We start from the raw sequence: 108,966 nt of genomic DNA, 5'->3' as shown, positions 1-108,966 counted from the left end.
CAGCACAGGCATCCAGTATCCGTAGTTTCAGGTGCTGCACATCTCATATCTTCACACCATAGACAATTGCCTTCAGATGACCCCAAAGATAAAAGTCTAAGGGGGTCAGATCAGGAGACCTTGGGGGCCATTCAACTGGCCCACGACGACCAATCCACTTTCCAGGAAACTGTTCATCTAGGAATGCTTGGACCTGGCACCCATAATGTGGTGGTGCACTATCTTGCTGGAAAAACTCAGGGAACGTGCCAGCTTCAGTGCATAAAGAGGGAAACACATCATCATGTAGCAATTTCAAATATCCAGTGGCCTTGAGGTTTCCATTGATGAAGAATGGACCCACTATCGTTGTACCCCATATACCACACCAAACCATCACTTTTGTTGTTCCAACAGTCTTGGAGGGATCCATCCAATGTGGGTTAGTGTCAGACCAATAGCGGTGGTTTTGTTTATTAACTTCACCATTCACATAAAAGTTTGCCTCATCACTGAACAAAATCTTCTGCGTGAACTGAGGGTCCTGTTCCAATTTTTGTTTTGCCCATTCTGCAAATTCTGTGCGCCGATCTGGGTCATCCTCGTTGAGATGCTGCAGTAGCTGGAGTTTGTAAGGGTGCCATTTGTGAGTAGCTAATATCCGCCGAAGGGATGTTCGACTAATGCCACTCTCCAGTGACATGTGGCGAGTGCTACGCTGTGGGCTCTTGCTGAATGAAGCTAGGAAAGCCACTGATGTTTCTTCATTAGTGACAGTTTTCTTGCGTCCACATTTTGGCAAATCCAACACTGAACCAGTTTCACAAAACTTAGCAAGCAGTTTGCTAACTGTAGCATGGGAGATGGGTGGTCTCGTAGGGTGTCTTGCATTGAAATCTGCTGCAATGACCCGGTTACTGCGTTCACCAGATATCAACACAATTTCGATCCGCTCCTCGCGTGTTAAGCTCTTCGACATGTCAATGGCTGTGAACAAAGAGAAACTTGTAAATAACTCATGAAAGAATAAAGTTACGTTGAAACCAAGCACAACATTGTTTTTCTTGTGACATTACCAATAAGTTTGATGTGTCACATGGCCCTCTTCCTATTGAAAAAAACAAAAGTTGTATCCAAGATGGCCGACTTCTAAATGGCCACCATGGTCACCACCCATCTTGAGGAGTTTGCCCCCTCACATATACTAATGTGCCACAAACAGGACTTTAATATCACCAACCATTCCCATTTTATTACGGTTTATCCATCTAAATGGCCCACCCTGTAGTTCTTTGAAATATTAGATTTTTTAATTTTATTAGGGTAAGTGTCGATATATTTTCCTTGATAGAGATTTTCCTTGTTGACTGCTCATTTCTTTTGTTTTAAATTTCAGGTGACTGTGGTTTCGAAAAATTAAATAAAAAGCAAAAAATTGCTTTGAATCAAATCTAATCCATACAATGAGCAGAACAGAGGTAGCTTAGGCCTCAATCACACTAGAGTAAAAATAGGCTGGCAACTTCCATGCAAACAGGAGAAACCAATGGTTGGCAATTGACTGCACTGATTATTAAATTAGATTCAATTAAGGAAATAATTTACTTTTTGCTTGCTGGAATCCACTGCATGCAGGTGAGGCAACCCACAAGTTGAGCGTGAAGGACAGTGGGTGAGCACCTTTTGTTGCAAGACAACTGTCCAGGTCACCTGGTCTGACTCGGACAGGCCACAATCATTCTCAAACAGAATGGTTGAGGTTTGCAATCACAATCTCATTTGTAATTGCAGACAAATTGCCAACATGTTGTAATCAGTCGGAGTCTGTCTGCACCGATGAGCGCCTGCTCTTAAAATAATGAAAAACACAAACCCAATTTACAGAGGTTTGTGGCAGGCGGTTTACTATAAATTGCACTAAACTCGCACCGAAAAGCATGTCTCGTTTTGCACCCAATATGTGTGTGAAAGTTGCTGCTAGAAGTGTTCGTGTAATTGGAACGAGAGAGCGAGATGTGATCAGAACGAGTGTGCAATTGGCACGGCTCGATGGCTCAAAGCTGTGAGCGCAGTGCCAGAACTTTGGCTCTATCCTGTAACTCTTTAAAAAACACAGAGTGAGCACTGAGCAGAGCTGAGCCCCACATATTCCTGCTCCACAATAATACTGGTATTTTATTGAAAGAGACCAGAACTGAACTGAACTTAATGGAGCGTTGGAGGGAGGGAGCCCGCCCCTGGCTCCGGGACAGCACTTCAGGTCTGATGTAGACGGTAACAGATTTGAGATTTACCACAGTTGTGATCGCAAACAGATTTCAGGTAATTTCCAAATGGACTCTGTCCAGTTGAAAATTGATTGCACACCATCTATGATTGCTATTTTACCGCTGTCTTAGCCCACTAAAGTTGTAGCAAGATGGCAGCTGACTGCAACCGGACTCAGACTTGGTCCACGTCTGAAGCGACCATTTCAAAGGCAAGGCGATCACATTTTGATTGCTCAGTGTCGCAATACTTTTGCTGCAACAGCGCCTCCAGCCACTGTTTTCCCCAGTGTGACTGTAACCTCAGGTGGTTGGTAGACTGTCAATCAATTGCTGTGTTGCTGCATTCATCCCCATCCGAGGCTTCAGTGCTCCACTATGCTAAGTGTTCACTGAGCAATAACAAACATTGTAAAGAACTCTGCTCTGCAAAAATGGATCTCAGTAGCTCCTCTTTATATAGTCTTTTTAGTCGAGAGAAAAATAAACGTGAACAAAGAAGTGACAAAGTACTTTTGAGTTTATTTGACTTAATACAGTGTCTTTATTTATTACTATTTATAGAACTATCTGCATAAAGGATCATTATGGGTAGAGTAAAGCACATGCTCTAGTGGTTTTTTTTTCAAATGTGGGATTGCGTTTGAGGGGGTTAGACACAATAAACTAAAATGGCTGTGTTAATGGTAATGAGAAAACATGCCACTCTGTGGAACTTGTGGCTTATTTTAATGGCATTTAGACAGCGACTGGGCTTTATGGCACTGAAGAACAAATAATATGAAATTTTGGCTAAGCAGACAAATAAATTCACTGTTGACAGTGTCCTTTTATACATGGAAATCCAATTCATAAAAAGCATGCTAAGAGAGTTTCTGTAAGTGGTGTATTCACCATAAAACCATAAAACCAACATTGTTGGATCAACCTTGTCACTGACCCTTAAAATATTACTGTTTTGTTTTCATCTGTTTGAATTAGCAAATCCCTCGATGTTTAACAGTGGAGTCAAATGATCCATCTGGACAGTTTTAATGAAGGCAGTTATTTGAGATGGCTTTTATTTTTTCTATTAGGCCTCTGTCGTGAACCCAAACATAAGTGAGAGGAAGTCTCAGTCACCTTCGGTACAGTAGTAGATGACAGTGTCTGTTGGAGTTTAGATGAAGGGAAAAGCAGGATATAATTACAAATTTATTGTCCATCCAACCCCGATGGTGTCCTCCCTTTGTCCTCTCTTCCTCTCCAACAATGAGAGATTTCTCACAGCCGGAGTGAGACCACTGAGATGTCCTTGAGGCTTTCTTTGTTCTGAGTGTCATCACCAGTAGAGAATGACTGTGACATAAACCTCCTGGAGTGTGTGTGTGAGGCCATGTAGCTGAAGTATTTGCAGATGCAGATACTCTTCCAACTAGCATGGAAAGTCTCAGGACACAGATAATGCCCCAGAGGCCGTTTTGCCTTTATCTTGGTTTCAGAGGTTTCTTCTGCCAGCTGTTATTCCAGAATTATTTGAGTCTACTGGAACACTGCTAACATCTGCGCTCACATGTCAGCCATGTGACTGATGTCAGCATCTCACACACACAAACACATATGAACATGAACATATGCATTTACAATACAGAAGACACATCCGCCTATGCACACGCAGACAACCAAACATGTGTGCATGATAACTTTATTGGCTGCAGCCATTTAAGCCATCTTGCACATCTGTATTTGTACATCATTAGTAAGACTAAAATGACAAGACAAAGGATTTTGTCCGATGCTGTGTAGACCACAGGTCAAATATAAGACTGCAGCTGGTAAACTGAGAATGAATTATACCATACTGTATATATTTTTCTAATATTTTTTCACTTTACTCAAAATCGAAAGCCAAGACTCTCAAATTTCTAATTATTTCTAATTATTTTTTATTGTTTTACTTGCCCAAACAAGGGAGTGACCTCACCCCTAACCTTAAATAAAGCTCTTCAAGTTGTCTAATCAAAATTTGCCTCAAAGTTATTTTGCTTGCTGAAATGTAATCATAAGCTAGCCTTACACCACCCTTTACACTATCACCACTGTGACTGTTCATAGCCTAATGAGATTGCATTAAACATTTTTCTTTGGCAACAGTAAAACCGTAAAAATTGAAGTAAATATTCAGTTCCCCTTCCTTCAACGGTTCTTATGGAGATTATGAGAATTTTGATTTATTACTGTTTAAAAAAATAAACCAAAAAACATATGAAAATGTATCTTTTTATTTTACCACAAAAGTCAAAGGCTTCTTACTTTCTGATTAAACATATTTTTAAGACTTGCTGCTTGCCCTGCTTAAATCTTATTTTTCATAGTCAAAAGCTAAAATAACTTGTAAAAATGATTCTGAATGCACAAAGTGTGCAACCTTAAAGCAGATGGGCTACAGCAGCAGAAGAACCACGCTGGGTCAGCTAAGAGCAGGAAACTGAGGCTATCATTTACCCACCAAAATTGGACCGGACGTTTTCCAAAGATTGAGAAAAAGTTTGATTTTCCTATGAGTCTCAACATCTGCTGTGACAAACGTGGATCCATTCGACTCTGTATCAGTGATTCAGGCTGCTGTAATGGTGTAGAGGATATACTATTGGCAAACTTCGAGGCCCTCGGTACCAGTTGAGGATCATTTATACACCACAGCCAAGCTGCGTATAGTTGCCGACCATGTCCATCCTTTTGGGATCATCGTGTCTTCTGATGACTGTTTTCAGCAGGATAACAAGCCATCTGCATCATGGATGTGCAGCTGACAAATCTGCAACAGCTGTGTGATGCTATCATGTAAATATGAACCAGAATCTCTGAGAAATGTTTCCAGCACATTGTTAAATCTATGCCATGAAGAAGTAAAGACAAGAGGGGATTCAACCTGGTGCTTGGAAGGTGTACCTAATGAAGTGGCCAATAAGTGCACGTATTCATGCGGTTGCCGCTTAATGCAAGCTGTTCTAGTGCTTCAGCTTCATGTATAAATAGCGTTAAGTTGCCTTGTGCCAAGCTAAACAGATGCCGCCGACATTTCACTAAGAGGAAAGCACCGGTTAAATACCAATTTGTGTCAGTCTTCAAGTATGGCCAGACAAAAGTTCCAAGTATACTCACAGACCATAAACACACACACAGCCTCACGCACAAGAGAACCAAGATGGATATATAAAAGCTTGCATGCAAACACATTTACACTCCATCGTTTTTACTGTCTGCCTCACTTACTCTTGTAACCTTTAATGTTGCATTTGAAGACGGTGTATTTCTTTCCCTGCAAGACTTCGTCTTACCACTTCCACGCCACTGGAAATGTGCAGCCTCTGTCAAGTTGCGGTTTTATGGTAACTGCCATGCTAGGGAGCATAAGCAAAGACAATTTGATAATTTTCTTTTTAACCAATCTTGCTGATAAAATGGAAACTACGACACTGGATTAAGTTAAGAGACACTAATCAAAAACTATACCTAAGAACTCCTAAAACAACACATTACATGCATAAGAAATGTCCAGTAGTAGCATATGTATTTGTTAATTTAAAAAAAAAGGGAAAAAGAAGAAACAACTGTTTGTTTTCCTCCATTCGCCATGAAATATTTTGCTTGACAAAAAGCTGGCCACTTGTCAGCTTTAGACTTTACACGTGGTGCCATTTTTGAAATGTGAACTTGTGTGACCCATATTATCTGGCTGTGGGCTCAATCATCTTACCAGTACCAGATGCAGTATTTTGTGATACAGCTTGCCTGGTGCTGACTGTGATGTTTAGTAAATGAGGCAGAGAGGGGTGGTTAACCATCATTTGACCTTATTGATTATCTCTTTATAAGACTGGCTTCCTCATGTCTATTGTTTAGTTTTAGTTTGCAGTGGAGAATTGCAGTAAAATGAATGCTGACATTTCAGCAAAGCGTAAATTTAAGAGAGGAGGAATTTCTGAAGGGAGAAAAAAAGTGCTATTAAATGCCATGTGAAACACACTGACCAGCCCGTTTTAATCATTTGATCTCTTTGTCGTGCCAAAACCTTTATAAGGGAAGGGAAGTTCAGTTTTGCAATAGAAAAGAAAAGTGTTTTATGCTACTGGTTTTTCCATTCCCTCTTCTCCACAATGGTTACGGTTTCCTAAAATCAGCACTCCTAATCTTTGCAAAGAAAAACCCATGAAATATTTGGAGCCAAGTACCTTCTGGTCTCCAAGCCAGATCTACCAAGGGTCCTCTATGCTATTGTTCTGTCTGATTTATGGACAAAATGTCAACAGAAATATTTCCTTCCACTTAGTGACCGGGCTCGAGTGACCTCTCTCACTGGGGCTGAACTTTTAGTAATCGGTGTTAGACATCTTTAGCATAACTGAGCAAATTTCTTTCTTAACATGTTGAAAATATGTTTATTTGCCTAAAGTTAAATGGGAAGATCCATACTGTTAAATTTGTGCTTTAACCAAAAGTTGTATGTGACCTTTGAAATACTTTAGCAGGCAGCAAGAGTTTTAAACAGTAGACCAGCTTTGATGAGGTCTGCTAGGGCCCTCTGTATTTTAGGAGGGGGAAAAAAACCCAGTGTGCCAAACAGTCTACCAGCACATGCACAGAGCCAGCTTCAAGCACACATCCTAAACACAGATTTTGCAAATTACAGCCTGTGCTTAGAGCGCTTTAAAAAGCTAACACTTTCTCTGATGCAGTGTAATGGATAGCAGGCGCACACAGCTCTGTCCACTGCCACACACACACACACACACGTAGGCTACATATGAAGTGCACTGAGGTTTGTTGAGATCATCAGTGTTGGTATATAATATCCTGCTGATATCATTCAAACGATGATGGTGGTGTTTAAAGAGGGCAGAGACATCTGGAGCAGCTAAACACTACTGTGATCCTGATGTGTTGGTAATCAGTGGCATCAGAAAAGCTGCAAATTAAAATGCCTTACACATTACATTTTAAAGGAAAGTTTGACTCTGGGACACACAGTTGAAATAGACCCACGCCCATCACTTGGTAGATTTCCTCAGTGTTCTCTCAGCTGTTTTCACCAAAAGTGTCTAATTCATGCAGATGTAAAAACCACTGAAAAACCAAAAGCTAATTACGCTAAAATCTCCTCGTTATCTGGTTTAAAAGTGAAGCTCTGCATGAGATAAGTGGTCCTTGAACCAATAACGAAGAAGTTTTATGTGGCTGACTTCACAAACTGCCTTCCTGCTATAATCATTCTCTTCCATACACTGATGTTAGAGATGAACATATTCGTTTTATTTACTATACAAATTGTAATCTCGATGCATTTATTGCACCTGGACAGAGTTGGTGCCTTTTAACATCCCTTTGAATCAAAAGAAGGAAATAATAAAGGTAAAGGAGTGTGCTAGGAAAAAAACTGGGAACAAAGCTTTTTAGTTGCTCACAGTTTTTATTTTATTTAATTATTTAGATTAGTTCTGAAAATTTGCACTCCAAGGATAGGCTGAGGGTTAGCAAACAAATTCACATTCAGTGGCCTGATACTGCCAGTGTCTCAGCAGCAAGACTAAAGTAATTATGCTGTATTTCTAATTGCTGTAATTATTAAAAGCATTTAAAAAATAATCTTGTGTAAAAATGCTACATTTGGCATCAATTAGGTGATAAAGCTTTTGAATGTGTTTTTATTTGGGATGACTCACGACTGCCTTCTAAAGAGTGCTGTCTTCTTTTACTGCCGTGCCAGAGACTTAGCGAGAGACTTGCAAAAATGGATAAAAAACAAACAAAACAAAAAAAAGAAGAAAAAACAGAAGTTTGGTGAGGTCAAGTTGGGACACAAGAGTTAAGGCACATGGAAAAAGAGGGTGGGGCCATGTGAAGAGAACTTAAGGACAAGAATCTAAAGATGATACTGTCACTTAAATGAAAACCACCTGCAAATTAGGATCACTGAAGCAACCCCCAAATCTTCGCTGTAGCCTGGGACTGATCACAGTGTCCCCGGGTGGCTCATGTTTACTCTAGGGAATCGGCTTCAAATTAGGCTCTCTCACACTAACCGATAGCAACACAGCAGAGAAGGGGAACTGTGCAAAACTAAAACTGCTGTATATTAACATTCACACGACAGCAGCACATGCAAAGAACACAGGAATTACTCCGGGTCTTAGTGTACATTTCTGATAAAATCCCTTAAAGTCATTGTTTACTTTCCTCCTACCGAGAACAATCTGAAATCTTACTTGTTCCCCCAGCCCAGATCTCGTCACACAACTCCCACATCAGTGGGCGCCAGCCTTTACTGTAATCCAGAACTGAACAATGCTGGCATATACAGCATGTTGAAAGATGGACGGAATGAAAGAAAGAACAAGAGGAGCCACAAGCCATGTGAAGGCTCTCATAAAAATCTCAGCTCCCTGAAATGCAATCATCATAGCAACTGTGAAAATAAATAGTAGCCTGGTAAATCTTCACAGGAAATCTGTGGGACTAATTGAAATATTGCAAAATGAAATATTATTGAGATATTCTCGTGGTGTGAACAAGCACTACTGTGTTCACTGTCTTTTTATGGTCACACACTGAACACCTGGAACTCGCTGTGAAGTTCACAAACAGTCATCAAAGCAGCATGTGCCAGTGGATCTAATGAGAAGGACTGCTAGGCTTCCTCTTACACCTTCAACCCCACATGGCACCCATATTTCACATACACGCACACACAGAAACAGTGCTTAGCAATGCACAATAACCTCGTAACTATCAAAGCCCCCCAGTTTTTCAGACTCTTTCCTGTCTTTGTTGCCAGCTCTCTCTGATGTTCAGGAAATTAACCATTTGGAGCGCAGGTGAGAGTGTGCGCTGCTTAGGCTTTAGAAGTGTTCCGAAGCCAAGCTAGTTGTTGGGAAATGTGATCAAAAACTAAAAGAAACACTCATCACTCATCTAAGGCAGCGGTCATAATTATTAACATGTACAATGACGTGCAAAAGTCTTGAGCCACGCCTCATTTATTTTTTGTATTTTTCTAGGAAAATGGGACATGGTGCAACCTTTTTTTTTCATGTGTGAACACAGTTTGTATTATTCTAACGAGCTTGAAAGACATCATTATTATTGGTATTTGAAGCTTTCTTCTAAAAATTATCCCTGGCTACTTAAATAAAATTGAGGTCCGGGCGCTGGGGAGGCCAAACCATGATAGATTTTGTGTTTGTCTATCCATGTATGCTTTTATTCCATGCATTCCATACGTTTGGGATGTGTGCGGTTAATCAGATGCTTTCCTGATAGTATTGCATGGTGGATCAAGATCTGATGGCACTTGTCTGATTCCCAATACCACTGGCTGAAATGCAACGCAGTCCCAAACCTTTACAGAGCCTCTGCTGTGTTTTACAGATGGAGGCACTCACTGGCTGCCTCTCTATATGGAGTGATGTATACAAAATTTCACGTTGACATTTATTTTCAGTCCAGTTCTTGCGTAATTTGGTGTACCTCAGTCTTTTCTCTCAGTTTCCCACCCAGCTGTCCACTGAGACCATTCCTGATGAGGCTGCATTTAAGGATTCCACTTCTGGGGGCGACTGTGGTTCAGGGGGTTGGGAAGCTGTGTCCTTGGGCAAGACACTTTGCCCTATCGCCTACTGGTGATGGCCAGAGAGGCCGATGGCGCGATATGGCAGCCTCGCTTCTGTCAGTCTGCCCCAGGGCAGCTGTGACTACAACTGTGGTTTGCCTGCACCAGTGTGTGAGAGTGAATGAATAGTGGAATTGTAAAGCGCTTTGGGTGCCTAGAAAAGCGCTATATAAATGCAATCCATTATTATTATTATTATTCTTTTGTCCTCCACTTATCCAGTTTCCTCAAATTTTTTTCAAGGTTAAACTGCACACCATTCCAACGTGTGCCAAAATTTTAGCTAACAGCCCTTTGGGATTCACCTTGTTGGTGCAAAAAGACAAGTTGTTATTTGTAGATACTGATTGATCCCTTGAGAGAGATGCCTTTTTGTGCTTGAATGATTCATAGGTCAGTGTTAAATGGCTAAACAAACAAGAAAACCTTCCTCTGAAAATGGACTGGACTAAAAAAAAGTGAAAAAACAGACAATGTCCAAAGAAAAACTTTGAAAGACCTTCAGAAAGCCCGGAGAACTATTTCTCAAGACCACTTTTAAAAAATTACAAGAAAGTCTGGCTCCTTGCAAGCATAATACATGAAGAGCGACTCAAGACTTTTGTACAGCATCGCTGCTTCATGACCAGTTTAAGTGAACTATAAAAAGATGGATGGGGGGATTTGGGGTTTAGTAAGTGTCAGTGTTCCACTTTAGTTTCCAACACTTAATAAAGGAGGAATGAACTCTTGCATTTCATTTGATAAAACTGCTTCTTTGTGTGTGTGCGTGTTTTTTTGGACACTGATGAGTAACAAAAACAAACTCTCTGAATGACCTCATGAGAGAAACTTAACGTATTGGCTTTTTCAGCACTGCTGCTGCTGAGATGAATTATTGTACAGTGATGTTATAACTTTAGTGATTTACACCACTATCACTGATAGAGCCAGTGCAGATTTGTCCTCTTTGGCACGATTTACATACCATCTGCATACGTGCTTTTCACACATTTTCTACAAGTGCTCTGGATGCTTTGTCTTGAAAATGAGCTCTGACATGCCTTTATATAAATTTGAGAGCGAAATAGCACAAAATTTCATCACCACTTTAGAAAAAATTCTACTTAAAAATAGAAAAAGATGTGCGTCTTCTTCAATTGTTCCCGTTGAAACATGTTGATGTGATTTGTGAGAGAAGTCTTTTTAGTCAATAGGAAACAACTGTGAGGACATACTGTCCAAAGAAACCATGCTTCTAGTTCAAAATGCTTCTAGTTTAAAACTTTTTTGTTATATATAGTTTATTTTCATGATGTTCCGATGCCATCTATAGCTGTTGTGCTTGCATGTGTGGCTGAGTCGCATGCTGGTCTCTCAGCAACATGATTGAGTGTTTAAGACTGGAGGGATTCTGACAGAGTTTTGGGGTTTTTATTCATTAAAGGGGATAATTGCTGGGTCAAGTTGACTTTCCTGACAGCTGCAACCACAAACTCTGTAATGAATACAGCTTTGAGAAGACTTGTGACAAGTTTGTGGACCTTGGGCACATATGTGTAAGCTTGACAGAGTATAAACATTTATGGCTATGTCGGCTTGTCATTACGCCCAACTGATTAATAGTTTATAAGGAAGAAGTCACAAGTTAGACATGCACAAATGGGGATGATTTAGTATAATACTGAAATGTTTTTTCTTTGCACTGTTTTCTAATGTTGTGTCCCATGTAAAACCCTCTCGCTCTCCTTTTTATGCCTTGGAATAAATGCCCTCCGCCAGCTGCTGCTGCTCTTAGATCGTCAAGTCCAATCTGAATCTCTGTTTATTATTTCTTACAAGCAACTACTACCCTCTCCATGGAAACATTTACCATCCCTGGTAAATTGCTGTCTAATCCATAGTCAGATTGCACTAAAATAGTCCTGCGTATCATGATTACAAAGCTCAAAAATCTGTGGTCACTGTGATGTGGACAGCCCGTGGGCATCTTAAGCAGAGTAGCAGATTTTCTGGTTGTGGCTGCACACATACACACACCGACACACACACCACCTTGCTTTTTAATTTACGGCTATCTGTGCGCACAAAGTGATGGGAAACACAGTGGCCATTTGGTCCCTGTGCTAAGACCTGCTTCCATGGCACGTGCATGTGTATAGAGTGTGAGTGTAACGATACTTGAAGCAGTAAAACAATAAGAGTCTAATGCATGGAAAATTTAGGAATAAAACAGTGCCGTCCACCCCCACCACCCCTTACCACAACCTCAATATCCCCAAAATCCCTGCACCCAGCACCCGACACACTCCACCAACATAAAACAGCCAGCCTCTGCACAGGCACACGGATATTTCAGAAGAAAGTATTAAATCTTGCCTTTGAGGCAAACTCAAAAAGAAAAGCAGCAATTAGGTTAAGAAAGGAGGGGAATGAGTGAAAGGGAGACAAAAAGAGAAGTTTGCCAGCTGAGATTGAGTCGTATAAGAAATGTCAGCACCCCTGAGCATCCAGGTTTATAGAACTCTTTGACTGACTTTGAAAACCAGAGAGCAGGCAAAAATGAAATCATTATGATGTCAACCTTGTACTAAAAGGTCCCTGGCACCTCACTGTCTGCCTGATAGGCCCCCTTATTGCAATACAGAAAACGGGTAAATGAAGACCGGGTCATTATGTTTCGTGGAAGGGCTTGAGAAACAGCTGGATTTCTTCCAAAGAACTGAAAAACAAACAGAATGTGGTAGTTGTTTTGTGAAATAAGCCTTATAGAAATCACACAGGAAGACACAAAAGGGGGAAAATCAATTCTCGAGAGCTTGGAAGGATTAACAAAAAATAGAAAACTGCTTCCAACATCCAACATAGCTAGCAACTTCATCCTATTGATCTGAATAGTCAGTGTGCAACACTAGGCAGAACCTTCCAGTAATTCTACACAGTCACACTCATTGTTGTGATATAAACAGATGATATATGCAAAGAGACGAACCTAAAGTCACTATAATTTTCCTGCAGCACATGTATAATCAAAGGGCACCAGGGCTGAAAGAAAAATTTTCCAATGTTGGAGCTTTTGGCCAGTGATTGTAATTGTCTGTATTTAAAAGAGGTGTAAAACCCAATAGCTGTTGCAATGATTGGAGGACCTATTCCAAGATTGTAAATAAATATTTTGGTGAATTTTGACATTTTTATGCTGCAGGGAGGAATGCTCAGTACTTGTGGGCTGAACTTTTAAAATATATGCATGGTAAAAAAAAAGAAAAAAGAAAACGTCCAATAACAGAGAAATACGGCTGTAAATTGGAGAATACCTCCCTTGTGGTAGGTAATCACTGGTAGCTCATACAGTGCTCTTTGTAAAATCCACAGGCCTGCTTCCAAAAAACACCTCACCATACTGTGGGCTCCAAGCGCCGTACCTGGCCCTCGAATCGTGCAAAAGTAGTGTTTATGATTTCCTCACCAGTCAAAATGGTTTACAGGGAGGATTTAACAAATGTCATACGTGGGTCCAGAAGTTCTCTCGGCCTGTTTTGAATCAAAGCCATTGGGACTATACAGTTGTTGGTGGAAAAATGCTCACAACTTGGCCGGGACTCGTTTTTGTCTCTGTGAAATGAAGCATAATTGAATAAATGTGTCATGTAGAAAGGGTGTTTAGATGACAGACAAGGCACTGTAAATATTTGGGTCTCACAGACTGCCCAGCTGCCATTGGAGAAGAGAACACAAGGACTGGCTCACAGGGCAAAACACAACATGAGCTCAGTGCTAATTGTCATATTAATTGGCATGATATCACAAAGCTAATCTTTAAACTATGATATGTTCAAAAGTGAGCCTGCTTTTAAATGTACTTGTTGAGTTTTTATTACAAAACTTTCTTTGATTATCTGTAAATAATATGCTAAATAAAAGAAAAAAGTAAGGAGACAAGACCACTTACTTTAAAATTACGTTTCGTTAGCAATGTACTTTTATGAAGAAGCGATGCATTCATAAGAAACTACCACATCATCAGGAACCCTTGTGCCTGTCTCCAGCTCTTATCAGTGTGCAGTCTAGACTTAACTTTGTTTACCATATTTACTCTGCACCGTCTAAATTTGTTTTAAAAATTATTTGTCTCTTTTTCTCTAGACCGCCTTTCACAAACCACTTTTTTAAAGAAGACTTTGAGAGATGCAGATCTGGATCACATGTAGAGAGGCTCCACATTGGTAGAGATGGACTCGATGATATGAATAACCCCCTCTGTGCAGGCTGACATGCCTCGAATGTTCCCGAGTAGATCTAATAGAGAAGTTCTGCTGTGCTGTGAGGGATTCAAGAACTACAAGTAAATCAGTCTCAGCTTGTTATTTGAACTGGATTTTTTTCACTCCCGTTTCTTCAACATCCTCACGCGATCATCCTCATACTCTCTTAACAGAGTGTCCTTTCTGTGACAGCAGCCCAGAAGATATAAAATAAACTTTTGAACTACACCATTCAGCTTCCTTACATTTTTACCATACTCATGTGCAGAACCTAAGCTACTCTAGTTTGTTCCCCACGTGTGGGTACCGCCTCTACATACCTTCAGTACTGCTTTCCTTCTTTCTCCAAGCCTCTGTGTAGTTCTGTCATTTTGCCAGACTAGCCCCAGTATCTTTATGAACAAATGTGAACTCTGTTGGAGCCATTCCATCTCCTGGACCTAATCCCTCTAAAAGCTCAGACAGCAATCCATAATGTAAACATATTGTGGCCTGTACTGTGTGTGGCACTAGTTGGGAAACCGGCATTACCTTATCTTGATTATTGTCCTTTTGTGGAGGGCTATTTTTTTTGGAAAAGACATCTAAATGCTTCCAAAGAAACAAACAATCAAAGAAAGCTGGAACAGGAGGAGAAGACGGGACTGGACGTATAAATCACACTCAAGGAAAGACGTAAAAAAAATCTCCAGCTCCTGCCCTGGCTCCATTCGCAGACAGCTGTGAGAGTTACAGAGCTGATTTTGGACTTCTTCTTGATCAACTTCCAGACACAAAGTAGCCTTAAGTTTCTGGTTTATGATTCCAAGAAGACAGGCAAAGCTGTGAATATAATCTATCAACCCTCTTAATCAACTTATCTCGGGGTAAACGTACACAGCTTAAAACAACAAAGCAACCGATCAAACAAACAAAAAAACAACAAACAATTAAAATGATTATTTTTGGGTGAGAAAATAATACAAAAAAACCTAACTAAATGCAATAATCTTTGCTCATTAGCTTCCAAAGATGTCTAATAAACTTGCATCCTGCATTCAATCAATGTAAATGGTAAAAATGGTAAATGGCCTGCATTTGTATAGCGCTTTACTCTGTCCCTAAGGACCCCAAAGCGCTTTACACTACATTCAGCCATCCACCCATTCATTCACACACTGGCAATGGCAAGCTACATTGTAGCCACAGCTGCCCTGGGGTGCACTGACAGAGGCGAGGCTGCCGGACACTGGCACCACCGGGCCCTCTGACCACCACCAGTAGGCAAACATGGGGTTAGTATCTTGCCCAAGGATATTTGGCATGCAGCCAGGAGGCAGCCTGGGATCAAACCACCGACCTTCTGATTAGTGGCTGACCTGCTCTGCCACCTGAGCTACAGCCACCAATGTAGAGCCATAAAGATGATTAATTAATCAATACAGTAACAACATCACAGTCAACACCCATTTAAAAATTTCACTATGAACCACTGTGACACACAAACCATCTAAATGAGAGTAAACGTCAGGTCAGAGTGGTCATGTGACGAGGCGTGACAGTGCACTGACCAGTACGGCTATCCGTCGCAGGATGTGCTTCTGTTCCGGTGGAGTCAAAGGCCAAAGCCTCGTAGAACAACACATCAGTGCAGCAATAAACAGGAAGCAGCTGATCCAGAAGGCCGACTTGAGTGACAACTTATCTCCCCCGGCGCACTTGACCTTGTCATCTTCCTCTTCCTCTGAAGTGTCCAGCACACACCTCACAGGCTAGGCCAAGGTTCAGAAATCCCATAACACGTGAGCAAGACACGTACACACATAAACAAAGCAGTCACTGCTGTCACATGAAGCTGCAAATTTCATTTTGGAAAACTATAGATGATGAAACAAAGCGAGGGGATGGTGTGTGTCTGTGTAGCATTATTCTTCTGGGGGGTATAAATTTGATCCAGAACATTCTCCTCCACCCTGCAAAGAATGTAACAATGTAAAGTTTCGGGTAACATAGCGCCTTTTTTTCATCTCTTTTTTTCTTTCTTTCTTTTTTTCAGTCTCCAGCACGCAGACTTGTCTGTCATTAACACTATATATAGACTCATGGTGGCACACTCACAGCAAAATGTCACTACATTTGTGCAACATGGCATCACATCTGGCTCACAACACCCACTAAATCTGCCCCCGTCTCTGCTGTTTTATGTGTGTGGTGACTGAGCCAGCTTGGTGTGTGGAGGTGCGACTCACTCTTTCCCACGATGCCGTGCATCAGCAGGCTGAAGTGGGGGGGTGGAGGAAGCAGAGGAGATGGAATACTGAATGGCAAAAACACACACACACACACACTTAAGACACATTCAGGAACCTCCTGTGCCCATAGTGCAGAAGCTGGGCCCTAAATGGGCTTATACAGGAAGTTCTCAGCTTTGGCTACTTCCTGTTTGCTAGGAGCTTGTATTAGAAGCACATTGTGTGGTAGAGGAGCTTTTCAGAAGCAATTCACTAAGTGTAACAAACCTTCATGCAACAGTGGAAGCAACTGTTCCAGCAGCAGCATCTCAGTCTCTACTAAATGCACACATTAAACATTTTTAGTAGAACTTCTGCTCATTTTATTTCTATGGAACGTGTCTTGAGTTACTCTAACTAAACAGTTTCCTATGACCACACGGCACGGTGGAGCCAATCAACTGCGGCTATTGTACGCACAAGTTTAATGTTCATCAGCATAACAATGATAAAACTGTTAAGTCCATGCTTTATGGTCGGCAAGGTTTTATAGCATGTCTGTCAGCCAGAGGCTAAATAGTTTCCTCAAAACCTAAACAATTTTAGGTCTTAAATCGAGGCTGTCGTACTTTTACTGTATCAGCCTGCTTGGTGCATTTGTTTTGTGACAATAAAACATTCTGATAGTGGGAGGAAGAAGGAGGAAGGGAGGTGTCATGCAGAGATAAATTAATGAGGAGGGGGAGGCAAGTTCGAAGGAGAGGAGGATGCAGCGTGCAGGTATTGTGTTGATGTGATGTCCAAGTCGTGCAAAGAAGGTCAATTGAGATAATGGCTGGAGCAGAAGATAATAAGGGAAAAGGGAGAAGTCCTCGAGAGATATAAGAGAAGTGATTCTGGTGATCTTCCCAACAGCATGCAACAGCCTCAGATAGATTGCACCCAATTCATTTTCTTCGCTGAACAAAACCTGGAAGCTCGTCAGAGGAACTGCTCTGATATCAGCCTCCATGTAAAGATATGCAAAGTGTCAGGGGCATTGTAGCTGTTCAAAAGTTAAACTGCCACTTTCCTGTTTGGACTCTTTATGTCAGGAATAGAAAAATTACCAATAAAAAAAAATGCAATCATCATGTGTGAATGTGTAAGTTAATGTTTAGTTAATGCTGGGAGGTCTTGTTGAGGTGAGGCCTGCCAAGTGGAAAAAGGCCAGGCTGTGAAATCGAGTCTCCAGACTTATAACCGTTCAGACACAGATGATAAAGTTTTTAACATTTCTTCAACTGTAAGCATGTTATGGAGGTGACGTAGTTCGAGATAAGGGCTAAAATATGAAGCTTAGAATTAGCGGAAATCTTCACTAAATGAAAAGAGGATTTAGTGATGGATTTTGGAAAGCACTGAATTAAATATAGGAGATATTTCAGGGGTAAGTAGCTGCCACGATGATATCTCAAGTCAAAACATTTCATTTCAGACATCATTTCCTTTTGGATGGAAGACATTATACGTGATTTGGTTCTGCGGAGCTCCATCTCTCACATCTCCTAGTAACAATGCCCTTTTCCTGCTCTGTCATTTATCATTCTATATATCGTCGCAGTCTTTCCCTAAAAATAGTCCTGAAGCTGCACATGTCCATGCGGAAAACTCACCTAAACAATGCACCAGTAAAAATCACTGAACCTAAAAAAAAAGGCAAGCGGAAACCACACATTACCAACAGGAAGTGTGATGCCAACACCCAGCAAAATGGCAAAACTTCAAAAACAAAGCATCTCCACTAAATTTATATTCAATTCAACTTTTACTTCCTTTTAAGTGGGATCAGCACAAATGGACAATGTAGAAGTTTTGAAAGAAGAGTGAAATCCACCGGCCTGGTGTGTGGTTGCATGGTTTGGAGAATGGCCTCAAAGCAAAGTAAGCTATAAAAATCTCTCTAAGAATACCCTAGAGGCACAGATGTGGACAAAGACAACTTTAGTCGGTGTACTTTGGAAAAGCGAAGAAAGACAGTATTAGTGAAAGTCTTGCTGGAGTTAAAAGAAAGGGCACTTATTCGGTAAAATTTTGTAATGTCCAGGATTTTAAAAGTCTGGCTACATTTTGCTTGGAAGCTAGTTAAAGATTTTAAAGGATAACACTAGCATTAGTCTGTATTTCTTTTTCAATTTTCGATAAATAAAAAGCCCAAAATGAAGAAAAGACTGGCCATTTCTCAATGATTCACTACTTCTCGGCGTTATCTGTAGCGCTGATTCCAATCTGATTAATTTTGAGCCTTGTCATAGAACTTTCATTCATCTGTAAGAGGAATTGCGAGTCATTTTTGAAAACAACCGGGTACCAGACTTTAACTGATGGGAGTAAGCGGTACATTTGTTTAACCGTTACTGACTGCAAGACGTTTTATGATGTCTAGGCACTGATATCTAAAATACATCTAAAATACATAAACTGGCCCAAACAAAGCCATATAGTCAAAGTCAAAGTAAACTTTGTCATCTCCGCTATATATAAGTATATACAGGTGTCTGTCATTAACATAGCTAGAAAAAAAAGAGATTGGAAGTAACTTTATGGGGAAATTGAATCAAAAAGTAGTTTAAATTCCTAGTCATATGCGATGTCCAGACAAATTATGAGCAGAAACAGACAATCAGTTGAAATCCCTGAATCTATTTAAAATAAAAGAAACACATGATTTGTTTTTTTTTTAATCTTATAGACTTTTTAGACAAGTGCATTTTTATGCCTTTTTTTTAAGAAATCAAAATACTTCAAAGTGAACTTTTTGAGTAACAGAAGTCCCCCATTAAGGGGATCAGCGGTATTTTGGCCATGGGAAAGGAAGGTCTGACTAAAGCACTGCTCTTTCCTCTTTTGGCACAGAGTCACAGAGTGACGCTGTGACCTCATCCCATCCTGTTGCACAGGAAAGGTGGATCAGATAGCCGGGGTCGGCACCTGCAGAGACACAGAGTGTGTGACTGAGAGACTCACAGAGAGCAGTGACAAAAAACAAGAACTTGTGAACTTGTGCACGGCACAGAAGATATTAGGTACCAACATAAGGACTGCAATGAAAACATTTTGATGTGTGTGAAAGTGGGAATAACATAAAATGGAAACAGACACATTTACCTCATACCTCAAAACAAAGGGAAAAATTTTTTTTATAGTGTTGAAGTTGTTACATTTATGTTATCCCTTACTTACTGATAGCATCAGCTTGTTCCAGTGAGTTTCAAAGAAACTAAGTGAGCTGCAGTCAACTGTGCATGAGTGTTTGTATAGGATAGAGGTACCCTGCCAATGAGCCCAGTGGTAGAGCCAATATAGACAGGCCCCTCCATTAGCTTCTAACGATGCAAGACCTCACAGCTAGTAAGTAGTTATAAGCTAACCACCACATTATATTTATTTCTGTAGTGTGTTTATAGATTGGGGTTTTTTATTCCCAGATAATGAAAATTAGTAGACATAACAGAAATATGAATTTATTCCTTTCTGTGGATGCTGGTTTAATCCGTTTTGCTATGGATGTACAGACTTGGAATGAATACAAAGCTTATCTAAGTGTTGACGTTCTATAAATTGATAACCCCCAAATTGATGAACTCCAGCTGATTGGGGTTATCATAGTCAGGATGTCGATTTTGTGGTTAGAGGGAGGAAATGACAGACAGGATAGACACAGGAGCCAAATAAATCCTTTCACGATATTCCATGGTCACGATGCATGTTTGTATGTAGGAGTATGTGTCTGTACGTACGTGGGTGTCAGTATTTGACTGAGATATTACATTTATGAACGTGTGTGGCAATGACGTAAATCTCGCAGTGGTCTCCACCATGGTGGTGAGCCCCACCAAAAGTGTCACACCCAAACCATCTGCTCTTGGTTAAAGTTGTGTAATTGTTAGGCTGAGGCAAGTGTTCATGCAGCAGAATCAAGGCTAAATGAATTCACTCACAAACACCTAGAATCAGATTACATTAGAGTTGGACTTTGGTTGGCCAATGGTGGTTTATAACCCACATATTTGTGTCCACATATATGTTGCCCAGTAGCCAGTTTCAAGTTAATTCTCAGCGAGCAAACCTTTGTCTGAACCGATCAGGACTTTGCACCTTTTAAACTTGTCAGAGCTTTTCTGCCAGGTAATGCTTTTCAAATCCAGCATGCTAAGTACTGAGCTCATAACTTCCAGGCAACAATTGTGCCTGCTTTTATAGATTTTTATATCCCGTGTCATATCCAGTTCAAGTGATTTTGTGGCCTTGGATTCAGTCAGGAGGTAAAAATACATTTCTTTTTTACACGGGATCAACTGGCGCTTTTACCTAACACTCAAACAACACCATAAAATGCAATAGGTGAATTTCTTATGTTCTCGTCCTCTTCTCCTTCCCTCTGGTATAAGATAATACTTTAACGTTAGCACACTGCACTACTGTCATGACTTATGGTTCAATCCCAAAGTGACAAACATCATAATATGGGGAGATTATGCTTGTTTGTGTTTCATAAATCACTGTTGCCTGCTTTAGCCATTAACCAAACAGTTTCTAGTGTAAATTGGGTCTGTTGTAGAGTTCACTGGGTTTGAGTCCATGGTGTCTGGCCATCATGTCCCAGTCGCTGTGGTTAAATATAACACTTAGTGGTAAAAATGTTAAAGTACCACTTCCCCTATACTGACTGCAACAACAGATCTATCTCTGGTGGACTCCTAAACCAAGAGGGGACTGACTGATTGCTGTCCTTGACACCACCACCACCACTCCCACGAGCCCCCTGTTCACACATTCTCCTGCGACACAGCTCTCCCTCATCTACCTCTCCTCCATCGCTCTGCTTCAGTGATGCAGGTAGAGGCTTGACCTAAAATCTGGGGTGATGAATGACTCTCATCTTGCTGATTCTAGCAGTGTGTGTGTGTGTACATGCATGAGTACTTGCTTGTGTGGTCTATATGTGTCTGAACCTCAGCCCAGTCTGATCTGCTGCAGGTTATAGTCACAAGCTTTAAGATGCTTGTAAAATCTCATCAATTACCCTAAACACAACTGCAAAAAATAAATTTGGTTACATATGTAACAGTATTTCCTCCCATATGAAAAAAAGGATTTAAGGCATTGTTGTGAAGTGTAAAAGCGTCATTCAATTGCATAAATATAAGTAATTGGTAATTTTATTTAACTGTAAACTATAATAATTTTATTATTGCCATTTTAACTTGGAATTTAAATGCTAGTACAATTAGATATTCATGAGAACACCACATTCCCGAATTACCATCACATGGGCTATGATTCTAATTTTTCGTCATTAATAAAAAGGATCAGAAAGGTTAAAATGGAAAAATATATACAGGGACCTGCATAAAGACTAGTGCTTTGATGGCGCATGGTGCGCTCCTTTGTTTCAAAGACTTGGCCACTTCCACTGAACGGAGCTGGGGGGCACCAAAGTCTGCTCTCCAGCCTTTCTCCCTACTGTATTCCACAGCCTCCCTCACGTCTGTCCCCCCTTTTGTGTAGCTACCCGAATAAATTAGCAATCCAAGTAAGTGAAGGAGGGAGGAAGAGGTGGAGGAGGGTATGGAGCTGAGTAGGGGGCTGGGCCTTGTGGCGGACGAGTCGGCTTTCGGTTGGTGAGGTGCACGGTACCCTGAAGCGACTCTGTCTCAACACGCACACACACACATCCAAAAAGCACCGTGTCTCAATGACTGGATGCTGAGAGAGAGAGAGAGAGGGAGCGAGAGAGAAGCGAAAAGTGAAACACTGAAGATCAACGAGAGACTGTGCAGAGGACCACAAGCGTCTCCTTTCTGCTGCAGATAGTGAAGAAGCCGTGCAGCTTCCCAGCTGATCCAAACGCGCTCACCTGACTCGGGGACGGAGACGCATAAAAACCCTTCCCTGTGGAATACCCAACCTGTCGGTCAGCGGGATTAGGGCATCTGTGGAATTAGCACTACTGGCGTTTTCTGTGGATATTATGGAACATCAAAAAGCCTAGTCCAGCTGACCAGCAAGGTTCCATTCAAGATTCTGTCCTGGCGGATTGTCTGTCGTTTGGGAGGGATTGGAAACCCGTTTGCATACTAATCAGGTTGTGAAGGGGATATCCAGGGTGCACATCCAGAGCAGCGGGGGTCCGATGAGTGTAAGTGATCGCTTTTTACTTCTTATCTAAACAGTGATGTCTCATTCACGGAATAAGAATAAAGAATAAATGCAGGCAGACAGTCTCTTACTGGGAGGAGGCTGCTGGTTTCCCATGCAGAGGGGTATGCACCCTGCATCTGCACCTTGCGTGCATGGGCTGATAGCTGATCTCTGTACTGTGCTGTGGAAGGCTATACTAGAGAGACTCAAAAGTAGCACAAGATCAGTGCATCACAGTGATGCACTGTAACTTAATATTGATTATTGATTCCCAGTCAGAGAGGATGGAAAAAAAGAGTGATTCATCCCCGTTTGAAATGAAAAAGCGGCCAATCCGGTCGACTACCACACAAGCTAATTACGCTTTATGGAGCTGGTAACGGCAAGTCAGTGGTTTCTTCCACAGTGTTGGCAGGCTCAGAGTAGCTACTCTTTTTATTTTGGAGGGACGATAGAACCACTTAATGGGAAACACCATGAAGTGCACAAAGTGGGTCAGCGTTTGTTAAAAGTATTTCTCAGGGAGACCAACTGGTGTGACAATGAAAAATGCCCGCAAGGCATCACTAGCGGAAAGAATTTTAAATATTGCTGTGTACCACTGAGCAAGGCACACACAGGGTCTGCTCTGCAAATGCTGTTGTAGCTCCTCATTTCTGCTTTTCTGATTATGAAAACAGAACCCCAGACTGGAGCAGGACTCTCTCAGTAGACATGGACTGTATACTTTAGTTTAGTTTGGACTGCTCATGGCAGTTTTGTTATGCGGCAAACAGATTTTGACTCAATCTAACTTTTTCCCCCTCTAACATAAAAGTGTTGTTATTTCAGCCATTTCTGTCTGTATATGTTTACATGGCCAAAAGCTAAAAATGGGAACCCACGGGCATATTCAAATTCCTAACCACAATACTTATTCCAGTCATATCTGGTGTCCACTGAGCTCCTCGGCACTTGGTTTTCTGCTGTATGCAGGGGATACTGATGTTTGCATTATTGCACTATCCACTTACATCGTCCCATGTGCTCCAGCCTTGCAGTACACTGACCTCAGAGACAGCCTCTGGTCTGCATAAAAACAGCAAGAGTTTGGTTTCTTGCAGAGTGATGAGGCGTGCAGCAAGACATTTTTCTAACAGGAACCATATGCATATCTAGTGCCACTAGTAGCTACAACTGAGCAGAGCCTCAGTTTATACTAACAACTTATAATTATTCACATCAGCTGCTTGGCAGAACAGATCCTTCTTCGCAGGAGAAGGATTTTAAACAACCCGGGTTATTTTCACAGTTGTTTTTATCTCGTCCTGGTAAATTCATGCTCCGTGATGCAAGAGGAGTATATCTGGAGGCTGGATTAGATTTTAATTTGATGCTGGGTGAGGCTCATACTGTTTTTTCAATCTTGAAATCCTACATCTGAATCACACTGACAAACAGCCAAATATTGTTCCATTTCAGTTTTTGAGTTGTCATCAATTTCTTTTTCTTCTTCCTTTAAGGATACTCCTTGTTCATTCTAATGCTGTTCCTTAAGGGAATGTCCAAGCTACAGCTTTATTCCTTTTTTGCAAATCTCAAGCAATGTTTGGGAGTTTACCCTGAAATACACAGGGTAATCAAATTGTGCATTTGCCACCCACATTGACACTGAAATTCTGTTAGTACTGTATACACCATTGTCCTCTTTGCAACTCCCACAAAAGCCACATAAGAAAGAAAAATACCTCTTTTCCCAGTCAGGTTTCATTACTTGCGTGATTTAATCCCATAACTCTTTTCTCACGGTCTGATTAAAAAAAAAAAAAAAAAAAAAAAGATTGCGAAAACAATACACATACAGTATTGCGGAGAAAACTGTAGCGGGTAAATCTTTTGTGTTTCAGCTCATCATCTCAAACCACCAAGTGCTGCCAATGAGGGAGAGCGAAGTGAGAAAAACTGAAAATATCTTCCCCATCCAAATGATGCCTCTGAATCAAAAAAAATCTAATTGTATCCCAGAACTGTTTTTTCCTGGGTTTTTGTTTCTCAAGCATGTGAAATCAGTGTCTGAGCACAAATATCGGAAAGTGACTCACAGACTCCTCTCCATCTAACTCTTCCTCTTGCACGCACACTCACACACAAATACACAACAAGCCCTAACACGTGATAAATGCCAAGTTAGACTCGTGTTCTCTCAGGTATGCAAATATGATGCAGACGCACTACCAGCCAGCAAAACACAAACACAAACATAAACAGCAAAGGTTGTTTCCATTCTCTCTGGCTCCACGATGAGTAGCTAGTGTGTTAAATATTTACCCTCCATCTTTTTACTCACTGCATGCTGCTGATGCCTCGAGTCTGTGTCGGTGTTTTTATTTACCTCTCAGTCTGCCATCGTAGACATAACATAAGCCAAAGACCCAATATTTTGGGACTTTAATGCCATCTTAATTTATTACGGAGGGTGTAGACCATAAGCAGTTGTAGGCTGCACCGCTGTGTGAGGGAGTAGCTCTGTTTTCCTGGAAAGTCACTTCTTGTTTGCATCACCATCCACACAGGAAGGCCAGACTGTTATTAATAGCTTTACTAGTAGAGTTAGAAGCAAGATTTCTGCTGATCAGGAGTCTCATCTGCTAACTACTCCTCGATTGTTCTTTGTTATAATCCCACATCTTGATTAACAGCTACAATCGCCAAGTTGGTCATCTCGTTATTGTTATGATTTGTGAAATTTTCCCACTTTAAATCTTGGCTTACATGTGCATGGATTACCCAAAATGAAAATCACAGTCCTGTGTAGAACAGCCGCATTCTTGCTGCTGCAACTGTGGAAGATAATTTTTGAGTTATGAAGTACAAGATTATTCTTCCCACTGTGTGGTCATAGACTTGCTTATCTTATGAATATACTAGCAAACTTAATCAAACCCCCGTTAGTCAGTCATCCAAAGTCATGCCTCATCTTTGAGCTCACACTGAAAACTATTTTCTTAAAGTTCTCTGTAGTCTGTCCCCCTTTGGGAAATACAGATCTTACCTTTCAATGTATGGAATGAAAATCCATTTATCTGTGGCACTGGAGAAGATATTATTGTAGGACAGTCTCAACCATTCAAAGGAAGTGGCTTGACTCTCCTGTCAGACGCTGAGTGATTGACTGGCTGGAGCTTTTGGTTTGTTCTGAAACGCATATTTTGAACTGCTGTCTTCATTATTCATGGTCTTTGTCCTGGCAGTGGGGATCCTACTGTAATGATAAACCGAACATGAAAGATTACAAACAAATGGGGAGAAAAAAAAGATAGTTTTACAGAAGAGGCTTTCTGCATGGCTTTTGCACCAGTTTCCCTACTTTACCAAAGCGCTGAGCTTGAAATGCATTACCTTGCTACACTCTCATCTTAAAATTCAACATCAAACATTATCCCATAAACTGAGTGGCTGCACATCAGGCTTTTAGCTGATTCATGATTAAGACCTAGAATACTGACTGCTTTGAATGGGTTGCTATATTCCTGATTGAAGCTGCAGATGGAAAGCTCTAAAGCTTTATGTTGTCTCAAGTTTCAAGTTGGTGTGACACTGACTTCCAGAAGTGTGGCCAGACCACTGGAAATGTGGGTACCTTGTTGTTGTAGCAGATGAATGAGTAAATGCATGCGTGTGTGCACGAAAGTAAGTGTGTGGCTATAGCTGAGATCTCTCATTGGGGGAGCAACTAATCACTATTTGCAATTAGCAATTAATCTCTCAGCTGTTTTCTTAACTAACACAGTAACCATTTAATCTGTCAGAAACTACTAGAAAACCCTTCTATAATTTCCAATATTCTAATACTCAACAGTCCAAAACTTAAACTTGGTTCATGTACATATGTATATAACACTGTTAGTGGCAGTTAGGTAATTTGTTATCTTTGCAGCACTGTAGCCTTAGATAATAGCAGCTGAGATTGTTTTATTGATTCTCCCTCAGTGAGGAGATGATTAGTACTGGCAAATGCTCCACTTCTACTCACATGTATTTGAATGAAGTGATGTATTCATTTCATTAGACGCACGAAGGGATGAATTTAGGCTCTGAGCAAAGATGAATGAAATGCGGTAACTGGCTCCTGCCCATGTGAGCGCTTTATGGATAAGGAGTGTCTGCGCTCAGAGTCAAGCACGCTGAGCGGGGAAGAAGAGAGAAGCTGTCTGTGTAGCGTCTCATGTGTTTTTAATGAAGTAAGTGAGATGATCTGAGCTTCTGGTAACTTCAAACACTTGCGGCGAGCTGAGAGCTGTGTAGGGCATCGCAGCTCAGGTGAAGCAATGTGTTATGCAAGCTAAGGGATTCATGGGCTGGATGTGTGTGGGCGGTGTGGAACAAAAAGGAGGGAAGAAAAAAAAGTTGGCTGGGAAGAAAGTTTTTGGGGCTCTTGATAACTTAGACACTTTTTATATGTGAACTATGTGAACAGGAATCTGGATCCACATCAGTAGACGGTTCCTAGGTAGAAGCTGCAGGAGTGTGGGAGTGGAGGTAGAGTGGGGCATCTACCAGGTCGGGGGTTTGATCCCTGTCTAGTCTAGTCTGTGCATCAACGTATCCTTAGACAAGATACTGAACCCTGAGCGGCCCCCCGAAGCATCCGTGTGAGTGCATGTGCAAATTTTAGAGGTTTGCACACACTTACACACCTCTGAAAAATGACCTTGCATGAATCTGTGTGTGATTGGGTGAATAAAGGGTAACATAAAGTGCTTTGAGGGCTCAATTAAATTAGAAAAGCACTTTATAAGTACCAGTCCATCTACCATTTACAAGATTTTGAGCTCAGTTAATGAGAATTTGATGAAGTTTGAAAAATTTGAAAAGCAGCCTTGAAGGTTGTGAAAAATGTTGTCTGTTGTTAACTTTTATGTCAAAGAGTGAGCTACTGTTGCTCAGTTCATGCATTAAGCTTTCAATTGAAGCCTCAAGCTGTCTATCTCATCAGCCTTTTTTTGTCAGTGTTTAATTTTGTCGTATAATTGATGTGTTTGGATGCCTGTTCAACTGTGTTGAACAAATTGAAAACAAAAGATAGACAGTTTTAATTCCCAGGCTTACCACAAGAAATATAATGGAGAAACATGATACAAAGGCATTTTCTTTGGAGAACAGCTGCCGGCGCACCACTAGCCCAAGAGTTGATGGAGAAATTAATAACTTATAGGCCAAGGCACTGTCCTCAGCTACAGATGAGTAATTACACATTTTGATAGTTTCCCAGATAAGTCACCAGACAAGAACCAAAGTTCAATGTCTCTCTGTAGGTTTTTTTTTATTTTTAACAAAGATACTGACCTTTCTTTACCCTAAGAAATTGCTCTGATAGCTGGCGAGGTTTTCATCAAAACATTTTTATCACCATGATTAATATTTATGTGTTTTCTGAAACAATAACATGACCTGATACGACTTTGTGCCTGGCTTGCTGTTAGGCCATGTCTCTGATTATTTTATTGGATGGAATACAGAAGGAGATTAAAGTGTGCACTTGCTTGTGTATCTCATTGTGTATGTTTAAGTTGCAAGACGGTGTGCCGTTTCCCTTTTACTAGCCCTGTTTTGGCTACCAGCTGAGTGTTTTGTCTTTGGACTTTTCCTCTTTTTCTTCATTAGCTGATTCTGTGAGTCTTCTGATATAACACTGCGCGCTTTCATCACTTGTTGGGACAAAAGTCTGCCCCGTACACCTCCCTTACGGGGACCAGGTTTAATCCTCAGAAGGTTTAAGATTCATTTTAAAGTTTTAGGCCGAGAATTACGACTGGGTTGAAGAGGGGTTAAAGGTCGGGGTTAGGCATTTAAGGTTAGGATAAGCCTCTAGAGAATTAAAGTAAGTCAATGAAGTGTTCTCACAAGTATGTGTGGGTGTTAGTGATAGACACAGATATGTATAAATCAACAATGGAATTTATTTGTTCAGGTTTTCATTTAAACATAATAAAGTGTACAGTGATTGGTAATTATATGGATTTACTTAATAATAACATCCAGAAATAATGAATAAAACATACAAACTATGAATAAAAACTTCCAGTGTAACAATATTTCTGTAACCGAGCACTGTGGTTTAGAGCATTATGCAACCAAATGGACTCATTAAGTAGCTGTTGTTACATTTTAATGTCTTCCACATTCAACAATAATTCCTAATGTTTAATTGCTTCCAGTCAGTGTTTTCTTTTCACTGCAGTGGACACAATAGATGTTCTTCTCACGTACAGAGCTCAAAATGCAAACCATGAATAAAAAAAGGAATGCATGAGCTCCTGTCATGGTATTTTTTTTTTTCATTTCACCTACAGTGTAATATTGTTTGACATAGTCATGGATAAGGTTCAGCTCGACAGCTTGCCCATATGGGATATTAAACATGCTCTGCTGGTGAGGGGCAGCGAGTGATGTAGGTGGCAGCTGCTGCTTCACTTTATTAAACGTTTCACCACATAATCTTTTTTTTTGTTTGCTTTTTTCCCCTCTGTCTTTTGTCTTATTTTCATACTGAATTCTCTCTTATGCTGCTCTTTTTTTAAAAAAACTTTTCAGAAAACCTTTAAAACCTTGAGAAAAACACACATATTCATCAGAAGAGCTAAGCTCACTGCACATTCACTTGGCCTTGAAGGTTAAGAGGTGAGCGAAGCAGCTCCGGCTGTGTTTTCACTTGCTCCATGGCTTCACAGATGGTCCACAGGGTACATTATTTATGTGTGTACATGTCAGTCTGCATTTGTGCGTTCGCTCACACTAACTTTTTTGTTTTGTTTTCTTTAAAGAAATCCTATTTTGAATCAAACTTTTCTTCTGCTGCATCTCTATTTTCTTTTCTTTCTCTGCTCTTTCCATCTGCACGGCGCCGTTCTCTGTCGGCCGGTAAAATCTAGGACGTTTTGTCACGGGGGACCTGGTGTCATTTGTAACTGTATGTGTCTGCATTCTGGCTTGACAGCCTCTGTGAGAGTAAATAAACAAATCTTGAGTCATCATACTAGCTTTGAATTGTCAACTTGGTGCTATGTCTATGTCTTTTGCAGTCATTTTTTTTCTTCAGGTGGTATCCCCATTGAAGTAAGAATTTGAGTAGTAATGTGCAAAAATTAAAGCGTAACTTGTCTATTTTTGGAGCAGCATACTAAATTGAAATGGACTCGTAACTTTAGCCAGTAATGACTTCTAGGAATTTAGCACAATTACAGATAAGTAAGTCTAAGTAATGCTCAGAATATGTAGCTAGGCAGTGATTCCCAAGAGCTGTTATTGGTTTTATTCTGCCCCAGCTCATAGAAGAATGTGTGTGTGTGTTGCGGAGTGTATTTTTGGGATGTGACCTGATACATTGACAACAAAGCAAAATAGAAAGTATATATATGTAGAGCCAGATCCAAATGATAGACTATTGCCAATTTAGTTTTCAGTTTTAAGATTAGGATATTATTACTATTTGGTAAAGAGAATAAGCCCTTTAAACAATCATTTTTTGAGTACCGCTATCTCCGATCCACCAGTGTCACCTGTGAATTTAATTAAATTCAATTTTATTTATATCACACCAAATTGCACTTGATAATGTAAGGTGAAAACCCTACAATAATACAGAGAAATCACCAACAATCAGACAATCTCTTGTGTGAATGGAGCTGTTTTCTCTGTTGGCTCAAATGGAGGCTGTGCACTGTGAGACTCAAGAAAGACAAAGTATAAAAGCAAGACTGGGTAGCCTCCTTTTAAATATTCCTGTGTTAGCAAAGGGAAATGCAGTCTCCTTGTCTGAAGGCGCCCCTTTCTTTCATTTTGGACTGAAAGCAGACCGAGTGCTACATTGACTCATTAGCCCACCTGGACTTTCAAAGTGGTACTGTAGGCCAGCGCTAACTGGTTGACATGCTAACTTCAGTAGACATCTCTGCAGCACTGCACATGTTTGTCATAACTTCATAACTGTTAAGTCTTCACATTCTGGTGATAACAATAACTGCTTTTTCATTTTCCAAAATCTATTTTAAAGTTCTTACAGATTGCACCTTTAAATAAGTCATGACATGGTTTTATATCCAAATAAGAGTGTGGAGGCAAATAACTAACTTTCCAAATACCTTTGGATTAGGCAGTTTTTTTCTCTTATATTTACATCCTCAATCAGAAAGCCCATTGTTTTAACTTTTTTCATTTTCTATTTGATTTGGCATGAAAGCCACAAATGAAAACAGATTATGGACTTCATTCTCATTCTCAGTAGGTTCCTGGCATAGACCGCTGTGCTCTCTGTGAACTCACTTCCCCTTGCCCACCCTCTGCAGCCATGCTCATGTCACTTGACATAGGAAAAAGGTGATAAAATCAAACTCCAGAGCAACGTTTTATGGACAAAATTTAAAAAACAAACCAAAATCTTTCACAAAGCTGAGATAAATGTGTAATAAATGAGTCCTTATAAGAGAGTTTGTAATTGAGCTTTTAGATCTTAGTAACAATTTGATAGGAAGCGAATTAAATGGCAGAAATTTTATTCAAATTATAATAAGATATGTGAGATGAATTACGACACTATCCACAGGAGACCAACGCCCGACCAGTTTTAGCACATTCTCTTTCACTTTTTTTACACTATCTGGTTGTGGATGGATTAGGACTGACATCTAAAGCAGAGGACTGCCAAGGAACTGGTTCTTATTCCATCATAATTAATTCAAATGTACTTACTAAGGGCTTACCAGTCTTCACACTGGAATTAGGCTGCGTTTCACTGGTTGTGAGAGCTTTTACAGTTACATGCATCCCTTGGGTGATGTACTCCAGTCATATGACACAGTCATGAACTCGCTCTATGAGTAGTAGTATTAATATTGATTGTGTTTTGGTGTAGCACAAACATGTATATTTCAGTGTGTGTGCAACTTTCCAGACAGTGGCCGTCTGGCTGTCTGAGAGCCTGGTGCTGTTATCCTTCAGAATCACTGGGTGGGGGTTGATTCAGTTGTGGAAATGAATTGAAATTGATATCCACCTTTAGTGTAGGTTCTTAAATTGAGGAAAAGTAAAAGCGGAGCCGGGGAATTACACGTAATATGCACAAAGACACACAGACGGCTCACACGCACATGTGCCTAGTGCTGGTGACAGCTGGGGTTAGAAATAGGACATCTATATCCAGATATGCATGGCAAGGCAACTCAAGGGGACACAGCAGTCATTGTTTTTGTGCTCCTAAACACACACACGCGCACAGACACACAACCCGAGTGACATGAAAACTGAAGAACAAAGCTTTCCTCCATCCTATACCCCCTGCAAGACTCAGCCCTCCTTCCCTCGTCCCACAAAGCTTTTTTGGCACTGCAGACCGCTGCAGCCTGTTTCACTACAAACTGACCTAACCTTTCATTCTCAGTCATTTAAATGTAACCGTATACTTGCACAGAAAATGCTTTGTCACACTTTTACAAACCAGAGCATTGCCATGTTGGGGTTATCAAGCATGCATGTCTTGTGCCTGATCATACACTAGATTTTAACAGATGGGGTTTTAAAAATGCAAAAAGATGGTTGTATCCAGTGTTCTGTCTTTGTGGCACATTTTATTGTTGACTTTTGACACAGCATGAAACTTTTTCCTTTTATTCTCTTCTCTTTCTGTCTTTACTGTCAATCACAAAGTTTGGCCAGCGTTCTGAGTGACACGGAAGCAGTTCCAGGAGTGAATGAGTGCCTGACAAGTATCTATAGGCAAAGCCCTACCCTTTAACCACTGAGAAACCAGCTTAATGCAACCCTTTTGCTGTTCCATCAGAGCACAAGATGGCATCGATATCGGTGATACAGAGCGGCCAGTTTTTACTTGGAACTTTGTGACTTTGAGTCCTGTTTAGCTTGGCTGAGCTTGACTATGGCGTGCCCAGCCAGATCTGCTAAATACATTAGAGGGAACGGACAGAGGGAAGGAGGAGGAGGAGTAGAACATGCAAGGGATTGGGAGATGGCACCGCACGAGGAGAAGCTATTCCTGACAACTGAGTTTCGATAGTATAAACACATTTACACACATCCTCGCACACATACCGTACTGCTTTAAATGGTCACATATAGAAAAGGCTATGGTTTTCTATTATTTGGCTGCAGCGCTTAAGAGCGGAGGCCCATGCATTTGAGGCTTTGAGGGCTGCACACAGCAGAAGGAGATTATGGGGGTGCAATGCCAGATATAATGTGGCTGAGACTGCGTGGAGCCCTCAGGGTCTGCCCTGTCTGTCAATGTGGTCGCACACAGATGATGTCACTGCTTGCATGTACATGTCATGCACACATGAAAGCCTACAGACAGGTTGAATCTTGTTTGTTGTGCTGCTTGAACCTGTTTACGTCTTATTTTTCTGTTGTTTTTTTTTTAAGATTAGGAGAAATTCCAAACCTCTTTAAATTGCTCGTGCATAATTCATCATAATTTTAAAGAGAGCCACTAGAGGGAGTGTATCAGGTGATTATCTTTTACTCCGCTGACTCTTTGTTAAAGCCATAGTACTTTCAATACGAGCTCTATTTTAGCCCCTGCACTCTCCATCCCTCGTCGGCTTGTGTTTTCCAAAGCAAACACAAGTGTATTGCAGCCCATGTCAAAGGTGGAGATGATGTCATGGACAGACTGCTCATTGACAGTGACAGATTGCAGCCATGCGATCAGTTCATCAATATTACCTTTCACTGACACTCAACTGAAGCAGTGAGAGAGAAAAGACATAAAAAGACTGGAATACACCCTTTCTGACATCATAAGTTCTGCCTGCACAGTCCAGTGGTCTCTAAAGGCAACAGGCCTGCCAAGCCAAAGCAAACTGCAATGAATGTTACTTTTGCTATTGTGTTCCAAATCTGCTTTTTCCACGTCTCTGCTTTGTTCTTTTCATGCTGTTCTCCTTGGTCTGCTCAATGACTGTGTTATGGTACTGAGTTAATTTCATCAGAGCGACGTCTCAAAAGGCCCAAGCTATGACACTGAGTTTCCCTCACTGCAGTTAAAAGGCTTTGTTTTATCCTCACACCCCTAATTGTCTCCCAGACCTCTTTGAACTTCTCTCTCTCCTCTCTTTTCGTCTTGTTTCAGACAGACACAAACACTGACAACTACTTTCAAACACAGAGACAACAAAAGAAGGGCTTTGTGTGGAGACATGTGCTCAGCCTGAGCATTGTGTAGGAGTGCAGCAACTGTCCAGAGCAGCCGTCTGTACCAGATGTAGGGGTCAGTCAGAGGGGCCAGTATCAGTGTCCCCTTCCCCAGTCCCCGTGGAGCTATAGCCTTTATTAATCTTTCCTCCTCAGAGGCCTCATAAATGACCTCAGGAGGTCAGAGTCAGTAGGAAGACTGGTAAAGTGGATGATAGCACGAGGATTCATCACATAAAATATTGTTTTTGTGTTTTATTTGTGTCATATGCATACTTAAAAGTTTTTAAGGAGACTTGTAAATCTACTACTAGCAAGAAACTCATTTCCTTCTGATTATTGTATATGAGATAGCAGTCATTCAAAAGGGTAAGTCTGTGGTCCTTTTGGGTGTGAGACTATGAATTCTTTAGCTTAATGTATGTGCGAAATCTGCAGCCAGCAGCAGGCTGGCTTTTTCTCTAGAGGTGAAAGACATTCCTAAAGTTAACTGTCCAGATTATACATGCACTGTGGGAGTGATTTTTTTTGGTGAATATGGCCGTCCAGCAAGGGCCACCGCCCGCCATTGAAAACTTGTCTCCAGTCTGCTACTGGCCTTTTGCCTGCATCTCACATTTACAGTTTTGATAATTTAACAGCAACAGGGGCAGGAATCATTCACATTCCAGAGAGTTTAGGCATTAATGTTCAGATCGCCGTAGAATATTGTTAAAGCATCATCTCTCCGGTCTCAAAAGTGTGATGAATGAGTTGTGTCAGGGCTGGACGGTTCTCCTCATTGCAGGATGTTTTGAAGAGTTATATGCTCAATAAATCTTCCCTTATAAATACGAGTGGAACGTGCATAAACAATTGGTCTCATTTTGAAAGTAATCTAAATATTTGTAGACTTCGCCAAGGGGTAAAACGTGCATCTATCTCGTGAGAGTCCAGTTAAACTTGTTCGGTTAAACTTGCCAGAACATTTATGAGCGTATTTCCAGGATTTTATGCTAGTATGCAAAAGTATGTGTGTCAAAACTGGGTCAGTTTCCATTTGCAGATAATTATTGGTGTTTGTTTTAACTTGCTGGAAGTACCAGATGGTGGTTATGCCGCAGGTTAGCTTAAAACACTGTCAGGTGAGTTTTAGTTTGACTTTGAAAATCTTGTGATTAACGTTCCTGTTGTCGACATGTCAAGTGTTGGAGTAGACCTACAGTACCTTACCACTTTCTGGCACAAGAGGCTAACCATAAACAGTTGCTGGCAAGAAGCGTGTGACTCTGCAGGGGTTTGTGGACAGTTGTTCATCATTACTTCCATTGATTTGGCATTAGCACGAGGAGGATACTTTATGGATGCGTGCATGATTTAACGTTTGGGGAAAACAGAGAGGCTAAGAGGCTAAGCTACAGGCATACTTTCCCAGGCATTCTACATCTTTGTACGTTATGCATGTAAGCATTTGCTGTTCTGATCTGTGTTATCTATAAAACATTTGACAAACAGTTATGTTATGTTCTGCCCACTTTAAGATATTGCCACCCGGTGGATAAAAGTTGTTATCCTGTGGATAACTATAAGTTATGACTCTGTCCTCTGTTTGGTCCAACCCACTGTGGATCCTGGACAGACTCAGACGTCTATTGTCATGCTCTTTCAATGTTCCAGATTCAGCTGGAAAGTTCTGTCTAAAATGTTATATATATCTATTTTATGGGGGAAAAGCTGAAATTCATCAGGCAGTGTCTTTAATATCTGTTCTATACCACTATAAATGTGTTAGCACCTTGTCATGCAGGGATTTAAGATACATACTCAGCGAAAAAAAAAGGAGATGAACATTCTCTTTTTGTTTCATGCAAAACAGCTAAAGTGAATTTTCAAGAGGGAATTTTCAATAGAGAATGAAAAGCACTGTACACTTGCTCAATGCAGGTTTCATAAAATATACCTGCACTTTTAAAAAGTCATATTTTTGTGGCTAATATTTTTTTTCCCTCTCTTCTTTTCTTCCAGGAGTTTTAGAACCCAGCCATGCCGATAACAAGTAAAGGGTCAAGAGGGAGGTCTTGGGTCAGTGAACCCTGTGTGCGCTCACATCTTTGGCATCAGAAGGTCTATTTTCATTTCTGTGTCATCCTTGTTCTGGTCCAGACAACAACTGTTCTCGGTGCACTAGAACTCCAGCTGGATGAAGAGCAACCAGCAGGGACCATTGTTGGGGACATCAGTGCTGGGTTACCGCCTGGTGAAACTGCAAGTCTTTATTTCATCTCGGACCATGAAGGCACAGGTGTCAGCAATGACCTCAATATTGACGAGACCACAGGCATCATTACCACTGCACGCCGTCTGGATCGTGAACAGAGGGACCACTATAGCTTCATTGCTGTTACAATGACCGGGGTCACTATTGAAGTGTCAATCACTGTCAACGACATCAATGACCACGCACCTGTGTTCCCAAAAAAGAGTGCTGTTCTTAAGATCCCTGAGCACACAGCTGTGGGCACAAGGTTTTCTCTGGAGCCAGCGACCGATGCAGACAAGGACCAGCTGACCACCCAAGGCTATGCTATTCGTGAGGGCAATGTAGGCCAGACATTCAAACTTGAGACCAAGAGAGGTGCTAACAAGGTGCTATATCTAGACCTGGTAGTCAATGGACTGCTTGACAGGGAAAAACGCTCATCGTACACCCTGGTAATAGAGGCTTTTGATGGGGGCTCACCTAGGAAGATGGGATCTATGACCCTGGAGGTGACTGTGACTGACATAAATGACCACGCGCCAGTCTTCAATCAAAGCAGATACCACTCTATTATCTCTGAAAGTCTCCCACAGGGAAGCAGTATCCTCCAGGTTAGTTTCTGTGCTCTAACTTGTTTTTAAAATAATGTTTTTGACTCCACATTCATCAGGATTTTTTTTTTGCTGTCTGTGCAGGTGTTTGCCACAGATGAGGATGAAGGTGATAATGGGCTGGTGCTTTATGAAATCAACCGACGTCAGAGTGACCCTGAACGCTACTTTGTCATTGATGTAAAGTCTGGGGTCATCACTCTGAATAAACCCCTGGACTATGAGCTTAAGAGGGTTCATGAACTGGTGGTCCAGGCCAGGGATAATGCCAGCCACCCTGAGGTAACTGCATTGTGGCCCTTCATTATAGTGCATTAACAAAGCCGTGCAGTGTGTTTAATGGTTAGTAGCATATCGTATTATATACTTATATTAGATAGAAAGTGCTAATGAGCCGCAAAGAGCATAAATCCTATTGATTGTTACTGAAGGTCCAAATTCTTATTATCTAGACATGGATTGCTCACTGGTTCCATTCAATTTTGTGGTTCCCAGACAATGAATTCAAGTGACACATTATGGTTGGTTTCACCTTTTTTAAGACAAATATTGTATGGCATTGCTATCTAGTCTGTTTCAGGATTTGTGATCCCCTGAGTTTCCTCTATCACCATCATCAGGTCAAAGCTAATTTTCTTTTCCATCACTTTGGTTTAGAAGAGTGACTGTAGGCCTAGCAGCACTTCTAGTATGAAGGACAACTTTATTGCTTGACCAACACATTTCAGTCTGTAGCCTTCATCAGTGTCAACACGTGGTGACATGATGAAGTGTTGCTGGAGCTTGTTTTCCTGACCACTACCATGTTTAGCCTAAATTAGTCTTAAATAGCCAATATAAGCATACCAACAGTACAAACTAATATAATGAATGTGAAGAACTTGTGCTGCGCTGATGAATTCCCAGTAGAAGAATTATCTAAATCCTATAACTTGTTTTCACAGGTGACCAATGCGTTTGTGACTATTCATGTCCGTGACTACAATGATAATCAGCCTACTATGACCATCATCTTCCTCAGTGAGGATGGTTCTCCAAGAATCTCAGAAGGAGCCCAGCCCGGCCAATATGTAGCTCGGATATCTGTCACCGACCCAGATTATGGAGAGTACGCCAACGTCAATGTGTCCCTTGAGGGTGGTGATGGGAAGTTTGCTCTTACAACCAAGGACAGTATCATTTACCTTATATATGTTGACCAGGTCTTGGACAGAGAAGAGCGGGATTCCTATGACCTGAGGGTGATGGCCACAGATTCTGGCACACCCCCGCTCAGAGCAGAGTCCTCTTTCACCATCCAGGTGACTGATGTCAATGACAACCCCCCTCTGTTTGACCAGCAGGCGTACAGACAAACCATTCCTGAGGTTGTGTATCCTGGATCCTTTGTTCTTCAGGTTACTGCCAGGGACAAGGACCAGGGCCCCAATGGGGATGTGCGATATAGCCTGCTAAAGGGCAAAAACTCTCACTCTGATTGGTTTTCGATCGATCCAGTTACTGGGATCATTACCACAGCAACTGCTCTGGATTTTGAATCAGAGCCAGCGCCTAGTGTGACTGTGGTTGCGATGGATAGCGGACGCCCGCCGCTGTCATCGACAGCGAAAGTGGACATTGTGCTGCAGGATGTTAATGACAACACGCCGGTGTTCTCCAGCAACTTCTACAATGCCTCCATCAAGGAAAACACCCCTGCGTTGACTTGCTTCTTAGAGGTAGGAGAAACCCTGACAGAGAAAGTTTTCTCTTGCTTCTCCTTCTAACTTATAAATCTTTTATCTATTTTTTTCATAGATTTCACTCTACTTGTCTTCATTTTGTAGAGGAAATGACATTTTTAATTCTTTGAGAGCTCTATCTTCTTGCAGTGTGTTGAACACAAAACTATTGTCCTACTTACGCAGCCAAAACCTAGTATTCACTGTCTTCCCAGTCCTCTCATCTCTTTATTCCCTCTCTCTTTTCACAAACACACTCCCCGTAAAACCCACTATGATTACTCCCCTGGCAAAGGCCTGATTTATACATCAATATAAAGTGGTCTGGAAATCAAAGTCACGTCTGAAGTGAAAAGCAGTCTCAAAGTCCTGCTTCACAATGGATGGGGCACTTGGAAGCACTGACACATTGTGATGTGATTCATAAAGTCTGGGATATTCAATGATCTCATTTAAAGGGAAACTATATCTAACAGAAAGAAGAAAAAGAAAAGCAGGGAGGGAGTCTTTACCTGAATTCCTGAAGCTCCTTTGAGGAGATTTACTCTCTTCTGGTGTGTCCTCTCTCTCACCTCGTAGGATTGCCATGGTAACTTAGCCAGAAATGTGGGGTGAGCCCTTGGTATCGGTGCAGTACCTCGCTTCAGCTTAACTGTCTTGTTTTCGTCACGATTTCAGCAGCTTTCATGTATAAGGCTGGCCTTGCCTGATTAAAAAGGAGAGCTAGATTGTCTTCCAGAAAGGTCTTAACATGGCATCATGCACAGATCAGACCAGCAGATTTTACAAGCCAGTTTTAAACTCTTTGACATGAGGCAGAACCCCCCACCCCCCCTTTTTCAAAATTTTTAAGATAGCTCACTGCTGGGCCTAAAACACCACTGAGATTCTAATAAAAGGCTCTGGTGCCGTATTAAAACCAGAAAGACTAGTAGAGTTTCATGTTCTTGTAGGTTCACTTATCATTCATTTGGAAAAGCTGGCATATGGGCTGGCTCCTTTGGGAAGACATGAGACGTGACGAAATGTAATGAGGAGTAGGACTATAAGATGTAAATGAAATAAAACAGCAGAGGAGAGAGGGATTGATATGTAGAAAGAACAAGAAATGCACAGATGGAACCTTTAAATGTTTTCACAGTCAGATCCAGGCGGTGATTTTGTCTGAACCCTGTACTTTGTCCTCAGTTAGCCTGCCCTTTTGCATTATTACATCCCTCAACCAACTAAATGAACCCTCTAGACCCTCATTCCAGTTGTTGCAACAGTTGTAATCAACTGTTACTGATTTTTTTCTTTCTAATCCTAGCCGGCAGTTATTCTGGCACTAGGTGCAGGCTAATCCCATGCCAGACATCACGGGTAGTTTTCCAGTGTGCCAGAGAGATTGAATAAGGTTTGATTTAGTCATTTCGGCACGTTCCTCAATGCTTGCTTCATCTGTGCCGAGAAACTCCAGGCGAGAGTCTCCCCACAAGAGCTGCAATTTTTCAGTGTAATGGCAGCTGGTGTTAACTTTTTTCTTGGCCAGTGCAACATGGACACACAAGCGCACAAAAAAATCTGAGACCTGACATCATAGCTTAATGAATCCTGTTCCAAATTTGTTTTGAACTTATCATTTAAGTATTGTGATTCATTAGCATCGTTTTTTACACTGTCAGTTAGTGGGAAAGTCGAGATTTAGGTCAGCTGGCCTGCTAGGATTCAGTTTACATATTTTTTTGCGGTGTTATTTGGCACAGATTAGCTGGTTGTGAGATTTGTCACGCTCCACACAGTCAAGACAATGGCAGAATTGTACAAATATTTACAATATTTAGCAATCACTGTTTGGAGTTTGGAATTACTACGCTGGCCTGGCTGGCTAAGTTTGGATTTCGGACACTTAAAAATGGGGGGAAATCGACTAATGTCTAATATCTAAACAAGGAAATGTGTTATCAGGAGACATGTATGAAGAACGTTCTATATGCTGCTTTTCTTCCAGTCTTTCCTGAGTCTCACAATTTGCTTTTTGTTTTGTTATATCTTTATTGTCATTTTCATTTGTTTTCTCCCAGTTTTTCCCTTGTTTCTGTCTCGTTACATCTTTCTCCATAGGTTGATTTTGCTTTCGCTCACTCTTCACCTACACATACACACAAATATAGTACATGCAGTGCGTAGGAAGCTTCTTATCAGTTTGGCCACTTTAGTAATCTGTAATGTGCTGCACTGTTTATATAGCCACGGCACAAAGGGGTTATTTATTTCTCAGTTTCCTTGCTTTCCTTTTCTTCCGCTTCCTTAAAGTATTTCCCAGGCTGGAGAGGTTAAAAAGTGGCTGCGTGTGTTTGTGTGTGTGCGAGTGTGTGGCATGCACATTCGCCGGAATCGGGTTCACAACCTGAGAAGGTAAAGGTCATGAGAACATTGGAGATTGTAGCTGGTGGTGAAAAGCAAGCAAAGTTAGTCCTTAAAAACTAAAAATTTGCATGTGAAGGTCGCTGAAATCATCTGATCTCATGTCATCATTCTTTCTGAATGACTTCTACTGAGTGCATAAGATTACTTTCAGATTTCTTACTCTCTCGTTTAAAATTTGTGTTTTTCAGAGTTAAAGCATTTTTCCCATCTGTGTGGGTTGTTCCTTGCAGAGCCTCTGTCAAATCCAATGACATGCTGAGTTCCAGCATAACCTGACTGCTGGAAATGCACTGTTAATCTCACAAGCAGTAGCACGCACACTCTGGTCGTAGCTCCAAAACAGCCCCAACGGAGATCAGCGAATGAATTGCGAGTCAGAAGAAGCTTTGATTAAAGAATAAAGCAAATCAAGTCCAAATAAAATAAAAGCAAAATGATAATTTCAAAACAAACAGATAAATTAGCTTAGATAGTTAAAAACAAAACAACAAAGCGGAAAGCACAAGTTTTTTTTGTGTGTGTATATACGAGTATGCGCATGTCCGTCTGTCATCCAGTATGTCTGTGTATGTGTATGTGACCTCACTTTCAGCAGGTGATCTCCCCTGTGATGTTCAGCATGTGGTTTCCTGGTCAGGGCTGTTGAAAAACACTCATCCAGACAGACACACAGATGTGCTCTTCTGGGAAATGTACTATATGAAGAGATGGGAAATGGCTTGTTGGCATTGCTCTACAAAAGCAGTGAAGCGCTCTAGTACCACAGCCCAAATACACAAATCTGCTTAGTAAACTCGAGTTATAAAATTAGAGCTGCTGGCTTCAGGCAACTGAGAACATGATGATTTTATGACAGTCTCACTAATCCAAAACACCGTCACTCCTAAGTGGACACTTTTTGTTAGGCTTAGACACCAAAATATTCTGAAGTTCATTCAGACCACTTGAGGTGCATACAGTCAACCTGGGAGGAGTACAGTACAATATAAAACATGACATTTCCTGTTTCCACTAGGTGGCGCTCTAAAAGTTTCTTACTACTATGTGTTTGATGCACGACTCTCATCAAACCTGTTAAGTTTTGTGCAGACTGGACAATATATCTTTGAATTACAGCAATTGCGTGCTTCATGACGAAGCATTGAAATTTAACACGCTGGTAGGGTAACGCCCTGTGATGAAAACTCAGTTTACAAAATAATGTAACACCAACTCCTTAAGGCTTTCCTGAATAAATTTTAGATGTCTCAGGTCAGTCAGCTGGATCCAGTACCCCAAACTGTTAAAAAAGTAATTTGAGTGTTGCCACCATATGGCTCTGCGACTGTCGTTTAATATTGCCTTATCACACTTGAGAAGTGTTGGGTCTGTTCCCACAAACCCCGCTAGTTCTAGAGACTTATTCATCATGAAAGAAAACAAGGCAACAGTGTTCGATCGATTACTTGCGCAAGGGAGGCCTTTGGTCAAGAACCAGCTCTTGGAGCTCACGCTCCTAACCTGTCTCCAGCCCAAAGTCCTTCAAAGAGCAGCTTCCCTCGCAGCTATTTATTGACAAACTGTTACAGTTCACACAATAGTTTACAACACGTACCTCCCCTCTTAACCCCCCTTGGTTACAAAGATGAGGCACTGTATGTATATGTGTGTGTGTGTGTGTGTGTGTGTGTGTGTGTGTGTGTGTGTGTGTGTGTGTGTGTGTGTGTGTGTGTGTGTGTGTGTGAGACCTCCTGCTGGGCAGGAAGCTTACATCAAACAGACCTTCCAGATAGGATGTGTCTGTAAGCAAACCTACAGCCCCCTACCCAGAACCCCGAGAATCTGGGGGGAAGGACAGTGGAATCCCTTTCATCAAAGTTGGCAAGCATAAAAATGACAAACATTTAACAATCCACTCTAACAAGAAGTTTGGGTCATTGTTTGAGGCATAGTTGTGCAGTAGTTGCACCATCACCTGAGAGCAAGAAGTTCTTGAGTTCAAATCCATCAGCTTGCTGGAGTCTTTTTTCTGTGCTGTCACAGCATCTCACATAAGTACATATGGGCATGCCTTTGAAGGTAACCGAAACTAAGTGAAAAACTTATAGGTGGGGGAGGTTTCTTTTAACAGGTGGAGTTAGTCTTTCTGAACCTACCAGAAAACCACTTAAGCAAACACAGCGTGTCTATCTGTCAGAGCAATCAGCCCTTTTGGTGTGAAGTCCAAAGTCAGAGATCCCACAGCTAAATTCTATTCAGCCTCTATAAGGAACGCTTACACACATGCACACTGAGGCTAATCACATTTGATAAACCAATAGCAATAGCTCCAGAGAAACATTGTGACTCACTGAAAGCAGGAAGGTATTCAGCTTAAGCTTCCTGTAACACCAAACCAGTCTCCCAGTCTCCTGCTGGTGTTGCGCTGAATCTAACCCCCATGGAAACCAGAGCCAGAACAAACCACCGCTTCCACTTGGAGCCCATTCCCCTTTTCCAGCCCAGTCTCAAAACACACTATAGTTTTTTATTTAGCCTGAAAAAGTGTGAGGAAGATGAAATTTATTGTCCGCTTGACGTCTTCCCTCACTCTTGCTCTTGCACAGCAGTAGCTGGTCTTTAATAAGGCCCGCGCCTGTTGAAACTCTCGCCTGTGACTTGGGCGTTTTGATTAATCTGTCAGTGTGATGAATTTACTTGGATCAATAGCTGAATGGAGAAAGAGAAGAGGTTTCAGTGCTCACTGTCATCACATGCCACAATTTGCATTTAACAGGTGATAACCGACAACAAATGCTCGGTTTTGCACAAAGACGTGAGCGAGACTGAAAAGTTGGTGAATCGTTTCATGCTGTTAACAGCTGGCCCCTCTTCTCATATGCTTTTTGTCTGGTACAGTATTTCTGCCTCTTTCGGCCTCTCTCTCTCCGAGTCACACGTCTCTCAGCTGCCGGCGTTGTTGACAGGATGTGTGTGACGAGGGATCAGGATGGTGTGTCTGCTATGTGAACTATTCTCATAACATCCATCAACACTCACTCGGAATTCGTCACCTGTTTGCTACTGGAGGCTCAGATACCATAAAGAAAATCCATTTTGGTTTTCGACTTGTGCCTGTAAACTGTTGGCATAAAGAGGTGGGCTTTACTTCTTAAAATTATTGTAGTAATAACTTTCTAAGGTCTGAACTCAGGGGAGGTTCTCTGGTTTTATTAATGTTATATGCTACCCCCAAGGGTTTCTTTTGTTGGCCACCTTTTTGCAGAATATATTAGATTGATTACTGCCACAGTGTGTCTTTTGTCCCCTCTCCTTCCCCTCATCCCTAATCAGTCATCAGTGTTTGCTCATAGGGGGCCATCTGATTGTTGGGGTTTTCTTTCTGTTACTGTTGGGTCTTTACATTAAAATGTAAAGCATCTAGTTGTTGTGATATAAAAGATCAACCCTACGACTGTGGGTGTTGCTTGCTTCATAGCCCAACAATGAGAATTTATTTCTATGAAAAAACATGGAATAGATGTCATTTGAAATTTGATGCTACTGAGTCACATTCTTTGTTGGATCAACTGTTTGTGGTTTGATGGTTTGATTTTTCATACAGTGGTATCACCGGGTCAAGCTTTCATATTGCCAGGACACTGATTTTTGACCACATGCATACAAATCTAATGACCTGAACACCAACCTTAGCTGTAATAGCTTAATAATTAAACAATATGTCAAACTAGAATGGTGATCATATTATAAATTATCCCTACTTAGCAGCGACATGTTAGTATTGCCTTTGTGAAGGTGCTAGCCTGCTGATGTTAGAATTTATTGTGAAGTACTGTTGTGTCCTCTTGAAGGCTCTGGATGAGCTAAAAGAGCTGATTATGGTTCTGACACTCTTAAATGCTGTTTTTTGCCCCCAAAAATGAAATCACACTTTGATTGTTTAGTTTAAAATACACTGTGGTGGTCTCCAGAGGCAAGATTTTGACAATTGTGTCATAATCCAAGAGTTCTGGTTTTATTTAGCTGGTGTTATTTCTGCAGACGCTTTTTGTAGTGACTGTTTCTTGAATGGAGAGTAGATCGAATGTGATTCTATGTGATTTTATTATATTACCCAAAACGATATTCTTTCATTTACCCAGCATTAGTTATATTTCTGATTCAGATGTATAAAAGAAAATGTAACTAAGCAGGATGCTGCTGTTAAAAGCATCCCATTTTTCCTTGTTTGTGTATTTTATGTACCTTTCAGCTACTGGGTGAGACATTTTAAATGAATCCTGACCACATTGTGTCCAAAAGCAGATTTCAAGATATGTGTGCAAGTTGGTAGTGCTGTGGTAATGAAGGAAATGTCTCCAGCAGTTCCAGCAGGGTGTGATTTGGATGTCAGGAAGTGGAGCTGAGCTTCGATGGGATATGGTCCAATTTAACCTTTTTAATGCATATATGCATTGGACTACATGCAGAAGCAAATCTGTGAGCTGTGAGGGTTTTTAAAGCCCTATTTTCAGTTAACTGAGCAGGCAGCATTTTTAAGTCCATCATAAATTTGGTCCTATACATGGATAAGTGCTGATCTTCTTCTTCCTCCTCTTGCATTTACAGCTGAGAGGCCTCACAGTGCATATATGCTGCTCCTGGGATTTGATATGGACAACCCTAAGCCTCCTAAGAACTTCAGGAGCTGTATACATAAAACACTCTTGCTGTTATATAGAGGAAGTGGAAGTGATGCATATAATAAGACTTGCACTATATAACCTAACAATGCAAACCCTGCCCATTTAAAGTGGTTCTCTATTTGATGGTGGCACAGCTTCAGAGCCTCAGATTTTCCTCTGATCTCGACAGTATCTCTTTCTGCTAGAATATTTTCGGTTGTAATCAGATTGAAAATGTTAAACTCTTATCAGAACGCTTTCATTTTTCTCTCTCTTTTTGTTTTTGTGCAAGCATTAGTTTGATTCCATATCACAAGTTGTTGGCATATGCTGTGTTTTAAACCAATCAGAGTGTTCATTCATGTGTGATCCCACTGGCCAGTGCCTCTGTGGAGGGGATGGCCTCACGCCTCATTAAGCCCAATACTCTGTACCATATGGCAGTGAGGGCTTTTCTTCTTTCACCCCTTTTTTCTGTCTCTCTCCAGTCTGACTGCTTTCTCTTTCTTTTATTCATCTCATCTGGTAGTGACGACTTCCTATCACTTTTCTTTTCTGGCGTGGATACACTGTGGATCTAACCAAAAGGTGTTTTCACGCAAACATGCACATATTGCTGCCATGAACTGTTCTAGAGGTTACCCGAAAGAGGAGCATGCAAGAATGTGAATGTGAATTCCTGAATTAGCCATCTGGGAGTTAAAACAGTCTTTAACCTGTCAGTTCAGTATGAAGTCCAGTTTTGTTCATGTGAGAACAGCTCAGGTATATCTCTGGTGACTTCACAGTTAGTGAGAGGGTGTCATGTGTACTGTCTCCTGCATGCTCTATCCAAGCAGCTCTCGGCCTAAATCAGCAAGGGTATTTTCCAGGGAAACGAGAACGCAATTAAGGCAGACTATCGATTGCTGTGTGCTACGTGTGAGAAAGGGCAGCTTCTCTCACACTGTCAGGTGGTTGTTATGATGTTTTCCAATGTTTCAGATATTTCAACAATACTTGAGTCGTCTTTCAAATGGCAGAGGGGTTCTTGAACATATACCATTTTATCGTCTCTGCAACGGATGAAGGGGTATACATGACACAATGGTAAAATGTGAAGCTTATCTTTAGTGCAGAGGGTTTCTATCAGCAGTCTGAAACAGACAAGGTAGAGGCATTCAGCTTTAGCAAGAAAACAGTCGAGATAGCTCCCCTCGTCTGGTGAACAACCCGATATCAAACATCTGCAGGCACTGGATCCTCCATACAGAACACAGAGAAAACTGCAGCCACACTCACACACAGATGCTCGATTTCTTTATCTCTCTCAGGACTATCTCCTTATTCCAGCTCTCCTGGGCAGCTTGTGCTTTGTGTTTCCTTTGTGCAATATTTTTTGTCCATATTCTGTCTCTGAGCATCCATTTTGTTGCTGTCACGTCTGTTATTGGTTGAATCTGCCTTTTCTCTACGCGACAGCGGAGTTTGAGAGGGAAAGGAAAAAAACCCAGCCACACACATATACAAAGTGACAGAAAAGGGCACAAACGCACGTGAGCAGCAGGTGATCCTGCGGCTCGCCACAGTTCATTAGGTCACACTAATCTAATTTCATGACACACTGAGTAGAGTTGGTGTAAATTAGCATGCTTCCTGTGTATCTTTATGTCATATTTGCTTTGGGAGGGGGTTCTGCAGTTTGGAACAGCAGGTGGTCAATAAGTTAGGGGAGAAGGGCAGTATGAGTGCTTGTTTCCCAGTATATCAGTTTCTGTCGGCTTTACAGAGGGATAGATTTTAGATTGAAGTCCCAGTTGGGTGTGACCATGATTTTTCTCTCCGAGGGCTTTGTTTGTGTCATATATGGATGATTTAATTTGTGTAATCCAGTTTGCTTTGTTGTCTTTTTCGCATTAGTTGGGCAGTTTGTTGTCTGCGTATATGTTATAGTGTACATATGTAGATATTTGTTGTCCTCTTCTACTTCCTTCTCACCTCAGGAGCTCAAATATGGAGAGATGCTCAGAGTAGCAGAGAGGGGGAATATTAGTATTCCAGATATAGTGCTTTGAAATGGTACCAAAAAACCAACATTACACAACGTAGCTGGTTTTGCTTAGTCTATGTGATAGCACAGAAATCGCACTCATCAGTAAAATGGGTTTTATATCCAGCATGGTCCACATCACGTCTGTCATGCATGCACCTTATATCGTCTTTTCATCCGATTTCGGTTTTTATAAGGATGGCTCTCACCATGAGATGACTATTAAAGGTTTGAGCGGCATCAAAAAGAGTGGGAAAAAGATTCCACTCCCCTATAGTGGAATCTTTTACAGGAGATCTTTTACTATTTCTCACCTGCCCACACTAATCTCCGTTACTGGCTTTTTCGCCCTCTTTTTCAACTCCTGTCTGGTGTTCCTGAACTATACAGAAATGAGGTACTTTATATGCACATACTCTGTGCTGCTTTTGTATAGCTGTGATTAGATAAAGAGCTAATAATGATTTTTAAGTGAAAAATGCATGTGCAAAAAAAAAAAAAGAAAAAAGAAAAGGAGCATATGATGAAACCATAAAGCATGGGCTCTAAGGATAGAAACCACAGTGAGTGGAAGAGTTATTTCCACTGTCGGCCTCTGTACATGTGAACATGCATAGTGTTTGTGGTTGCTGGCTGCGGTCTGTCAGACAGGGCTGGAAGCACTACACGAGTGGAAATAGCTTTACTGTTTGTATGGGCAACTGCTGTGATCTGTTTGGATTAACTGTGCAAATCTTCAATTGCGAGTGCGAATGGACAAGAATAAGTGAAAGAGTGATGACGACTAATGGTTCAATGAGGAATGATCAGAAAGGTTGGAAGAGAAAATCAGTAAACACGAGGAAATTTGATTTATGGAGTTTGATGATTAATTTTCCTCCATCAGCAGAAGACGTCCCATCTTCAGAGTTCAGAGTTGGTGATGTTTTTCTGCACTGCAGCCTAGTGCACTCTGTGAACCCGTCAATGTAGGACAAGCAGAACCTCAATTCAAAACGCAGCCTTAACATGAGGAATAATGCTCCCTATCGTTTTTCCTTTTAAATGAAAAAAGTACTGAGGCATGAATTAAACTATTTCAAAGGCAACAGTGTGCTTATGTCAGACTTTAATGTCCCCTCTCTAAATGTATCCCTCATGGATGGTGGTCTTATAGTTTTAGACCAAATCAGTGTTGTTGTGAATAAGCCCTCCCTGCAATATTTAAGGAAAAAAAGCTTCAGACATCAACATTTACAAAATATCTTTAACCCCCACAAGACTTCTGAGCTCTTATTTGGGATGTTTCTCCTAGCTATTTGTGATTAGTTGGACTGATAAGTGTATATATGTACACTAAGCTTCCTCTTTGAACTTTGTTACATAGTTATTACATACTTTTAACAAATATAAAACATATGTGCCGATATAAACTCACTGTCCCAAATGTTTGGGTTTATTGTACAGCATAACTCCGGTGCAAACTAATGAACTGCAAACTAAAGACAACAACAGCAAATAGAAAAAAGTACAACAGAAGTGAAATCAAACAGAATACAGAAAACAGAAATAGAAAAAAGAAAAGACTGGAAGTAGAAAAAAACAAAATCTCTCAAAACACAACAGAAGTGTTTTTGGGCCGTCAACAACCAGATGGAACAGCTGTGTGATAGAAACCAAGGCATGCGAAGGATTCGGTGAGACACGCTTTGTCTAAAAACTTTAAACATCTTCTTCTGCAGGCTGCATTTCAAAATTCAACCCACATTTTAGCTGCTTCGGGGTGGTCTATTGTTCCTTCATCTCTCCTGTCACTTTGCCTGTCAGTATTCCCATGTTGCAATTTATAAAAAGTCTAGCAATTACAAAGTCCACGACAGAAGTTAGATGATGCATAAGGTGTTAGTGTTGGAATCGCGTAAGGACTCCAAGATGAATCTTTTTGACAAGAAACAGTAGTCGGTGTGTGATGTTTTAACCTCGAGTACATTTACAGGCGTTTGGCTTAGGCGATAGGTGCTGGCTGAGCTTAGGTAAATCCTCTGCTTTGGCCCAGGTTTTGTCTCGCTGCTGTAAGTGATTTAACTTTTAAAGCAAGGATGTGTTAGATTTAATGTCAATTTACAACCAACCAATATTTCTGCTGCATGTAGACAAAATACAGTTTTGTGGTTTTGGATTAGATTTACTCTGGCCTAATACACCCTGGTATGTGTTGTACAGTTTAGGAGGTTCTTGGAAGAAAAACGCCCCCCTGTTTTCAAATAACATGTCCGTCATATGGAATTTAGCAGTAAAAGTGCCTCTGGATGATGTTTTCAAGCCAAACTGTACTATCTAAAAAATCTGGTAGATGAGGTGTGTATTACTGTAAACCAGGGATGTCAAACATTAGGCCTGGGGGCCAAATTCGGTCTGACAAAGACTCCAATCTGGCACACCAGACTGCTTTGGAAAATGTGAAGGAGTGCATATAGACTTTGAACACTCCCACCCGTACTACGCCAGTGTAATTAAGTAATGGATAAACAATTAAATGACAGAAAAGTTAGAATTTTTACACAATATGCTAAAGAAATTTCTGTTTCATGTTCAAAGGAATTGACAAAAGGAAAAGTAGCAAGGAGTCGCACCGGCCGACTTTAGATGTCGACATCTGGTGTCTTAGCTGCTGTCACTCAGCGCAGCGTAATGTTTTCACATCACGGCTCAGCAGAGCGGGACTGTTGTGGCAGGCAGGAACAGTTGGATGGTTGGAAGATGAAATGGGATATAGCTTTATTCAATCCGATATCCCACTCATTCATTTTCACACAGAAAGGAAGAAAAATGGCTTTGGTTTGTAGCCATGAAAGAGCCAGATGTCAGAAATAGTGTACATCTCTTTTAAAAAAAAATATGCAAAGAAATAGATTTTCAAGCCCTTTTTAAACATCATTCAGAGCAATTGAAAGCAAGGACTGAATCATGGTCTGCAGGCGAGCCAGATATTTTAAATCACGTGGTTTGTTGAACATACAGGGCGTGAAAATACAGAAAGTCTGTAGTTGTATTTGTATATGATTATAAAAACAATTTATTTCCAGTCTAGACTGGTAAAGGAGGGAGACCGTTCCTGTTGGTGATGCAGTCTCTTTCTCTCTGTCCCCAGCAGTCAGGGACGCTGGTCTCTTGGCCGCCGTCCAGCTCTCTGTAGGGGAATATCAATTTAGAAAGCTGGAAGTGATTTCTGATGCTGTCAAGTGGTGTTCACATACACAAACTACATACAGACTCACACACTTTTATGTATACCCATGCATACACGCTTCCCCGCAGTCATGTGCATTCTGGTAAACACCCACACCGCTGGCAGGCTGTAAAGAGTATTTTGTGCCCTGCTCCAGGGGACGATTACAGAGGAGCTGCTTGATTGCAAGGATCTCAGAGTGCCAGATCTGCACCTCTAATACCGGATACAAGGGCTAATGCGAATCCATTGAAAGGATATTTTCTTCTCTCAAGGCTTTGTTTCTTATCTAAAGAACAGCTCTTTCAAGTCATACAGATCAAGAGTCCAAGATCACGGGAAGTGCAGTGCAGGTGATGTTTATTTTGGCGATAACACATAACACAATATAGACATTTCAGTGAAGCCCACTGATAAAATGCAAAACTTGGCACCTTATCTTACAATATGATAATTTTATTTGCATCTAATGTGCACATAAGGGAGTTAACACATTTGGATTAGTGAGCGTAAAATCTTGAAGCTGAATAATAATCTAAATTAAAAGAGAAGATTCAAAATTTCAGCCTTTGTAGCCTTTTAATTGTCCTTTTCACCTTTTTATCTGTTTTCCTTGTTTGGATGCAGCAGCAAATGTCAAAGGTCCTCTTTTAAAGAGTAAATTTGCATTTGGAGGTTGAAAGGGTGGCACTGGTTCACTTGCTTTTCCCTTTTCTTTATCTAGCTCTTTAGCTTCAGGCGTTCACAGCTGCTTGTTGTTGGTTTTGGAAAAGATTTGTGATTTTGATAAAAATGTGCCCCTTGACAACAACACTAAAAAGTGATTCTTACCCAGTTCATTTTGATGTGAAGGCAAAGTTCCTTTACAAATGCTCATATATGACAAGTTTGGAGGGAGACCTGGTGTGTCTCGATATAGACACCCTATGTCAAAATGGAGCTGTTTTCCCTCTCTGACAATGAGGGTTGGTTATACGTCATTGTAGAACCTAATGTGGGCCTAATGGCCTTGAATTGAATCATCATGAAGCAAATTAGGGAGTAACTGACATAATAGGTCACATCACAATTTCAGCTCAGCTGCCTTTGATGCTGATTGATGCTACATAAGACAGATGTAGTGTGAGCATGGCTGAGAGGTACAATGGCAAAGCCATTAAGTTAAAAAAAAAAATCCAGTTTCCTAAGGAGTCCTTTCACTGCACAACTCTAGTTGGTCCAAGCATACAAGACAAGCTTCACAAAAGGTCTTTGTGGAACATTATTATAGTATTATATGAAATATACAACACATTTACTGTTTTTGTGTGAACACCTAATGAAAAGGTGGATGATTCATAGTAAAGAAATAAAAGGCTTTGAAAGGAACGCAACTCAGCAGATTTCAGACAAGGAGTGAGGATAAGAAAAAAAAAATCTGATGAAAAGGATGGCTGGTGTGAAAGCATGAATGCAGGATGCAGGAGAGGTGCTGATGGTTACCATGACAATGAGAGAAGTAGAAAGAGGACAGGGGAGGTGGGGCCAAAACGATTCATCACCATTGCTCGTATCTGTGTGTGTGCGTGCGTGTTTGTGTGCATGATTTCACCTCTATCTGTCTCAGTACCCTTGAAGGAGGCTATTTGTCAGTGGTCTACCTTCCTTGCAGACACGTTTAAGCACATATTTATCAAGAAGCAGAGCAGTGCAGTGGAGGATTGGATGTGGAGCAGACGGGTAGTGGATAGGGGAGCCATGCAGGGAAAGTGAAAGAAGACAAATATTTCAATCTCAGTCTTGTTCATGTTCAAGTAGACTGTCACTCACTTTATTATCTTTTCCACTACACTTCTGAACTGAGAGTGGTATCCCAAAATGGCACAAGGCTGCACTAGATGTTATCATGAGAGGATAATAGCTGCAGAGGACTTTGTCTTTGCAAATTTTAACAACTGACTGAGAATGACTGTAGCATAGACTCTCTTGTGCATGTACATGAATCTTCCGCCCGGTGATATTTTTCATCTCTGTCAGGGGGAGAGGGGGTCATGTTATTGTAACTGGGCACAGAGAGGAGCAGGCAGACGGACTTCGTACGAACACTCAGCCACGTGAAGGATGGTTGCCATTACTTCATACAGATAGCATGTGCAAGTGTGCATGTGTGTGTGGTTTTCAAAGGGTTGGAGCCATCGTTCAGCCGTAACCATGGTAACAGGACTCTCAGGACCACAGGGAAGAAAAAGAGAGGAGGTGGTGGAGGAAGGGGAGAAAGAGGGTGAGACAGAAGGAATTAGGAATGGGGGGGTACCCGTCTGTATCTTCTGATAAGCGGTGTCGGAAATTTGGGCCTCGTCGAGCCAAAATGGGGGGGGGGGGGGAGTCACTTCAGATGAGTTAGTGGTTCCTCATATCTTGGAATATGCAAAAACACGTACTTAAATCTTCACAGTTAACTCAAGCCGTTTCAGAAATAGCAAAGTCTTTTTTATTTAATTCGTAGGAAACTACTTACGTAGGACTTTTCCTGTGTTTTGTGTGCGATTATGGGTAACATAATTTCACCGCACACTTGCTGGGCAGACTATGTGTGCCTATGAGTAAAACCCCAGCTTGCTTTTTCAGCACCTGAAGTGTGACATAATGTGAGGTTAACGATTCTCAGCCAGCTGTAAAGAAACACCACACGCTGGCGTTATTTACATCACCTTTAAATCGCTGTGGTCTGCTGCTGCTTTGAGGTAAACTGAGGTAATGAGTACTTTGCTTTCCACAACACTAAATAGTCCACGCATGCACCCCATTGACTGGTAGAGCAGCAGCAGCTCAGACCCAGTGGTTTGAATTAGAAAAAAAATTTGCTTTTTGGTCTTGCCTGCTTTTACTCATGGCTTCTTTTCTTTTCTTGCTTATCTAAACTGACAGTCCAGGTTTACTGCAGCTTTTTAGGCTACTGCATCAACAATACTTCCCCTTCTGTCTTTTTCAATTCTGTAAAGAACTGATGAGGGGCACACAGACACACACACGAAGTATACACAGCCTCCAACTGTGTTCCAACTGTGTGTCTAAATGGATTCCTTTGTTTTCTTAATTGTCAAATTAAACATGTCACTCTATTTGAATGGGACATACATATGCCAGCTGCCAGCTCATCCATTGGAAAAAGGGGGGTTTAGCATTCATTCATTAAAGATACAAGGCCCCTCCCCCCTAAAAAAACAACTTGAAGGTGCTTGAAAATTCCCCTTTTCTGTCACACACACACATCTGTGCATCCACATGCACACGCGGACACACAATCAGGCGGGGATGAGGAAAAGTCAGCGCAATCTTTTGTCTATCTCTGAGCGAGGGTGGATGGACAACCCGCCTCATCTGGTAACAATCACCTCACAAGCTGCCTCCAGTATCTTGCCTGTGCGTGTGTGTGAGCATGTGTAGTACTTGCGAACATTTTAGGACATGCATGCATATGCGTGTCTGTATGTGTTTATATGTGTGTGCCTAATCCCAGAGTGCCACTAAAGAGCTTCATCCATCCCAGCCGTGTCTGGGAAATATGAAGGCGGAGCAAGGAGGGACGGGCTTTCAAAACGAAAACTGAAACATGGGATAGAGTGGACTCTTTCTGTCATCCTTTTTTTTTTCGTGGCCGATTGTTTTGTAGTGTTTTTTCATTTCCCGTCCTCAGACCAGTCACACATCCACCATTTTACAAATTAGCTTGGCCTTTCTTGCAGCTGCTTCTCTTTCACAGTGGAGTGGATGTGAACCCCATGGAGCTGCCCACAGCTCCATACAAAGCACACCTATATTTCACGCTGCAGGAGCAATTCTGCTCCTTGTTCCATCGTGAATGCTGCAAAGTGTTTTGTAGAGGAAGGATCATTTAGCTTAATTAATGTCCCCCTGCTGCACAGCCCTGAAGACACATAATTAAAGCTTAGAATTCAGAGGCTTCTTTTAGTGGTTTAACATTCAAAAGAGCGAGGACTTGAACCTTGGCTTGAAATCCAATCAGTGGCTCATTCAGTACTTCTGAATAAAGGCATAGGTAGGGCCTACTGGGAGTATTTTGCAGGGCTTTAAGGAGAAATTTGGGGTTTAAATAGACAAATAATCATAGTATCTGGCAAAGAATTTGTCAGTGAGAAATCCGTATCCCTTGGTTAGATCTATATTTATTCCAAAAGCAAAACAGGTCCTCCTATTTTTGGAATAACATTTTTCCTAACCACCTTCTTTTTTTTTTTTTTTACATCATCTGTTTTGGTTTCAGGCATGGCTAGAATACAAACCAGCCTGTGCACTGTGTAATAAAGTGATTTGGCTCCTTCTTCCCTCTGCCATTTCATCTCTGTGATTTAGAGAACTCCACTCAGGTCTTCATTTTCACAAGGTCAAATTTGATGAATAAGACTTCGTCTGGCACAGCTTTTTGGCCGTCTGAGAGTGCATGCATGTGAGCTTTTCGTCTCTCCCTCTCACTCTTTTGACTTAACATCACTGGGGCATGACATACACCAGAGAGCATTTGGCTGAAATCCTAAATGAGATCCACTGAGTCACCAGTGTTGCAGATAAAATTATGCCTCTGCATGAGGAGTTAAAAATAAAAGTAAAAGAAGATGCCAAAAAAACGGGCAAGCATGCAGGTGGAGGAGCAAACAGGCTCATATTCAGCTATACACACAATTTCATGGCCTTTCCGTCTCATTATATGAGGTTAACACCATGCTGGTGGTCTGCATGGAGTTAGTGTGGTGAGTGTTCCATTAATTCAACTCTGCTGCACATTGCCCACTCCGATACACACACATTGGACATCGCGCAGAAATCTACAGCCAAGATAGAGGAGAGCTGTGGCAATTATACACCTAATAAATCAGTCATTCACTCATTTTGTATGTGTGCTCTCACTGTGCACCCTCTCCCCAAGCTGGTCACTGCTGACCTGTACACACACATTTACACATATACAGAAACACATAAGCACACAGTCTCACAAATGTAGAGGCTTGTATAATCACACTCATTCAGAGATCACCTTGGCTGGAGTGTATGGACGTAAAACAAAAAACACACACTTATTTCATGTCTGACTGCAAACTTATGAAGTGACTTACAGTAAGTATGACACTGAAATTCCACAGCTCATGCGTCTGGTTCGTCCCCAGCCCAAGGCAGACTCGTCTGGATTCCACTGTTGGGTGGAACAATGGGAGACTACTGTAGGTATCACAGTCCTGAATCAGAGATGTAAACACACTCTCTGGTTTAGCCATCAGTCGCTCGCTTCTCCTTTTTGGAAACCACAGAAGAAGAGATGTTGGGTTCTGCCTGTGTGCTACACTCAGCAGTGGGTTGGGCTCAGCTGGGCAGAACAGGATGGATATGTCAGATATTGTAGGTTTCTCAGATGTGAGAGACAAAGGTACATTTACATCTTAACATCTGCGACAGAATTACAGCTGGCAGTTCCATTTGTGGGGCGTAACCACAACTGCAACACAAATTCATATTCATATTAGAAGAACAAGGTTATTTTGCAGTGAAAAGAAATATATTCTCTATTGATCTATTGATTTTTTTTTCACAACCTGAACTCATTTTTGCTGGGTGAGAGGTAGCTGTGGTTCAGGAGGTAAAGCACGTCATCTACTAATTGGAAGGTTGGTGGTTTGATCCCTGGCAGCTCCAGTCTGCATGCTAAAGTATCCCTGGGCAAGATAATGAACCCCGAGTGTGAATGTGTATAAATGTTGGGTAGAAAGCACTTAGACATAGAAAAAGTGCTTGCATGAATGTGTGTGTGCATGAGATACGTTGTCAAAAACTGCTTTGAGTGCTTAAGTAGAGTAAAGTGCCATGTAAGAACCAGTCCATTTATCTACAGGAAGTGCGACTATACTTTTGTATTTGTTTTCCAGTTTTGTGTTGGTCATTGACTCTATCATGGAGACATACAGTGGCTTGCAGAAGTATTCGGCCCCCTTGAGCTTTTCCACATTTTGTCACATTACAGCCACAAACATGAATCAATTTTATTGGAATTCCACGTGAAAGACCAATACAAAGTGGTGTACACGTGAGAAGTGGAACGAAAATCATACATGATTCCAAACATTTTTTACAAATAAATAACTGAAAAGTGGGGTGTGCGTAATTATTCAGCCCCCTGAGTCAATACTTTGTAGAACCACCTTTTGCTGCAATTACAGCTGCCAGTCTTTTAGGGTATGTCTCTACCAGCTTTGCACATCTAGAGACTGAAATTCTTGCTCATTCTTCTTTGCAAAACAGCTCCAGCTCAGTCAGATTAGATGGACAGCGTTTGTGAACAGCAGTTTTCAGATCTTGCCACAGATTCTCGATTGGATTTAGATCTGGACTTTGACTGGGCCATTCTAACACATGGATATGTTTTGTTTTAAACCATTCCATTGTTGCCCTGGCTTTATGTTTAGAGTTGTTGTCCTGCTGGAAGGTGAACCTCCGCCCCAGTCTCAAGTCTTTTGCAGACTCCAAGAGGTTTTCTTCCAAGATTGCCCTGTATTTAGCTCCATTCATCTTCCCATCAACTCTGACCAGTTTCCCTGTCCCTGCTGAAGAGAAGCACCCGCAGAGCATGATGCTGCCACCACCATATTTGACAGTGGGGATGATGTGTTCAGAGTGATGTGCAGTGTTAGTTTTCCGCCACACATAGCGTTTTGCATTTTGGCCAAAAAGTTCCATTTTGGTCTCATCTGACCAGAGCACCTTCTTCCACATGTTTGCTGTGTCCCCCACATGGCTTGTGGCAAACTGCAAACGGGATTTCTTATGGTTTTCTGTTAACAATGGCTTTCTTCTTGCCACTCTTCCATAAAGGCCAACTTTGTGCAGTGCACCACTAATAGTTGTCCTTTGGACAGATTCCCCCACCTGAGCTGTAGATCTCTGCAGCTCGTCCAGAGTCACCATGGGCCTCTTGGCTGCATTTCTGATCAGCGCTCTCCTTGTTCGGCCTGTGAGTTTAGGTGGACGGCCTTGTCTTGGTAGGTTTACAGTTGTGCCATACTCCTTCCATTTCTGAATGATCGCTTGAACAGTGCTCCGTGGGATCTTCAAGGCTTGGGAAATTTTTTGTAGCCTAAGCATATCCATGTGTTAGAATGGCCCAGTCAAAGTCCAGATCTAATTCCAATCGAGAATCTGTGACAAGATCTGAAAACTGCTGTTCACAAACGCTGTCCATCTAATCTGACTGAGCTGGAGCTGTTTTGCAAAGAAGAATAGGCAAGGATTTCAGTCTCTAGATGTGCAAAGCTGGTAGAGACATACCCTAAAAGACTGGCAGCTGTAATTGCAGCAAAAGGTGGTTCTACAAAGTATTGACTCAGGGGGCTGAATAATTACGCACACCCCACTTTTCAGTTATTTATTTGTAAAAAATGTTTGGAATCATGTATGATTTTCGTTCCACTTCTCACGTGTACACCACTTTGTATTGGTCTTTCACGTGGAATTCCAATAAAATTGATTCATGTTTGTGGCTGTAATGTGACAAAATGTGGGAAAGTTCAAGGGGGCCGAATACTTCTGCAAGCCACTGTAGCTTCAGTTTCCCAGGATGACTTCACCTAAGAACTTGTTTCCAGGCCAGTTTTACATGGATTTGAATGTGAAAGCTGGGAATCAGATGGATAGATAACCGCAGGTAAACTGAAGCAATAATTGAAACAGTAATTCTTGTAGACATATTGAATCATTAATATGATTTCCAGCACCTGAGTGCCAGACTATTTTTATATTACTTTAGACCCCCTTAGTGGCCCCTCTAGCTAGCTTATGGTGCCTTGTCTCCAGTTTGGAAACCACTGCATTAGGCTTAATGACACCTGAGAGAGACAGGAGTCAGGTTTGGGAGTAAGGAGTCAGGTTTGGTTAGTCAGCAGACCACAGAGTCAGGACAGAGGTAATGTGAGATGCAGGCTATAGAAGACCTATGGAAACAGAGAAAAGTCATTTTATAGTCCAGCTATAGAGATTTAATCTGCACTATTAAGTTGGCTGGTGGCGTCGCTCTGCTGGTCTGCTCTTATGGGAATTTTCAAAGAGAACTATTACGGTGATTTACTGTGGACAGCTCTCAAATAGTCCAAGCTCTCCGCCTGTGTCTTTGGCTCTGTTCTTTTTCCTCTTTTTTTGCTCTTCTTCACTTTGTCTTTTTCTACTTGTGAAGTGAGCCAGACACACATGGAGGAGTTCAATACTTAAACCACCATATAGAGCAGAGAATGTGCCGTGTTTATACATTCAATAAACCTCTGAGTCTATGTGTGTACACAAATGGGTTTCTCTACTATTTCCCCTAAGGGTCTCTGAGGTTAAGGTCAGAATCTCATGTAACCCACCCCTCCCAGTTTTAAACTTCAGCACCCTCTCAGTCTAACTACAGAATGCTGATCATTTACAGCTATACGCGAGGCGCCTCCTTTCCTCAGCTCCACTATGTTCCCTTCTCACCTCATTGCCTAAATCGTTTTAGTCATGGTAAAGCGCAGTTGCTTGCCTAATTTTTCTGTGATGGAGGGCCTGGACAGAAGTGTAGCCTAACACAGGCAGCATATCAAGTAGGGGCGCTGCCTATCTGCAGTGCACTGGTTTCGCAATGATCACTTTTCTGTTTGGTATTCCATACATAGCATCCAGATTGCACTCGTCACACTTTGAATTAAAATCATTTTCTACGCATCAGAGGCTTGATTTATTTTTTTTAACTGAAAACTAATTTCTGACTTTTGTCACATCTTCTTCATTTTTTCCCCTCACACACTTGGAAGTCATCTGGCACAGCCACATGAACACTCTCACATGTTTCGTCGCCTTGTGTTGCCGCTCAGATATTGAATGGTGGGAAAAAGTGAATTATCAACAATGATCTCAGCCTGTAGCTCTGTATTCTCCATCTGGCATACAGTTTAATGCTGACCTCCTCCAGGGTGAGTCAGCTGTGAGGAAATTAGTCTAATTGCTGATTTGAATTTGCAATGGCAGTGGCTTGGTAGCATAAAAGAAGGCACAAGGAAGACTTTGACTAGGCTAAAGGATGGTAGAAATCTTGAGAGCTTTGTTATCTCAGTTTCTTTGTCTGTGTTACACAACTAAGTTCACTATTATCGTCGCTGCCTCCTTCTTTCAGTCTTTTTTACCCTTAGGGATAGACGTAGCAGTCGTATGTAAATATTCACATATGCTTGTCTGGTTTATCCATCTCCCTGATTAGGTTAAGAGTGGGGGCTGATATAAAGATTGGGGAGGGGGATAAGAGCTGAGCCTAGGACCTGCTACTCATGCAAGGTGGTGAGTTGGGACCTTAAGCCATCTGTCAGCCCCATCTTTCTCACACAATGTCCAAGAAGATGTAGAGGGGAAGTGAAACTACTCAAGCCTTGAACGAAAACCCCTGTCACATAATGCTAAAATGTACTGTTAGATTGGGTTAGATGGCCTGCATACACTTCTTTTGTAGTACGTCACACACTGGCACCTGTGAAATTTGCCACAGACGCAAGATTTTGACTTTTATCTGTTATCAGTGAGATGAAATGGAAGATAAATTAAATGCTACGCCTGTCAATTGCTAAACAGAGCAAAAATAGTTAAAATTAGGTAACAAGGTAAACTGTATTCTCATGTTGAATAGGTTTTGAGGTTTTGATACTTTGATTGAAGGGTCTCACTTGAGACACTTGAGAATGATCATTAGCATGTTTTTCTGTGTCCCTGCTGGAGATCCTCACGGGGTCATTCGGGTTAATAGTGTAGTTCCAAAGTCCGTAAATCAGGAAAGGTGTAATTTGGAGTTGAACATGCGCGGCAGAAGGGGTTTGTCTCTTCTCAACCCATTAAAAAAAATTGAAACCTGCCTGTTGTATCAGCGTTTCTGTGTTTATTTCATGCCAAAAAACGTTGCATAAACATACAAAACACTAGATTAAAGCTGTAACAAGCTAGAACCTTCATTCCAACAGTCATATTTGAATTGCGTCCTCTCCCTCGACCCAGCTTCCTACCGAGCAGAGGTCAGCTTCCTTTGTCGTAAATACAGCCTATCATGTTACTCGTGTCGTAAAGCTGGACTCGCATTCAGGCCTAACTTTCGCTCGTTCATGCCTAGTTGTCATTCAACACCCGCAGTAACCTGAGTTCAGCTCCACTACTGCACAATGGGCCGCATTTTGAAGTTACCTGAAGTGTATGCTCTAGATGTATTGTGCATACAGTGCGTATTGGGTTTGACTTCATTTGGTGTATATACATGCAAGTAAATCATGTGGAGCCAGGGTTGGGAAGAGTGTTTGTAAGAATGCGGGTGAGTGGAAGTGGAGTGCTTAAAGGTAATTTGTCATGTCAGCGGTTGTTGAATGGGAAGCCAGTGTTCGAACTATGTAATGGTTTATATGTAAACAAATTACACATAATCTCCTTGAGTCTGTTTATGTGTATTTTGTCTTGTGAGGACAGATCATTTTACCAGTGACTGCCCGTGACAGTCACAAGTGTGATTGATGAAGTGCTGAAAATGATATCAGGGAACCAATCACAAACTGAATTAAAGATCAATCAAATCATCGAGATAGAGTCTCAGGCTCTGTTCTCTGTCTTTGTCTCCTCACTCAAACGCTGGTGTAGGGTAACTGAGGGTAGTTTATAATGCTGCCTGGCTCTCTTGGGTTACCCCCCTCCTGCTCCATGCTATATCCCAGGAGATTGTGTTTCACTCTTGCGCTTCAATATTTTATGCCCCTTGTAGCGTCAGTGCTAAAACATTTACAGGCCTATTGATCATGTGCTGGTATGAAGGTGCTGTTTAGAGGACCACTTTCCCAAAACCAGACAGAATGCATCAAAGCGTCAGCCCTAGATGTTTATACTGCATGTCCACTTGCTGTGCTGTTCAGACTTTACGTACATCACAGCACGCCTAGCTCTAACTTTGGTAAGCCAAGTACCAGGGTTATTCCTCCTCTATCTGAACTCTGCCATGCTGAAAATAATTTTCTGGAATTGAATTCCTTCTGAGATTTTTTTCCCTCCTACACTCTAATGTCAAGACAACCGATTCATTTCTTCCAGGCAGTGCATTCCCTGAGCTGACAGAAGGAGGTACACTTTAGATGTTGTATTGACGGAACAGAAACAGACCGTACCCTAAACCTGGTCTTTATATTTCAGAATCAAATCAAAGTTTCCTTACGATTCTGTTTTGTGTCTAATACCATCATATGTGAGCAGCATGTTGATCAAGGCTCTTTCGTTTTACTTTCAAAGCTTATGCGCAACCTTCTAGTTCCTCTGAATCAGTGACTGGAGAGCCTGAGAATATCACATACAGCGACGAGCTGTTGTATATTATGCTTTACCTTATCAAGGGAGCAATCAAATCATTTCGCAATGGGGATATGGACGCAAGCAAACAACAAGCTTGGTTTATATTATCTGCTGTCGCCACTGTTTACTTGGATAACAGGACCAAGATGGAACCGGGGATAGAAAAACAGCTGCATTAATTAAGATAGACGGATTAATTCAAACAATGGGAAGGCAGTATATTAAATCCTTGTGTTAATAATATTATAACAATATTATTCCTATTAATGTCACAGCAAGGCCATTAAAACTTTGTCAGTTATTATCTATCTCAAAGTTGATTGTCACCATTTTTAAATGATGGATTTTGACACACAAACTGCAAACTGCACATAAGTCCCAATGCAAACGCTCTCAGAGACCACTTGATATGACTGCATGAAGAATCCAGATGTGTCCTCCTGTCAGTGTGCTCCCATAATGAACCAACGATATGTCCATTTCACCTCAGCTTCTTTCTGCAAAGATTTTATTCTTTATTATTTTACAGAGCACTGGTCATGGCTGGGCGAGATTGGTTTTCACATGTAATCCCTAACGCCTAATATAGTCTCCCCGTCACTGTTGGGTGCTCAATTATGTACACATATTTATACTTTCACGCACGTTTGAGCACAGTGTCTCTGTAGCTGTGGGTAGCATGAAGTAATTCCATTTTTTCCATCATGTTCTGACTGACATGCATCTTTTTGTTCTCGTTTATAATGAGGCTCGCCGAGTGAATGGAGATGGCAGATCTGCACGAGCAAAGAGAAAGCTATACAAAGAGAGCATGCTCAACGTAGCTAAGCATGGCTTCCTTGAGGCCATTTCAAGGCTCTACGCTGTGTCTACCAATTCTGTTTCCTACGCGTCTATGCTCGGTTGGTATGAGAAAATTTGGAGAATCTGGGATGTTGATAAAGAGTTTAAGATGTGTAAACGAGTGCTGTGTGCAACACAGAGACTTGGACATTGGAAATCGTATTATGTGTGTGACAGAAAGGATGAGAGAAGGAGGGTTGTGCATATTCTCCTGGGGCTATACAGTAAGAGGGTTTAATTGATTCTGTGCAGGAGAGGTGTGAAATGCATGTCAGCAAACTGCAATTGTTGAGTCAGTCTAGCGAGTAAGTGACTGCTGGGGTTATCGTCTTCAATCACAAGGTTTCAGAAAAAGCAACGACGCCCCGCACGTCTGTGGGATGAGAACGTGCAAAATCCAGTTTGGCAAAAACGTCTTCCTTTCTGTTTGCAAAGCATGCACTCAGGTTCACTTCACCTGGGTCTTCACCAAATTTTTAATAGTTCTTTCATGGGTTATTGATTAACCAAATTTTTTTTTCTCAGCATGCATAGCCAGCTTTTTATTCTTTCTTATTAATACTTTATCTTTTCATTTCTTCATTAGTCAAATATGTAGACTCTCAAATGTACAGATTTATACTCAAATGTAACACATTAAATTCTTGATTATTTTTTGAGGAAATATCATCATCAGCATATCTTTATGTTCACATAGTATATTTGAGGGTGTGTGTCTGTTCTCTTTCTGTGGTGCCTCCATGTGGATGTGCTTCTTGTGTGATTTCAGCACAGACGTCCAGTTTTTGAGCATATCGTCCTGAGCAGAGCTTCCGGTTTTTGGTCCTAACAATAGTGGCGAGTTCCTGAGTTATCGCATCATTTCCTGTCTCAGTTCTAAGACAGTCTCACACCACAGTGTCCGGTCCAAGAAACTGGAAGTCCACCACTACCCCAAACAAGGAATCAAGGCCAGGGCAAAAGCTGAAAGGTCTTTGAAAGATAATCTAACTTTTTGATTTATTCATCAAAAATCACTTTTTCAGTTCACCCAATAACATGAACTCCTTGTTCTTGGTCTCATTACAGTCAGCATATCTAGCACATCTAAACATCACTTGTTTCGTCAACATAGCCTGAACTCTCTTTGGCAAGCTTTTATGTGATTTCTTTTAGTAATCTTCAGACATTTTTGAATTCATCACTCTATAGGACATGTTTGCCACTGATTTTCAGTCCATTTCTGCCTGTTTCCCTTCCTTAAGTATGGCTTCTTGACAGCAACCCTTCCACTGAGACCTTTTCTGATGAGGCTTCAGTGAACAGCAGATGGATCGACTGAATCTCCAGATGAATCTCAGGTCCTGTGTCAGATATTTTTTCTGATATTGTTTATCAGCTGTAGATAATTTATTTCAGATCTGTTATTTTTTGTCCTCCACTTGTCCAATTTGTTGTGCTTCATTGTTTTAAGGATACACTGGACACCATGCAAAGAAATGTCAATCTTGTTGATGCAAAAGCTACAATTTTATGCCTGTCAAACTATTATCTTTGCCATTTTTCTGTAGATTCAGTTATCATAGGATTAAGAAATGTCGCTATTCTGCGATGATGTGTTTTAAGCTTATGTTTATGTCTCAGTGTGTGGGTGGTCTAGCATTTCAAGAAAAAATGAAATAATCCTTTAGTGCAACTCTTAACCACTGGCTTCTCTTTCTCATTTGTGGTTTTATTTGAAAGCCCATTTTAGGCAGGCAGGGATATTCAATGATGACAAAACCATCATGCTCCACTTAGCTGCATTTCGCTATTGTTGAATTAAGTCATGCCAGTATGGCTGTATTCCTGTATAGGCTTTGACTAAGAAGACACCTAATACACCTGGCCAAGAGCCTTGTTTACACCAGCAGCAGTCTGTGATAAAGACTGCAGAGACCGTGATGCGGGACATGATGAAGGGAAGGCAGAACAGGACAGAACTTGCTTGCACATTGGTGACAATTTAATCTAGTGCTTTCATTCATGCAACACCCACTCACATTCATGCCAGGGATATGGAAGAAACTCAACCAAAGGCTCTCCTGTTAAACTGGAATGGCTCATTGTTGTGCAGAACTTTGTTTTTGTCATACATTTCACGTAGCCTGGGCAACTTATGTAATGGAAAAATCCGTGCAGTGCCATGTAGCAATGATGCATTGATTGAGTGCAACTTTTCAGGCTCATTTTAGCTCCTATCATATATAATCAAAAAGTCTGGCATAGCAGAACTGTAGAATGACTTTACTCTAATTACAACAGTTGGCTTGACCGTGGATGGGTTCATCAGACTCGCAGGTCGGATACCAAAATAGCTCTGTATATGACACAAATGTGTCATATACAGAGCTTGAATGTGTCTATTTCTGTCAGCATAGACAAAAACAGCCAAAAACAGTATTTATATTTAGCTGCTGCGATGATTGCAGACAGATATCTGCATCAGCTGAGTGCCAAAGAGCAAATCAGAGCATTGGGTTTTGAAGTGAGAATGCCACGAGGCAACACTTTTTGTGTATGAGGATACCAAAACAGTGACTCACAGGGTGCTCATTGTTTCTATTTCAGATTGGCATTTTGCTTTCGGCTGTGGTAAATTCTGCTCATGTTCCAGTAAAAGAGATGTCAGTTTCCATTCTTCAGATTTTTATTCAGAATTTTTTCAGAAAACATTTCAAAATTGCTGAAATCCCATCTTATCTGGGAGGAAACTTTCTTACACCATCCATGCGATTTGTTAAGTGTAGGAGAAAAGTGAAGTCTTTAGCAAACCATTATGCCTCATCTTTGTGCTTTGTTATTAGCTGGCCCATTCAGAGACACTGTTAATGATGAATACCTTTAAGTGAAGTAATCAGCTGAGTTTGGGTGTGTGTGTGTGTGTGACCCCACTCAGCCTTCTTTGTTTTCTGAACCTGACGCTGCTCAGTTTGCCATTTTTCTAAAACACAATGATGGGGCTATTTCTTTAATGGAAGCTGTTGTAATCCTAATTATGAGTCCTAATTGTGCACCTGCAGATTTAGTTTTCCAGATGTCTGCTTTAGAACTCTGTGTTTACTCTTATTGTACACGCCACAGCATAACTCCATTTGCATGCTTTGTTCAGAGACGTTCACAAAGATGTTTGAAGGCCTGCGTGCATGTACTCACAGGCTGTACATCTCTGTGCCAGTGTGTGCCACAGCGAGTGCTGGAGATTAGCGAAAGCTTCAAAGCAGCAAATCAGTGAAGCGGTGTTCGAGCAGTGCCTGAGTCTACTGCCCCCTAGCCTTCTGTCATCGGCCACACCTAGTAGAGAACAAAGGGAGCAGAGGCTGGCACTGACTGAAGTGTGCAGAAAATGAGGAGGAGGAGGGGAGTGGGATGCAGAAGATGGAAAAGGCAAAAACAAAGATTTAAACTACCGGGGATTGAAAAGACCTGGCAAGGTTACGACTGAGGACGGCTTTAATAGATTTTTCCTGCTTTTAAGGGTTTCTGGCAGTCCCTTTGTGGGTTAGGGCCAGATGATGTCACATGCAAATATTCATATCAGTGTTGGCATCAGCGCACAGTTGTGTGCATCATAAAAGCTAAATCTTAGACTTTTCACAGCCTCGTTAATGTCACATTGATTGAAAGATAATATCAGTGCCATCATGAGAATAAAATAATTATCATGGGAATAATTTAATGGTTAGAACCTTTAAATATTTTATTCTTCTCAGAAGTAACTGTATTTCTGAAGCTGTTTTCCTGTTTTTCTAACTAGTGTTTTGTAGGGGGGAAAAACTGAACATCCCCATCTGTTCATCACTAACATTGTTTACAGTATGTGTGCACGGTGGTTGTGTGCTGTGTCTTTGGGAACAGCAGGAGTTGGAGTCAATTTTAGCTTGTGGTCTGCTTAAGACAAAAAAATGAGATGGCAATCCCATTTTCGCTTTCAGAGCTTGTTGCAGTACAGAAACATAACGAGCTTAAAGTTTTATTAAAATGAAACTACACAGGAGTTCAGAAAATCATAAAAAGTGCTGCGTTTGTGGGAGGACAGTGATGATGATTAGTATCTTATCTGTCAGGTTTCCTTACAGCTTGGCTGACTTTTTCCCGCAGTGCGGTGCAGCCGCTGCTGGATGAATGTACAGCAGAGGAAACACAGTGCACCCTGAAAATAAAATAATACTCAACCAGAAATATTTTTGGGTTCGCTTCCTCAGACAAAACCAAAATGAGAGTGGACTGCAGCGCAAAAAAAAAAAAAAAAAAACACCCAAAAATGAATGCGACACACCCTGTCACTGTAACCAAAACTGAAAACAGAATAAAAAAAATGCACAAAATGTTAAAACCTGAAACACTGCTATGAAGATGACTTGGACAGAAATGTAAAGATTTAAAAATACAGATGGATTGCATTCACTTTAAATAAAATTGATTTAAAGATGGGATGAAGGAAAAGAAATCAGTTTGTAGTTTAACAGGCAATTAGCCTGGCTTTCTGGGTTTTACTCGCAGCAAAGAATATTGCACACACTGCCTTTAGAGCTCAAGGCAGTGGAGACAAGCTGTCAATAAAAGAGAGTCAGAAGACAGAGAGACCATGAAAGTAAGACTGGGGTGACCAGGATCGAAAAATGGACTTGAGTAGGAGAGTGGGATATAATACAGGGGAAACTGAGGTATAAAAGGAAGCAGCTTAAAAGGTGAATACCCTGTCAGTGAAAAGATGGGCCAGAAAGGGGGAACCTGGGAGAAGTTTTGGTTGGCCCTCCACACAAGGCGCCATTGTATGTCTATAGTGGCTTGCTAACTGAGTTTGACGGGTCTGTTTTGACTGGCCCCTTTGGGAGCAATGTGTTTGAGATGGAAATTTACAGTGGCATGTTGTTTCTACATGTTCAAGCAGCTGCCGTCGTTTCCGTCACTGAAATTAGCCTCCTTTCATGCTTCATTGATACCTGTAAGAGATGGCCTTTTTGTCACATGGGGGCATAAAGCTGCATGCTGGACTTTTGCTGCTGAGTAGAACGTCCCATGGACATGTAGCTGCTACATAACGCGTTAAAAAGATACATTTGCGCAAGCTAGTGCTTAGTGGTTCCTCATATATGGATGTGTTGGTTAAGGTGTTGCAGCTAATACATGGAGCGGGCATGCAGTGTAATAAAGAAAAAACCAATAAGCCTTTCAAGATAACACAGATCCACCTTTCCCCCAAAGCTAGCCTGTTGTAAGCTTCGCCCCTCCATCCCTGTCTTTTTTTGTTTTTGTTTTTTTACCTTTCTGTTGTTATATCTTATTCTGCTCTCGCCACTGTCTCTCTTCTGCAGTTGTATCAGTTGTCCCTCTGTGGTTCTCCTTCGTAAGTGCTGAGCTGAGCTAAATGTGACCCTGGCGAGGGTAAGCTTTGCTGGCTAAGGCACGATACTGCTATCTGAGCCGTGTGTGTAGGGGGGGAGTTTAGGAGTGAGAAAAATATCATCATGTTGATATCTTTCAGAGGTCAAGTAAATACACTTAAGGGTGAGCTAACAGAGAGGAAGCATGAGCAGAAGCTGTTTTTGGCAGGAGTATGGTATAGTGGGGGTTGGGAAAGTAGGGAGCAGTGGGATGCAAATCTGTCACAGCAGATGCACATTTCCTGTTTAAACCTGTTTTCTTTACCTAAAAGTGGGAGTTTGAGGTGAGCAATGACTAGAGGTTGTTATTATTTAAGCTGTTAACTTGTTTACTGTATCTCTACATCTTCATCCTGCCTTCGTCTCACATATTGGCTCTGTTTTCTCATTACTGAAACCCAAATCTGCTCTAACTTTGCTTTGATCTGGGTAATAATCTGCGCCACCCGTAGTCTACCGCCCCCTCTCATCCCACTCCCAGGCAGCTTTAGTGTGACCAGCCATGTGATAGCTGGGACCCCGTCATTTCCCATTACTGTGTGGCTTAGTGCATCTTAGTCAGCGCCTCCTACGTTGAACCCCTTGACTCACTGTGTTGGAGGTCTGTTTACCCCGTGACTTGAAGCTAATCCCCCCTCTAACTCTTAGCTAAACCTCCTAACCTTCATCGCCTCCTTTGTGGGTGAACTTGATGCCGAAATGGACAACTGAAAGAGTTAAGTCTTCCCATTTAGTAAGCACATTTCAAATAAAAGTCTACACAATGATAACAGTTTATCCTACCATCATTTTCCTTAGGCAAACTTCTCTCCTCTGTTTCTTTTGACTTTCTGGTCTTTCCCCGCTGCTTTGTCTTTCTTCCCCCTGTCTCATATCTTCAAAACACCACATTAGTTCATCTCTCTCTCTCCCTCCCTTCCTACGCACTTTTCCTCATGCACACTTAGTGTAACAATTTCCACTCCTCTGAACGCATCCTGACACCGACACTTTCACTACACGTCATCACCTCATCTCTCAGCATCATACACATTAGTGTAATCGCTCTTCCATCCCTTTAACTCCTGACTGACTTCTGTTTACACCTCCTTCTTTCTTCCTATCTTGGATGGCAATGATGAGTGCGTTATGATTTATACGGCACAGTGCAACTGATCGTGTCCAACATTTCTGTTTGGTCTTCATCGCAGCCTGTCCCGAACTCCCTGGAGTGCTAAGCAAATTCCTGTGTAGAGGCCCTCCTACCTGACCCATGAGCCATGTAAACCATTTTCTATACAGTCACAAAGGAAAAGTTCACATGCTTTTCTGACATTTAGTGCTGTTTATTCATTGAGATTGGTGTGAGTCGCCTAGTTTCAAACAGCATACTGTCTGCGTGAAGAAAACAAAAAGTCTTGCTGTTGCTTTGTGGTATTTAAAAGGCCAAAAAAGATCTGAGAAACACAGTGTCTTGCTTTAGAAATCATGACCCAGTCTGGTTGGCACAATGTTGGCTTTTTAGAGACAAAAGTTGCCACATGTGAACAAGAAGGAGGAGTGCTAAGTGATAAGCTAATGCTAACAAGCGTGGTTAGCATTAGCGGAGTGCTAAGTGATAAGCTAATGCTAACAAGCTTGGTTAGCAAGCTGCTTCCATAAACTGTAAGGATACAAGATAGAGAGACAGGTAGTGCTGATTAACAGACTAGAAGTTCACAAATGAAGAGTGTTTTTAAACTGTATTGTCATGTTTTCTTCTTAAGGACTCAAATAAATAGCTACTCGTAACAATGGTAGGAAAATCTATGTTTATGTATCTGAAAGAAAAAAATATTGGCTGGTATATGGGATTTTTAGATGACAACATATCAGTACTCATAGGACATATTAGTTAGTTTCCTCTGTATTTGATTTGCAGTCAATTGTCCTTATGATTGATTAGTACTTATGGAGTCAGCGACATTGTGCACGATCCAACTTTTACCACTTTTTTCTTTCTGTCTCGTGTGTGGGTAAATTAGCTAAAACTTTCAGCCTGAGACATGAGGTAATCGACAAAGTTTTTTTTTATGATGATGTCAGAGATGGCGTGAAAATGATTTAGCGCTGTGGATGAAAGCAGCTGAGATACAAATAATAGGAAAGATTTAGTGATGAAGACAGACAAAGCCCCTCAACTTATCAGTTGCCGGAGACTTATTATTTCTTTGTTTGAAGCCAAAGTGTCTCTGTATAGAGACTAGTCAGCTTTAAATGAATCTTTATTCCCGCTTATCTTTGCTTCCACACTTCTGTTCAAGCAATTAAGATTTTTAGTTTCCCAACACTCAGATAAAGTAACTGTCTAAGCATTCAGCATTCCTTTGAATACCTGTGGTGTGCTTTTATAGCGTTTTATTGGAGACAATGGAGTAATCTGTGGCTCAGACTCCGTCTCCCCGGTTCTTGTCCACAATGTTTTTGTTTGAAGCTACTGCTTTGCTGTGTTGTGCGTCAGGTCTGTCTTTGTGTTGAGAAGTTATTTCCCAGAGAGCTGATTGATGAAGTGCGGATGGCAGCTGATTTAAGTCTTCTTTCTGCACGTCTGTAGATGTGCAGCAATAGCCCCCTTTACTGTACTGTACTAACCCCCCCCTTTTCTTGCCTGATTTGCTCCCAGCATGAGCTGGCTGCATCTCTGACCCCAGGGCTGCATCATGCATAGCCAACCTGTTTTTCTTGGAAATTTGAGTTGGCTGAGCTGACCGTGGAGGATGAGATGATAATTGTGGGGAACAGCATCCACATGTATGTTTGTGTACCTCTACACGTTTGATAGATGCTCTACAGCACTGACAACCTGGTTTACCAAGTATGTTTTGGTATTAAAAGCCCTCTGCTGCTTGCTTCAGTCTGCGAGGTTCCCTGCTGCTTGACAGAGCCATCAGTGTCATCAGTGGCTGTCTTTAGTTAGCGGCAATATCAGAGGGACAGAGAAACAAATGAGAGAGAAAGTTGCCGACACAAAGGAACAATTAACTTTAATCCCCTCTCACGAAACTGATGAGAACAGATGAAAAGCACGAGGGCTGAATCAAGGGGAAAACAACAGAAAGACGAGGAAGATTTAAGCAGCTGAAATACCTTTGGACAGAACAGTTTATCCCAAGAGTAACTTGGCTGCCTCATCGAAGCACGGCATTTCTGCCGGATCAGGCTTTGGTTCTGCACGAACTGTGGTTTAACAGGTGCTTTAGGAATCAGGACTGTGTTTCTCACCACTTCCTCATATTCACCTCACATGTGCAGAGTCAGGAAATTAATTTAACAAGGATAAGCTAGTTTTTCACCCCCTCAGGCTGTGTATGAATTTGTAATTGCGGTGTCTAATACTCTCTACTCAGACACATGGAGGCTTCTTGTGTCTCTGCAGGTCAATTAGGCAGAACTGTGTGCGTGCGTGTGTGTGTGTGTGTGTGTGTGTGTAGAGCAGACAGGGTTTGTCTCCTGAACCTTCAGCAGAAAAAAGCTAATCAATAGAATTCATTAAGATGTAATAGCTTGGTGATCATTCAGCAGTTTGTGTGTTCGTGTGGGTGCATAGTGGGTCTAACTTTCTAAATGACCAACAAGCACCATCTGCAGTCGTTAGAGTCTGTGACCCTTGGAGTCTTGCATGGGACCAAATAGTGTAACCTTCTCAGTATTAAATTTGCAGACCGTGATTCGTTTCAGCTTTAGACTCAGATGCTGATGAGCATTAACAAAGATAGAAGAACGTCTCTGTTTCCCTCAATAGTAACCTGCAAGTGACCCATCTCTTATGCTGGCTGTGGTTCAAGCTAGGCCATTGACAAGCTAATCCAGTTATCATAGCTGTCTGTTACTACTAACTGCACAATCAACTTAGCTCCATTGTCAGTCTGAGGTCCAGTATTAACACCCGTTGACCTTTGCTGCCTGTTGTTTGACAAGCATGATGCAAATGTAACAGCAGTAACTGCACGAGGTCAGGGTGATATCTAGCTGCAGAAATGATCCGCACGAATGCACACACATTACACAATTTTACTATTAGCTTGTGAAGTTCTCGTCCTCTTTGCATATCAGCTCTCAAGTAACAGATGTCTGCATGACCTCAGAATACAAACATTTTCGGGCAAGCGACCACGGTAAGATTTCAACAATGTGGTGATTTCTGTTTGAAGCCTGAGGAGCAATGATGAATTGCAATAAAACTGAAGTAATACTTGTAGTTTTTGGGTCCAGGTGGCCAGAAAATGTCCAAATTGGACAAAAGACATCAAGGTTTATGCTGTGCAGTAAAATGTGTGACTAATGTTGTCAACTACAGAACATCTGGTTGTATTTCAGTGTCCCCCCCAAAAGTCCTATTGTTGGTTGTTTCCAAGATTGCCTTTATGAGACCTGAGAACATTGCTTATATTTTAGTAGTGTGCAACTACAAGTGTTATAAAAGGTTTATAAATCATAATTTTTACTATCATGAATGACATGCAGGACTTAACTTGATGTGAACATGGGAAAAAAAAATCAGAGGATTTGTATTAATTTCTGCCTGTGGCTGCACAGGGATACTGGTGTACGTACAGTGTGTGTGAACGAGAGACAGGAAGAGCGTGAGTGAGCTTTTACAGTGGCTGTCATATACAGGAGTGTTAGTTGATGTCTGGCCTGGATTTCACCTTTGTTAAATGCTGTTTTGTATAATATTAAACAATGTTTATTGTCCCCAGTTCTGTGACATCACCCCGTGCACAGACGTGTTTCCTCTCTATTGTGATTTCTACATAAATTATGCAGACTTGGTATAAAATTGCGTACAAAATCACACAACAGCATTTGCACAAACCCTCTGATTTTCTCTCCCTCTCTATCTCTCTCTGCTGTCAACAGCTATCAGAGTAACCCAATACCAGATGTAAGCTCAAAGCTCAGGGGGTGCTCCTGCTATCTTTTACTATTATCACCTCCCTGAGGTGGAGGTCAGTAACCGCCCGACCTCAGGAAGAACAAGGGAAACACGAAGCGACTTGGAGAAAGCACAGACATAGACGAGGGGTTCAGGGAAAGTGAACCCGCATGTGCACTCTTGAGCGATTTGTGTGGCTCTAATATAAAAGAAAGAAATGACAAATAAAAGTGAGATTAACTGTACAGAATTACATCATGTGTGTTTTTGATTACACACTTATTTTGCCCAATATGACACAATTTGATTCCCTATAATCAAATCTCAATTTTTTTCCCCTTTTATACAAAGATAACAGGTGTTTCTCTCCCCTGTTTTGACAGTGACACATTCAAGTCTCATTACAGCTGACCTGTTACACGCATGCACATGGTCTCTGGAGGTTAGAGAAAAAAGAAAGCCGCAGCTGGAAATCTGTCTCACCTTTGACCCCTGAGACGCTCGCTGATTTGATCACAGACAGACGCGCTTAGCGCACACTTGAGCACAGGCACACAGTTTGGAATGACCCTCGTCCCTGAAACTAATATTGTCAAATGAGCATTGACTCTATGAGCGACCATTCCTGGAGGGCAAACAGAGGTGGTTTAGTCTGTCCCCAATAAAACCCAGCTTACTCGTAATGATAAACACACTCCGCCTTATTAGAGCGAACCTCCCACATAGCTGCGTGTTGGTTTACAGATTGAGAAATAAAATGACACTGAAACATAAATGTTTATGTGAAGAAAATCAGGCTTCGACTGGATTCGAAGACTGCTGCTCCACCGAAGGGAGGACTTGGGTTCAATGAGTTTGAATTGGAAACATGTCAGTATAGAATCCTTTAACTCCAGTTTGGCTAGATTTAAGCAAGTCGTAGTGCACGGGCAGGAGATAGTGATAGATAAATAGCGTAGTAGTAAGCCTTTGTTTTAAAGCCTTCCATCTGGCAAAGCGGGACAATGAGGCGGCACTGTGGGCGTGTGACACTAGGAATCACTGGGACAGTGATGAATGATTTTTGGAGTTTACCTCTGGCTGTTTGAGGCCAGCCATTTTTATCTGCCTTGTTTTGACTCTTTTTGTGGTGGAGAGTGGGGAGTAGTGGAAAAACGTGCGTGGCGTTTCAGTGAGTCATGTTTGGGTTCTCTTTTCAAACAAAAGCTCACAACACCATTTTTTATAGGGTGGTCACAGTCAGTTGATACATCCAAAAATTCCCAAGTTGCTCTAAAATTTTAAAAAACCTTTTTGAAATAAGTGTTTTGCAAGTTTGTGGCACTGTGGTCGAAAATTACGATGTTAACACGCCATGTTTTCTGTTAATATTTCATCTCACAATCAGTCAGATGTATGCAAAGTTACATGTAGCGTTTAACAATCAAAAAACCCTTTTGTAATGATGTCTCTCACCAGACAAAGCTTTTCAGTGTGTAAAGAAAACTTATGGGAAATTGCTTTATTCATCATGACACTATTGAATCAGGGCCCAGCCCTAATTAGGATGGATGAATGTTGACGCTAAGGCGCTCTTGTGATTAAAATATAGTAGCCATAATCAAAACTGTGCCTTATTTGGCTGCCATCTGGTCTTAATTAATTTACCTCCATTGTCCTTAGTGTTGCAGAAACACTGTTGACACGTGACTGATGAGGCCACGATGAATCTGTCCAGTGGCCACAGGGATCACATCCAGGAAGCTGGACTAAATTGGTGGAGGGCTGCAGAGGCTTATAGACACTATTTTGGTTAAGTGGAGCGAAGCTGTGCAATCAACGAGGATAAGCCTGAACTGTTGTGTCGCGTGTTTAGAGGTCATTGTGTGTATCTATTTGTGAATGAACTTGAACCGTATTATTGAGAGGGCAGGATTTTTTCCTGCTGGCCCGAGATTAGAAAAGTTTGTCTAAACATCTGAGACTAATGAAAAGATGGTGGTAAAGACGTTTATTTTAAGTCTGTAAAACATCAGCTTTATCAGGATAAGCTCACCAGGAGTACATAAACATGGAGATGGGTCTTCCAAGAAAGCATGGCTGACTTAGTACCACGTTTTGTTTTTTTTTAGATGTTTTGTCTTCACTTTGTTGATGACAGAATCTTATTTAGAAATGTTTTTAGATCTCCGGAGAAGGTTTAAATCGTCCTTTTCTACTCCCTCAGCAGCTGTCTTCATGATAGATCGATCAAGTCACACCTATTGATCTTCTCGTTTCTGTGCTTTCTTTTTGCTGTCACAGATGGACTAATCAATAGCCTTAATCAGAACTGCTCACTGTGCACTGCGACTTTCCACAAAACGCACGCACACAAAAATACTGTATATAGGAATACACATCCTCTAGTTTGCAAAAACCACACAATGAAATAATGACCAGCAGAACAGACAACTATTTTTACTGAGCGGAACTAAGACAACTTTAGGAGTCTCATAAAGCACCGAAATACTGTTTTCACTTGATAATACATTTTATTTTTTGCTGTGTATATACTTTAACACGATAGCAGATGTCCTAAAGGGGTAAAGAAAGTGGTAATGTGACTGGTTCCAAATTTTATTACTGTGCCTCTGTCCGTTTCTCTGTTTCCTTGCAGATGCGCTACGAACATAAAATACAAATTGGAAACAGTAATCAACAAGCAGATGCTAACTCTCAAATTCCAGGCACTGACTTGAGCACCCGAGAAAATAAAATCCTGTGGTGTGGCAGTTCAGGAAAAAAAAAAAGAAAGAAAGAAATTCCAAGATCTTTCTCTTTGTCATGTTTTTATTGGATAAACCACTGAAATGCCCAAAATTTATATATACACACACGTCTGCTCCCATTCTGAGACAAATGCTGGAGCAGAAACACAGATGCATCCTCTTAAACACATACTGCTGTTTTTGATCGCTGGAGGATTTAAAATTACCCAGAGTGGTGTCCCTGAGGCAACTGTGAGCCACTCACTCTCAATCATTCATCCTTTCATTCATTCAAAAGCCCAACAGTTCAGACAGTCTCAGACAGCAGTCCCGCATCTGAGCCGGTCCAGCGCCTATCCGTCTTTGTGCTCTACTTTTTAATTACTGTTTTCTTCTCATCTTTGAAGCAAACTTGCAACTGAAAGACAATAAGTGACAATCTTTGGTTGCTTTGTATCAAAGACCTTACTGCTTAAATCAAAGACGGTGCCCTGAAGAACTTACTTTCATGCATTGGGTTTACTCCTGCAGTAGTGTGATAACTTTGAGATAAAACAGAACAGTTACACTGTTGATCAGCAGCATAACAGCGCTCAGCCTCATTAAGTTCACAAATGTCTGAATTTGATTGCGGAATAAGGATCATTTGCAAGGGTGCAATATTGATTTCCCTAATTATGCTTAAAAGCAGCTATAATATTGAAAACTCTTGATAATTACAGAACATACAGCTTCTATTGTACACAGGCTTAGGACCATTTAAATAGGAACGATTATGCTTATTTTAAACTTCATGTTTTTCTTCATGGGCTCCACTACAGTAGCGTTGCATGATTCACAGTTCACAATAATCCTTATTTTTCTTCTTTACTGCGGGTATTGGTGCATCCCCTCAGTTCACCATCTAAAAAAAGAGAATCTCTTTAACAGCAGGTTGCTGCTTAAGGATATCTCCTCTACCTGACAACATCAGAAATCAAATGTTTAGAACTATGTGAAGCCTAAACCTTTGGCTCACATGGGCTATTTGCATATATGGTGGCTTCTTTATTTAAGACACTGTCCTGGCTTAATATGAGCATCCACAGTTTTAAACATGACAAAAAAAGAAAAAGCATAATAAGCTCATTTGAATGACCACAAGTTAAAACAGATGTCACCAAAACCCATAGTTATGGTACCTTAATGCCAAAATGAATTTAATGACTAGTAACATCAATCAGTCAAACAACAATTAAGGATTATATGTGGTATAAAAATGTGCTAAAAATGCAACCAAGATGGCGACAGTGGCTTCATAATGGATTTTAGAAACCAGTGAGTAAAGTCATGGTAACTACATCCATCTCTTATATTTTCTTTGGTACCAACTACTGAATTTCTGGTGTCAGGCTGTGACATCCCTGAAAGTTAAAGTTATTTTTTATCTCTGGGTGGCACACACAACATTCCTTCTTTGATCTTAATACCTGACCTCCGTCTCCTCATTAGCTTTCTTGTTAGCAGCTAGCCACAATAAAATGTCTGGTATTTCGCAGATATGCAGGTCTTTTGCTAGCAGCTGCTGCACCAGTCAGAGTCGGTTCACTGAGGCCTGAGATGGGGTTTAAACGGCTATAAATATTTAACAATAAGTAAAAAATAGGTCTGATAAAGCCAGCTGTCAGTCAGAGCCCAGCGAATTCACTTTGAAAAAGGGAGGGGGAGAGGCAGGCACAGAGACACACATACACAGCGCACGTAAAATTGCACAAGAGTAGCCAGATTGCAGGGCTTTGCACAAGATAGGATCGCTACCATCTAAATCTCCTGCGTTTCTTATCACTCCACAGAATCCAGTAAAGTGATGTCATCCCACATTGTGCTCCTCTATCACTGTCCATCCCTGTAAACAGCTTTTTATCTCCTGCTGACCTCTCTTTTAACCTCCATTCACAACCCTTTTTTCAGAAAAGAGATGGCGAATATGTTCTTGACTCATATTCTGATAGTTTGATTCTGATGGCTGACGTTGTCATATGGTACTAAAAATCGAAATCTAAAGTAATATTCGGAGTGTGTTTAGGGGGAAAAACATAATAACCTCATATAAAAATAGTCAATAGAGCAGTCAGAACTAACTGCCGATTGTTTTGATAATTTATGTATCAGAGTAAGTAGTCTTTGTTTCTAGCTTCTTAAGTGAAAGAGAAGTTGAAGAAAATCTGGAGTAATCATGTCTACAAAGTGGTTGTGATCATATGCTCGATCTTAACTCATTTCACTTATTGTGGTCTTGATCTCTTTTGGTCAGTAGAACCCTACGGCTGCGCTGCCTTTTCCACAATTTTAAGTAATGTATAATTGCACTTCAGTGAAGCCAAATGGCCACTCCTATCACCATTCTGTTGTTTCAAAGTGCTGAAGCGAGCCGCCCTTTCAGAGTAACAGATTTCTGCTACGACCCATCTGCCGCTAAGCTTTAAATATGAGCAGGGAGTGACAGCACGTTGGTAAACCAACACTGGTAAAGCGTTCCTGGTGTCCTTTAACATGTGAAGCATCCCAAAGATAAACTTCCTAACAAACACCACATGTCTGCATGTTAAACTCCACAGGCTAAAGCTCTACCTACGCTACACTTTACTGTTAAGTTTTCAGCATGGACCATCTTAGAAATGTGACTCGCTGTGTGCGTGTATACAAGTATGTATGCACATTTGTGGGAGACAGAGGAAAAACAGAGTTTTTGGTGACCATCACCCCTTATTATGTTCATTAATAGTAATAGCATTCTTTCTTCCAAATATAGAAATCAATCTCTCGCTCTTGCTCGGTCTCTTTCACCTCCCTCCCCTTCCCTTTCTTTCAGAGGTTTGATGTTCCTAATCATTTCCAGCCGTGAACTCCACATGAAAGACAACAAGTACTTGGCGTAATAGGGTGCTGAAAGAACGAATGAAAGAGAGGGAGAGAGAGAGAGAGAGGGCAGAAAAGAGTCGAGACTGTATAAAAGAAAAGGAAAGGTCAAGGGAGGAATAGATATTGAAGGAGAAGGGAGATGAGGCCTCAATCCTCCTCTTTCCCATTTCAAGGTCTCATGTTATCGTTAGCCCAGCCTTTTGTTCTTCTGCCAGGATATTTCCCCTCCTTCATTTCCCTCTCCCACCTTCCCCTCCCTGCGCTCCTTCCCTTCCATATATCTTAATTGTACCCATAGTGCCTTAGCTCATTGGCAACAGCAAGTCAGAGATTGATTCTGAGACTCGAGAATGCCTAATATGAGGAATGCAGCTCACTAGAGAGCAAAGGAATGTACGAGTGGAAAAAGAGCAACACAAGTTAAATGAATGCTTTCTCTCCATCTGACACTGCGTAACCTTTAAATAACTTTTAAATCAAACAGCTTCGGTGTATGTGCAATTACCCAGCAGTGATGCATTCTGCTCACTAGCTAGCTCCAGATCCAGTATGCTCTTTTATGGTCACTGCTGTTCATGTAAAGAAAAATTCCATTTTATTAAGCACGGGTATAATTTTAGAGGGTTTTTTGTGGGGGCCATTATTTAAAGTGACTATAATATGCTCACACTCATTAAAGTTAATTTTGTAATCTGGCAGTGCAGTGACATCCTTAAAATAAGTTTAATGGAGGAAAGGAGCAAGACCATGGAAAGTCATGGTAAACAGTCAACCATTTGTTTTTTTGTTTTTTGTTTTTTGTTTTTAAATAAAAAAAACCCTCACTTTTGCCAAACTAGAAAAGAAAATGAAGATTAGAAAAAAAATCCTAAGAACAACAGTTTTTCTTTTATGTAACTGAGGAAAAAACTGTCAGAGAATAAGTAAACATGACTAAGAATAAGTGGCAGTTAAATGCCACGGAGATGGTGGCCAAAGCTAATAAGTTAGACTGTAGCTGTAGTAGTGATATCATCGTAGAGCATCGATATTAGGCTTCTTCTTGGCCCGTCTGACTCAACCACTGATGATGGCTTTATAAACATTCAGGCCTGGCACTAGTCAGAAGGAAAAAAAGTAGATTAGATCAGGACAGCTCTCTGTGTTTTACAGGTTTTACCATCAAAGCTTATAGATGCTCTCTCCCCCTCTCTGTCTCTCTCATGAGAAGCTGTAAAAGAACCTGAGCTGCGGCAGAACCGCAGCTGTGTCCGAGAAGCTGTGCGCAAGCTCCCTTTGACATTAGCTGATGTTTTACAGAGACAAACTGCAGAGAACAGCAGGATCTATCTGGACCTGTGCCCACATCTGGAGAAGATGAAAAAAGATGGGTTGGAAAAGAGTGCCAAAAAAAAAAAGAGTATGGCAAAAGGTATAAAGTCATGAGTATAATGAAAGAAAGGACATAAAATAAGGTGAAAAGAGGAAAAGCATAATCTAGTACAGAAGTAAGGGCATATAAAACCTGAAATGGGGTCAGCTGATGTAATACTTGTATCTATTGAGGTGTGAAAGTAAAGTATGGGCAGTTCTAAAGAAAAAGGCTTTGACCCACTGGTATCATTAAACATTACCTGTTAGCTTACACCACACCCCAGACAGGAGACCGCTCTGTCTCTGCATCACAAACTAATACTGACAGATAAATCTCTTTCACTCATGACCTGCGCTGAATGGCAGAGCGTGAGGCATGTATCTGACATCTAAGTGGACCCTTGGTGAGACATCCAGTCTTTTTCAGAGAGAATTAGAGTGACAGTAGGCGCATAACAGAAAAGCTAAGTGGAAAGGTAGAGAGACCAGGGACACAAAAAGGGAACAGTTGTGAAGAAGAGTGAGGCAAATGAATGATGAGGTCTGGCTCTTTGCTAATGCTCCGGTGAGTGATCGCTCTTCTACTGTCCCAGCCAAGGATGAATGGCTCTCTGTGGACAAAAAAGCTCCCAGCCTCAGTCCTGGGTGAATCTGATACTCGGCACGCTCTTCGCGACTGTTTTTCACATTGCCCTCGGCAGGCTTTTATTTCAAACTTCAGCTGTGCCTTTTAACAGATATACAGTCAGTCAATGGACTGCACCATAGGCAAATCAAAACTGTGTTTTTATGTGTAACAGTGTTTGATGCATTTCAAATTCAGATGCTTAAGTGAAGCATTGTTTCTTTTGTTTTTTTAAGTCATTTTGTGTTTCACTGCTAAGTGCTCTGTAAGACTTTTGGTACATATCCTCATAGCCAGAAAGGAAGTTATAAATATGGAATTTCAGATGATGCACTTTGGAAAGCATTTAGGACTTCACATACAAGATCTAGAGGTTAGTTACAATAAAATGACATTTTCAGCCATGTTGCCTGCTTTTTTTACTCAGTTGAATATTTCCATCCAAACGGCTTTATTGCACACGGAGCTCTGGTATGAGGTTCCTCGTACTAATGGCTAATTTTTGTTATCTTAACCCGCTGCTATCAGTAAATTCCTGGCTTATTTTGTCAATCTTTTCTCTAAAAATTTCTGCCTTTTCATACGTCAGGTGTGATATCAGCGTTCCCAAAGAAAGTAACTACATTAGTGGTTTTGCAAGATTTAGCCCATTAACTGCAAATTGTGTATACTTAGCATTACTGCCAAAGTGAACCACAGTTCAGGCATTTACCACCTTCCAGGCAGCCATTAGTTTCTCTTTGCTCCACTAAAATATAAAAGATCAACTTGCAAAACCACTATTATTGTCCTTTCATGTTATCGAGCACCATATGTGCTTCTTAATTCTGTGTCTGGCTATAGAGCTTCACAAAAAAAGGAAATGAATCTTTTTGGACTGTTTGTTTACAAAACAGATTCTCTAATAACTTGACTATAAATATGCACAAACCCACAGAGAGACTTAGATGTTAAAAGGTACAGACGGGTGTCTGTTTTTGTGTTACTATGTAACTACATGTTTACCTCCAGGATGTACGATAAGGAGTAGTTAAGCAGAGGCGAAGCAGGCTGTTCATGGAGCACAGAGCAGGCTCCCTCTTTGGAGCGATTCGTCCCTGGCAGAAACCCTTTTCTGGCCTACCAGACCCCTTGATTTATGAAGACATGTCGAGTGTGTGTGTTTACAAGATTACCTTATTGGCTTTAAACCTGTGCTACTTTTTTTGTAAGTCGAGATAAGAGCTGTAGGTTATGGCAACAAATTGGAGGGGGAATTTCTGATATCTTATGGCATCCATCCTGCCGGCCTGTGCAGTCTAAACTAAACACTGGTGCCATACTGTCAGATGGATTGACAGAGGAAAAAATGACTGATGACAGAGATGATCCTGTAAGCTCATGTCTTTTCAGGATTGTTGATTTGATGCTACACATCTCCTTTAAAGATATTGTCATGTGCTCCATTCTTGTAGTTTTAACTCTGCATTTTTTTTTATCGCACTTTGGCTTTTGAACAACACAGCCACTGTACTGTATACGGTTTGTAGCAGCATGAAAGCACAAATCATTTTGTCTTTGTTTTATAGCTACCGTGGTTTATGTGAAAGTGAGCTTTCGAGCCATTTTCTACCACAGTCTTGTGTTTTTTGTCTTGCATATTTTTCCAGCATGAAGAATCCATACCATACTGTTTGGGTTTTTACATTTTAGTGCGTGGAGAATCAATGTGCTGCTCTTCTTTTTCTTCCCAGACTCCCTGTGCAGGTTTTTTTTTCAGTCCAAGTCCATTAAAAAAAAAGAAAGAGTATTTCAATACTGTAACCCATGTGTGTCATATAAGCCCAGCAAATTTAATTACACCTCCTGTGTTGCCCTACTTATGGTAGAACACCCCCTGCCCTGTCTTTATGGAGACATACCTTTTGGGGTAAATATAGAGGTGACAATGTCATCACCCCATGTCCAAGTGGGCGGTCATGGATGTTTAATTATGATTAGTGAAAAAATTGGGGTCATCATATATACAAGGACGTGGACAATGGCCCAAATATTGTGACCACAGGTGGCTAATCCATCACGGACAGCCGGGAAGATATGATGAACATTCAGACATGAACCTAGATCCTGAAGATAGCATAGTCTCAACATTGTACTCAATAGGAAGTCCCAGCGATGATCTAAATCCCCCTTAGGTGTAAACACAGCCCAAAAAAAGAGGCACAGTATAACCCCTCAAATCCACGACTGTCTCGCCATGGTAATGCAGCAACTGTAAATGAGCTCTACTAATATTACCATGTCTTAATTTCCTATAGGAAAAACAGTATGAGTCAAGGTGGTAGTGTTCATCTGTAGCTAATAGGTAAGTGTAATGATGAAGACATGTGTTGCTGAGTTGGAAGGAAGACGAGCCGGATGTCTGCTACGGTGGTCCTGTCCTCTGTGGGGTTCTGGGCCAGAATGCAAGATTCAGATGTGTGACAAAATCGTTAAATAACAAGCACTGACATAAGGAACGTGTCTTTTACTTGCATATTTTATGATTTTAAATGACTTTTGAGAAGCTAGCAGGGAGGGAAAATCCTGTGGCAACACAAAAACATACATATCTGAAGAAATGCAGAAATGTTTATACGATGAAATTTGCAATTGATGGCTGTGGATGGTGGTGGTTCAGATGGGAGAGCAGGCTGTTCATCAGTCAGAAGTTTGGTGGATTAATCCTCCTGTCCACGTGTTGCTGTATCCTTGGGCAAGATACTGAACTCCTGAGTTTTGTGTGTGTGTGTGAATGTTAGATAAAAGTCCTTAGGTGAAGATAAAAAGCACCGTATGAATGTGTGGGACCTGGTGAAATAGACTTGTAGTAGAAAGTGCTTTGAGTGCTGCAATTGAGTTGAAAGGCACTATATAAATACCAATCCATTTACCATGTATATATTGACTGGTCATTGTAGCCATGTTTGATAATCTATGTGTTTTCTGTTTGTAGTTTGGGTTCTGGATTTGCTTGGATCTGTGTGGAGACAAAAGAATGATTGCAGCCACCATAATTAAGTTTTGAAATTATCAGCTATAATCTGTCACTGGTTTAGCTTTTTCTTATAGCTTTTTGTCCTCATCAGTAGGCAGTGACTAGAACAGGAAGTGTTAGCCCAAAAATATGCTGGCTGCACTGAGTGTGGTAAGACCAGGTGTTAGCCAGGGCTGTAACTTCTAAAATGTTTTCTTATAAAATTACTGCTTATTTCTTAAACAAAAAATATCCAATATTCTCCAAGTCTGAAAATAAAAGCTGTTTTTTTTTCTATATAATACTGTGTCTTAGACAAGCTTCCTTTGTCAGAAAAAAATAAAATCTGTATTAACATCAAAACCTAAATCCAAGATTTCAGATGTTGTAAGTTACTGTTGTTGATTTACCGTAAGAGAAGCGACTGTACTACTGAGAGGGAGCGATGTCGTGAGGCCTCCTGGATCTTGGCTCACCTTCAAGGCTTGGACATCTGAGCAACAATGTTACTTTTAATAAGGACCATAAATGCCACCAAACAAAGTTATGGAGCCGTGCAGAACTTCAGTCAGAAGCAGCACCCCAGAGAACACAGGCCGTTTCCATTTTGTGTTTTGCAAGGAAATCTTTGTGGTATTATAAATGTTTCAATAGAATTTGTCAGCACATACGGGTTAATGTATATTTATGTGGTGGGTGCTTTTCAGTTTGTGTGGTAAAACAAAAAGGATGTTAGGTAAATATGAGCAAATGGGTCTGAGGTTGGGCCACGCAGACCTGTTTAGAGGAAAGAAATAGAGAAATTTTCTGAGGTGTATTTAAGTGGTTCTCAAGTCATGGTGTGTGTGTATCAGTCTGAATCATAGTTCAGTGTGATATGAAAGCCATCGTGTGCCACTTGACTTTTTCACATCCATTAGTGCCTTGTTTGAAGCCATAAGCTGGACTCCATAAACATCCACATACTCTACTCTTCTCTTCTCTTCTCTTCTCTTCTCTTCTCTTCTCTTCTCTTCTCTTCTCTTCTCTTCTCTTCTCTTCTCTTCTCTTCTCTTCTCTTCTCTTCTCCTCTATATGCATGGTTTCTTTTGCCAGCTTTTCAAACACACCATTGGGGAGATCTATTTTTTTTACATACCACAATCTGCGGTATATAAAAAAGAATTGCTCTCACAGATGCTCGTTTTTATAGTAGTCTGGAAATCATAACAAGTAGTGCTATGGTGTGTGATATTTGGACAAGCGCAGATGTATGGGCCTATGAGGTGATTGTGTTATGGGACATTATTGTGATAACAGAAAGGCCCTTAGCTCATATATAATAGTCATGACACATGTAGGATTTATTTCATGCAGATTGTGGGACCTGCTGGATGTGATGGTTTTTGAAATCCTTATGTGTCTCTTAGGCTAGTTGGCACTGGCGAAGCATCTGTCTTACCCGGGGTCTCTTTTCCCCTCAGGTATCGGCCACAGATGAGGACCGTGGTTCTTTTGGTACTATAAGCTACAACCTGGGTTCAAGCTCTGGAAACACATTGCCAACCCAGTTTACCATCAACAAGGAGACTGGCCAACTTTGCACCAGCACAGCTCTGGACCGGGATGAGGGACTGGACAAGTTTGACCTGACTGTCACAGCAACAGATGGAGTAAGTAACTACAGAAAATCGTTGTAAGCTCTGCAAGGTTGAGATCTTAGCAGAATACTCCTCGAAACATTAAGTGACATTTCAGGAATATGCTTCATTACTTTCTTGCAAAGAGACAGAAGACAGGATTGAAACCTCTCTGTATGATAAATGATAATGTGGGAAAACCAGTAGCACCATCCTTTATAAGTGCAATATGTAATTCTTATATTTGGATCTCAGTTTTTCTCGATTGCTTTGATGCAATGTTCACATCAGGAACACATTTCTTACCTTCTTACCACTCTTCATTGATTTCTCAAATCAGTAATGCTTTTTAAACCAATTTATCAGAGCACCTGAGATTAAAAACAAGAAAACACATAAATATTTTAATATTTTAGCAGTACACAGTAGCAGCAACAGTGAATGAAAGGTTTATAGGATGGCAGTGAGACTTAGGGGATAGGTTAAAACAGAGGCAGATGATCCTTTAAAGGGAGCAGATGGAAGAAGAAGAAACAGTAGGTGTTTTAAGAACTGCATTAAGACTGATGAGAATCACATTCCTGATGTGAGAACTGCATGTTAAAATGTGAGAAAAATTATAACGACATATGTGTTAATTAGTGAGCCTTAGAGATTCCTGTTTTCAGAGAAAATAAAATGTGCTTTTATGTGTTCCTCGTGCTAAGCTAAGCTAACCAGCCACAGTTACATATGGAGCATTTCAGCTACCTCTTTGAATCAAAGCAAATGCACATTAAATGTTGAAGTAATCCCTCATGCTTTGCATGTTTTTGCAATCAAAGCCTAATTATTTGTAACTGAAATAGACTTCTGAAGGAGATGGAAAAAGTCAAAGGCTCGAACTTCAACGAAAGTCACGGCATTAGTTCTGTAGCTAGATGAGGGATATTTCAGCTGATTGAAGTTGCTTCATGACAAAACACGTTGCCTGCTGCATATGTAATATTTCTTCTGATCAAAGTGACAGGGTGAAAGCAAATTAAAGAAGTCTAAAGCTGCACTCGAGTAAATCTGATCAAAGTGACAGGACGTGTTTAATGAAGACACTATCCAGTTCCTCAGCAGCTGGGCAAAACAATCACAGGGAATTCCAAGAGGGATAAGGTTAAACTATCAGTTATTCCCAAAGGATTGACTTAAATAGGAATTGAAACTCCTATTTCGATAGTACATGTAATAAGCAATTGAATCTCTTGATCATTGTTGGCTTACATAAGGTAGTACAAATGCAGGAATTGTTGTAAATTTGTTATTGTTAGTCATCGTGGTCCTGTAGTGTTACCTGCTCACTTCCAAATATTCAGCTCGGGTCTGCCCCCTTGTCTCAGCTGTCTCTGTTTTTAATGGTCTCATAAAGCTAAGCTAGAGATAGTGTAATGAGTGCAAACTCTACTCATTGACTAATGCATTCAACGGCATGGAGATAAAACTGTTCTAATAGTTTAATACCTTTAAAAGCCCTGAATTGTTACTTTTCACTAGGGGGTAATACACAGAGTGAATGCTGTTTTCCTTGTTACACTGTGCTAGAAGGGAGGGAGGCGTTGGTTTAACTTAACTAGCTCTTCTTATGGTTTAGCATCCAGTTATGGGTCAATAGTCAAGTCAGCAGAGCTCTGATATATCATTCGAGCTGTGGTTTCTGCTAAAGACAGCACATAAAACATGGATGTAGCTTCTGTGGTGTCACCAACTGATGTGTGGACTGTATATTTTTAAATTTTTTTTAATCCTGATAGCCTACAGTAAATGACTTTGAGAATTTTTTAGAGCTATTGGGCTGTTGATAGCAGCAAAGCAGGTTAAAAAAGCAGATCACACAGCACAGTACAGTATTCCTCCTGCTGATCCAGTCTAGCACTGTCCTTTTCTTCTTTGTGCCTCCTCATGTAAGGTGGCTTAGCTTGCTGATACTTTTAACATTATCATTTTAACATTTCCTTTACAGGGTGGTCTAAGTTCAGTAGCCCGTGTGAGGGTCACGGTGGTGGACATCAATGATAACCGGCCCATCTTCTATCCAGTCCTGTACACGGTCAGTCTCAGTACCCATAGTGCTCCAGGAACGTCTGTCGTCAAGGTAACAGCCAATGACCCTGATGTGGGAGAAAACGGAAGAGTGACCTACCGCACTGTACCTGGAGGAGGATCTAGTCTCTTTACCCTTAATAAGGACACAGGTGTGTAGTGTTTTATTATTATTGCATGTGCAGCACAATCATGTATGTTACGACCGTAACCAAGACATGAGAAAATGACTCACATAAAAATGAACTTGTTGCCTGTATGTATCTATTTTTTGCAGGTGTGATCTCTCTCTCCCGCTCACTCCATGGCAAAGCCAACACGGTAATCTCCATGGTCATATCGGCTGAGGATGGGGGCGGTCTTACAGCACCGGTAAATGCCAGAGTGAATGTGAGCGTCGTGGGGGGCTCAGTGGCGTCTCCGGTGTTTGAACAGGCACAGTACTTCTTTACCGTGTCGGAGGATGTTCTCAGGGGGACGGCAGTGGGAGTGGTTCGTGCTTCTGCCAAGACAGGTGAGGCCCTTGTACGCTCACATGCTTTATTGGATTCCTGGGTCTGCTTTGGTTATTTCAGGCTTGCTTGTAACACTTGCATACTTCCCTAGTGAGAAGCAGTTCTGTGCGGCTTGCCCATTTTCATCTTCCTGACAAGTACCAGGACAAAAATGCACTAATGGGCTGCAGCATGATGCCTTATCTCTCGAGTAGTTGTAGAAATAACCAAGCAACAATTGTATACACTCCGTTAAGAAATCACATCCGCCTCACGGTGCACAATTTACTGGCGATTATTTTCTACTCGCACTCCTATTTTCTCTCACGGTTAATGATGGATTTTAATTGGGATGTAATTTTGAGTCAGAATAGTCAGTGGTGTAGTGGACATATGGCTGTGGTGGTATACAAGTCTCTCAGTGAATCTGATTCTTGGTCTTCATATTATTATTTCTTAGTAAACACTTAATATTTCAACCTCTCAGTTGTTTTCTGTTTTATTGTATTTTAATTTGAAAATCCACGATTTCCATTGTGGCATAATGTCTCACTATTTCCTTACATCTTCTGTCTTCCATCAGGTGGCTCTAAGGATATTTTCTACTCTATTTCATCTGGAGACCCTCATGGCTACTTTACAGTGGACAGCGCCTCTGGTACCATTCGCACAGCCCTTCCTCTGGACCACGAGACCTGCCCCAGTCTTGACCTGGAGATCCAGGCACGATCTGGCTCTCCTCCGGCATATGGAATCAGCCGGGTACACATAACCATTGCAGACATCAACGACAATGCCCCTACCTTCCTGCCATCCTCATCAGAGTCCCTTCTTTTACCCGAGATCACCAAAATGGGGACGATTATCTACCGTATTCAGGCCACTGACAAAGACTCCGGCCATAACGGTCAGCTGAGCTTCGATCTAGTCTCTGCTGGGGCTGCAGGCAGCAGTGGCCAGAGGACATTTGGCGTTGACAGGGGCAGTGGGGAGGTACGTCTCATTGGGAGTTTATCATATGAAAGCGTCCCTCGCTATGACCTTCAGGTGGTTGCCAAGGATGGTGGAGCACCTCAACTTAGCTCCACCTTCACCCTTGTGGTCCACATCCAAGCACAAGACGCACAAGGCCCAAACTTTGATACCCTTACGTACCGCGTGGAGCTACGTGAAAACACCCCACTAAACACGCGTTTCCTTCAGGTCCGTGCACTTAACAGAGAAGCTTCTGGAAATGGTGGAAGCTCCTCATCATCATCATCTTCCTCCTCTATTTCCTACCGCCTCAGACCTGATGGTGATGCCGCAGGTTTTGGCATCATGCCAGATAGCGGTTGGCTGTTTGTTCGGAGCTCTTTAGACCGAGAAGTCAAAGACATGTTCCTGTTGACTGTTCTTGCCACCTCGGGCCCAGGAGGTGCTGGAAGAACCGGCAGCGCGACTGTCCGGGTAACAGTGACAGATGAAAATGACAACTCCCCTCGACTGAGCCAGGAGAGGGTGTTTCTGGCTGTCAGAGAAAACCTGCACGCAGGAACGGGCTTCGGCAGGGTTTCTGCAACAGACAGAGACGCAGGACTAAATGCTCGACTCACCTACAGGCTGCTGCACACAGACAGGCATTTTCAGATTAACTCGCAAACAGGTAGCAATAAACACCGTAACCATAACACAAGTAGGGAAAATAGTACACTTTTTTTTAACTGTGCTGCACAGCATGAAATGTAGTTACTTCGTAAGCAGTGATAATACCAGCATAATTTCCCTTGAGGAGTTGATGATTTGCTCTTTCTCAATTAAATTAAATTAACACGGTAATTACTCAGCGGCTTCCCTTGTGTCCTTTTTTTTTGCTTTAGGTGAGATTAGCACCCGCCTTGCACTGGACAGAGAGCAGCAGTCCAGCTATCAGGTTATTGTGGTTGTACAGGACGGGGGTACGCCCCCTCGCAGTGCTACAGGGACTGCACATATCACTGTGCTGGATGAAAATGACCACGCCCCCAGTTTCATTCATGCCAGGCCTGACAGGGAGCTGGTGCTTCAGGTGAGAAGGGAGGGGGAGATTAGTTATATCAGCAAGCAGCTTTAGGGGATAAATATTATCTATCAATGAATCTATTTTTCTTCTATGCATGCTGGGGTTTTATTAGTGGGGTGTGACATAAACCCACAGAGAGGTGGTATCGTAGCAAATTACCCTAAAAGTGAGGATTTAATGGATCTGCAGTTGTGTTCATTCCCGGTGAGTAACAATACTTTTTTGCAGGTGACTGAGGGGCTTCCATCAGGAACAGTCATAGGAACGGTGGCAGCTAAAGATCCAGACGAGGGAGAGAATGGCACCATCTATTACTCATTATCAGGTGAGCCTCATAATTCGTCTTACAGCCACAAATTTACAGATTTTTCCACCTGCCACGGCATCCACATAACATATATTGATAATGTTTGTTTCATTTACTTCAGGCTCCAGAGCAGAGCGTTTCTCCATCAATCCAACCACCGGTGAGCTTAGAAGCGCTTCCCCTCTGAGATTGACAGAGCGAGCCGAGTATGCCTTCACTGTGACTGCTGCTGACCACGGCGTGCCGACACTCAGCTCCACCTGCCAGCTACAAATACAAGTAAACACAATCTGCACATTTTCATATCCTCCAGCTGCCAAACATCTTCATATGCACTGAATTTCCAAAATATTCTGTGACATCTCCTGATTGGACACAAAGTCTGGTGACCGAACCTAAACATATGTGCTTCACCTCAGTCCTTCTGCGTTTCTTTCTGTAACACAAGCTGTAATTTCCTCAATCTGAGGAAAACGGTGAGCAGTTTGACTGTCAAAGGAATTTGGAAAAAAGGTAAATATGAGAAAGAGAGAAACTGAACCTGTGCCTTTATAAACAAAGAGCTCTATCCAATCTAGTGGGTGTTTCCTGATCCAAAGGTTAGAGGGGTAACTAGAACCCATGGTGCGAAAGACTGAGCTAATACTGTGAACTTTCTGGAGGAGGGTCAGTCCTCCATATCAACATACAATATCAGGAATTCAACTGCAGGAAAAAAAAAAAAGCTTAGGAGCTCAGTGTTTTTGTGCGATGTGATTTCAGAAAGGAAAAGGATGCTAATTACGGTGGGAGTGCTTGCCTTAGATTTCGCCTGTGCACTGCTTGTGCGGCTCTGAGATTAGACAGAGGGGAAACAGGCACCTTGGAATGAAATGCTCCCAGATGAGATTTGATGAAAGCCAGCTGCATCAAATCACACAGAGAGAAAGGGAATACACCGCAGTACAGTAGCAAGCAGTGATACATGCACGCACAGAGACACGCTTGCTGTAATGACACGTTCAAACACTTGCATGAGGTAACGTTTCCAGTTAATGATTTTGAGATAACATTTCCCTTAGCTGCGCGTAAAATCAGACACACGGATACTGTTGTACACCACATGTACTACAGTACACATGATAGTTAGCCTGTACAGAGAAAAGGCAAATGAGGCGAAAAAGTGTAAGTAGTGCAGTGCAGCGCATTTGTTAGTGCTGCCAGCTCATTAAATTATGTGATCTGAGGAAGTGCATTTAAGCAAATTACTTAAAAAACAGACTTTCACCAGCTGTAGTCATCCATTTGGAGCTTGAGCCCAGAACACAAAATTACAATTTCAGTGCAATCAGTTATTGTTTGTGTCGGCACTACAATGAAGCACGGAGGAAAAGCTGCAACATACTTCTGCTTCTACTGCTGTTTTTTTTTTTTTTAATAAAAAGTGATCAAAAGTAGTGATGTAGTCCTATAGGCACTTGAGTTATAGCAACTGGAGGCTTCAAGGATAGAAGATAGAGGCTTTTTCAGTTCTAAAAACTGATGGAAAGTCCCCAAGAATTTAACTCTTACGAGTAAGAGTTAAAAGGTTGTTATTAAAGGTCTCATGGGTCAAGTTGTGAGTGAGTGGGGGTGAAGCAGTAACAAATGGAAAGTAGTGCATTTCACCTGCAAATACGTGCAAAAAGTGGTCAGACTTAACCACATCATGTCCCTCCTGTTTTAGTTTTAGTTTGAGTCCAATTAATGGAGGGAAAAAACCTCCATTAATCGCTATAGGTATTGAGGACAAAGGAGTGTGTGTGTCCTTGTGTGTATTTCTTGATGATGAAACCAGAAAATCTGCTTATATTTCCTCAGAGCTCTTTGATCCGTCCCAGAACAGTGTTGAACCCTGAGGTGGTTCAAAGTGTCAAAGGCCCTCTGGCTCGTATTTGTTTCCCATTGGAGCAGCCTGTAGCATATGTGGAGGTTGCTTATTGCTCTGAATTATTTGAACTGGAACACTTACAGTTTTCCCTACTATCACACCCTTCATTATTTTGTCACAGGTCACAAAGCCTGACTCTCAAGTTGAAGCCAGAATGCGGCAGTGTCAAGATATTTACTGGAAGGATTACACGTAATGCCTTCATGCACAGTGAGAGTGCCTGTGAAGGTTATTATAGCATTAACAACAAAACAGAAACAGACTACAGCCCAAGGCTATGTTTAGGGATGGGTTGGGGTGAGAGCCATATAGATGCATTGTCTGCAGAATATCAGAGGAAATCAGATCCTTTAACACACGTATACAGCTTCTTGCCACTTTCCTCCTTTTTGTTACCGAGAAGTGTTGTTTCAGTCTGTTTTGGGACAGATCCATGGATGAATTACACTGCAATCTAAATCACAATTATTATTGGAAAGACTTTAACACAAATACTCAGGAAATTGGTTTGTTTGACCCTAGTTTCCTTTTCTTTAGGTTCTCAGCTCTTCCAGGTCCAGCCCCAAGCCCAACGTTCTCTCTATGACCCTGAACACAGTCGAAGGGGCAGCTCCGGGCTCTGTCATTGGTTCAGTCCGTCCACCTGATCAGCATGAATCTGCTCTATTGGAAGGCCAGGTGACCTACCTGGTCGTGGGAGGGACAGATCGCGATGGGACCTTTATGGTGGACCACTTAAAGGGCGATGTGTACGTGGTCCGGGAGCTGGACTATGAGAAGGGCTCAAGATACACCCTGCACATCGAGGTGTCGGACTTCTCTCAGGCATTTCCCAGCAGCCACCTGGTGAAACTAGATATTAATGTGCAGGACAGCAATGACCACGCGCCCCAGTTCACTGAAGACCCCGTTACCATTGTGATCCACGAGAACATCGAACCAGGGGCTTCCATATACACCTTCCAAGCTGTGGATCAGGTAGGAAAGAGTGTATGGGATCAATATGCTTTCAATAAAGCACAGTTAATTTGAGTTATGTTGTTATTCATGTTGTTTTCAGCTTTGTATTCACTGTTTTTTGTCATTGTTTAATCCTAAAATATCAGTTATTCTGTTATCTGATAACAGAACTGACATCTTCAAATTGATCGTTTTATCCTAATAAAGCATTTTATTAATTTAATGATCAATTCATTATCATTGTTGTTGTTGTTAAATTTCCTGCAGAAGAAAAGTAGAAGGAGAATAATCTATCCACTTCCTGTCTAATTTATCCATTCTTTCTTTTTGTTTTATAGGATGGCAGTGGATCCAACAGTGAGCTGCGCTATTCCATCGAGCACTTCTGGCCTCAAACTCCTGACTTCCTCATCCTTGACCCCTCAAGCGGAGTCCTCACCCTGGGGCAGAAGTTAGACCGTGAGTCCACACCCTCCCTTTACCTCGTGGTGCGAGCCACAGACCAGGCAGTGGATATCTCTGAGAGACGCTGGAGTTCGGTCACCGCCCGAGTGTTCGTGACAGACGAAAACGACAACGCGCCGGTCTTCAGCTCTCCATCTGCAGTCAGCGTCATGGAGGATCAGCCTGTAGGGTGAGTGCCACGTCAGTGTCGGTAATAAAATATCTTTGGAATCCTCAAGTGCATTTCCGTGATGATGTTTGGTTTGTGTGTTGACAGGTTTGTGATTTTGTACGTCATGGCTCGAGATTCAGACGAAGGAGAAAATGGCAGAGTATCATACAGAATTCAGGCAGGCAACAGCGCTGGTCGCTTCAGCCTGAACCCTGACACCGGTGAGCTTTGAGGGTGGGACGTACCATTTGAAAATACTGTAATGTGAAATCGATATCTCAAGACATAGGGAACTTTCCACGACTATCCAATTTACACTCCATCAAAAAATGAGTAAAATTCACCACATAGTTTCTTGTGCTTATAATCCTGGTTTAAGTGATTTAACACAGCAGGACTAGCCTGTGGCCTTTTCTTTGGGATTTAATGATTGATGGAAGCCGCCTGGATGAACAAAACTTTCCAGAAGATCATAATTAGACACTGAAGTGCTGCTGTGTAATATTTCTTTGGAATCATACTTTGTGTCCTTTTCTTGATGGATTTGTTCATGGGAACCAATCTTTATTTGGGCTCGAGATGTGGATAGCTCTTGATATTTTTTTTCTTCATATGTGATCTCTTCATTGTTGGAGCATGGTGGTGTGGGCGTGCTCGGCGCTTTCTGGGATGAGATTAACAACTACGACACAGACACTTAATGTAGCTTCCAGATGGAAGAAAGTCTTTACGCCATTACTGTCAAGTGTCTGGCTCCTTAACGGGGAGTGATTTCACTTCTGGTTTGTTTCTCAGGCGTGTTGGTGTTAGGCTTTTTTGTTATTAATAGCTGTAGTGACACATTAGCATGTATTGTGAAGACATGCACCAAACCCCCGGGCTAACGCGGAAGGTATCAATAGATTTATTATTGCTTATAAGTGATATATCTGTTCTGCAAGCTGTTTTAATTTTCAATTACTTTATTTTATGAACTACAATTTACATTTAATTGATTGCCTATGAAGTTCTATATCTGACTGTTTAGGGCATCATTTAAGTAATATGCTTGGATAAATGGATACTTGGGTAATTTATCCCCTGTAGATTAAATATTCTGTATACAGTACTTTGCAAAAGTTTTGAGCCACCCCTGATTTGTTTATATTTTGCTTCCAAGAAGCAACACTTTCTTCTAACTTTTTAAAGTGGCGTTGAGGAATAGTTCTTCAGGGTTTGTGAGGGTCTTTCAAAGTTCATCTTTGGACACTGGCTGCTTTTTTCCACCCTCGTTTTCAGTCCAAGTCTTGTGCCTGAGCATTTTCAAAGGAATGTTTTTTGTTAAAACACTTAACTCTGACCTATGAATCATTCAAACACACAAAAGGCACCTAACTCATGATTGAAGTAGTTTTTTGTCTAAGCATAACAGACAACTTAAGGCGCTTTTTACCAGCAGTCTGTCACATAAACACATATTTTTCCCCATTTCTTTAGTCGAATCTACAAAAAATGCCAAAGATAACACACTTTAACAGACATAAAATCGTATTTTTGCAACAACAATGTGACTCCCAAAGAGCTATTAGCTGAAAACTTGGCATATCTTTCCATGCTGTGCAGTGAGAACCTAAAAAATAAAATAAAAAAGATGTGGCAGGCCTGTAAATGTATTTATAGAATATGAACAATACATGAAAGTCATGTCTTAAAGCAATATGAAAAAAATCCAACAAAAAGTTGACACAGGACCTGCATCTGACCCTTCAGTTGATCAAACTAGTGTTTTCTAAAGCCTAATAATAAGCCTAATATTCAAGACTAACTGAAGAAATTATAAGAAGGCTTGCCTAAGCGAATTCCAGCTATGCTGAAGAATAAAGGTGGTCAGACCAAATATTGACTTTCAAGTTGTAAAAACTGTTTAAAACACTGTTTTGCCTTATATACTGTTTTTGCCCTACTTATATAATATGTTTCTGTGTGTGGCGACACGTTTCAATAAATTGCTGCACCTGTTTCACATTTTCCTAACGAAATATAAAGAAATGAGGGCTTTTGAACAGCACTGCATTTTCTTTAATGCACATTTTCTTAAATTTACTCTGGCATTTGATGATTAAGGGTAACACCGCCTTTATCATATGGTCGATACTGTATCAGTAAAGCAAAATAGGCTCAAGTGTGTAATGCAATAGTTCGCTAGATGGTTTGCATCTGTTTTCTTTTAACTAAAACAGGGCAGCTAGCGAGACCTCACAGAAACATCAGAGCCTCAGCCTCACAAAAAGTTCTACACACAATGTATGTTTGGCAAGCTGTAACATTTATAAATTACACACGTCTCTCAGGCTTCTGCATGCCAGCTAAGCTTGCAGTCTCCTGTGAAAAGCATACACACACACACACTTCATATGGCCTCTTACTTTGCCTTGAACATCAGGGTGATGACTGGTTTGTGACATCTAGGTAAGAGTCTGAATCACAGACGCTGTGTAAACTGGTATGATTTACATAAAATACCCATATACACATTTCGGTTAATGGCTTGCAGACTTAAATGCAAACATATGATCGTGTTGCATTAAAAAAAAGCATATTGACCTAAGGCAGGGATTGCAGCTCAAACAGAAGTGTGTGTTTACCTGTGTGCCAGTTTTACAGTGTTTACAGTAATCATACACGTTAAGTGATAATAAGTGGATACACATTTCAATGCATGTTCAAAGTGCCAGAATTGAATAGCTGGTATGAAGTAGCTGTACTTTCTGGGCTTTCGGTGGAAAATCTCATAAAGCAAAGCTGTGAAGGTTTTTGCTTTTACAAGTCCTTCAGGCATAAAAGGTACAGAAAATCACAGGTACAGAAAATTGCACGTTCACAAAAATAATCCAAACACACACTTAGACACAAAAACAGCAAGAAACACAGAAAAAGGCCAAAAAAGAAAATCTGTTTTAGAGTATCTGTTTCAATTTAAGTATTTGGGGGAAAGTTTTAGAAAGCTGTTATGCAGCACTCTCTGATTATTCTTCTCTTTCCCTCCTAGGCTCTCTCTCCATCCTTAAATCCCTAGACCGTGAAGAGCAAGAAATCTTCAATCTCACTATTGTAGCAGAAGATCATGGAATACCGCAGCTTTCCACCTCTCAGGTGCTGTGCGTGCAGGTGATTGACGTGAATGACGAGGCTCCAGTGTTCCTGTGGGCAGAGTTCGAGGCACAGGTGATGGAAAACCAAGGACCAGGAGCCTCAGTGTTGACAGTAACGGCCACTGACCGGGACCAAGGTTGGTTTAAATGTTTTTTAATACAGTTTTAAGTTTAGAGTATGTGCAGTCAATAAGAAGAGGTGAGCTTAAAGGGCAGGGAGGATGTGTGGAAATATGTTCTGTTTGCTGCAGAATATAGCTGCAATTTATGTCTTCAATTTGTCCACTCAACTTACTAGACACCTAAAAGCATGGCCAGTGAACACTAGTAGGATATATGAGGTTATAATGAAAGTGAATTTTCTTTTAAATAACTGGGACTGAACAAATGAACCTATAACAAATGAATGAGAGTTTAAGAGACAGCTAGAGCTGAAGTGAAAGAGAGAATCAGCTTAATCTCAGTCATGACTGCTGAGCTGAGAGGTGGGAGAAGTGCTTGAGTTGGAGAGCAAGAGACTAAAATAGACCAATCATGACTTGACAAGACCACTTTATCTCAGTCACATGACTAATGGGTGACATTTTTCTCACTGCTGTTTAATGTTTTCAGTGAACTAGACTAGTAGGAATGTTAAAATAAGCCAACATAAGCATTAGCTGCAAAAAGTTTGTTTTATTTAGTAAAAGCAAAAAGAAATCATTTAGTAAAAAAAAAGAAAAAAAAGAAAAACTTTACAAAAATAAGGTCAAATTCACCCAATATTGCTCCATCTATTCTGGTTGGTTTTCTTTAATCTCAACACTTCTCCATAAGTTATCAGTTTGTATTTATCCAGCTTCCAACAACAAACCTATTTCTAATGACAGAATATATACACTGCGTAAAATACGAGTTATTATATCATCATGTTTTAAAACACTAAACTAAATCATGAAGTAGTAACTTGCTAAACAAAGACATTCACTGAAATTCATCATTTTCTTCTTCTTTGTATTTCATGAGTATCGTATCTTTATACCTTTTTTTAAGTGCTCTGTGTTTATGTTAAGTGAGCTTGTATTGAAATGAACTACTCTAAACTTTGAGGTGCGAATCTGAAGGGACCACCTATGGGAACAAAGGCTCCCAGTGACTAACATATGACAGAGTGTTATGTAAGCTACTAGCTTGATACCTCTGCAGCCTCAGCTTGGATTGTATTTTAAAATTAAATAAATGTGTCCCAAAAATGAGCCATTTTCCTATTGCTAATACATGGCTCCTTTGACAAAAACGTCTTTAAAAAGTAAGATCTTGTTTAGTTCAGGAAGAGCAAATTGTACAAATTGAAGACAGTTGTTATTTTTGGCCAAAGGAATAATGCCAAGAAAGTCATGATATGGAAGGAAAAAAAGGTTCCAAGTTTCAGTGCTGGTTTAACGAGTAAGAAGGAAGAGCCGATCAGCCCCCAAAACCATAGAACTAAACCACACACATAAATGGTTTTGAGAAACCAAATCTTTTTAAATCAATCACATGCAGATGCTAACGATAATGTGTGGTCACAATCTTCATCCAGAGCCTTATAAGTTTACGACACCGGCACTTGCAGCTGTAATTCTTTGAAATTACTGCCTTATTACATTTAATGTAGCCAAATCCATTGTATGCCTTTATTTCTATTTGCGTCTTGTTTTTTTCATGAAGGTTCTAATGGCCAAATAACATACGGAGGAGTATCAGAGGAAGGCTTTATAATCAACCCTGTGACAGGAGCCATCACCACCACAAAGGAACTGGACACAGAGCTACAGGATCACTACACTCTTACAGGTATTAAATCCCTTACAAGTTTATTTAAATGCTTTAATTAATGTGTTAGTTTAAGCATATATCAGCTCATATAAACAGTTTATTTTAACTTGCTTTACTCACTCTAACATCTCTTTTATTTCTGTCTCATATTAGTATATGCCAGGGATGGAGGCCTCCCTCCTAACTTTGCCAAGACTGTAGTCCGAGTGGAGGTGCAGGACGTGAATGACAACGCTCCAATCTTTGCAAAGCCGTTTTATGGACTTGAAGTGCCAGAGAACCAGGCTCCTGTAGAGCTTTGCATCCTCAAGGCCACAGACCCTGACTCAGGTCCTGGTGGAGAGCTGGAGTACAGAATTGCTGGTGAGAAACTGCATTGTGTGTCCAATCCAAGTATTTTATTAGATTTTAAAGAGTGATTTAGGTCACCACAATTGCTGTAATTGCTGTTTACTGGGAGAAACATTACATTTTTGTCATTTTTGTTGTTTTTTTAGAGGCCAGAAAATCATAAAGTTTGAATTTAGAGATTTTAATGTGTTACTAAAATTGACTCCTGGACCCATTTTTGCTGATATTGTATCTACTCTATTGTAAGAGTTTAGTCCTGACTAGGAGATAGGCTGTATAGAGATTTTGGACTAATTTACCCTATTGTGTTTTACTAGACCCTGTTTCCCCCATATCTCAAATAAAACCTGCACAGAGTGGCCAAATGTTTGCTCCTGATATAGTCTTATCAAAAGCACTACTACCTCTCTAGAGAGAAAATCTGAACTAAGTGCAGAGCTGGCACAGATGTCTCCATTCCTCTCCGTCTTTCAGCATTGAATTCAGGTTGTTTTTTTTGGTTTTTTTCTATCCACTTCTTCTAGCCGGGGACCCTGATGGAGATTTTCAACTCCACGCCAGCACAGGAGCCCTGTCGACGTCTCGCGGGCTCGACAGGGAGACGCATGCAAAATACACTCTGGAGGTGGTGGCCACAGACCGAGGCAGCCCTGCTCTCAGTGCTACTGTCACAGTGGAAGTCAACGTGCTGGACGTCAATGACAACAACCCTGTCTTCAGCAAAAGTAGCTACTCGGTGGAAATTTCAGAGGATGCTACAGAGGGAGCACAGGTTCTTGAGGTGGGCTGAAATGGAAATAAATATATTCAAAAACTGGAAATACTTGGAAAAAAAGTTTTTAATCATCTGACTTTTTTTTTGTATGTATCTAGGTTTCAGCCACCGATGCTGATGAAGACCTAAATGGGAAGGTTCTGTATTTCCTCAGCCGAGAGGCGCATGGCACATTCACTGTAGATGAGCACAGTGGTCGCATCACCACGTCAGCCCCTCTGGATCGCGAAAAACTGGCGTCATACAGCTTCCAGGTTTTTGCTGTTGACCTTTCACCAGCTGCACCTAGGAACTCGTCTGCTCAGGTAAATGAGGGGTTAGCTGTTTCAGGTGTTTATTGGGCTTGAATTTTTGATCTGAAATCTGATTTCAGACATGACATCTTCCTTACAGGTGACAGTAACTGTCCTGGATGTCAACGACAACACCCCCTTCTTCATCCAAGATCCACTGGTCATTGAAGTGTCCAACAGGCGTTCCCAGCGGGTTTTAGCTACGATGAAGGCAGAGGACAAGGACTTTGGAGCAAATGGTTCTGTGTTTTACCGTTTTGCCACCCCAGTGAAAGGCTTCAGTATCAACTCCCTAACTGGGGAGATACAGGCCACTGAGCGACTGGCGGACCTCACCCAAGCACAAAGAACCCTGATAGTGGAGGCCATGGACCAAGGCAGCCCAGCTCAGTCTACACAGGGTGTTGTGATCATTTATGTGAAGGAGGTGGAATACAGCGGAATTCGTTTCTCGAGGAATGCTAGAGATGTCAGCATACAGGAGAACGCAGCAAAAGGTTGGGCAGTGTTATCAGGAATAGCAAGTAGTGCACCAGGTTTTTATTCTCCTATATCATTTTTTAAAACAATTACAAACACATTTTTTTCTCTGCTCCACTGAAAAAATTCAGGTACCACCGTGGCTCAGGCTCAAGCTCAGTACCCAGATGGTTCTCGTAACGGTATCAGCTATAGTCTCTTCAGTGGGAACAGAAAGCAGGCCTTCAGTATCAGCTCTTCGACAGGTAACGCTCACCCTGAAAGTGTTTCTTAAAGTATGTCTCATGCAATGTGTTATCAAGATGGTTAATTAGTACGAGGATATTGTGATCTTCATTTTTTAATCAAATCTTCCTACTGTTTGTTCCACAGGTGAAATAAGGGTGCAGACCTCCAATGAACTAGACTTTGAAGACGCCCCAAGACTCCGTCTTGTTGTGAAAGCTGAAACTGTGTCCTCTACATCTTACATGGCTTTTAACTTGATCCTGCAGGATGTCAATGACAACCTTCCTCGCTTCCAGCTGCAGAATTATGTGGCCTACATGAAGGAAGCACAAGGATATGAAATGCCAATCATACAGGTGCTCACAAATGTTAAAATAATAATAATAATACTAATAATAATAATAATAATAATAATAATAATACAGAGTTACACAGATATTTGGTCTATTGGAGTTCTACAAAGGCTACAAATAAATTTCCTCCTCTTTGTTTCCCTTTCTGTCCTCTCTTTCCAGGTTGTTGCTGAGGATGTGGATCAGGGCCAAAATGGTCAGGTGACCTACTCCATCCAGTCATCAAGCATGAGTGGCCTCTTCAAGATTGATCCTGTGACAGGAAGCATTACCACAGCAGCCATCATGGACCGTGAGATCTTTACTCAAACTAAGTAAGAACTTCAACTTTTACTTACTTTCTTGCTTTTGTAACCAAAATTTGATCAGTCTGAAACAGAATATTCACATAATTTTCAATTCAGTTAAATTCATTTCTATTCATGTAACACCAAAGTGTAATAACAGAGGACAGTTTGGATTATCACCTTCTCTTCTCACCCACAGGCTGGTAGTTACAGCAACTGACAGAGGAAGTCCACGGCTGGCAGGTTCAGCCACACTGACGGTCATTATTGTTGACCAGAATGACAACAGTCCCACTATTCCCATGCACCAGGAAATCCGCATCCCAGAGAGTAAGTTTTGCTTAATTTAAAAGGTATTGTCGGAGTTTCTGGTTAACACCCAGTGCTGACATTTACAAACAGTAAGGATCATCATCAAACAAATCATGCCTGTGCGATATATGTGGTGTGTTTGAATGCAACTAATAAGTTCATTTCCACTTTCTTTCTCTGTTAGATACTTTGATAGGCACTGAAATCACTCTTGTGACGGGCAACGACGTCGACTCCAGTCCTGCTCTCTCCTACTCTTTACAGCTAGACCCAACAGCACTAGGCAAGTTTGGGATTCACCGCTATAGTGGAGGCGTGTCACTCACTGCCCCTCTGGACTTTGAGGAGAAGACGTGGTACACCCTGACTGTCAGAGCCACTGACAGCCAGCACCAAACTGAGGCCAACATTACAATTTTGGTGGAAGATATTAATGACAATGCACCAGCATTTACACATGATCTTTATCAGGTATGCCGTGCGTTTGTTGTTATTTTCTAACAATCCATATGGGCACCTAAAGAGAAAGTTGCTTGAATGTGTTTTTGTCTGAGGTATTCACAAATTATAAGATCTTAAAACAAAGTGAATTATTTTCAGAAACAGTTTATTTCTAGTAGACAACATTAAATGCACTCGTGGGCTTGAAACTCACTGTAAAATACACATTTGTACACTTCTAACTTGCACACAGTGGGTGTGATAAAATTTAACTGCCTAATATTAACTTGGGGACCATTGTGGAGATGAGCCTGTAAAAAATATACTACTCTGTCTCAGGAAATGACCTCAGTATAAGGAAAAACACACACAGGATAAAGGAACTACATTATAAAAAAGTATTTTCCCCTCTGTGAAGGCAGTGCCTGTTGCCCTCCACACAATGAGTTATAGGTTTATATGATCCAGTGCTGGGGTGTTTGTTTCCTGTATCCAAATGTTAGAATTAATGTCTCTTTTTCTCTTAGGTTACTCTTCCTGAGCACACACCACCAGGAAGTGCAGTTATCACAGTAACAGCGACTGACAGGGACTCCGGCGAGAACGGCAGGATCACCTATAAAGTGATGTCGTCAACCAAGGAGGGTTTCTACATTGACCCGAGCAATGGTAAAGATAAGCTTGGCTGCTTCCTGCTCTATTTTATTTCCCTGCACTCATTTTTAATAACACTTTTGGCACAATGAGTAAGTTCATCTCATTTCCTTCTGATTTCAGGAACTCTGTTCATCAATCACAGAGTTGAGTTTGACCCCGAGCGCCCATCAGTCAGCATCGTCATTGAAGCTCGCGACAGAGGCCTGCCCCCACTCTCCTCTCTTACTACAGTCCAAGTTCAAATATCCGACGTCAACGACAATGCTCCTGTGTTTCACCAGTCGGAGTACAGGTCAGTCTGTGCTCATTAGAATTTGGACATATTGAGGTGCAACCCGAACAACCGTCTTCACATAATACTATTTGGTTGGTTTGCAGGGCTACGGTTTCTGAAGACACGATCCCAGGGTCGACAGTTCTCACTTTTGAAGCCTTCGATAGCGACCTCTCTCGAGAAAACTGCGGCTTCGACTTTGCCATTGCCAGCGGAAATGAAGGAAACGCATTCCAGATTGAAAGCAGCGTGCGCTTCCTGGAGGGACGGGGCTTTCAGACGGTTGGGACTCTGCTGTTGGCCGAGGGAGTTGACTTTGAAACCAAGTCACTGTACAACCTCACTGTGGTAGTGTCAGACCGCGGTGTGCCGCAGAGGAGCTCTAGTGTTGCTGCGGTGATAACGATCGGTGATGTGAATGATAATCCTCCAGCATTCACCAGAGCAGAATACACCGTGTCACTGATTGAGGGTGCTACCGCTGGGACTGAGATCATACGACTGACTGCTACAGGTGGGTGTTCCTTCTTTTGTCAAGTCACCTGTAAATGTTTCTCGCTGTCTTGTTTGGTCTCTCAGTTATATACTTGAACTCTGTTGTTGTATTTTTTAACAGACCCTGACTCAACTCCTAATGCTGAAGTCCAGTATTCTATCAGCTCTGGGAATGAGGTGAACTTATTTACTGTGGACCCGTGGAGTGGAGCCTTAAAGCTTCAGCGAGCACTTGATCGCGAGCACCAGCCCACACATGTTGTCATTGTTCAAGCCACAGATGGACAGGGTCACTTCGCCCTAGCTCCAGTCATTGTTGAGGTCAAAGACGTGAATGATAACCATCCGTTCTTCCCTGTGGATGTCCTGATAGCCAGTATCAGAGAAAACCAGCCAGCCAACTCAGCGGTGACTGTTCTGCACGCGATAGACCACGATACGGGGGTTTTTGGCCAGCTGAAGTATTACATGTTGGAACGGTCTGGGGCAGGAAAAGAAAACTTTGCTGTGGACCAGAACTCAGGAGAAATCCGAAGCAAAATTCCATTTGACTTTGAGAAGGTCAACACCTTCAGTTTTGTCGCAGTGGCAGCGGATTCAGGCAACCATTCAGCCACTGTGACTGTACAAGTGTTTGTCACGGGTGAGGATGAGTATGACCCACTCTTCACATCCTCTGATTTCTCCTTTGAAGTTCCAGAGGGAGCCAAGAAGGGACAAAGCATTGGCCAGGTCCAGGCAAGTGATGAGGATGAAGGGGTGGATGGTATTGTTCTTTATTCTATTACTGCCAGCTCTCCATATTTTGATGTAAACAAAACCACTGGGGTGGTCTTTCTCAAGCTAGACAGTTCAGGCAGCAGTAGCAGCAGTGGGTCAGGTCGGAGTAAACGGGAAACCAGAGTTATGACTTTAGATGTGCAAGCTCACAGCCCTCTAGATACATCTCGCACTACTACAGCCCAGGTCTCCATCGATGTGACAAACACCAACTTTGGCCTGGCCGCTGACGTCAACATCCTGGTTATTAGCATAGTTGCTGTGTCTCTTGGTTTTATCATATTGCTTGTGGTCATGGCAGTGGTTGTGTTCCTGGTCAAGTCACGCAGGAGAAAGAAAGGCCAGGAGACAGGAAACAGAACTGTTGCCTCGGGAACTGCCTTGCAAAAACTGGATGATTGCAGCCCTGGGCCAGGGGGAGAAAGGATCTACCACCAGGCCTTGCCAGGCTATGCTGGTGACCAAAGTGGTGCTGGTGGCGGCCCCTACACTAGAGGAGGGTCTTTGGATCCTTCTCACTCCAGTGGTAGAGGATCAGCTGAAGCAGCAGAGGATGATGAGATCAGGATGATAAATGAGTATCCCCGCGTTGCATCCATCACCTCATCAATGCAGGAGCACATCTCTGCCAGAGGACCAGACTCTGGAATCCAGCAGGATGCTGACCAGCTTTCTGATATTTCCTGTGAGCCTGCAGCTTTGGAGGGCAGCACTTGGTTCAAAGGAAAGAAGCTAGGTGGCAGCCTCAGTGGGACCTTACTCTCTGGACAGCTCCCGGTCTACAGGGATGAGGGAGGTGGTTACCTAGGAGTGGGCCGTGGTCTCAATATTTCCCTCCCCAAGGATTATGCCTTTCCGGAGGATGGTAAACCTTCCGTAGATGGTTCCCTCACAGCTATTGTTGCCAGTGACGAAGAGCTCCGTGGAAGCTATAACTGGGATTATCTACTCAACTGGTGCCCTCAGTTCCAGCCTCTTGCAAATGTCTTCACAGAGATTGCCAGGCTGAAAGATGAAACTGCTCAGCAAAGTCAGAACCCTCGCCAGCCTTTCCAGCCCAAGCCCAAAATGGATCCTAAACCTAGAATTGACCCTCCACCTCTCATCACATCAGTGGCCCACCCAGGAGCCATGTCAGTTCCACCCAAAGTCCCTGTAATTGGGCGGACATTCCCCCACTTGGCTTCACTCCGCAGGTCCCCCATCAGTCACGAGGGATCTATTTCATCAGCAGCGATGTCACCGAGCTTCTCCCCGTCTCTGTCCCCTCTGGCAGCTCGATCGCCAGCTGTTTCTCCATTTGGAGTCAACCAAGGGCCCTCAGCGTCCATGATCAGCACCAGGGAGCCCTCACTGGAACAGAGTCCCGATCATGAGATGAGAATATAATTGAAACATTTGAAACATGACATTACTATTTAAGGAGAAACTCTAAGATGGACAACCTGAACAAAGCATGACTGACCAGCCTTTTGGATGTTCTTTTGCATGGATCAAAAGAAAGCAAGCAGTGATGGTGTCAGTTTTATTGATATTCTCAAAAACATTTGTCTTATTCCACAAAAAGAAATCAAGGTTTCCCAAATTCCCCACTAGAGACATTTGGTGGGCAATACCCACAAAAAATACTTAGCGTCTGTCTCCTGGTAGAATATTTGTACTGCCATTGTGTCGGCAGTTTTGCAGGAATATGTGTGATGGGCTTGACTGCAGCAGCCCACCCATCCACTACAAAGTGACGCAGGTCTCCACGAACTGATCAGGGTTAAGAGCCAAATAGAAAATGTGCACTTACCATGCCCTGCAGTCAGAGATCCCTTAGTGTGTAGATAGATAAATGTGTAGTTTTCATGTTACCTCGCTGGCTGGCCAGAGAGCTAAGGACCTCGTTCCTCTCTTTGTGTCTGTGGACTTCTGTTTTTTTACCCTCCAGTATTAAACCCATCTAGTGGCTACTCTGAGAATGGTCTCTGGACACACCCGTCGGATCACATGGACAGACAAACAGTGTGTGTTCACAGAAACACTAATTCATTGATTTGCCAATGCATTGCATAGTGAAAGAACAATTGAGATTATTATTTTTCTCACCTTTCGGACAACATTCGTTTGGATTTAACCTTTATTTTATATTTTTATATAAATTTATGATTTCAGATCCATTATTTCACATGAAGAGGTTATTGTTTTTGAGTATTTGAATATATGTGTATTTGTATGTATGTTGAGCTACATTACGTGTACTGTATGTGTCTCCTAGGTTTATAGAGACTTGTGATTGTTCAGAATTGAGTGACAGGGAGGCGTTTGTGTTTTTAGCATTATTTATAAGAAAAGAGGACTTTCAACCACAAGCTGACATTTGGAAACCATCCGCAGCTCACTTTATGCTGTGTTGAGATTTTTTTTTTTTTGTCAAATTGTTGATCATCCTAAATCAAACGCATATAAACCAGATGAAGAAAAATCTGTGATCAGTCTGTATTTCCACTTTGCCAGCTGTTCAGCACTGTCGTGGCATGCACTTGCGCCACACCATGACAGAAGATTCCCTTTGTTATTCAGGGACAACTCAGTTTGCTGTTCACCTCTGTGTCTTTCAAAGAAAGTGCTTCCTAAAATCAGTTACATCACTCATTCACCTGAATGCGTTTTACTGTGAAGTTGTTCATCTCAGTACAAAGAAATAAAACGATGACCAGGATGAGATTCTCAAATGGCAAAACCCGGAGAAATGTAGCACACGAGCCAGACAAGTGGCAACCAAAAGGCTGAATACCTGAGCCCTAATGAATGTACAAGGATTTAGCCACCAGTGCTGTATTTTATGTCTGTGACTTTATACATCAAGAATGTCAGTAGCATGATGAGGTGTTTTACACCAGCCCCCCCAACCCCCCCACTGCTCAGACTCAGTTTTAGCAATCTTAAAATATTGTTTTTGTTTTTCTTTCTTTATATATACTCATCATCAAACTCATCATTTTAATTGCAGTGATTGCATGTCCTGATGTTTTCAAGATTTGGTTTCTACCTCTGTTCTGTGTTCAACCGTGCAAATCCCCATCATGCAATGCTGGCACCGGTCCAGCTTAAAGTTACTCATGTCACGAGCCCAGCTCCAGCACTACATGCTCTTTGGCTGTTTCAGAAACATTTCGTTGTTTGAGAACCGCAATTTGGAGTTCAGTTTGAGATGACTGCCAGTGACTGATCAGTGGAGCAATGGAAGACAGAAAGAAAAAAAGAAGAAGCTGTATTTCTTTTTTTTAAAGCAAATAATAAATTCCTACTGATCTCTTTTGACAAATTGGAGTCGTACTTCATCTTTTTCAGGATTCAAGACAGTGAGAGGAGAACTGAGAAGCGACCGATCTGAATGAATAATTGCAAAATGTTTATTTCATATGAAGCATAGACATGTTTGCATAGCTGCTAGGGATTTCTGCCTCATTTGGTCATCACACACAGCCTCGCAGCATTTCTTTGTTATTGTTATGTACAGAAGGAGCTAGACATGGATTATGACAAGGCCCAAGAGAAAGAGCCAGAGACAGAAGCTCCTGAGTGTAGGAGAGAAATGCAAGGCCTCGAATGAGAGGTGATGATGAAAGTACACACGCAGTCTTAAATTTAGAGTCAGCTCATGATCACTTGAACATATCACAGGGGTAATTACACACAGATAAATGCATTCTTCTGATATTAAACAGACAACTGTAGCTCATCTGGCTGCTTTGCAAATGAAACATATAACCCAAACTGTGGCCTTGCCAGAAAAATAAAGGGGCTTTCTGCCCCAGCTTGCATGTTCACCTCCACACACAGCTGTGTGTACAGCCTGCTCTCCCAAGACTCCTTCACTAACCCCACACAACTTCAAATAATCACAACCACACATGTACTTAGAGGCTACTACACAGTGACACGCATGGCCCAAAACAAATCTGCCCCAGCTGATATTGGCTATGATCCAGCTCCGACAGGCACATACTTGGCTGGTTCTTCAAGCTGCAAAATCTGGGAGAAATCTACGCGGAGCCGAGTGCAGGACAAGACGTAAGCCAAGTCTGAAATCCATGGTACAGTACTGTTGTGTCATAAAATATTGTTAGACTCTATTGTAGCCGTAACAACACTCAGCTTTTAAATATGCTTTAAACTAGATAAAAGAAAGCCCTGTAACCCAAGAAATCACGGAGTATCAAAAGTGAAATAGTAGCTTGTGAAAATAAAAATTAAGAGATGCACAGAATCATCACTGATGTCCATTTGACTTCCTCCTTTACATTTACTCTTCAAATTGATTTAAGGCCCCTCAGAACTTCACAGGTTTAGAATGAACACTGGGCACGCTGTGAGTTAATGGTCTATAAAGACAGTCTTGCCTAATCTCTTCTTCTAAGATTCAATGCATGAAAAATGAGACCAGCTAAATGGCTTAAGCCTAAAAGTTTTAGGAAAATTTGGACTGGTTTTTTGACATAAAACTGTAATTACCAGATAAGGGATCCCAAGTGTTTGGAAGCTCTGGCAAACAGGGACTTTGATAAATCTTATTCTCTCCACTCATTACATTCCAAGAAAGTACACACTGTTAAAGACTTTGTTT

General features: G+C 41.4%; 1 protein-coding gene across 1 annotated transcript; it reads left to right on the top strand.

The window, feature by feature from the left end:
• The first annotated feature begins 22,054 nt into the window (after positions 1 to 22,054).
• On the top strand, positions 22,055 to 107,664 carry LOC134636209 (protocadherin-16-like). The gene is made up of 29 exons (XM_063486088.1): positions 22,055 to 22,529; positions 35,720 to 36,565; positions 36,650 to 36,847; positions 37,510 to 38,283; positions 85,148 to 85,336; positions 87,294 to 87,525; positions 87,651 to 87,887; positions 88,451 to 89,512; positions 89,727 to 89,914; positions 90,137 to 90,233; positions 90,337 to 90,494; positions 92,662 to 93,102; positions 93,423 to 93,718; positions 93,806 to 93,921; positions 96,729 to 96,968; positions 98,521 to 98,646; positions 98,782 to 98,991; positions 99,504 to 99,760; positions 99,853 to 100,059; positions 100,148 to 100,544; positions 100,659 to 100,772; positions 100,900 to 101,111; positions 101,271 to 101,422; positions 101,595 to 101,725; positions 101,892 to 102,178; positions 102,676 to 102,817; positions 102,926 to 103,097; positions 103,184 to 103,593; positions 103,696 to 107,664. Exons 2-29 carry the CDS (start codon positions 35,738 to 35,740, stop codon positions 105,741 to 105,743), a joined length of 9,921 nt encoding a protein of 3,306 aa, XP_063342158.1. The 5' UTR covers positions 22,055 to 22,529; positions 35,720 to 35,737; the 3' UTR covers positions 105,744 to 107,664.
• Positions 107,665 to 108,966: the final 1,302 nt, after the last annotated feature.

The sequence above is a fragment of the Pelmatolapia mariae genome, linkage group LG10_11 (genome assembly GCF_036321145.2).
Source record: "Pelmatolapia mariae isolate MD_Pm_ZW linkage group LG10_11, Pm_UMD_F_2, whole genome shotgun sequence".
Classification (NCBI taxonomy): Eukaryota; Metazoa; Chordata; class Actinopteri; order Cichliformes; family Cichlidae; genus Pelmatolapia; species Pelmatolapia mariae.
Note: the sequence above shows the minus strand (reverse complement) of the source record. Positions and strands in the feature narration are given on the sequence as shown.

Coding starts and splice junctions, on each gene's coding strand:
- LOC134636209 (XM_063486088.1), top strand. CDS start 35,738: ATGCCGATAACAAGTAAAGGGTCAAGAGGGAGGTCTTGGGTCAGTGAA. Junction 85,337..87,293: donor CTGTCACAGCAACAGATGGA/GTAAGTAACTAC, acceptor TTTCCTTTACAG/GGTGGTCTAAGTTCAGTAGC. Junction 98,647..98,781: donor GGATCACTACACTCTTACAG/GTATTAAATCCC, acceptor GTCTCATATTAG/TATATGCCAGGGATGGAGGC.